This window comes from Equus quagga, chromosome 21 (assembly GCF_021613505.1).
Source record: "Equus quagga isolate Etosha38 chromosome 21, UCLA_HA_Equagga_1.0, whole genome shotgun sequence".
Taxonomy (NCBI): Eukaryota; Metazoa; Chordata; class Mammalia; order Perissodactyla; family Equidae; genus Equus; species Equus quagga.
Genome location: NC_060287.1, coordinates 9,400,684 through 9,544,862, shown reverse-complemented (window position 1 = coordinate 9,544,862; position 144,179 = coordinate 9,400,684).

Below are 144,179 nucleotides of genomic sequence, written 5' to 3'. Positions count from 1 at the left end.
CCACATGTGCACAATAAAGATAATATTGAGTGATGCTAAATATCACATCAATGACATTTATTCATGATAAAGAATAAAACTGGATGTTTTTCCCCCTTGAAACTGCGAGTAGATAAAAATCTTGGTACATGTTGCCCTCTAGTGGAATTTCAAAATTAGGCAGTTAAATTATATTTTGGTGCCCTTCCAATATTTGCAATATAAAGTCTACTAATACAAATGTTTTTAAGGATAAAGTAACATTTCTTTTCATATGGTAAGTACTATAAAATAATTTTCCATTAATTGTTAGTAGTTTGTAGGTTTTATTTTTAAAAATCAAGAATTGTAAAAAGAAAAAATAAAAGTTTCTCCCAGCCATTAAAAACAGAGAAGGTGTGATTCATTTAAAATGATAATTAGAAACAGAGAACTTGGGCATATAATTTTATTTTCTTGAGATCTTTGCCAAGAAATGTTATCCAAGCTGATTCTATAAAACTATAATCAAAAACTCATCTCTCCACAACTAGGATGACTAAAACTGGATTTTAGTTCCTTGGGGGAAAATAATACTTTGAAAAGCCCACACTATCAACAAATAAGAAACAGTGCTCATAGAAATAGGAAAGAAACGTTTTTCAGAAGCATTTTGTGTTACCTTTTGATTTGCTTTCAAAGAAAATATTGTGCTCTATTTACTCTAAATTGTGTTTTAGTTTATAATTTCAATACATATTGATAGAGACACATTTTTCTAACTTACACTCTAGTATAGAAGAGGTGAATGTACGATGGTATACAAAATGTATTCTATTTATGATAGATATTTAAAATTATGCTATTAATTCAACATTTTACATCACTTCCTGATCCCTACTTCAACTTTCCTGTTGCTTTTTTTATAACACCTAATTTAAGCATATATATGTTTAGAATAAGAATCTTATTTATATACTTGTGTAAATTTCCTTTCCTTAAAAGTTTTAAAATATGGCACAACAATTAATTGTAGAGACCAAATGTTTGTGGTTCCACTTACACTATGAAAAATTATATAACAAATATTCAATCAACTATATTTCTTGTGTACTCATTAACAAATGTTCCCATTCCAAAACCAATCTTTAAAAGCAATTTAAGCTAGTGAAAACATAAGATTTTATAAACATAAAGAAATTATAAAATAATTAAAATAGTCCTGGATTATTTAAAGAATGATAAATATATCTGTAACACAAACTAGCGTCAAAAATGAGATAAATAATCCACAAGAAAATTTGTCCTATCTGTAGGTCATTTTTTTTCTTTCTTAAAACATAAATGTCATTTTCATGTCTTATTTTACATTATGGCAAACTCAGTATGGATTCAATATTCACAACCTTTCTCTTTATTCAATTTATGTTTAAAAACAATGACCACAAGCAAATAATTAAGCATAATAGTTAAGCATAGATATGATTAGAAATTTCTTTTAAAAATAAAGCATCAATAAAATAAGGAAATAAATATCGTGCTATGTTAATGTGAGTTTTGTCATGGGATATGTCAAATAATTTCACTAGGTACCAAAGGTAGCTTTTGGTTGACTTGGCAAGTTTTAATTTGTCCTCAGTGAGTAGCTGAGCTCCGTTGTGTGAATGCCTTTCTCACTTCCCACTTCCTTTGCTCCTATGATGGTCCTGCCTTTGCAGACCCTTACCATGCCCCCTCAAATCCCAACCCCAAGGATGCCCCTGGCTCCGTATCATCCTCTCCATTGAAATCTGACATGCATTCTCGTCACGAATATGAATTAAAGCTTTATTATTCATAGTTATCTTTTAGAAAACACTTTTTCCATTAACCGATTTTCAAAGTGGGGAGGGCATGAAGGGATGGTATTCATGATGGTGTATGTTCAAATAAGCTTGAGGAACCCTGAGTGCTTAACCATGGTTTTCTATATATCACACTTTTATAACAGCTAAATATTAGAGGAGGGTAATGGACTAAGACATCATCGATTTCAAGGTCATATGCATTTTAGCGAGGGGGTTCCTAGCAACAGAATGGGGGTCTGAGTGAAATTTCAAGGGACTGTGTCAAACCAGACATGTTATACTGGTATATTCAGAATATAATCTGACTGTGTCTGTGTGTGTCTCTCTCTCTCCCTGACCTTCCACACCTCTCACCACCCACCCACACACCCTAAATCATGACATACATCACACATTTGGCTGACTACTTTTTGGAAACACCATGCCTCCAAAGCAAGGTTTGGCAACCTATGCATAGCCCTTCACCTCTTTTGGCCAATACATTTTTATTGGAACACTGCCACTCTCTTTTGTTCATGTATCGCCTGTGGCTGCATTCCTGCTACAATGGCAAAGTTGAGAGGTTGTGACAGAGACTGTAGGGCTCATAACGCCTAAATGATTTACAGATACATTCGCTCAACTCTGCTCTCAAGTATTTTTGTTTTTTCAACCAGTCCATGAAGCTCTCCATCCATGACTTTTTCACTGACCCGGCACAGTTCTGGAGAGCCTGCCTTTCATCTTTCAGAAACAGAGCAGAGCAGAAAGTTAATTCCCGGCATTGATGTCTCGTGAGGGAATAGTGTACCAAGTGCAAATCTGACACCATGGCTACTATAACTGATCATGCTGTTGACCCTTAGAATAGAGGGTCTCTGTGCCAGTTCATTCTGTCAGTGGACAGAGCAGCCCCACAGATCGAGTGTGGTGAAAGAGGAGCAGTCAGCTGTGCTCTCTCCCTCACTACCAGAACTTATAGAATAAACTAGAAAAAAAATTTTCATTCACAGCTCAAACTGAGTTAAAGGGTTAGTTTTCTTTGCCTATACTCATTAAACTCTTTTTCAGAATGTTTTCGGATTAGTCAGGCAAGAAGTATCTTTAATCCTATTATTGAAGCTATAAACATTGTTTTGTAAACCCAATCTCTATTTTTCTTAAGTGTCTCAACATCTATCTCCAAGTCTGCGTGACCTCCACTGAGTAATAATGGTCATTATCAGTTTTGACTATATGCAACAATGTCCGTTTTTCCTTTAGCTGAGTCTAGGAAATATGTACAGTTGTTTCAAGGAACTAGGACACTCTATTGAGTTAAAAAGGTAAGTGTGGACACAGCTATTTGGGTCAGATGGCTCTACCTGACACACATCAGGGCAGAGAAAGCAGTGCTTTGCTTACCTTATATGGAATGAAGCTAGTAAGGCTCAGGGGAAGAAAGCATGATGTTGTCCAGTGACAGAGCAGCTCTCAGAAAGCTCTTAGGTAAACTGATGTCGAGTACCCGCAGGTAAGTTACTTCCACATGTCTTCATTTGTTCCCTCTCTATAAACAACAAAATCACAAACCCCCCATGGTGGAGGATATGTGTGTAGAGGGCGTGAGATGACATAGTCAGATGAAGAAATAAGAGAAAAATATACCAAAGGATGTTTGTAATTTCATAATTGTCTCTAGGACATCTGCTTCCAGTCTACTGTGGAAAATCATGGGAAAAATATTTTTCCCATCATATTTTAAGACAATGCCCATTGTCTGGATTTGTCTATAAAAACTCAGAAACTGTTGCAATCTATTCAACAAAGATTCCTTTCAATTGGGACAAACTTTGACAGAATGGCCATCTTAAGGTTTGTGAAGGTGGGTTTATGTTTTTATTGTCTAAATTTACCAACTTTACTTTTGCAAGGCACAGAAGGAATTTGCTCCTGGTGGATAAAACTTCCAAGGTGTGGACTCCTTGCAATTCTGTAAAACTATGTCTTTACGTAAACCAACATGTGATGGTGCTCTAAAAATTCTGAACCAAGGTCATATTTTGAATGCGAAAAAATTAACAAAACATATAACAATCACATTTGAAAACCTATAAGTTAAACTTAGACATAACACTATAATCATACTGAATTTGTTATACTAATTCTAATGAATGTTATACTGAAAATATCTTCCGCTATATATCTTTTTTATCTTCCCCTCGATTTTGTGAGGTATATTTTATGATTCTCAAGGCATAATCTTTTATGGAGATATTTTTGGCTTAATATATGTTGTCAAAAGCAGAAAATATTAGCAAATCTCCAGATTGTAATATAAATGTATAAACATATTCATCCTTTAGTTGGAAACAAAACTTGTACTTTAAGATGCTAAAAATAAAAGACCTATTTTGTGATATTTTTTCCTGTGAAGACTGCATTAAATATAGAAGCTAAAGCCAAAGAAATCGTAAAGAAGCAATTTAAAGCTATCTTTTTTAAACCTGAAAACTTGAAAGAAAACTCCATGCAGAACGACTGCGTTTTTTGATGAAGGTTTAAGTGAATCGATTTGATGAATATTACTGATAGATTATTGTATTTCAGTATTGTTTTAGGTAACAGATGCAGGACTCATAACTTGAACTATTGATCTCAATTGTCTCAGCATTTTGGAATGGACAATACAAATTTCACATATCACGCTTTCAGTTTTCTGTTCAAATATCTGTTCTTATGTCCTGCTTGTCAGTCAGATATTCACAACCATAAAAATTTTACCAATAATAAAAAATCTTTAATAAGAAAAAGTAACAGTAATTGTGTGTATGTGTGTGCATCTTTTTTGTGTGTGTGTGCGTGCGGACATGCGTGTGTAAGACGTTTGGTAGAACATCTGAAGTTCTGGTGTAACTTTCTATATTGGGTAAAGCAAACTGCTATATGAATATAATAGAAGGCACATCCCATTTTACAGCTCTTAAAATATTACATAGGTACTAAGAGTACTTCTATAATAACTTTTTGCATATTCAATCCCCTGACAACTATGTTCCTACTTATTTTGAAATGAACTCCTGTGTAACCAATTCTAGAGGTGAAATTAGTATGATTTGCTGCATGAAGAGTCATCATTAATTGAAGAATTCACCTCTACACAAAGACATTCTAATTCATTAAACTTCTTTCTATATATGTTTCCTTTTGACTTTCTTGTTCCATTCAGATCCTTTTCAGTCTTCTAGCAAAGAAGATGAAGAAGAAAGAGGATAAGGAGGAAGAGAAGGAATAGGAAAGAGAGAGGCAGAGAGAAGGACTGATGGCTTTACCTTAGCATCCATAAATGGTTGGTTTGGAGAGAAAAATGAAATGGCTGCATAATAACAAGGAAAACTACCCTAGTTCAGAATAACTTACAATATCTGGGTCATCAACTTAACAGTCTCTCTACTAGAGAATAGGCATAAGAGGGGCAATAAAGGTGAAAAGAGACATCGATTTTGTCTTCCACGGGTTTACTCTCTAGTCAGGTGGATCCCACAGGTAGTCAAAGGACAATAACACAGACAATCCACAGGATGGAATGCCCTAAGTAAGTAACACACACAATGGTGGGTTACAGAGTGACGGGATTATTTGTAGTTGTGATTTTAAGATACAGCTTCCGGGAAGAGTTAGCAGTTGAGTTATCCCTCAAAGGATGGCGAGGGCATGTAGGTATGGGTAAGAGAGGCAATTCCAGGCCATAAGAACAGTGCGTGCAAATGCACAGAGGGATGATCATATTAGGCGCATTTGGGGAAGACCAATTGACTTCAGTAGAACAAAATGTGAACTATAGGAAGAGAGTTAGTGTTAAGATTAGAGTATTTAGGGAAGGGTTTGAAGAATATCTTGTCTGAGTGAATAGAGTCTGCATTTCATTAAGACAGAAAAGAGGGGTTAGAGTTTTGTTTTAGTATTAATGTGATTATTATCATTATGACTATTTTTAACAGGGCAAGTGTGTTGAGATTTTATGATGAGAAATATGCTTTATATTAAAAAAGTCTCTTGCAGTGAGGAAGAATTGAAACAATAAGATACTGGAGGCAGTGATATTAATTAGAAGATAAAATATACAGATGACAAATATGAAGACCCCTAACTAGCATGGTAGCATGAGAAAAAAGGGTAGAGAAGAAGAGTTACTGAAAAGACAGAATACTTAAAATTTATCACTTGATTGAAAGTGGGAACAAGGAAAATGGTTCAAATGTAACGCATGAGATATCAACATTAAGTTTCAAAGAAAAGAAATGGGAAGATGAGATGAAGCAATTTTTAACAAGACATTGATGAGTTTGGTTTTGAATATGATGAGTCTCAAGTTTCATGGAGACATATATGCAACTCTTGTACTTTAAGTAAGTGAAAACATGAAACTGGAGAATAAGAAAGAGTGTGCATTTGTTATCCAAAAGCCAAATGTCTAAGTTCCACACCTGAAAAGATACACAGTTCATAGGAGGTTCCTACAAGGCAATTTTGTGTCAGATGAGTACACATTGCCAGTACCTTGTGCAGGAACATCATCCACATTCTGGAAGGGTCTGTTGTCCAGTCAATCAACTGATACTTCTAGAGCTTCTCTTGAGACACAGCACTATTTTACATAATGAGATAAAAGCTCATGATAGATCACAACTCTTATAATAATGCTCAGAGGGCATTAACCAGTTTGTTAAAAATAAGAGAGTGAGGGGTCAGTCTGGTGGAGTGGTGGTTATGTTTGAGTGCTTGGCTTTGGTGGCACAGGGTTCTCAGGTTTGGATCCCGGGTGCAGACCTACACACAGCTCATCAAGCCATGCTGTGGTGGTGTCCCACATACGAAATAGAGGAAGACTGGCACAGATGCACAGAAGTCAGCTCAGGGACAATCTTCCTAAAAAAAACAGAGAGTGAGGGATATGATGTGTACAAAACTAGGTCCACATCATTTGTGATCTAATTGGAGCTTGGAAGTGGGCTCCCTGATAAAAACGTAGCTCATAAGCAGCTGCTTACCAAGGTCTCTCTTTACTCTCAGCATGACTGGGTAGGAGTCCCGAGTACACACAAATGCGGGTTTTCCTGGGATAGTGGACTTTGTGAAATTTTAGCTGATCATCTTAAATCTACCCATGGGTTTGCATTAATAGTTGCATGGTTATGGGTAAGTTATATTTTAAGGAAATCTAGTCATATTTGGTCTCCAAATGTTATAAATAGTATCTAGACCACTAGAAAATAAAAGGAGGGGAGGGTTAACTTACTTATCTCTCTATTAAAATAGCTGAATAGCAGTACTGCAACGAAGAGTCAGAACAACAGAAGATCAGTTTGCAGGGAAGGTCTTCAGAGCCTTTCAGCAATCCTTCCAAATGTGCACTCCTTGTAGCTTGAGAATCAGAAGCGGAGAACACTTTTGGTGGTTCTTTTACCCCCTTTATCAGTTTATCACATTGTTTGCCACAGATAAAAATTGGTGTCAACATTTTTAATTTTGCAAATCTGTGTACATCCATTAAACAGTTACTGACAAGCACAGAAGGAAGAGCATGTGAAGACCCAGGGAGGAGATGGCCATGTAGAAGTCAAAAAGAGAGACCTTAGAAGAAACCAACTCTACCGACACCTTGATCCTGGACTTCAAGCCTCCAGAAATATGGAAAATAAATTTCTGCGTTTAAGCCACCCAATTTGTGGTACTTTCTATGGCAGCCCTAGCAAACTAATATACATGGTAACAAAGACATAGGCTTTGAACTGCCATTGCTCAATAGAATGCAAGCAATGTGACCAACATTGTTACATTGTTTAAATAAAGGCAACTTCCATGAAAAATACATTATAGTTTTCCATTACCCCAAAAGAGAATTCTTAGAAATTATATTCTGATTAAAACTTGTATTTGTATAACAAAACAATTGTAGTATCTGGTACCAGTTTTCTAATTATCTCTAAGAAAAAAAATTCAAAATTATAAATGAAGTTGGATTCTGCTCCTCAAAACCAGGGAGCTTGCATTTAGCATGGTTTTTGTTAGAGGCTGGTCAAGTGAATTACGCAGCATGCTCTCATTCTGTAAACAGCTAGTGATTTGTAATAAATGTATTTTATTGGCATATAATAGTATATTATATAAAATATATAGTATTAAAGGTACATTTCATAATACATTAGTAAGTCCTTAGCAAAAAGCAACTTCTACAACATAGGGACACATAGCTAACTCACTATAAAAAGATAAAATGTTATTTTTGGGGGGTTATTTCTATCGCGGAATCAGAACTATCTCAAACCCAAAGCAGTCACCTAGACTTGTCTTTTCTTTTGAAAGAACTAGTGTAACATGGCCTGTGGTTACGGTTGGTTCTATTTTACTTTTTTCCAGGAAGGCAGCCAAATTTCAGTACTTAAGAATATTTATGGCTGAATTAAATCTCACTTGCTGTAGTTTAAACACCTTTCTTTTTAAAGTTCTTGTTTATGTTCATTTTTAAATGTGATCTCTTGTTTACTTCAAAGCTCATCCACAGACTGTCTTCTGCCTGAAGGAGCTGCTGGGATTTGAGGCTCGTCCATTCAGGGGAATTGAGGGAACTCAGAATTTCAATATTCTGAAAATTAATTCCCTGCATAGTCATATACAGTATAATTCTACGAACAGTCTTGAATTTCCTATTATTCCATCTTTTCCCCTTTACTGCATATGTAAATTTGTAATTGTATGCTTATTTATGTGATTATTTGATTGCATTTTGTCTCTCGCATATACCAGACTGTATACGCTTTTGCTCAACATTGCCCACCACCTAGAATAAGCTGGATATATAACAAGCACTCAATCCATCTTGGTTTCTGTGCAGAGTTCTACAATTTAACGAATAACACTAAATAAACCCCTCCTCAGTCTCAACCTCCCCTTATGAAATACATTAATGTATTACTGTGAAAAACAGGCTTCAATACTGGACAATATTTTGGTAATTCTACTTATTATTAATCATAAATCATCTGATTTCCATTGTAGGATGTATACCTCTGGTTTGTGACACTCTTCTCACTTTTACTATTTACTGTACATCAGGCATTTTGCAAAGCATGTGTCATGGCACAAAACCTCTGAGATATGAACAATCACATTCCCTAACCAAAACAAACAAACACAAAAGGATATTGATGCTTTGAAGGAATAGGTAATCTTTAAGACCATATGTGTAAGAAATGAGGACAAGAAAATGGAAAATCAGGCCTAACTAAGTCTATGTCCCTGGAATTGACAACCAGATTTCCATGTCTGAGAACATAGTCATTTCGGAATCCTTTCCTCTTCCTTTTATTTCTTGGATGGGTGGGGGCGGAGGGCATCCACAGAAGATTGCAGTGATCAGGTAGTTCCATTCTGGGAAAAAAAAATATCTCCACTGATTTACTAATCCCCCAAACAGAACCAAATGAGCTGGGAGAAAATAAAATTTGTGTAGGGTCTGAAATATCTGTGCTACAAGAGAAGGTATGGAAAGGAAAATAAAAATTAGACAAGCTGTTGGTAGTTCAGCAAAAGAGTCCAAGATTTGGGTGATACTGCATTCAGACACTGTTGGATTACAAGATCATCATTTCTACCCTTCCTAGAAAGTGAGCCATATACTTATTTTGGAATTAAAGTTGAATTAAAATTAAATAATATTTAGAAGTTTTTACGGTCTTTTGAGATATTGGAGTGCCAAGGTGTCTCAAAATCATATTTGGCACATATGCTTTCCTATTCATAGCATTTGTAAAAAATTTGCACATTTTCTAATTTCCTATTAGACTTGTAAGTATTGTTGATCTTAGAAAAAATTAATGGAACTTTTCTTTTTACTCTAATTTACTCATTTTAAAAAATGAGCTAGTTGCTGGGGCCAGCCTGGTGGCATCGTGGATAAGTTCATGCGCTTCACTTGGGTGGCCCACAGTTTACAGGTTCTGATCCCCAGTGGACCTACACACTGTTCATCAAGCCATGCTGTGGCAGCACCCCACATACAAAATTGAGGAAGACTGGCATAGATGTTAGTTCAGGGACAATCTTCCTCAAGCAAAAAGAGGAAGATTGGCAACAGATGTTAGCTCAGGGCCAATCTTCCTCACCAGAAAAAAAAAAGGGGGCTAGCTGCTGAATCTTTATATGAAGAGTGGGGAATGTTTTTTCTCTCAGGGCTATTAACCCTCAGGTAAAAATTTTAGGCAAAACTTAGATAAAAATCAGAAGCAAGTTTTTAGAAAAAGGATAAAACTATCAATTTTTTGTTTTTAAAATTAATGAGAAATATAGAAACTATTCAATAAGTACTATAATATAAATATTATTTTATTCAATAAGCAAACAAGTGTTGTGTGCTCACTATATGTCAAGGACTCTTCAAGGTACTGGGATGGCCATCAGCACAACACTACAGCTCTGTTAGAGCTTTCACACTGTGGAGCAAAGGTCACGGAGAGCATAATCTACAAAATATATAACAAGTTAATCGGTAGATATTGATTTTTTTGTATGGACTCACAAAAACCCAGGTTAGCATCTGTGCTCTCAGGGATACTGGACAGTTAAATTATTATCTCAGAGCCTCACATTTTTCATCTTCATCTGAAAAGTGAGAATAATTCTAACTACCGTAGGACATTATTTTGCAGATTAAATGATATAATCTATTCATCTAAAAGAAGAGGAACTTTCTCTTCCTTTGGGGGAATATATTAGGCAGTTGCTCTTCCCACTTCCTACTATTGTCTTAGCTACTGATCCTCAGATAACTAGTTATCTATTTCAGTTCCCTCCGAAATTATCATTTCATTGGCCTCCATGCATACACTCAGCGTTTACACAGGACACCCAGCTCAGCAGGACGGCTAGAGCTGCCTTTTTTTTTGGACGAGAGAGAATTCTTCGAACTTCAGTACTGGGCAGAGCAGACCACAGTGCAGCTAGCAGATCCGGCTTAAGATCAGAGACGAGCTGGAAGCTCTCAAGAAATCGATAGCAATGTTTACCCGTTATCTGGTGCAACCCACATTTTAGAGAAGATCCTGAGACTCAGAGAAATTACTCTGCTCATATCACATGAATGCTGGGCAGACTTTAATTTACCAAAAAGAGGTAACTCCTACTGATACTGCTTTTTATGTGAATGTAGCTAACATGAGCTGAAAGATTTTATAAATTATGAAAAAAACCCAAAGATATTAAGCTCTATTTAAAATCAATTATGATTCTTTTGCTATCTAAAATTCATCTGTTTTTGTGATTATGCCTTAACTTATAAAACTAGAATACGTATTTCTTTTAGTTTACATTTTTCAAGGGGACTTACATAATTAACTTGGTTCTCTCAAACCTGTGAGGTAGCTAAGTGCCATGGTCCCATTTTCAAAGATGAGAAAAAGTAGTTCTGAGAATCTGGGTAATGTGCCCAAGGTCATTCATAATAAGCGGCAGTTAAGGCTTCTGCTGGGAGAATTCTTTATGTTCTCGCTCTCTCTTTCTACAAATTTGAGTGTTATTGTTAACTGACCTTAGGAAAGAGAATAAACCAAACAAATACTAAAGATAATTTCCTCTTCCTAAACAGGAAATATTTTATCACATAGACTTTAATTACTGTCATCACAATAGAATAATATCTTCCAAAACAAAAAGTTGGCACTACACTAAAGAAAGAGAAGTAAACAAAAGGCTGAGGACTTACAGGGAAAACCTGGTGTTAGACATTCAAAGATAAACAGCCCTAAGCATAAGTAGCACCAGGAGAACAAAATACACAGTGACAGATTTTAATCCAAGCCTTTCAAAGTTTTCCTTAGAAAAATATGATATGCCTTCCTTCAATAATGCAAAAAGCAGATCTTCTAAGTTCAAGTGCCCATTAAGTATAAAAAGAGAAAGAGAAAAAATAAAGAAGTCATAATTTAAAGGGACTGAAAGCTGCTGTTTCTATCAAGCACTGTGAATCAACCCTAACCTGACCTTCACATGGAATCTTTAATATCTAGCAGAAGACTAGGGCTTTGAACATCAAAATCTCATTTCAGATTACTGATCTGTGAAATTCTAGGAGACATGAGAAAATCCCACAGAAGATAACAAATAACCAAGAAGAAATATCAGCAAACAAACCAACAGTGTATTTAATGGAGCGTAAGATACCATTTTTAAGCGTTCTGACCGATCTATGGAACTTTGTCTCATATTTTATAAAAAAGCATTTAAAAATGCAATAAAATATTATATATTCTACCACAGAAAACTAGAAAATGATTAAAGTAGCTAAAATATATTAAAATACATCTATATATCTATAAACAAATATAAGTATTTTAATATATTTTCTTAAGGAGAAATAATAATGCTCAACCATATTTTAAATAAAATAACCTGTAAGTTTCAAGGAACATCAATAGAGAAAAAAAACATTACACCAAGATGATTATCATGAATTCAACCATACCTTCAGTTACAGGAAAAGTAATTAAATTACTGTCCTCATGCAAGTTCCGCTCCCTCCCACCCTCTGGTAAATTCACAAGACTCACTACATACTTGAGAAGTAATTCAATTCATAATGACATCTTTAGAGAATGACTAAGTCACTTTTTGACCTACATAAGCCATGGAGAATGTTGCATTTACATTAAAGAAAAGTTAATAAGAATAACCTGAATTAGGTAAGGACGAGAAATCCCATTCTCTGGGCCCCTGGGTTGCTTATTGCTGGGTGTATTGATTTATCAACTTAAACCTGGTAATGCTTTTTAAACACAGCGTTATTGCTTAATCTATATGAAACTTAACAGCAAATTTGAATACCTGTCTGGAAAATTATATGGTTAAACGAGCCCAAAGAGATGAGTTTTTTATGGTTGTATTTCAGAAGCTTTAGGAGAAACTAATTCTGTGTAGCACATTAGATGTAAGGCTCACGGAGAACTTCTCTCTGCTGTTCTCCCTGATGAAACCACTGTGATCAAAACCTTACTTTTGTCATTTGCAACAATATGGTTGGACCTTGGGGGTATTATGCTAAGTGAAATAAGTCAGACAAAGACAAATATTGTATGATCTCACTTATCTGTGGAATCTGAAAAAAGGAAGATAACAAAAAAAATAAGTTCATAGATTCAGAGAACAGATGGGTGGTTGTAGAGGAGGGGAGCGGGGAGGTGGGAGAAATGGATGAAGGGAGTCAAAAGGCACAGACTTCCAGTTATAAAATAATTAAGACATAGAGATGCAATGTACAGCATGCGGACTATAGTTAATAATACTGTATTGTATATTTGAAAATTGCTAAGAGAGTAGATGCTAAAAGTTCTTATCACAAGAAAAAAGAAATTTGTAACTCTGTGTGGTGATGGATGTTAACTAGACTTATTATGATTATTTTGTAATATATATATAAATATTGAATCATTACATTGTACACCTGAAACTAATATAATGTTCTATGCCAATTATGTCTCAAAAAGTAACATTATTCCGTCAAAAGTTAAAAAACCAACCAAAGAAACAAAAATTCTCTTGTTTTCTAGGCCACTATCTTTATCCACCAACACTCATCATGATTCTCAATGCACTTGTTCCTGGTGTTACTGGACAGCAGGGCCCCTGGAGGATGGCAGGACACAGAGGAAGGGGAGCTTTCTAGGATGGGAGCAGGAAAAGGCTGGGAGAAGGAACGGGGTAGGTCATGCTGAAATCTGCATTCACAGAGAAGATTCATCTGTCTTTTGGAGAGGAGGGGAAGAGAAGAGAGTTTAACGCACATTTTGTGGCCTCAATTCCAAAAGGCATATTTACCTTTGAGACCCATACCGAGCATGTGATGGTGGAGGAGTCAGGGGCATTCCTCTGATATTCTTACAGCATGCTTTGTAGTCTGTTACTTTCAAGCTGTTTCTTGAAAAATTTAACTAAAGCAGAAGTATGTTAAAGCTGTGGTAGCAGGCTTAATCGACTTGTTGAAAGTTCAGTTTGGCTAATACTATGCTTTACCTTTTTTTCTTTCTACATTTAATACTTTGGGGCTGGTCACAGTCTTTGGTTTGCTGGGGTCCACAGCACTCTCTGTCATCTTATACTTAGTCCTCTTCATAGGGGCTTGAAAGCACGTGAATTTTCAATTCCTTTCCTAGAGCACTGGATAAGGAGTCTTGTGTTGGAGGGTATTAACGCTAGGAACACTGCTATCACTGAAAAACCTTGTAATCTATTGGGGTGATGTGTGTGTGTTTATGAATCTGCAGTGATTTCTGTGTAATGTTTTGTCTCTAGAAATATATGAGACTTAGCGCTAAGGAACGAGTATTAAAATGTTTTGGCTTTATCTGTATGTTCAGCAAATTCATACACAGAGACTAAAATGTACACATTTAACACATACATTTAATATTTTGAACTACTCATTGGATTTTTATAGAATCTAAAGAAATGTCCTTTAGTTCTTAAAATTCCTTCTCTGTATATCAAAAGAATTTCATTATTTAGCCCATTTTTAAATCTATGTTATTGCATATTTAACTGTATTCTCTCATTTTACCATGTTAGAGAAATGTCTGTGTATAATTCAAACAAATACTTGGCCACAGTCTTACTATTCTTTCTTGAGCATTTCTGATTGTGAAAGAGGTTCACCCTACTAAATGTAAAATTCTCCAACCCTTGTTTTCTAACTTCCCCCTCCAGACAGAGCCTGGAGATAGAGACTTCCTGGCTCATGGCAGCATGCATGCAGTCAACACAAGAGGCTGAAAAATTGCCCAGACTTGTTTCCCCCCCACGCCTCCTCATGTATTATTAAAACCAGCAAAGCTTCCTGGATTGCTGAACAAAGCTGACCATCCTCCACCAACGAATTCAATCCGCAGGCTTCTGAATGTTCGCCAAGGCTCTGCCTCGCCTGCACATGGCAGATATAATTGGCAAACTGAATGAAGAATTTCCTATTCTTGCTAGGCAGTATTCCAGATAGAGATAAGAATAGCCTGAATAGCTGAGCTGGCGTGTGAAAGGGGCTCTGCTTTTCATATAACACTTATTATGAAGATGCAAATTTCCTCTTAACCAGAAACTATGTTTGTGGCTGCTCAGCACTCATTCCTTTAACTGTTAGCAATTTGTCCTCAGTGTCTTATTTTTAATATTTTCCAATTCCATTTTGAGACAGTTTAGTAACACCTTCTCAGAATTCCCCATAGAAATATATTTACAAATTTTCATAAATTATATCCTCAGTGTTGTATTATTTGTGTATTCAAAATATCATATCCAAGGATTTGTCCTACCCAATGTTCACTTGGCTAAAACCTAGGTTAGTGAAACTGAATATAGTCATTGAATCAGACTCACATTTTGATTGGGTAATATTCCATAAAAGGAATCATTAAATATCTATGCATCTTTCTGGCCAGTAGGTGTATAACCATTTTTAAAAGGCATTTGACTGATGTGTTCACATGGGTTATTTTGTAATTTTGTTCTCATCAGTGTATTTCATTTATTGAATGAGTCATATATGTTGTGCACATGTGCTCTAAAAATAACCACACAGCTTTTACAAGAAAAAGAAAATATTTGTCCCACACTTGACTTTACTCTCCAAATTTATTCCCTCAGTGTTACCAGATACTTGGGTTTCCTTCTAGAAATGGTCAAAGCATAAAAAGAAAAAAATAGCACATAGTTGTAGGATCCTATACATCGTTTCCAGACCTTAGTTTTTTACTGTAATGACTTTTAAAATCTGACAATTAATAATCATGTTGACAACTAGATTTATTATTAGCAAAGTTGCTAAATTTTAATTTATTATTAGATTCAAAGCAAACATACAAATATGAATACAGTGGTCACAGAAATGCTATTCACTCATTCTTGAACGCAAGCTCAGTCAAGACCAAAACGTGTGTCGCTTGCAAACCACTCCATGAAGCCTGCAGATAATACCGACTTCTAAAGGGCAGCCTCTGCCATCACGGACCTCACAGCCAGAAAAGGATGCCCCCTTGCTATGTGACACACCAGGTTATCTCATCTCTCTGCCCTCTCTCATCCCCTTTATGTCTGTGCTCCCTCTTTCTGTCTCCCTGGGCGTGCTCTGTTCTCATCTGCAGTGTCTCTCTACCCTCAGGTGGATGTTTCCTCTTTCCTTCGTCTCTCTCTCTGCCTTCCTTTACCTCTTTCTGGCTTCCTTTCCCTCAGTCCCCCTAGCTCTCTGACCACAGTCTTCTCCTTCTGTCCTCTTCTTCCTCTGTCCTCCACCTTCAGTCTTCAGCAACACACCATCTCCCTGTGCTCTTCTCTCTGTTTCAATATCTGTCCAGATTCCCTCTGTCTGTCCTTCTCCCTCTTTTTCCTTCTTAAGTGCATAGCCACGTGCTGGGCACACCCCGGTCCTCCCTTTTACCCCTTGCACTGCTGCTTACACCTCAAGCCTCAGTATCAATGCTGCTTGTCAGAAAGCTCCCTACCACTCTTAACTAGATTATATATGTAATTCCATAAGCTCTTTATTTACTTCTTCCTTCATTGCTTTCAACAAATCTACAATTATTATTTAAAAATATATTTTTCAAAATTTAGAATAGGCAACATAGTCACATAATTTGAAGTTAGAATAAAAATAACGCCATGGAAAGTCTTCCAACCACCCACCCTGTTCCCCCCTAACGGAATGTCCACACACCCTCCCCACATCCAACCTCCATACACAGGTTACCATTAGTTATAGTTATTTTTGAATCTCTATAGCTCCTTTGTTTACATGCAAATGAAAATGAATATATATTCTGATTCCTTTTTTATTACACACAGTATATTAGCAGCTTATATATACCATTGTGCACTATTCTTTCTTTCCTTTTAATTTTTTTGGTGAAGAGGATTAACCCTGAGCTAACATCTGTTGCCAATCTTCCTGTTTTTGCTTGAGGAAGAAGGTCCCTGAGCTAACATCTGTTGCCAATCTTCCTGTTTTTGCTTGAGGAAGAAGGTCCCTGAGCTAACATCTGTGCCAATCTTCCTTATTTTTTGTATGTGGGATGCCGCCACAGCAGGGTTTGATGAGTGTTTTATAGGTCTGCGCTTGGGATCCCAACCCATGAAGCCTGAGCTGCCAAAGTGGAGCATGCAAAAGTAATCACTACACCACCGGGCTGGGCCCTGCACTAACTTAATATTTTCTGAATATCTCTACCTACTACTAAATAGACACCTTAGTCATTTATTTCTTAAAGCTGTCTTCTATCCAATCCTCTATACCTATTGTAATTTGATTAAATCATTGCCTATTGATGAATACGCCAGTTGTGTCCCGGTACAAACAAATCATCTTGAACATACACCAATTCACATACGTGTGAGTTAACAATAAATTTCTGGAAGTGGAGATGCTCACTAATAGGTCATGTGCATTTTAAATAAGAAAAATACTGCACCATTGCCTACCTTGGTCTATAAGCAATTAATACCCCCATGAACAATTCATGAGAATAGCATTTTCCCCACAGTTTTGTCAAGAGAATATGTAATCAAACTTAAATTTGTCATCAGTCCCATGAGTGAAAAACCATATCACAGTGTATTATATACCATAAGACCCCCTCTCTCGTTTGAACTTGTACCCTTAGTCTAAAAATATGCTCAGTCTTTCCTTAATTCAAACAAAGAAAAATATTTTCCTAACTTAATTTCTCCCTCAGTTATCCCTTTCTTTTTCATTTTCCTTCAATTCTTCACAACCAGTCCATTCTTGAGCCCATTTCAGTCTGACTAGTACCCTTAGCCCTATACTGTTAATGCCCATGGGAAGGTTACTAATAACCTCTTAATTTCCCAATCTGTTAAATACTTACTCTCCTTATCTCACTTGATTATTCTGGAATATTTGACACCAACCATCATACTCTCCCACCTAAAAACTTCTCGCCACTGGCTTTTGGGAAGAATGCTCTTTTCTGATTGTTCTATAAACTCTTTGGTTGTTCTGAATCAATCACTTTGGTGGCTTTTTTTCCATCCCACTAGTAGGCCCCAGGATTTATTCTTTGCTTTCTTCTTATTTTAGAATTCTTCCTAGTATGTCTCATTTACATCCATGGCTTCCAATGTACTAATATGATAGCATTGATGGCCTCAAATCTTCATCTCCAGCCCATCCTTGCATCTGTTTTCACCTTACTCTGGCTATTTGTAAAATAGAGAGGGGCGAGAAATGGAAAACATTGTGTTAAGATTTTCAACTATAAACTTGGTGTGAAAAATAGGTTGCATAAATTATTAATAATAGGTAACACATTTTCTGCTTGATACATGGCAAGGACTAAAGTATGAGTTGTAGACATTTTTCTTATTACACCATGAAATAAGCTTTATAGCAGAGCCTCATTCAAGCCTTCAGTTCTTGAGGAATGAATGGGGAAACAATGATGGAATGAATAGTCAATATTCTAGGGAATGACCACTTAATCTCTTCCAGAAAACTGAAAAGATGATCTGGAAATATGTACTGAAAAGATCTCTGTAGGGTTTATTGAACAGGTTGTCCTCGGGAGCCACCTGGTGGTACAAGACTGTGTGAGGAGAGGCGGAGCTTCCACTGAGTAAAATCACTTTGTGTGAGTGGCATTCTTCATCTGGACCCAGTAGGGCCTAAACTGCTAGCTTCTGACTCGATCTCGATCTCACACAAGATTCTACTCTGACAACTTTGCTGTCCCAGACTATTTGATTTTCCTTATACATATGCAGAAAAAATATACTCATTTTCCTATGGCTTTATTTAATTTACCAACCCAGCAGTAGCTACTCAGAATTGGGATAAGAAATGAATAGCAGTGAGGTATGTAAAGACAAAACAAAACAAAAACAATGGTTGAGCTTATCCAATCAGAGGAATAGAGATGGGGCAATAAGGTGACAAGCTGCTGCCACCACACTCCCTCCCTTCCTTTCTTTCTTTCTACTCCCTGATGTGGTCTTAGAGTTACTATTACCTAAACACATGCAGCTTCTTGGTATATGCTGAATGGGTTCAGAATTGTCCAGGAAACTACAGTGAGTCAGAAGACCAAAGAGGATTGCTTTTAAGATTCATGAACGGGGGGCTAATAACAGAAAAACAAAAAGCAAAGCTTTTGCTACATTATATTAAGATAATAAAAATACCCCAAAACTCAGTGGTTCTCAACTGTATGCATTTGTCATTCACGTTATACCTGGATGGTGGGTTAGTTGCGGCTTTGCTGTATTCCAGAATAGAGCAATGCTTCTCAATCCAGAACCCAGGCTGGAGGGACAGCCTCAATGTGAGACATGTTATTCTTGTGGCAGAAGGAAAAGATCAAGAGATAGTGTTGAAAGCTGAATGGCTTTTAAAACTTCTGTTCTAAGCCAGCACGGTCTCTTTCCTTCATACCTCATTGTACAAAGCATGTCACATGACCAAACCTAATCTTGACAGAGAAGGAAAAATACTGTCACTAGAAGAAAAGGGACTTAGATGCAGATGTATACTAACTGTAACCTAATTTATTGTCCAAACCAGGACATGTTGAGAGTGATGGTGTTTTTTAATAGTTAAGCCAAGACAATAGCTGGAAACTGGTATCGTCCTGACAAACTTGGATATATTGTCACCTTCTTATAATCCTTTTACAGGGAAAAATGGAGCAGGGAATTGAGAACAATTAGGTTGAGTGCAAGCTTCAATGAAAAGACCTGACACACACATGGACGCATACACCCATGCTGAGGGAAGGAAGGTAACACAGGCAGGGAGCTAGACCAGGGCAGGTGCATCAGGAAGGCAGACATCAGCCTTAGGCTGTGAGATCTCTTCCGAAATACAGGTTAAGACAAAGGATAATGAACTAGAAGTAGTTTGATTTAAATGATGTCCTGCATTTCAAAAAGTAAGTAACGGTAAAAAAAAAAACAAAAAAAAAAGAAGAAGAAGAAGAGAGTCTGGGGCCATTCTTCCAGCCTTGGTGATTGTCACATGCTCTGGGTCTCAAGGCATTAGCAGGAGTGGAGAGGACAAGAGGAAACAGAGGATCCAGCTTTGTTGGTTCAGCAACTGCAAGTCTTTACTAGGTAAACACAGGTTTATTCAACCACATCACCATATGAGGGAAATTGGAGTCGTTTATGATAAGACAGATTGAAGAATTAAGATAAATATTAAAAAACACAAACCCAAGAGTCTAGGCTTTTTCTTTTAATTAGGAATTCAAAATATAACAGCGATTATGTGGACGATATATAGATTGATATGGAGGGGAATAGCGACTAAGAGTCCTAAGAGGGAACAACAATTAGCAAACGAATTGGGAGTTAACTTATATTTCTATGCTAACGCTTGACTTTAATGAAACTAATCCTTCTTAGCTCAGAAATAGTTTTACAGAATAACCTTAAAAGCAATCCTGCACCACTTTCAAAAGAAGTGGCTTGTGTGAGAAAAAAATGCTTTTGAGTGAGAAGATTAAAATCAACTTTTTTTCATTTAAAGTTTAGTGTAAAAATACTTGGTTTAAAGAAGAGCCAATCAGTTATTAAATGAAATTCTCTAGATCACAGTTCACAGTGTTAAGGAAAAAATACGCATTTCAGATATTCTTGTCATTGAATGAGGTAAAATTTGATCTTCCTGCCGCTGTGTCATCCTTTTTGACCCCATTCAAAGAGCAAGTCTAAACCAGTGGTGACTGGGGCATCTTGGGAAAGCATCACCCCCTCTATCAGCGATTGCTCATTAACTAATCTCAGTATTTAAATATAAAATAGTTTCCCATATTTAAGTACAATCCCAGGACTGTAAGATTTAATTTTTTTTCTGTCACTTGCTTTTAACAAAATTTAAGTAATTCAAAGCGAAAAATATATTGCCTTAAATATCTGCATATTTATCCACAAAACATTGTAAAAACCAGTGTTCTTAGGGATTCCTATTTATGAAACATTGGAAATTATTTCCCTGCGGTAAAGAATACTTGTTAAATTGTTGGTGTAATGAAAATTCACTGTTGTAACCACAAGGTGGCAGAATAAGCTAGGCGCTCCCCGTACCTTTCCCAAATCACTCACATTACTTCAGACAGACATGGAGTTTTGTCAAATTCAGACGAAAGATGCTGTTATAAATGTACTCTCTGCCATTGCTAACCTAGATACATGTGTAAGACAAATGACTTACAAGTAACAGCACTGGAAAGAAGTTAAAATGACTGAATAGTCTTTCATATGCTGGAGAGAAACTCCATTCAAAAGCTATTCAAAAATTGGTTTCTAGTAAACATTTGAGTTAGTTTCAAATAAACAATTTTTCTTAGCAGGCTTTTTTTTAAACGTTGTTCCTGTATTTGGCCCCCTGCATTGTGAACCAAGCGGCTTGTTCTCTCCATAGTCTGTTCCCAAGATCACACAGAAGATGCCCAGGGAGGTACCACTAAAGGATGGTACCTTGAATGAACAAATACACCTGTAGAGAGAGGTGATGACTGCCTCCTTCCTGCTACCCAACAGTTTATTGTTTGTGGAAACATGAAATATACACTTACCTTTCGAAACTAATCCAAAGGAAGTAACATTGTTATATTAAAATAATGAAAGAAACTGTAATTTATTGTAACCTCCAAAATGGTCAAATATATGAAGTTAACAACAGCAACAAAATATTCAAGATGTTATCTACTACCATTATAATTCAGTTTATCGGAGGCAATGTTACTCTGAAGAAATCATAATTGAATGTTTTGGTACAATAAATGCTGATTTCTGTATTTTAATAACTTGCTGGCAAGTGTATTGCTAGAACACAATCCAAACTTCTCCAAATGGCATTCAAGAACCTTCATTCGTTATCTGTTGTTCTTCTGCATAGTTCTCTCTATTTATGTAAACAGACCATGGCCTTTTACCCCACTGCTGCCTTTGCCAAGACTGTTATTTCTTGAAATGTCTTCTCTTCTTCTATTCCTGCAACTGGCAAGTAGCCATTCCTCCGTCAAGAAATGGCTCAGAAATCATCTCTCTGAAATGTCTCTGAATTCTGCCTTGAAAGTATAAATGATCATTTCCTCTCCTGAAATCTTAGAATCATTATTCCTGCTTTCATGACTTTGATCATTTAATTCTACTTGTTTTTGTACATTTATGTCTACCCAAGGAGGGGAAGCATATTTCATTATTTTTCTGTCTCTAATGCCTGCTGGGAAGGGGCACTCAATAAGCTCTTTGGTGAAGGAATGAAGGGATCAATAACACCTGTAAATTCATGCAGTGCTTAGGTTAAAGTGATGAGGATTATTTTAGACTGGTTACTTTAAAAAACTGCAGATGGGGGGCCGGCCCCGTGGCCGAGTGGTTAAGTTCGCGCGCTCCGCTGCAGGCGGCCCAGCGTTTTGTCGGTTCGAATCCTGGGCGCGGACACGGCACCATTCATCGAGTCATGCTGAGGCGGCGTCCCATATGCCACAGCTAAAAGGACCCACAACTAAGAATATACAACTATGTACCAGGGGGCTTTGGGGTGTAAAGGAAAAAAAGAAAAGCTTTAAAAAAAAAAACTGCAGATGGGAAGGAGACTCTGAGGAGTAGAATTTACTTATCCTTTGTTAAGAGACATTTACATTGTAAAGGAAATCTCCATCTGTAAAGGTGTCTCCCTCTCTGTACCAGGAAGAAGAGGGGATGACCTTATCTCTAGAAACTCTTAATCAATGCCAAAGGCAAGGACTTAAATCTGCCTCTTGTTTACTGTACTTGTGTGGTAATCTCCCATGATCGACTCCCCCCTCACCCTCAACATCCTCCTTTGTCTTTAGCTAAAAATAATATTTAAGGTGGTGGCTTCAGCCATTTACTTAATCCGGTTTGATTCCTATCTAAAAGTTATAGGACCACCCAATAACCAGACCCCACCTGCACTGATACCATTTTAACGACTTTTTTACATATTCTTTCCTTTGTCTTGTAAAGAGATAACTCACCTATGCCTTAAATTTAGCCCTACCCTCAACCCATGTTTGCAGCAGCTCTTACTGCCCATGGGTCCTGTCCCCATGCTATTCCACACTATTCTCTAAATAAAACAGCACTACTGCCAGACCTTGAGAGTCCAAGAAATCTTTCTTTCGAATCCTTGGCTCACCAGCCCCACATCAAAAGTATCTCATTTAATGTATCATTTCTATTTGAAGATGACATTTATGTATTTATTTATTTTTGAGGAAGATTAGCCCTGAACTAACTACTGCCAATCCTCCTCTTTTTGATGAGGAAGCCTGGCCCTGAGCTAACATCATGCCCATCTTCTTCTACTTTATATGTGGGATGGCTACCACAGCATGGCTTACCAAGTGGTGCCATGTCCGCACCTGGGATCCAAACCAGCGAACCCTAAGGCTGCAGAGAAGCAGAATGTGTGTACTTAACCACTGTGCTACCGGCCAACCCCAAAGATGACATTTGTATTCAAAGATGAGTATACTTTTAGAGTTTATCTTCAGTCGATTTATTTTTACATTAAATTCAGAGAAACTTCAAATTTTGTTTAAATTGTAGAGCACAAACTATAAGACCGTTATCCTTCAACTCCTCACATTCTCTGGGAAGTCATACAAATAAAAGGATTCAGCATATGAAAATTGGAATTTACGTAACATATCCTTTGGAGTCCATTGCTCTTACATAAAACCTTTAATATTTCCTTAATATTTCAAGCAAACAACATTTATTAAATGCCTAAAATATTAACTGTGTTGTGCCAGGTTACAGCAGTCAAGTAAATGACATTTTATAGTTACCTTGTAGACAACAGATCTGACCTAATTGTTCTAAAAACAAATTATCTGATGGTTATTTACGTACTTAAAACAAAAGGCTCAGCTTGACCATTATGAGGGGTTTCATAAAAGGTAATTAAACCTATATGTGTATTTGGGTACATATATATATCTCTCTAAATACATTGGTACATACCCATAGAATTATTGATCCCTTAGCCAAAAAAAGAAGCCACAATAAAATTCAGGCTAAGATAACCAAAAATACAGACTTTGTATTTTTCATGCCAAATGCATCCAGGAGAAGAGACTCTCCCAAGATCATGGTAGAACGTTGACTTTATCCAAGCAGAAAATCACTTAGTGTTCCTTCAGACCTGTGGGGCAGACCCTACTGCCCAGGAAAACCACGACTCTTATTGCTGTATTTGGGGATATGTGATTTGATATTTAGTTTTCTGGGGGAATTCAACATTTTGACAAAGCTTCATCATCGATGGCATCAGTTATTTGCCTGAAAAGAATTTTTGATGATAAGAAGGGAGAGACAACTAAAGGCATCCAAGGGGAAAGGAATTTGGGATTAGTATAAAGCGCCTTGGTCAGAGGAGGCTCAAATCCTCCCATTCACTCTCGTCCATTTGACGTGTGTGTGTGTGTGTGTGTGTGCATCAGCCATTATTTAGACTCTTTTTCTATAATGAATGATTATGTAAATATGAACTACAAATATATTAAATAGAATTTTAAAATTCCATTTAGAAAGCATACTTTATGCATAAAATGTAACTCTCTCTATAAACAGCTAAAGCATCATAAATCAACTTTTCCTTAATTTTTAGTAAGTTACTATGTAGAAAGAAGTCAAGAGTTAGTTTCTACTTGAATCAGATAGCATAATATCATAAAAATGGAAAATCTGAATAGTCGTGTGTAGGTGCACCTGCACCTTGTTGAAGGTGAATTCTTTTCTATGTTACGCTAGTTAGGAAAACCTAACATTCCAAGTAACAGTTCCAAGGGTTTTCCAGGGCTTTTTAAAGCTAAGAACATATTTGTCTAAATAATCTCAAAATTATTTAAGAACTTGGAAAAGCAGAGAAGAAGCTTCAGTCTTAATTATATTGTATTGAATCAATCTACGTATATTTGCTCATATCCCCCATACCAGACTTGAATGGTCTTCCAAATGGGAAACACGTTATTCTTTTAGTATCATAATACTTGGACATAAAAGGTGTTTAATATATTGTTAATGGAATTGAAACAAACTTGTTCCTCCAATACCACCAAGGTACAAAGTTCTATTATGTCTCTGATCATATATATTTATGACACTCTAGAGGTTTCAGATTAGTATCTATTAAATACTTGGAAATCTATCATAAAAATTCTCAAGCACTTAATAATATATTTCTCTGCCTTATAGTCCTCATTTTTGCCAATGCAATCACATTTTCTTTAGTAAATAAGGTCTATGCTATTTATCATATACTTATCACATTTATTTATATAATAAAAAATTAGAGAAAGCAATATTAAATCTAGTGAGTGGTTCTTATAGAAAATAATTTAAATAATTAAAAAACACTTCTTTGCAGTGATTATTATTGATATTATTGTGAAAAATAAGAAGAATAATTTCCACTTACTATCATGCCAATACAATATTTATACTCATATATATTTTCTGACAATTTTATACTTGGATAATTTTATTTTACCTATATAGTTTGTCAATAATTTTAACATTTATTTTTCATCAATTTATTTTGCTAAGCACCAGAGATAAATTTTTACTGAAAAAGTAAGTTATTTTTGTTTAGTTTCTTTAAAATTCCATATTTATTTCAAGGCTTTTATACTCTTTAGTTTTCTCTTTTGAAGTATGCCACTAATAATAGAATTGGCTCCGGATCTTTTGCACTGGTCCCAACAGAATTTCAGAGATAATTTAGAAAAGTACATTTATTAAAATTCAATTCCCCTAGCTAATTTCCAATGTCAGAAACTTAAGCAGGGTAGCTAGCTGTGCCTTCTAACTGGAAGAACTTAAATAAGTGCAAAATATTTTAAATCTGTTTCCTTATATTAAAAAATGAAATATTTAAAATTAACACTAATGTTAGCTTATATGTTGCAGAAGGAATTGAACAGAAAGGAAAGTAAACATCCTTTAAGAGCTCCTATGCTATTGGGCAACAAGGTGCAGAGAAGTTATTCATGAGTTCAAAAACCTGGCTCGATCACTGGCTGCGTGACCACATGTTGTGGTTGTGGTATGTGTGGTAACTGAAGCTCAACGATGTCATGAATCGGGTGCAATGATACTTGCCTTGGAGGGAGCATTGTTCAGTTCAAAAAGAACATAAGTAAAGTTAACGGCACAGTGCTTATCAAATAGTGGATGTAAAAAATATGGTATCACTTATCATATGCTTTGTTATCTGAATACTTCTGTCATTTGACTTCCACAACAATTCTATGAAGAAACAAAAGTTCAGAGATGATGGCTTATTTACATCTAACAACAGATGGACACGGACTTTGAATCCAGGAGTTTGTGTTTGAGAGTCCTTATCATTAACTCCTCTACAATTCATGAGAATTCAATTTTTGTCTAGCTATTCACTGATCTAGTGACTTGGGTAGTTTTCTCTACTTTAAAAGTTTTAATTTGTAAAATAAGAAGATTCAATTCAATAATCTTTTGCAATTACGATTCTAAAGAACTCGGATAAATTTAGAAGATAACAACAAATCCAATTGTTAAAAATGTACAAAGCAACATATTTTGCATTCTAATAAGCTGTCTAAATTGTGACATAAATTCTACCCTCCAGTATGAATTGGGGCTTCTCACTGTTTCTAGACAGTGAAATCAATTTTCCTCCGAATCCACAGGAGGTTTCCATGCATAACTTACATGAAACCTAATGGTAATCATTTGAAGAAGTCAGCTTTGTAGTTGCTTGGGAATATATTCCAAAACCAATTTGAATAGATATTACATTACTTAATTTTACTCAAACAAATGCATTCAACAAGAAGCAAATTTATCCAACAGAGATAAACTGAGATCTACAGCTCAATGTTTATTTCATTTGCTTTTTTATTTAACCTAAGATTAAACTTTCAACAAATTCTGAAAAGTCTCTATCAATAAACGAAAAGAATATTGTGCTTAAGTACCGTAAAGCACGTTATTATAATTTGATTCATGTTTGTTACTAAGATGACCCAAAATAATTCAGGTTCTAAATGGTTTGCAAACTTCCTGATATTTCAAATTCTTTCAAACATCTTATGATTAATACTATTTGTAAAACAATGAGATTTACAACATTACTTTAACGTATCTATATACAGAAAAATATTCTTCCTCTCTTATATATTCAATTCATTTACATTTCAAGAAGATATAGATTATTTCAATGACAAAAAGAGAGAATTACAGTCTCTTGAGATTATCAAAGCCCTTTTGATAAAGGACCTCAGCAAACCTCATCTGGACCTTGCTGAACTCAGCAATAGATCTAGTGACATTCTTGGAAACATTATCAACTCTCAAAATTGGACAATTAGATTCGCACATTTCAATAAAACACATACAAATTGTATTAAACAGTTAAATGTTCCTTTATATTCAGAGATGACTAATATGATTACATACAAGGTTAAGTCATCTCTTCTATATTAAACCCGGCCTTTCATAAATTACCAGCAGAGCCCCTGGAAAGAGATTGTGCCAATTTAACGTAAATATCTATTTTCATTAAATTGCTTGAATATAAGGCTGTGGTACATTCTGGTTTATACTAGAAGCAGTATAAAGGAGTCTTTTGTTTCCCTTGCCTGAGGTGAGACATTCAAAAAGATACTGCTAAGACCGATGTCAAAGAGTCTACTGCCCATATTTTCTTCTAGGAGTCTGATGTGTTATTTGTATGCAATGGAATACTACTCAGCCATAAAAAAGACACAATCTTGCCATCTGTAACAACATAGATGGACCTTGAAGCCATTATGCTAAGTGAAATAAATCAGATGGAAAAAGACAAATATCATGATTTCACTCATATGTGGAAGATGATCAAACATGTAGGTACAGAGAATAGATTGGTGGTTACCAGAGGGAAAGCGGGTAGGGGAAGGTCAAAAGGGGTAAAGGGGCACATTTTTATGGTGACAGATGGCAACTAGACTTTTAGTGGTGAACATAATGTAGTATATACAGAAGTGGAAATATAATGATGTACACTTGAAATTTATATAATGTTATAAGCCAATGTGACCTCGATAAAAAAACAAAGTAAAGTAAAGGAGTCTTGTCTTTGCTGTGTCTTGGAAATATCTATCCCCTGGATCTACTAAAAAATTCCAGGCTTACTATAATAAAACTCTGTCATAAAGGGGCTCAATGTAGATGGATTTGGTGGTTTCTACCCAAATATCCTGCCTCATGCCAAAAGCAACAAACAAACAAACAAATAAAACAGGGCACTATTGGGGCCAGCCCCATGGCAAAGCAGTTAAGTTTGCTCATTCTGCTTCGGCTGCCCAGGGTTCGCTGTTTGGATCCTGGGTGCGGACCTACGCATTGCTTGTCAAGCCATGCTGTGGCAGCCATCCCACATATAAAGTAGAGGAAGATGGGCATGGATGTTAGCTCAGGGCCAGTCTTCCTCAGCAAAAAGAGGAGGATTGGTGGCAGATGTTAGCCCAGGTCTAATCTTCCTCAAAAAAAAAAAAAAATACAGGGTATTATTATGTCATGCATAAGTGGGTTGATGCTGTTTGATTTCTCCTATTCCATTGTGTTTGTTGCAAATTCTTGCCTCCAAAATAGACCCATGAAACTTATTCTAGAACAGGAGAGGGTGGTACTCTACCTCACAACAGGAAAATAATCTTGAAAACCATCTTTGATTTTTGGTGAGAGGACTTGTTACATTCTTTTATCTTCTTCTTCAGTAGATAAGGAGATAAACCTGGAAAATCACTTCAGAATAATCTACCTAGTTTAAAGAGAAGAAACTCATCCACTCTTAGCTGGAGTCAAGAAGAAAGGACAATGTAAAGCAGGGAATGGAAATGAAAATCCACTATCTTCTCTGTCCCTAGGATTGTTTTTTGACAAGAGGGAGAGTGGGGAGCAAACTGAAGTCCTCCACATGCATCAAAGTTTTTCTCATTCAGAGACGATGCAGATGTGCAAAATAATTCAAAGGAAATATGGTTGTGTGTTACAAAATTATGGGACAGGTACTTCAAAGTAAAGTTTTTTGGGGGGGAAGGGGTGTGCCATGTTTAACTTTCCTAGGCTGTCCTCAATCTGTCGTGACATAGCTGCTGAGTTGAGAATTTACGGGCTCGCCCTGCATCCAGCTGAAACACAAAAGGAAAGCCAGTGGCAGGTTGGGAGATGCAGCAGACATTCACACTTATGTGTGAGTAAAATCATGGAGCTCCACCACACATGGTTAGAAAATAAGGTATGTGTGACTACTGACTCTCTAAACCAAATTGAAAAGATATTTTACTGTCCAAAATATAAAAATAATTTTCCGAATGTGAAAGTTCAGATTCTGTTTCACAGGTCCTTCATTGATGACTGTAGACTACATGGATCTTTCTATCACAACATACGAACGTATGTCCAATTATTTGTGTCTTACACAAGGTTAATAAAACACACACGAAAGCACTTTGTCATTTATATTAAAACAAATGAATAAATAGCAACAAATCAATTACGCAAATTCACAAGGCTAATTTGTTTCCTGTTAGTAACCAGAGATCATATTGACCTGATATGTCTTTTTCTTTTCTTTTTGCTTTGTTTGTTTTCATTGATTTACTTTGTGGCAAATGCTTTCTGGGTTATCAAACAACCTTTTGTTTTCATAACATTGTAATGAGATTTGTGTTAAATAAATTCAGATGAAAATATATTAATCCACGTTATCCATGTTCTGGCAATATAAAACACCATTGTATTTGCTTCATCTCCATTTTCCACTATTTGGAATACCTTAGCTAGATAGCAAAATAAATATGCATACACAAATAGATGTGATTTTATCAAAATATTGCACATTCAAACATTGAGACTGCCTTGGTTATTACAATAAAGCAGCTAAATCCTTCAGTCTCAGCACTGAGAATCTTTCATGTTTTAAATGGGAATCTGAGACCCAGAGATTAGTATTTACTCGTCCCCATGCAATATTTGAATCACTGCAACAGTTATTGTCTGCTGAAATAAAAGAGGCTCCTGCTCCTACACAGCTTCATAGACCAAATATCAAGGCTTAAAACGATGCTCATTCATAACCATGTAATTTAAAAATCAGTTAAAAGCAAAAAGCCTCACATTTTTCCTGATATAATTCAATGCCTTTTGGAAATATAATCAGTGATATAGTTGAATGCCCCAACCACAGATATGTAGGGAAATATTTTGACATCATAAAGAAGAAACAACTCAACTATCTTTCTGGAATATTACATTTTTGAAAACAATTTATGATAAGCCTTCTTTATACTTTATGTATTTATAGACACATAATGCCTCCTTTATTCACAATTAAATGCATAAACTTACTTCTGTAGCACATGCTTGAACTCAGTGATAGTAAAGTCAATTTCATACCAATTTTGTTGGCTTTCAGACGATGCTTTGTAGGACTTTTATTTACTGTTTAATTAATATTCTATGGCCTGTATTTATATTTCACTTACAGCAGCAAGTATACTTCTTAAATTTAATAATGTCTTGCCTAAAGATGGTTTAAGAAAGGTCATTTCTTATTAGGGATGCTATTTAAAATGAAAGAATTAAAAGATTTGGGTAGGATTTAAGGGAAATTAAATATTGGATCAAATGAGTTAATTGAACAACATAGTGAAATATATTATTTGATTGTAATGTAATAAATAAATGTATGAAAATATCCTCATAAAGTTTAACAAATAGATTCATGATGTACGTGTTTCTTTACATTCATACAGAAAATGTAATTGCTGATCATTTTAAGGTATAACAGATAAGGACACGAGATGGATACTTGGAGAATTCTCCCTTCCTTACCAACCTAACAGAAGATGTATCTTTGTTAATAGAAAGGTAAAACTCCCACACTATAATTTGCTTTAACATGATAGTATAAAGTAACATAATGATACAAAAAATTGCTTTAAAAATAACATATTTTCTGATTCTTAATTGTAAACTTTTTTCTAAAACATTACATTGTTTTTTTGTTTTTTTTTTTTTTGTGAGGAAGATTCACTCCTGAGCTAACATCTGCTGCCAATCTTTTTCTTTTTTCTTTTTTCTTGAGGAAGATTAGCCCAGAGGTAACATCTATGCCAATCTTCTTCTTTTTTGTATGTGGGTTGCTGCCACAGCATGGTTGATGAGTGGTGTAAGTCTCTGCCTAGGATCAGAGCCCATGAATCTGGGTGACCGAAGCACAGCATGCACAACTTAACCACTATGCCATGGGGCCAGCCCCCTAAAACAAAAGTACTTTATATTACATTTTATGATCACCAAAACACTCACAGCACTGATATTTTTTCTTCTTTTTTAATACTTTCTCCCTGGCTCTACTGCAACAAAAGAAATGGGATGAGATTCTACCTACAATCAATGACCCTCAAATATATATCATCAGCAAACGACTCTCTTCTGAGTTCCAAAGAGACATATTTCCCATTTGCATGTTTGACATTGCTAATTGGATTTGACATTCTGAACTCAAGAATACCCAAAACCAAACTTATGATCTTCTGTCAAAATGTACACTGAAAGAACGGCATCACTATTTATCCATAACACAGGTAGAAATCTTCAAGTCATCCTAATATTTCCTTCTTTGTCACACCCATATCTAACCGCAACCAAATTTGGTCAATTTTGCCTCCTAAGCATCTTTCAAACCTATCCATGGCTATGGCTTCCCAATGACTTGGCCTCTACTCCAGCCCCGTATTGAGCAGTCAGAATGATATTCTTAAATAGCAAATGTTTAACTCACAATCACATCTTGCAACCACACACACACACACATCCTCCCATGAATTTTAATTTTTCTTAGAATAAAGACAGAAGTCTTCACGTGAATTACCTGATTTTGCATGCCATGTCCTCATATAATCTCTAGCCTCATTTTGCGGGACACAGCCCCTCACTCTGTGCTCAGCCACACCAGCCAACTTTCACCTCCTTAAATGCATCATTCTTCCTCCAGCTAAATGTTATCTGTGCTATGTCCTTGCCTGGAAACTCTACCCCAGCACTTACTCAAACTTTTTCATTCATCAAGTCAGACTTCATTTCTCTCGGAAACTCTTCCATGACCTCTCCAACTTGGTTGGTGTCTTTTGTTTTCCACTTGCATGTCAGTAGACGTGTTCTGCAATGGACTGAATGTTTGTGTTCCTCCAAACTTCATATTTTGAATCTCTAACCTGAAATGTGTTGGTATTAGGAGGTGGGGCCTTTGAGAGACAATCAGGTCCTAAGGGTGTAGCCCTCATGGATGGGATTAGTGCCCTCATAAAAGAGACCTCAGAGAGCTCTCTAGCTCTTTCTGCACATGAAGATGCAGCAAGAAGACAACCGTCTATGAACCAGAATGTGGGTCCTCATCAGACAGCAAATCTGCTGGCGACTTGATCTTCGACTTCTCTTTAGCCTTTAGAACTACGAGAAAGAAATGTTTGTTGTTTAAGCCATCCAGTCTATGGTATTTTTGTGATAGCAGCCTGAATGACTAAGCCACTCTTCTTCATAGTATTTATCATACTCCAATTTGACTTCAATTTGTATGATCTGTTGATTAGGTACCATTTTCCCATAGGTTGAAACTCCTTAAGAACAGGAACCAGTAGTTATCAATATATATCTTGAATGAGATATCATCTAACAGCTATGTAAATGCGTGGCACATAAAATTATAATAATTAAATTGAAATAATGTAAATCTTTTTCTGTCTTAATATTTAAACATATACACACAACATGAATTTTAGGGTACTATACTGGAAACTTTGGGAAATATAACAAATTGAGCCTTGACCTCTGTTTTGTGTTGTCTACAGGAATTTATAGTCCAAGTTCCTAGTTCAATAGCCTGGCAGAATTGGACACTCATTTATTCAATATGTCAACACATTATATTAAACATGGTATTTGCTTTAAAGATGACACATTGAACTAGGAAAATCAAATCCCAAGCATGAAACATTAATCATAGTATGAATCTGAAAGCATAAATCAAAGGTTATCACTATGAAGATCTGAATTTTTATCAGATAAATTGTATAGACAATAGAAACAAGAGAACTGACAAGGAATAGAGAGTACTAGAACTTGAGAATATGATATGCTGGAGATAGGACCTAAGATATGTTCTGAAATATCAAGATGTCTGATTGGGGGACGGCCCCATGGCTGAGTGGTTAAGTTTGCTCACTCTGCTTCGGCGGCCCAGGGTTTCACCAGTTCCTGGCCTTGGATCTAGCGGTGCTCATCAAGCCAGGCTGAGGCGGCAGCCTACATAGCAGAGCCAGAAGGACCTACAATAGAACATACAACTACATCCTGGGAGGCTTTGGGGAGAAGAAGAAGAAGAAACATAATAAAAGAAGATTGGCAACAGATGTTAGCTCAGGTGCCAATCTTTAAAAAAACAAACAAACAAAAATGTCTGCTTGGCAGTGAACTTTAGTCAAGGTGGACGGTCGTGCATAGACGGTCTGACAGAAGCTAAGGTAAGGAGATGCTGGTGACTCTGGAAAGGAGTTTGAGCGATCTAACTTGACTTTGTCATGAAGGCAATGAGACTTTTTCAGGGATTCTTGGTTTGGACAGCACAAATCAGACGAAGCAGAGACTGACAGGAGACTAATAATCCAGTGTGAGGTGATGGTGGTTATGGTCTGGCAGTAGGAATGAGGAAGACAGCATAACCGAAAGAGATCAGAACCAACAGGAAAAGGAACTAACATCTAGTTAACCGTTAACAAACAAGCTGATTCCAAAGCTTTATGCTCCTTATAGTTTTCCAAATAAAGAAGAAAGATAAGTTCAATCATAGGTGTATTATGAAATGCAAAGACATAAAAGTAGAACTGCTTAGCAAGTACCTGGAAAAATGAGTTGAAAATTTGGCTAAATCGGTCAGCAGTGACTGTATTATTAAAATAAAAAAGTCAATCGGAATTGAGAATTTCTCAAACTATAGAACTGGTAAAGAGAGAAGACCATCAGGCAATACATATTTAAACCACTGACATTTTCTCCTATATCACACAAACATATTCACAGACAAGGGCAGCTCTCTGAATCCTGAGCTACTGGAATGCCTGCTGCTACCGTCAAAAAAACTTGGACCTTTCAAAGAATCGATGGGTTCAGAGATACAGGAAACAAGGAAGCAAAAATGAGGAACAGCTGAGAAAAGGGCTGGCTCTCAACCAGGCCAGCCTCAAAATGTTTCCCTCCCTCTGGAACCATTTCATGCCATTATCCTACATTGTTAGAAATTCTGTCCTTTATGGTTTCATTTAGATTAATCCTTTTACATTGAATTATGTTTAGGGGACTATCACTTAGCCAGCCTCTGTAATAGTTAAATTAATTGGGCTGCTTTTAAAAATATATCTTAAGCACTTTGGAGAAGAATTGGGGTCTTTTAAACATAATTAAGGAGGAAGATTTCTTGCAGCAGAATGTTCCTAGTGCCTGGGTAGGTGTGGGTCATGGAAGGGGCATTGCAATATTGAGGAGGGTACAGAAAAGGAAAGGGAAGGAAATAAAATATGGACTCTACAATTTAAATCTTTTTGGGGAACTACAATGATGATTTATCCTTGTGAACATTTAAAACATTTTCTATGTCATCCATTTCATCATTAATTATGTGGAACCTAGTGGTTCCTTCTCACTTGCTTTTCAAATTATTTTCTAAAAATGAATGTTATAATTATTTTGCTTTCCACATAATTCCTAATTCAATATGATGACTTGGTGAGAAAAGATTATTTAATTTTTTTTGCTTTAAAAGGTTTATCTTATAGTAAGTCAATAGTTGAAATGATATCAAATTACTAGTAAATATTTAACTTTCCTTATGGTGGTAATATTATTACTACCCTTTTTGTATTGGACTTCTGTGGATAACTGGAAACGTATGATGTTTTGTGGGCTCTAGAAGGTGAGGATAAGGACTGAGTCAATTCTCAGTAAGTGTATAACATGATTCTGAAGATACAGTAGACTCAGTATATATTAGCTTAATACATTTTGCCTCTGGGATAATCAACATACTCTAATCAATTTGCAAGCTCTTTTAAAATACAGAAATGTGGTTTAAGTATTAGCACTTTGCTATATTTACTATCTTCTACTGAAGGTCCAAAACAATGCATAATAGATATTTTAATATTTTGGCAGTTTTTCCATGGTGGTAGGCAGGAAGACATCCACCTTCTAATTCCTAAAATCTATAAATATGTTATACTACAAGGAAAATAAAAGTTAAGGTAGCAGATGGAATGAAGGTTGCTCTCCAGTTGACCTTAAAACAGACAGATTATCCTGGATCATCTGGGTGAGTCCAACACTTACAAGGGTCCTTAAATATGGAAGAGGGAAGCAGAAGAGGGAATGACAGTGATGTAACTGGAGAAAGACTCAAACAGCCATTGCTGAATCTGAAGATGAAATGTGGGCATGTGGGCGGCCTCTAGAAGATGGAAAATCAAGAAAATGGATCCTCTACAAAAGTCTCCAGGAAGAAACACAGCCCAGCCGATACCTTGATTTCAGCCCAATGAGAGCCACACTGGATTCCTGACCTGAACTGTAAGGTAATATACTTATGTTGCTTTAAGCCACTAATTTTTTGGTAATTTGTGATAGCAGTGATTCATGACAGACATCTCTATGCAGAGCATATAGGAATTCTAGCATCTTCCAAAGCGGGCACTGTCTAGCCTGCTTGCTGCAGTAAGTTCCTAGATGTCCTTCCTTGTTTTCTCCCTGGTGAATTATTTCAAGGATCTAGTATAAATTGCTCCATTTCTCAGCTAATATCAGCTAAGCGAAGTCTTAATAAGTATATTGTTAAATTATGTCATCCTAAAGAGTCTGAAAATCTCCATAACACTGTTTTAAAGAAAGGAAGAATATATGTGACTTCTTGGTGCCTTCTCCAAAGTAAGAAATCTTAGTCTTTCCTTTTATACCAGTGCTGTTCTTTTGGATAAATTTTCAAAAGAACTAAAAGTACATCACAGTCAAGGTTCAGTCCTCAGCCTTGGGGGCTGCTGTTCCCTTATCAAGCAGCCCATCCATCTATTGACAGATTTATTAAGGCTATTCTAAAAATTAAGCCTCCTAGATTTCCTGTCTCCAAATAGAATTTGAATCTGATCCTGCAGGCACTCACCTGACCTCCCCTTGAACCACTATCAGAGGCTTCTAATTCTCCCTGCATCAGACTCCCTTAGGATGCATACTAACGATGCAGCCTCACCTCTCACATCCAGGTTTAGTCAGCTCTCCGCTCGATTTGCCTTTTGGTTCTTACGATCCATTGCAATGCTTGTTTTGCTTTTCTTAGTTTAATGTTAAGATAAATCATCTTTTACACAATCTCTCCTGGAAAACACCTCGGTAGGACCAACTCCCAAATCCACTACATTAAGAAGTCCATCACTATTTTCTAGAATTAAGAGAAAGTAAGCGAAGATTTATCCAGAAATCTTCAATTCTCATTCAGAATATTTACGGAAGTATCCACTTTCAACAACCAAACTCTTAGGGATACAATGGGAATCAAATTGATACTCATTTTCAGAATATTGGAATGTTTAAGCAAATCAGAGCACATTTTTATGGGAAGCACGACACGAAGTACTGTTGTAGAGCTTGGTGTCAGATTTCTTACAGTAAGCTGCAGATGTTCCTCCTCTAAAAGTGCGTGTACCACTGCTATTTAGGACACACAAGTCAGTGTGAGCTCCCGACTTCATATGGAGGAAAGAGGGAAACGTGGAACTTCTTCCTCCCAATGTGTACGCAAAAGGAATGAAATATGGCAGACTCTGCTGGTGGCCTATGCAATGATTATTCTTCATTCCTTCTTTCTTCGTGCCAGAGTTTGTCTGGGATGATAGATACTGAAATTTTCAGTTGCTTGCTATCCTACATTCTTTTTGCAGTAAACTCACTAATCCTAATCAATGGAATTTTAGGAAAATTGTGCTGGAGGTGTCTCAGAAAAATATATGTATATTTCTGTCATAAAAGAGATTCAGGAGATTTACTCCTTGTTGTTCCTTACAAGCATGTTGTCATGTAAAGATGTGATGACTAGAGCTGTGGCAGTCATCTGTGACCATGAGGGAAAGTCATGAGATCAGAGAAGCAGATCCTTAGCCCTTGATTTCCTCTCTCAACCTTGCTCCTTTTACCAATTTGTGGATGCTGTAGACTGCTTCCCGCCTAAATTCATGTTGAAATTCTAACCCCTAAAGTGATGGTATTAGGCTTTGGGGCCTTTGGGAGGTGATTAGGTCATGAGGGTGGTGCCTTCACAAATGGGATTAAAGACCTTATAAAAGAGAACCCAGAGTCACAGTAAGAAGATGGCCATCTCTGAACCAGGAAGTGGGCTCTCACCAGACACCAAATCTGCCAGAGCCTTGATCTTGGGCTTCTCAGCCTCCAGAACTATGAGAAATAAATTTCTGCTGTTTATAAACCACTAAGTCTATGGTATTCTCTTATAACAGCCCAAATCATCAACAGAGGGTGTTTTTTTATCCCCATAGTTTTCTATATTTGTATGTGTTTTTTATATACGTACAGATACTTTATAATATATTGAGATTAAATGATATCTATCATTCCCTGGTTCTCTGCCTTGCTTTTCCCATTAACAATATATCCCAGAGATCTATCCATCAGTACACACACATAGACACACACACTTCATGCATGTTTTAAACTGCTACAAAATATTTCAAAATAACTGTACAAATGTATACACGCAACAAAATAACATTTCTTATATAGACAAGAGTTTTCTTTCTCTCAGGATTGTTCTAAATGCTCTTCACACTTCAGATATATATCCCAGAGAGCTTTCCAAATTAATATGTGTGTATACACATACACAAACACACACCTATATCACACCCGCACACGCATATACATGTATATAGTATACTAGTCTGTTCCATATCCTATTTGTCTATTTGTCTAGTCTTGTGTCAGAAGCATGCACTGCAGTTTTATGGAACGTTTCTGATGGAGCAAGTGCCACGAATGCTGTCACCAATCCATGAATAGAAGTGAGAGATTACACACGTTATATAATTTTAGGCAACATTCTTATATCTGTGTTTGATAGCCTTTGGACTTTAGATAGCTAACAATTTTGTGTCTAAAAGAGTTAATAAAGATTTAATGTATCTGTCCAATTCATAAGATAGAAGTAACATAATAACCAAGAATTATTGGCTCACTCTCCAAAGAATTCCTGACTTTGAAGATGTTAAAAGTTTAAGGCAATGAAAATATACTTTACTAAAACATTACAAGGAGATTTAAAAAGAATAATATTTCATTTGACAGTGCTAAAAAGTCCTAAAGATTTTGTCTATATGAAAAAAGTAGGGCACATTATAATTGATACTGTCACCAAATTGCATGCCACAAATTATCAAGTTGTGTCAGTTATGCTCAACTTAGGCAGCTGCCCCCATGCTTCTAAAATGTTCGCATTGGTCACTTGCAACCCAAAACGTACATTACTGACCCTGGCATATCAATGATAGCAAGGCTATGCACTGTATTATCTGACTGTTCTCTCGGATCTGCCCTTTCAAACTGCTAACATTTCAGAGGACTGTGTCCTACTTCCTGCCATTTGGTTAAAGTGATTCATTGTTTTAGAAACTGTTGTTCCCAGTAAAAGAAGAAAAAAAAGTCTCGAATCTCTTAAATGCCTAAAACTTATTAATAATGTTTCCTTTCAGAGTTGTATGTAAATGCCATGTTAAATTTTATTTTTTGTAATCTCTTTAATCAGGAACAAGGGAATTAGCCAGCTGTTTGGAACTCATGTTAAGATGTAATTAAACATCTGATTGAATTTCTGTGCATATCAAATAGCAGAGGCTAGTGTTTGTACACAAGACAGACCATACTCATTAGAATTTAAAAAGGATCTAACAGATGACAATGGCGGAGTGGTGGTGAGGGGTCTGCTCCAATGTTCTGTGTCTGTGATAGCTTCTCCCTCCTAAAAAAATCTCATGGTTTGGCAAAATAGTTTAGCAAAACATGTAAATCATGGCAACCAAATTCTTTATCAACTGAGACATATCTACTGAAGACAGCCAACTACCAGTTCATTTTCTATCAAGTAATCTTTTCAAAGAAATGTTGCACATTTTGCAAATTTTACAAAATGGAATTATCAGATATTTTGTTACAGAAACATTCTTCAATATCTCTGCATTTTAGCATATATAAATAGAAAAATGCAAAAAATATATTTGAAACTAATTTTGTTAACATTTATATATTAGTTGTATTAGGAAAGATATATGGTGTGTTTTCTTTTAAGACGTATGATGAATAGGTTTATCCAGAATAATTATGGGATAATTTAGTATCACTTTAGGTCTTTTACTACAGAACCATGCCGCAATACTCCTTGCATTTTAAAGCATATAAGAGGCTTATGAAAATAAGAAAATAAAATATACATTTTAATGTTGTTATAGTAGTAATATTAAGCACTTGCTTAATTGATATCATACTTGGAAAAGTCAAGGCTGTTTAACTATTGAAATCATTTCCAATTTGGAAAAAAATAAAAATGTAATATCCTTGAGCTTTATATCAAGATTTGTATAGTGGATCAGGATATTAATCTTTTTAGTCCAACATCATGTAGTGGACAATTTTTCATGCTTAAGAAGACGATAAAACCCTCCATAACACATCTGCCCAGTTGTGCAGAGAAATTTTATTTCCTGGACTTCTTCAGAGTAAAAAGTGTCTATTCATTATTATGTTTGATTTTACAACATGGACTATTACCCAGAGGAATTCTACAAAGATCCAAAGATTAATTTTATGTGCAGCACCAAGTTGGACTTGAGTACAGACTTTGAAACTCATAATAATTCTTTCACTTATATGATTATTTTTCAGAATTCCTTGGAGGTTACTGTAATTCTAGTACATGAATCAACAGTGCTTGATAAGTTGCAGGAATGCTATGCTTTAGGACATTGAAATTTGGCACATTTTACTAAAGATTTTCAAAGTCTACTATTACAACTGTTGATAGAGTTGTTATAACACTGCAGTTCAAAAAGTTGCTATCTCATATTTGTGTCCTAAAAGATTATGGAACCAAGAGTTCAATTGTACTCTGAAATATTTTCATCAAAGATGATTTAGCTCATAATCAGAATTTAGAGGGTTATACATGCTCACCAATGAAGTTCAAAATGATGTCCAAAAGATGTCAAACAGGTTCAGTTAATAAAACACACATTAATTGAAATTGCCTCTTATTTTCACAGGTTACATTAAAACCATTCTAAAGGTGAAGTTTTCCACGGTCTTTGGTATCTTCTAACCTCTCTGATTGTGTAACTGTACCTGGTTCTATACTGTTTATATCAGATCCATGCCCTGTAGATAGTATAATTACATGTTAGCAAGACTCCTAGAATATCCATGTAAGATCATTACTCGATTTCTCCTAGTTCTTAAACAATACGATCAGGTAAGTTCCTGGACCCACCTTTGTCTTGGTCTTGGACAAGGTTGACCTGGAAATGCTGAGGGTCATCAATGAGAATTTCATTCCTGACCAATTATACCCTACTGAACTCTGTTGTCACATTGCGTTTTAGAGTCCAGCAATCTTGATAAGCTGCACCTGATTCCGATTACATGGGCTTGGGCTCCAGCACACATCCAGACCTGCCTACATAAGTCTGGGCAAAGAAGCCAGGGAGAGTTGAGATTTCGGGAGGTCTGGTGTGACCTTTCTCACTCAGGAATATCATCTGCCACAATGTGCTAATGTGACGATTTCTTGAATGCACTTCTGTACTTTTGTTATGTGTAAATGTAGTTTGTTTTACCAATGAAGTATTTGTGTCTGATTTGTCTCTCAGTCTGAGCCTACTACTGACATGTGTCACTGTAGTAATTGTGCAGCAGCTAAACACAGACAACACCCAAATCTCGTTCCCTGGTTCCCTTGAGCGTGTGTGTGTATGTTTTCAATGTTAAAATTTTTAAAAGTCAAAAGGATTATCTAATAAGCCCTCATGCATCTATCACCAAACATCAACAATTATCAGCTCATAATCCAATCTACCACTCCACACCTCACTAGGAGACACCATGCCCCAGTCATCTACTCTCTGTTTGGTAAACATATACATTTCAGCCTTTCCTTACACTAATGTCTCTGCTGAAAATGCTTTTAACATCCCAGTTCCTTATTTCCAGCTGAGCAGACTCCATCACTGCTCAGTTTCACTTTTATATTCCTTGAGAAGTTAGACCTGAAAACCAAGTTCCTTCTTTAATCTGTCCCCATGGCATTTTGAAGTTATTCCATCATCTTTTAAATTATACTTTTGGTGTGCACCTACATGCTCTTATTAGGTAGCACTTCCTTAAAGCCATGGAATTATCTTGTTAATGATTTTACATTCTGTGTATAACTCTTAGGGCTCAAAATGTTCGAATGAATGCTATCACAAACCTTTCATAATATAGTATCTATTATATTTTGCATAAAAAGTATACAAAATCTTCTACTACATTTCTCCTTTATATTTAATGGATGAAATATACTCTTATTCGAGTAGATTTCCAGTAAAGAATTTTTCATCTCAATATCCTGGCTAAAATAAAATTCTTAAATAATATCAACTTCATATTGGTGATAAAAATGCATAGGTAATCATATGCATATTTGTCTCACTTTAAATCAAAGTATATGTTTGGAAACTGTACTAGTTTAAAACCAGCATCAGCAATACCAGCTATAAAGTCCAATGATGTTAATCCATGCACATTCACCCACATTTCCCTAACTGGTTCATCGGGTTATTGAACTGCTCGTTGTAATTCAAGAGAAGTGACAGGTCAATTCAAGCACCTGATTTGATCTTGTTTCTGCTACTTGATTTTGATTGAAATTACAACTATCAATGTCTCCCCACTCTATTAACACAGTCTCCCTTACCCAGTGGTTTCTATGGCACAGAGCAGGATAGAAATTCAGAGGGGTATTTTTGGAGGGTGGGTAAGGATGGGAGCACATTAATATTTCAGTTTCAAGAGGGATACAGTATTCATTTAAGTAATGTAAAATGGCTGCAGCTGCATACGTGTATGGAAAACATGCTCCCCTTCACAATGCATCTTATCAAATTTTGAAAGCTGAGTTTAAAAACTTACCCAAATACTTTGTTTTCTGTCCACTTTCTGTTGCCCTCCTAAATTTAGATATGCATTTTCTAGAAGAAATGTGTCTTTATATGTTACTTCTATAAGATAGATAATTAGATATAATATAATAAGATATATAATATTATTACAAAATACATGTGAGTTTTCTAGTCAAAAAATAATTTAACCAAAATGATAATGATTTTTAGTGGTTGGATTTCTAAATTGCATTTTACACTAATAGAATTACTAAGCACATTAATCAAGCAGGTCATCAACTCAGATTTTATAGAGTTTGCTCTTCAGTTAAATTACATCATCCACTGGCGAGGAATAATATTTTTCCACAGCCATTGGGCCAAACCTGAAAATACAATGATCTTTCATCTCTAAAGAACTGTCAGTAGCAATTAACAGGATTTATTATTAAAGTGTCTAAAATCACAGATTCCAATTTTCTGCTTCACTGTATGAGTCTTATATTTGCTCACAAATTTACATAATTTAGAAGTTTCAAATATTCCAAAACTTCAAGTATTTATTCTCCATCATGGAAAAAGTACAGTTAGGTATTTATAATTTGCTTTTCCAGATTACAAAATTGTGGCAACAAAAAGTCCCATTGTAACTTTCTGAATAAGGCTATTCATCAGAAAAGCTTTAGAAAAAATTGACATTTTATGTTTAACCTAACTTTAGCTAATTAGCATTAACAGAAATTCTTTCCAGGTTCACTCACATCTTCAATACGTACTGTATATTCAGAAATTTGTAGCGGGTTCACATTTTAGAAATAACATTACCAGTGATAAAGCACGATTTTGATTAAAAAATTAAAATATCTGCTTCTCAATTAAATGGAATGTCTCATTTACTCCTCAGAAGAACTCTATTATTTGCATTTAGTGGATGAGGTAACTGAAATTTAAAATGACTGAGCCCCTAATCACTCAACTAGTCAACCACTGAGCCCTGATTCAGACATTCCTCTAATTCCACAGCTTGCTTCTTCCCCACTGCTTCATTTGGCAGGAGTCAGAGAGGTGCAGGGTGCACTTCAGATAGTTCTATCTGCCAAATCATCAGCTTATATTTTCCTTTAATATGTCAATAGACTTTAATTAAATATATCTTTAAACATAACGGAATTTCCCAGGAATATGTCACATTATATTAGAGAGTATAACACTTCATAATAGATTGCACATGAGAATGTAAAATGCAATTTAAAAGTTTTTGATATTTATTTCATTAAATACCAACCTCTCTGTTTATTTGTTTCATACAATGAACTGAATGATGTGTCTGACTTTCTTGGAAAGCATTTGCTCATCACACATGCAGGAGGGAGAGAAGCTATACCTTAGCTGTCATCTTCCCAAGCAGTTACAAACTGGAGAACATGCTTGGAACCACTATGGGGAATATTTTTCTGGGAGAAAAAATAGACAACTGTATATGTACCAGCTAAGCAATCCTAAAGGGTGAGATTCTCTAGATTTTCTTTTTTCAAGGCTTTAAGTTTAGTCTTAGGAACTGTCATTTCTCTTGTTCTGCATAAAATATGGCATTAAACCAGACATCCTCTTCCTTTCAGGTTGATCTGTGTTCCCTGACGCAGGGGCATGGAATTCCTGCGGGATGCCCCCTGCCCTTGGTTGGCTGGGAGAATAAAATTGGTGGGGAGATAGTGCCTCACTGGAGAACCCAACCGAACCGAAGCAAACAGCAAAACCATTGATTTAACCTGTTAAATGGATTATTCAAGCTGCATATGAAATTTTCCCATATTTTTAAGTGTCACTAAATTGATTTATGATTAATGCTGGGTGAATAGTTCAGAACAATAAATCTGAACTTAATCCATACAAAAGCATATATATATATTTTTGTCCCTCAACAAAAGCAAGCCATTTTATTAGCTGTGTTCAGCTATGACTTATGAAATCTTTCACTTTCAACAACTCACAATTCAAAAAGAGAACTCATTTAGTTCTTATTCTATTCCTTTTGAGTCCCTGTGACATTTTCTAAATGCATTTGTGGAAATAGACTTTAGGATTCAAGGTAGTCATGTATATGCAAATGTGTGCGTGTATTTTACAGTTTCATCACCATTCCCTCTACATGTTTGTTGTCTTTCCTTTTAAGCTTGATGGAAGCAGGCATAAGCAAAAGTGTATAGACTGAAAGAAAAAAATAAGAAATGGTTCCGGAAAGCATGGGAATTCACACAATAAAGCGAGACCCTTAGGGAACAGACTGCATTGAAGACTATTTAATACGGCACTATACAGGATTCAACTGGGTTTTCATTAGTTTTATCCAACTGAAGTCTGAAAAATATAAGCAATATTAGTAATTCAAATACGTAAAATAAAGACTTTCATATTTAACATAAAACTTTTTTCTTTAGCCTACTTAAAGGCTACTTTTAAGTGAAAAGCATAAAAGCTTTTTTTTTATCATATTCTCTTTCAGAACCATTTATCGAAATAAATAATATAACTTTTTTCTAGGAGGAATATTTTAATCTCATTTTGTGGTTTTAATCTATAACTTATTTTTCCTTTTTATGTTTTTAGTCACTTAGATTATTTTAGTCTTCATGAAATTTAAATATTACAGTAACAATTTGAATACTCAATCCATAGGTTATAAATACTGAAATTTAGACCATTTTTAACCTACCCATATAAATTCTTTTCTAAATTGATTTGAAACTAATTAACTAGAAAAAGTTCTTTCAAATAAAGCATTCTGCTTTTGAATGACATTGCAGATATTAATACAAGTGCAGAGATGGGAAGAATCACAAAACTTTAGCACCTGGCCCGGGACACTTTTGAAATACTACATATATTGTTTATGTTGCATAGAACTTATAGGCTATATGTTTTCTAAATTTCTTTGTATATTTTTTTTGCTGATAAAAAAGCAATATACTTGCAATTTTGCTGAAATATTAACCTAAAAACACACATAAAACTGCATTTTCTTTTCTTTTTTTTTTGAGGAAGATTAGCGCTGAGCCAACTGCTGCCAATCCTCCTCTTTTTTTTTTTTTTGCTGAGGAAGACTGGCCCTGAGCTAACATCCATGTCCATCTTCCTCTACTTTATATATGGGACGCCTACCACAGCATGGCTTTTTCCAAGCAGTGCCATGTCCACACCCGGCATCCAAACCGGCAGACCCCGGGCTCCTGAGAAGCAGAATGTGCCAACATAACCACTGTGCCACCCGGCAGGCCCCTGAAATTGCATTTTCTTGGTGAAAAATATACATCTAAAAACAATTCATCTTAGGGTACGGAATGAATATTAAGGTAGGAATCATGAACTACTTACTTAGCCTTGGACTTTGTATTGTTAATTAGTGTGACCTTCAAGTGTCTTTTAGTCTCTGAAATGACATAATATCCGTCCAATTTACCTAACAGGCTTTTTCTGAAACACAAAGGAAACTCAACAGAAATGAGATAATATATGTTCATGCCTTTTCTAGTCTCAAAAATGTTATTTGATGGGGGCTGGCCCCGTGGTCGAGTGGTTAAGTTCGTGCACTCCGCTGCAGGCAGCCCAGTGTTTCGTTGGTTCGAATCCTGGGCGCGGACATGGCACTGCTCATCAAACCACGCTGAGGCAGCGTCCCACATGCCACAACTAGAAGGACCCACAATGAAGAATATACAACTATGTACCGGGGGGCTTTGGGGAGAAAAAGGAAAAAAAATAAAATCTTTAAAAAAAATGTTATTTGATGATGATTTCTTAGAAATCCATATTTAATATCTTCCTCTCTTATATAGATACCTAAGCAGCATCTCTGTAAAAATAGATAGATTAAAGCAAAGATTACTCGATAAGCAGCATGTGACTGGAAATAAAATAATCTGTGAAGTCCTAAGGAAATTGCTTATAGACGCTTAATGAACTCACTGGAACCTCTGAGAACGCAACGGTAACCGAAAAAAGTGATAGATGGGGAGAACCATGCATCGAATAAAGTCATCAAGTCCTGAAAATCACACACATGCACTCTCCCAAACTGTCGCCGCCTTCTCAATCACTAAGGCAGTCTGTGTGGGATGGCGTTTTCCATTTCCTCATAAATACATGACTGTAAGTAGATGTCATCCACCCATTCCCTATTGCCACTATTTTTCTTCCAAGTCTTTATATTATGTAACTTTAACCTGAGTTATATATTTTGATTACACAACATTTGGGATAGGATTGAATGAGTCATTTGTCTGACTCTCGAATATCTTAGGGATGCCCTAGTTTTGGAGGGTGGCAGAAGGAGAAAAAGAAGGAGAAGAGGATTCTGAGTTACAGATACTGAGAATGAGATAACATGGGAAAATCATCTGCATGTGTCCACTTGGCAGTTAGAGATGAGGCTTTGGACTTGAACCAAGAGACATGACAAGGCTGAATCCATTATGTAATAAAAAGTCCTACCTAACTATGGAAAGCACACTCAATGAACATTTTTTCACAGCATACATGAACTTTAAAATAATTACCATTTCTTATGAGCAATCAAAACAACACACAGATATCTACTAGTATATTTTGTTTTTATGACCCTAATAGAACAGGGACTCTCCTTTTGCACATTTCCAGGGGATTGATTTCTAGGGAACAGAGCAATTCAATCTAAATTGTGAGCAGCGTGTTTGATTTAGGAGGACATATGGAATAATGCTAAATTTACAAAAGTGTTCATATACATATATGAATATATATATTTTTTTGGTGAGGAAGATTAGCCCTGAGCTAACATCTGTTGGCAATCTTCCTCTTTTTCCTTGAGGAAGATAGCCCCTGAGCTAACATCTGCGGCAATCTTCCTCTATTTTGCATATGGGATGCAGCCGCAACATGGCTTGCTGAGCAGTGTGCAGGGTCTGAACCAGTGAACCCCAGGCCACCGACGTGGAGCACTTGAACCTAACCACCATGCCACTGGACCAGCCTCCAAAGTGTTCATTTTTATATTCTGCAATTTCTATATGTTTGGGAATGCTCACTCATTTGCATATAAATTAATAACTAGGCAATGTTTGCTTTAATTTAACAAACATGGAATGAAAATTTATAATGAAAAAGACAATTTTTCCAGCAGGTATCTGAGCCCTATTAATAATAACAATAACACAGCAATAACAAGTGCTACTGAGCTTTTATTGAAAACATAGAGATTCAATCATTAGATTTGCCTGTGTCTCAGTCTACGCTCCTCATTTACATAGAACTGTTAGAGTGTATGAAGGTTATTACACCAGAAGCGATTCATCAAGGAGAATCTATTCACTGCCTTATTTGCTAATCATAATAAATACACATGACTTTACTGTGATTTCTAAGGCCCCTGTCTTAGTCGCTTGGGCTGTTCTAATAATATTTCATAGACTGGGTGGCTCAAACAACAGAAACTTATTTTTCACAGTCCTTGAGGTTGGAAGTCTGAGATCAGGAAATCTTGATAGCCGGGTTCTGGCAAGGACCCTCTTCCTGGCTGGCAGGTTTTCACCTCCTCACTGTCTCTTCACAGGAACAGAGAAAGGGGCCCTGGCGTTCATTCCTCTTCTTATAAGGTCACTAATCCCATCATGAGGACCCCATCCTCATGACCTCATCTAAACTTATGTCCCCTAACTCCATTTCCAAACACCATCCCATTGGCAGTTAGGGCTTCAACATATAAACTAGATGGTGGGGGGAGGGCGCACAACTCAGTCCACAGCAGCTTTACAGGATTTGGACTCCAACGACTTCACCATGCATTGCTCCCACTTTTGCTTAGTAGATTCCCAACCCTTTGGCCTTTTATTTGGTTCCAGGAGCACACATTGCTCTTTCCTGCCTTGACATCTTTGCATGTGTTGTCCCAAAGCCTGACACTCTTCCCCCAGGCCCGTGCTTGCCTGATCCCTCCTCGTCATTTGGTTCTTAACCGAAACAGTCCCCTCTGCAAGGCTTGCTGACCAGCAACCTCCTCCAGCCTCTCTCACAGCACATTGTCCTGCGTTGGTTTCTTCACAGCACTTACCAATATCTAAAACTGGCGAGTTTATACACTGGTCCCCTGATTTTTTTGTCTATTTCTCTCATAGAATGTAAGTTCCATGAGAGCAGTCTACTTCTCTGCCTTGTTTTCTGCTTTTTCCCCAATGCCTGGCACAGAGTAATCACTCAGTAAACACTTACTGAATGAGTGAACAAGTGAATAATTTGCTTATGAATTAAAAACAACAATAATAACAGTCTGGACCTTAGAGTTTTAAATTGGCTCAGACTTAAAACCATTTCCCTTCCATATCTCCTCGAAAAAGTAAGTAATGAAGCAGCAGTTCCTATGCCCTCAGCCACAGCAGGCATGGCATTAAAGAGAAAAGGTTTTAAAACAAAATTACATCCAGTCTAGTGTGAGAGCTTGTTCAGTAGGCAAAAAGAAATGAGTTCTACTGGTAGATACTTTTACACTAAGCATTTTCTTGTGAAAGTGGAAAACAATGAGAGAAGCAACAAGTGACAAAACATAAAGGAAAGGAAGTAGAACATGAAAATGAGGAGAAGACCTTTTTCAGTGCTGAGAATGATTAGAATGGATCGGTGAGGACTAAAGGTTCTTATACGTGAGAAGAAAAGAGTGAGCGACAAAGAGAAGACTAAGCCCTCAGCCCCAGAGAGAGGCGGCGGAAGGCTTAGTCCCTGTGCCTCAACACGGCCGCTCTTGCAACGCTTGGCAGAAGACACCGCATGACACCAGAGAGATTATGGGCTCCAGAGTCGGAGAGCACTGGCTTCAATGCCAACTCAGCCACTTACTGTGTCACTTGATCTTTCTGAACAAATATCTTCACCTGTGAAAATGGAAATTTTATGTTGGGGGACCATTTTAATGAATTTTAAGCCTGACCCTCTGTAATATTCAATAAACAATTATTATTTTTAAGAACATTTAGTCAATTTGTGGGTAAAAGACAAGGAGATAGGCATGCTCTATGAGATTATGAAACTTGAGATAGCAGGTTTTTTATAGCAATTTACACAGCTGCCACAGATATTAAAGTGAAATTGGTTATGAATGTATTTCTCTACCTTCAGAAAAGGTCTGAATTCACTAAATCAAAGTGCAGCCTGTAATAAGGCCTGCACATGGTTTGCATAGATGGTCTGGCAAAGTTAAGAGTTAAGCACATGGGAAAACCATCCTAGGATTATATACAGTGAAAGAGCCCCGTCCTTCCTCAGGAAGAAAAGAACAAGAACTGGAGAGTAAAACCAAAATTGCTTCTCATTTCTGATTGGCACATGATTTGTAAAACTCAAAACTTGCTAAAGGTTTAGAAAGTCTGCATTGTTTCGTGAGGAGGAGTCCAGCGACTGCAAAGCACACACTCCACTTTTCTCAGGATGAGAAAGATGACTGAAAAATTTGCTGACAATGGGGAGCTTTTCTTTGAAAGCAAGTTCCAGGACAATCATCACAGACCATGTCCACCCAGCATTCTGCCCTACTCCATCGACTGCAGATCACTGGAACAGGTTATTTAATGATGGCCTCCAGTCTTTGTGAACAGGTTCTGTTCAGTATGCTCTATTTAAACAGCTATGTTTAGGAACACTTATCGAGGGCAATTAAAATAGAAAAGTGCTGATTCTTGAAGTGAAATAAATTTAACTGTAATCTTCACAAGATTTTATTATGCAGTGCAAAAAATACTAAATCGATTGTGATTAAAGCCAAAGCTGTTCACTTTAGAATTTAAGAGAAGTAAGAAACATAAGCAGTTCATTATGGCAGATACTAATGCAGATTTAAAAAGCAGTGAACAATCAGTGATGGTTGGACTTCAACTGGATTTGGAGGGGTTTTCAGAGTTTATATAAACGTGGGGGAAATTGAGAGGTAAGTTTATTGAGCATCGATCCAGGTCCTTCCACATGCTGGGGCTATAGGATAATCCTCAACGATTTTGGAGGATTCTGGGAATATCTCATAAATATGTTAAAAATTCTAGAAAAAATCCTTTCCAGGATGGAGGGGGTCCAAGGAAATGGGAATTTGTCTCTTTACTCTTTTTCTCAAGTTAATGCTTTTTAATGAAAATGGCATGCCCTACTGTGTCCTCCCAGAGACATCCAGTTGTTTTAACAGAGGTGAAGTTCAGTGATGAGGCCTAATAACTAAAACCTCAAGGAGGTAAAACGCCCCCATGTGTGAGATTTTTCTTTCAGTCTGCTTTTCCAGTGGGATGGAGACTTCCAGAGAAAAAGTATGGCAGTTTTGTGGATGTTGAGGACATATGGGTGAGGCTCGCCCATATCTGGTTTTAGATGTGTGCAGAATCAGTTCCAAACACTCATTGTCACTCTTGGTTGAATCACCAGTAAAATGCCCAAAGGGTGTCCACCAAACCATCTGAGAGAAAATCACTCATCAGGAGATAGTGGCAGAGAACTTTCTCATTCAAGAAGAGAGAGAGTCCCTACCTCCCCTCTACTGACCATCATTGCAAGAGCCCATGAGTCTGTGATACCGAGGGTGAGACTCAGTCACCAGGAACACCAGTGACCCATTATTTTGTTGTTCCTCGATTTTCCTTTCATTAAAGCTCTTAAACAATTGCTGGGTTGGGCAGTTATAAGAGAGAAGAAACACTGTGTCTTGGGTTTCCCATGCCCCATGAAGTGTGAATACTCATCCTAGAGCATGTATTAAAGAGTTGCTCTGGGTATGTGAAGTCTACCAATATGGTTTACATAAAGTTAGATAACTAAAGTGGAACCACACCGTTAAGTGGACTCTAAGGATGAGGAGCAGAGCACTGATCTGAGTAGAACAAACTCTTGCTTATTATAGTGCTATGGGCACATTCATCTAGGAACAAACAGCACATCAAAATAGGTACTTTTTTCTCATTGACAAGTTCAATATATACAACCTTTAGTCAACTTTACAGTGGGCTCAGGTTCAAGTCTCATTTGAGGTGAATAGGACTGTATGGTGTTTAGATGTACCTACCAGCACTTGATTCTGTGAAAAGAAGAAGTCCATTCTCTAATTCCACTGTGGCCACTCCTGAGTATGATTTCATGCTACTCCCTGAGAGCAGTGGCCAGACATAGAAGTCAATACTCACTCTTGGCAACAGCAGGATTGTGAATCGTTGTCTGCCTCCACCATTGCGTGGCAAACAATCAGCACACTGGGAGTATCTGTTAGTGTTCAAGCAGGAGAAGATGCCCGTGAAGAGGGGCTCTTGTGACACTCCTCTGATGCTTGGTAGAGAATCTGGGGTCATTGCCAGTGGATGATGAGAGAAGATTTTGTACCCTGTGTTAGTGACTGAATTCCTCCTTCAAGGGACAATTTGCTTTAGAATGAATTCTTGTTTCTCACTGGCTGAGCAGTCCTGTAAAAACAGTCAGTTTCTATCAAAGTAAATGCTTGAGGGGGAAAAATCAAGGTTACAAGCCAAGTAATTTTGAGCAGATTAACTTCACTTGTATTAAATTTGTTAATTCATTGCAGATTACTGAGCACCATTTATACTTCAGAGATACAAACAATAGGGGTAGGCACAGAAAAACCACAATGCCTTCAAGGAGCTTATGATAAATATAATTTTTGATACTAGATACATGATACATCATTCACACACACACATACAATAAAACATAAGAGAGCACAGAATGTTACAGAAACACTTAGAAAACACATCCAACCCATACTATGGAGACCTGGGAAATAGTTCCCTTATTCTTTATCTTTAAAAGTAAAGGACCTCAAAGTTAAGGATATGTAAGCAGTTTTCCTCCTCACTTCTTACATATGACAAGCACTACTCTTCAGTCAACACTAACGTTTTTCTAATGGCAACCCCACTTTCCTGAGAAGCTATTGCTCTATCAGCAGGGTTGACAAGTCACAGCACATACCAAGCACGGCTTTTTCAGAGCTCTCCCACAGTCTAAAGAGAGTGAGAAGCACTTGAGTAAATGGCTCTGTATGAGTCATTTGATGCCATTTGGAATGTGAAACTTTTATTCAATAGCCAAGTTTGAATCTATGTAGTATGAACAGATTTAATTGTTTTAGTGAACGGAATCCACCTTCTTCCTAAGATTATAGCTTGGGTTTCAACATATGCTTAGAAAATTTGAATAGTTTATTGCATAATGCTGAAATATTGGGGAGAAATAACTCCCAGTATTGGTAAAGACAAGAATGAATAGTTAAGTCACTTTAAAAGAATGACTCTTGGAATAAGAATTAATGGGACAAGTGAGAAAATCCTTCTAAAGGGGTTGATAGTATACAAATAATTTCTACCCAAGAAGTGGAATTTGAAGATGGGATGGTAAAAAGGAGATCCACTTCATAAGAAACATATTTACTTTGCAGATAAAGAGTGAAAGCTATTCTGGATTTACACTATTTGAAGTTTTGTAAAATTTGTTGCTCAATTTCTTTATTCTCTACCTATGATCAAGAATGGAAACTATGCAGGCTCTTTTGTCCGTCAAAATAAACAAAGCTTTAGGTGGGGGATGTAGGGTAGGGAGAGAAAGGAAATATTAATCTAAGCAAAGAAAAGTACTTAACTATTCAAAATTTATGCCCTGATTCTTTTTTGGTTTTAAAGATTGGCACCTGAGCGTACATCTGTCGCCAATCTTCTTTTTTTCTTCTTCTTCTTCTCCCCAAAGCTCCCTAGTACTTAGTTGTGTACTCCAGTTGTGAGTGCCTCTGATTGTGCCATGTGGAATGCTGCCTCAGCATGACCTGATGAACAGTGCCATGTCCGCACCCAGGATCGGAATCAGTGAAACCCTGGGTCACCGAAGCAGCGTGCGTGAACTTAACCACTGGGCCAAGGGGCCGGCCCCTATGCCCTCATTCTCATGATATCCAGCTACTGGCAAAATAGTCAATTCCCAGTGACTGTGATATCCCTGGGGTGGTACTTCAACATCCTGTCATTTATGTGACAAAATAAATGTAGAATTTTATGTGAATGAGGACGATTTGATCAAGCCTCTCACTTCAGGCACATAAGACAGAATCACTCCATTTTATAGGTGAATAAACTAAGGGAACTAAGGAATTATAGTATTCTTTCCTCTTTTTGCATTCATATGTTCCTTTAAGACTGACAATATAAGGCTAATGGGGCACCTCTTCATTGCACATTCTATGATCTCTCTATAGAATAAGAAGGAAAAGGGCCTGAGACTATTTTGCCTTAGAGTTCCCTAAAAATGACAAAGAAGAACCTTCTTTCATCTTAAAACTGTACCCTGGCCTAACAGGCTGCCTGCTGCAAAGGAAAAGTTATTAGACAGTGTTATCCAGAATGCGTTCTGCAGAACAATAATCCCATACACACATACATACACATGCTAGACCTCTGGCCAAATACACTTGGACAACAATATATATTATGTTTCATGAATATTCATTAGGAACATTAACATATTAAAGATGTAAAAATGATGCACATATCTCCTTATGTGATTCAAGATATTTTCAGTTTCATGTGAGATTCAGTGCAGCATTTTCTTAAGGTAGTGATTTTTCCTTCCTATGAGTCATGCAATAAAAGCATTCATCTCCTTACTCTCAGACCAGTTTCTATGCATTTTACCTTTTTAAATTGAATGTGGACATAAAGAAGAGGCTGTCATGATATAGAGTTTTATAGAAGCCATCTCTAGTCTCTTACAGAGTGGTAAACTCACAAATTTAATAGATAGAAAAATATGCATGTATTTCAAATGTGTAAAGCATAACCATGTGAAACCCTCCAATGTTCATTCCCAACTGAATTCTCTGAACCAATAAAAATTATTTTCCAATTTAATAGTTCAAGTTACCCAATCATTAGTTTGGCATTGGCAGATAGTTGGCAGTTTATATAGGGAATAAGAAGCAGATCATTTCTGTTTGTTAGGCTTCAATTCCTGCCTAGATGTGTTAAATCCCAAGAAAATGTAGCAGCGCTTAATATATGCATCTTGCAAACTTTCACACTGCAATTCCCTAGGGGCTCAGGTTCTTATTACTGCTACAGTCAGTACTTAGTTATTAGGATATGATAACTGATTGGGGTATTAAATGCATATATTGAACATTCGCTATGGCTAAGGCAATTATGGCTTACATCCACAAATGGAAACACAAACCTCTGCATTGTTTTCTAAGCACCATAACTAAAGAAACAGACTGCTCGTTCAGGAGGTGTGAAATTCCACTTTAGGTACAAGCTACTCTAATTTCACAGTTGAATCCTAGAGTTGTCACAGAGCTCTATTGAGTAAATCTCACATTTGCATGCTCTCAAGGTCATTACTGAATGTGATCCAGATGAAATTCGACACCACCATTTACTTGTTGTCAGAGAGTGGATTTTAAATTTGAGCAAACTCTAATTGTGCTTATTCCACAGCAAGCTAGGGTGATTTCAGTCCTATCTTGACTTGTCATAACAAAATTTCCACTTCTAAAACACTATCTTTCGGTAATTCTACTCTTTGATCAGATTTCCAATGCAGTATGCTGACAGATACTGAATTCATATCATGCCACATAAATACATTGGCTACAGATTAATCATTCCATGTGATTTCTTTTTGAGAAGGTAATACTACGAGCTTTTCCCGTTAGAGTATGCATAAAATTCCCATTCAAAAATGAATTTTAATATCAATTTCCAGGAATATGGAACAGCATATAAAGAAAGTTTTTCACTCTGTGGTCACAAAATGCCGTAGGTCAGATATGCACCAAACGTCATCTTTTGAACCGTCTGATTGATGATGGGTCTTCAGTAAGAAATTAAGAAAGTAACTACTATTCAAAATTTCATTAAACCCTACCCCGTTATTAAATATCATAAAATTTAAGAGCTTCCTTCTGAATGTTAAAAATTAATGAGTTACAACTTCTTAATAATGTATATGGTAAGCCTAGTTTTACATATTATAATACTAATTCCAGTGAATATCTCAAACAACACAGAATGCATCTGTGACATAGGCATACTGATTATTCTTTTTTTGTGTTGAGGCAGGTCAAAGATGTTGCTTTGTGGCTACTTTAACATAAATTAGTTCCTATTATACACAATTACAAAGCGACAAAAAAAAGCATTGATTTTCCATCACTCATTAAAAACTTTTATGTTGAGCTGATAAATAAATAGTGAATGGATGAGTGAGAAATTAATAACCTCAGTGTCTTTTAGCATTTTTGGTTGCACAGATAAATGATAATAATTAAGTCATTTTCTACCAACACATTTTAAGTTTAGCTTCACTGTAATCTTTCCTTTTGGAAATTAAGTAATCTAGGATATCATTAGCTCAAAATGTCTCAAGACACACATTTAATTTCAGATAACACATTTTCTATTCCATATGCACTTATTAATTCTGTGCAATTTCATGATACGGAACTAGATATCATAGGACCCAGAAAAAGAGATGATACTGGTACTTAACTTGCTTACAGTTTAATGAGTGACAACTTATAACTATAATTATTTCTAAATAATATAGTATTCAATGCCATAAGCATTGCACAAATAAAATGTTTTGGGACTGCAGAAAGAGAAATATTACTACTTGGTGATGACAAATCAAGAGGGATTGGAGAGAAAGTGAACACATAAGCAGTGCATTAAAGAATGGTAAAAATGTATACATAAAGAATTTACAGATGCTTATTCCAGGCAGTGGAAGTAGCATTGGCAAATCATGGAAAAAGAAAGACACAGTGTATATATGGGTAATTGAGTGTGTCCTGAACTTAAGATGAAAAGATATGCTGAGAAAGACTCTAGAAAAATGGAATTACATTGTAAGAAGAATTAAACTTCCTCATAATAAGTTAATTAACATATTCATAAGTCCTAAGAGCTGAAAAAGAAAAGATTTGGGTAGGCTGTTTGATAGAGTGGGAAGAGCATGGCTTTGGAGCCAGGAGATGTGCAGTTCAATCATCTCAGAGATCTGGACAGGTCCTGTACACTTCTGAACCTCACGGTTCTGATCTGTAGAGCAGATCAACTGATATCTAACTCAGGACTTACTGTGAGAAGTAACTAACAGAATAAGGACTGGAGAGTCTAACAATGAGCACGGCACAGAGAAGATACCAATTTGTTCAGGAAGTATAAGAGCTTAGCCTTAGGACAGTTAAACTGGTCTAGTGCATAGAATGACAGAATTTGGGTTTAGAAAAATGCAGAGGTAAATTGGCCCTAAGCTTTGGCGTGACAATCAAAAAAGAAAATAAAAATACTACTACTAAGAGTCTACAAAGACTTTTTGTTGCTACAGTTTCATGTTCAGTTTGAAGGGGGTAATTTTTTATTAATTACAGTTTATACGTTGTCATTTGTGATGTTTTACATATTTTTAAAATATAAATTAGACTGTATTTGAGATTACCCCTCATATCATATACCCCTCATGTTATTTGATCCAGTCTCGGAATGCTTGCTGAGTTCAGAACCTCAGTTGGGGGAAATACCAAGGTGGGCCACATTCTTGGTGACTCTAGCCAAAGTTATTTGAACCAAGAAGATATTTGACTCCTGGGCTATCAAACTACAAGAATAATAATAATTAATTAAACTAGTTAGGCTATCTCTATAAATTTTCAATATGAAATACGGAGTCTGTTGGCTGGTAGAGGAAGAAGCAGCAGAAAGAGAAAAAAAAAAACAAAGAAGAGGAAGCTGCTGAGTTACGTTAACGGTGCAGTAGGATAGAGATGAATGAAATTCTGGCAGCAAGGTAAACTGAGTGCCTGCCACACTGTGCTGGACCAGACAGATGTCCCAGTTTCTGAGTTGCATTTTCAGTAGGCCTGTAACCAAGAACTGAGGTTCCTGCCTGTTACAGAGCTTTTCTTGGTTTTCTCTCAGGCTTGGTTACATAGTTAAGATTTTGGTCTTCTACGTAGTTAAGATTTTGGTCTTTCTTAATTTTTGGCCATCGTTTTTTTTCAGCAAAACTTTTATATAACCTGAAGAATTTCCTTAGCAGAAGACCTAACCAACAGCAAAATTATAACTCTCTTGATAAAACCCATTCTATTCTGCTATCTTTTTTTTTTTTTTTTAAAGATTTTATTTTTTTCCTTTTTCTCCCCAAAGCCCCCCAGTACATAGTTGTATATTCTTCGTTGTGGGTCCTTCTAGTTGTGGCATGTGGGACGCTGCCTCAGCGTGGCTTGATGAGCAGTGCCATGTCCACGCCCAGGATTCGAACCAACGAAACACTGGGCTGCCTGCAGCGGAGCGCGCAAACTTAACCACTCGGCCACGGGGCCAGCCCCTCTATTCTGCTATCTTGAGTGATGGAAGGTGATGTTAGAGCTAACATACCAAGGATTGTGTATAACCTGCAATTTATCCAATCAGTGGGTAGATCCAGTGGAGTGTACCATGCATGCTAATTGGATTTGTTACGTGTATTGAGGTGGACCAAAATATGGCCTTTTGGTTATATAATTCTCTAAGAATTAATCTGGTTGTTTAGTGGATTCATGCAAGATGATATATTCAACATCGGCTTTCATAAAATTACATATCCAAGTGTCTTTCAGTATTGTAGCCCATACTTGTAAACCTTTATTTTTTATTCCTTGAATGTATAGAATCAGAGAACTTCAGCTCTTAAACGGATTTTTGAATACCATATTCCATCAAATTTAAGTTATCATCATTTGTAAGATACATTATTTATGCATGTTCTCCCCAAAATCAACACTGCCAAATATGATTTCAAAGGACTCTGATTTAGGAAATGTTAATATGTGAAAAAATATGTATCTTGGAATTGTTGAAAAAGTGTGTAAATAAGTCACCTAGTTTTTTCAACATTTTCATTTTGATGATTAAAAAATGACTGTCACAGGAAATTGACTGGTTTTCTAGTGACTAGCTTCTAGGAATCAAACTTGAATCTCTTCAATCATAGGCCAATGTAATTTCCACCTACCATATGGTATGTAATCCACACAGTCAAAAAAGAAGATAACTATTCTTATAACTTACTCCAATAAATTAAGTTGCACTAATCTATTCATTCATGCAATAGACTTTGATAAAATATTTTATTTCATGTGTGTTCACATAAATAAATATATATATACTATATATACTTATATATACTGATATAAAAATTAGTAAAATACTACCATTCCTATTACTAAATGGAACATTACTTCTCACTTTCGTTGGTAGTTTTTATGTCAGATTATTCATATTCCAATCAATAAAATTTAGACAAGATACTTTAAACTTCACTAAACTAATAATCAACTCCACACTTTGCTCCATACACATAACATTTAGCAACATTCTCTTCCACAACTATACTCAATGCAATATTTTTATTTTTTAAAGAGGAAATTGTTTATCTCATTTTTGTGTTATCATGGACTTTTAGTTATCTCTGCCTTGTATAGAAAATTAATCTTTTTTTTTTTTAGATTTTATTTTTTTCCTTTTTCTCCCCAAGGCACCCTGGTACATAGTTGTATATTCTTTGTTGTGAGTCCTTTTAGTTGTGGCATGTGGGACGCTGCCTCAGTGTGGCTTGAGGAGCAGTGCCATGTCCGCGCCCAGGATTCGAACCAACGAAACACTGGGCTGCCTGCAGCGGAGCGCGCGAACTTAACCACTCGGCCACGGGGCCAGCCCTGAAAATTAATCTTTTTATACAAAGATTTTGTCACTTAACCACTCCCATAACTCTTTTATCACTGTCTCTGACTTTTAACCAAAGAGTTCCAATGATATATATTTCCCACGCATTTTTAGAGACTGAGTGGAGTTCCTACAGTTGAATTCAAGCTACTTTATTCTATAAAAACAAATTTAAAACTCTGTAGAGTTTTTACCTGCCTTGACACATGTGATTATATTTGTGTAACACAAAAACTTTGGTCAAGAAATTTCAACTTCAATTCTAATTTTAAAAAGTGTTAACAATTAACAAAAGAAATACTAACTCCAATAGGAATTTTTTATTCTGAAAAGGGAAAATTTTTTTCTGAAAATTTTAAATTCTGAAATGAGAAAAAGCAGCCCTTAATGTCAGAAGATAATTAATTAAAGGAAGCAACTCATTTTTCAAGCAGTATATTTTTGCAGACATTTATCAAATTACTGATGATCTTTTAGACTAATGTTTAGTCTAGTCTAATCCATTTATCTGTGTACAGAGAGAGAAAATCATTTAAAAACGCATATTCACTGTCATCTTCATTCAACTTTGGAGTTCTTATTCAGATATGAATTTGTGACTATAAAATCTTAAGATACATAATTACAAAGAATAATTTTTATTGCAACTTTATCTATATTTCCCATTAGACTTGGAAAGACTTTTTTTCTATGAAAGTTGCTTTCCAGAGCCCTTAAGCCAGTGATAACATGACAAATGAAGGAAAGATAAACATGTCTGTTAAAGTCTTTGATAAGTAGTCCGTGGGGCTCATGAGTTGAATCTATCAAGTTTAACAGACCTCGAGTGCTTCATTCAAGCATCCAACCAATGTCTGATTCATTGTTATTCAGCTATTGTGTAATAATGAGCCTGAAAAGAAGAGCCTGTCAAATTTGTGAAATCTTTTGGACAATGTGTACCTAACACATTCTAGTATTAGCTCTAAGTAAACTGGTGCTTGGGGATAAAGCTGGATTTTAAGATCTGAATTACATTGGGTTTATTAAGATAATATTTCTTCGCAATTATATAATCATGCTTTTCTGTTACAAATATTGTCTTGGGTTATAGTAAAATTCTATAATATAATTACTTAAATATAATTTTAAAATAAAATGTGATCACGTTAGCATAGCATGTGAAGAAAAAAAACAGTAATTTCTTAGAATAACTAAATAATAGATCTTTACAAACACTCGTTTCCCCTTGATTGAAACATTTGTTTGGCACACAACACAGGAACTTGATATTCAATGAGAGACCATTAATATAACTGTTGGTCATATTATATTCCAAACATTAGCATTCTGAAGAATTTTAAAATATCACCTATGAAAACTCACTACAAGGCAGAAAGAATATAAAGTGGAATGCTCATGGATTAGGATTCAGAAGACCTACCTTAATTCTTGCTGTCCCACAGTTCTGTGATATGTGATTTCAAGGTAGAAACACTTCTTTCTATCCTAGATTTCTTGTGAAAATCAAAAGGGCAAGAGCTATGTCTTCACTATAAACATGGTTCCTAATGGAGCACCTTACCCATTGCAAGCTTTTGTTTTTGTTTTTTTGCTGAGGAAGATTCACCCTGAGCTAACATCTGTTGACAATCTTCCTCTATTTCGTATTTGAGCCACCACCACAGTACAACCACTGATATATAAGTGGTGTAGATCTCTGCCTGGGAACTGAACCTAGGCCCTGAAGTGGAGCATGCTGAACTTAACTACTAGGACACGAGGGCTGGCCCCTGTTGCAAGTTTTAAAAAATATTTGCTGACAGAATTAACATGAAATCTTGCATTAATAATTCGATACATCACAAAGATACTCTAATATTACTGTACTCTAAGATACTGACACAAGAATATACTTTCTTTACCTGTGTCAAATACACTGCTACTAGTCTCTTCAGGAACAGGAAGTAGTTTTTATGTTTTCTGCTCTTGTCAGGCGATTAATAGCGGCTTTCTAGGGCCGTAGGGAAGGAATGCCAAGACTCAGAGATGTTTGCACAGGTACCTCAGTAGGCCACCACGGTGAATCAGCCATTCTGGGTCCAGTAACTCACCTCATCTTCACACAATGATCTCACAGGGTTAGGGCTTAGAATTATAAAACCACATTTAGTCTTTTATCATTGGCAAGCGATGAAGCAAGGAATATTATGTGTCTCTAATGTGTCATTTTCATGAAGCAAAAAATTATGAAGACATATCCTTTGTTATCATGTGAACTTCAACAAATGAATATTAGCCTGTCATCTAAGTTGCCATGCAAGAAAAGACAATTATGATGATCTCCATATATCATTCATGTCTCTGCCTTATGCTTCCAAATGCTTTCGACATTGTTCAGCAACGACTTTCCATCTGTTTTGTTTTTCAACTGATATTTGAGTAATAGTAGGCCTTTGTGATAGAGCAGGACTTCTCAATTAGTCAATCTGATTTTTTTCTCGAGTGATTTGTATTGTGGCTGTAGTCCTCTTGCCAGAGTTCGTAAGATTTCTCCCCCAGAGAAGGAAACAATATTCTCCCCATCTATTTCTTGACTTGATTTTGTAATTTCTCCTGAGCCTTTAGACTAAAGTACTGTCTTATTGAGAAGTAAAATATGACCCTTGGTCTCAAGAAGTTCTGAATGTGATTATAGTTAACAATATTATATTGCATACTTCAGAGTTGCTAAGAGACTAGATCTTAAATGTTCTCACCACAAAAAAGAAATGATAATTAAGTGACATGATGGAGATTTTGGCTAATGCTACAGCAGTAATCATACTGTAATATATAAATGCATCAAATCAACACCTTGTACACCTTAAACTTACACAAGGTTATAGGTCAACTATATCTTAATTTAAAAAAAAAAGAGGAAATCGGATTTTGAACAGATTAACAGATTTCAAACTATTAAATGGGAAATAATTAATGGTGTGGGCCTCCTGAAAGGAGGGATAAGGCTGGGAGTAAGATTTCCCACAGTAAGAAATGTCTGAGCTGAGTCCTATGACTCTGGGGGCATGGGCAAGCTTTACAAAGTATATAAGCATATGTGAAGCCCTAGAAGTGAAAGCATAAAGCTGAGGCTGAGGGCTTTCACCAACGTGGTGTGAATGGAGCTTGGATTTAAGACAAGAGTGAAAAGTGAGGATGTAGATTTAAGCATGGATCAGATCAAGACATTGTAAGCCATGCTGTGGACTGTAAATTTTATCCCTAAGGTTCTGGGAAGCCATTAAGCATTTTTAAACAGGAAAGTGACTTGGTCAGATTAATAGTTTTAGAAGACTACTTGTGACATTGTTTAGAGAATGGGTTGAAGTTAAACAAGATGGGTGGCAAGTTGCTACAAATTCCAAGGAAGAAATGATGAAAGACTAAAACAAATAACCAGCACTGTCGACAGCGATTTGGACAGACAACCGTTATGTTCAACAATAGCTAGATGAAGACTGCGGTGAGGAAGCATAATACAAATCACTGGGTTTAGAAGAATTCTACTTGTCTATTAGACACAAAATGCCTGAGGAGAGAAGAAAGGGGAAGCTGAGAGAGAGGACAGGGATGATTCCTGTCATCTCAGGGTTATGTGCTGATCTCCTGAGGACAAATGTCATTTCTATATGATTAGAATTAATAACCCCTAGGTGACAACTGGCTTTACTTTTCAATTTCCCAATCTAAAGCTTTTTACTTGTGGCCTCCATAGATAAACTCAGCAATTAATCTTTATCCTTTGACAAATAGCTGCTTCTTGTCAGGAGGTTCAATGACAAAGGTCAGAGGCTGAAATGTTCTTTCTGATGCAGTCTATGAACTGTTATCCTAAAGAATCACTTAACCATAAGGAAAACTTACTTTGGCCACGTTTTTTTTCCTCAAATCATTCCCATTTTTAATGTGGCAAACATTCACATACACACATGCACATACACAAAAAGAAAGAGTAAAAAAATAGAAAAAGAAACAGCACAGCACAAAACACAAAGATTCCAATATTGACTATTATTTCTTTGTATACAGTTATGCCTCACGTAATGACAGGGACACATTCTGAGAAATGTGTCATTGGGGGATTTCATCATTGTGCAAACATCGTAGAGTGTACTTACACAAACCTAGATGGTATAGCCTACTACACAACTAGGCCACATGTAATAATCTTATGGGACTGCCATCATGTACATGGTCCATCGTTGACCAAAACATTATTACATGACACATCACTGTACATCATTTAAAGATCATCTGCCAAAGAGTATTATAACTTTCTCTATCCTGATGCCCAAGTGAGATTTAGGTTGAAATATGTCCAAGGAAACAAATTTAAGACTCTGTGAATGCTTTGCTGAGTTGAGGGAGGAATATATTTCAACAAATATTCAGTTTAATTAAATAGCAATGAGATGCAACTGAAACTGAGCACAAAGAAGTTAAAAAATTCTTCCCTAACGCAAAAATAGAAATTTGAGATAAACTTTGCTAATTGCAGCTGTGTGTGTTTAGCACAATCAACTGTTGTTCAAAACTAACCAGGTCTTTCTGAACCTCCTTAGCATATGAGCGAGCTGTCTTTCCCAAGAAGTTAAGATCAAGACATCAAGATTCAGCCTCACAAGGCCAAACGCAGGCAGAAGATGAAAACTAACCAGGAAAGTCCAGACAGTCAAAAGAAAAGAAATTCAGTCTTCAAGACCAAATGCAGGCTGGTGGGAAGGCACCAACCAGGAAGGCCACATGCTCCCCTCTCCCACCTAAAACCCCAGCACATGCTCTCCCTCCCCTACCTAAAGCTCCAGATAAACACCCCGACCTTTTTCCCTTCGGAGAGATGGATCTGAGTTCTACCTCCTATCTCCTCATCTGGCTGCCTTTCAATGGTAAACCTCGTTCCTTGCCACAAGCCTGGTGTTTGTTTTTTTTTTCTTTATTGGCCCTACTGTGCGGCAGGTAAAAGAACCCGTGTTTGGGTTCCGTAGGTAAAACCACCAAAAGAGTTACACAACCAAAAAACATGCCGTTTCAACAGATTACTAAATTCATTATGTTTAACTTGTCAAATTTATTTCTCATAGTTTTTTTCAATATACTGAGGTAATTAAACACCCCCACATTTTCATTGATGTTTTCATACTAACATGATGTGATATTCATTTCAAAAAGCAGACCAAACCAAAAACAAAACCTCCAGTGGGTTTTGCCTCCATATGTAACTCAAATAATTTATTTTTATACAAATATCTGAAGCAGATTGATGGTAACTGAAATACAGAGTCTTTGACATATTTGAAGAAATTCCGTTTAAAACTAAAGTCATAAAAGTGTTGGAGATTGCAGTCTCAGTATCCAATTTATTTCATCAGTATGTGCTATCTAGGGTTTCTGACACTTTCCCCTGGGAATACGCATGTGGCTAGAGTGAATTATCATGCTAGAGTGCAATCATCTGTGAGCAACAACATTGGGCCTGGACATTTCATATCCTTTTCTTTTTGATATTGCTTGTTTTGCTCTATTGTAACTCCTTTCTGCTTGTACCCCACAAACTTGATCTTCAAAAGTATAAAATAAGGTAAAGAAAATTGTCACCATGGATGAAGTTTCATAAAAATGATATAGAAAATTAGATCATGGTTTCTAAAGAAAAGAGACAAACTTCAACTATAAACAATGTAATGTAATCAGAAATGCCTCAAAAAAGCAAGTCTGTCCATTTCTGTTGACTGCCTTGCTTTTTCTTCAGTGGAATTGCTTATATTTTCGTTACTAGTAATTTATTCTTTTGTCATTGAAAGGTCATTTTGGCGATAAGTGTGCTTATGCTACGGCTTTTTACTATCTTCATTCAAAAAATAGCTATATTTTCCATAGACTTTCTGTAAACATAATGCAAATTAATGAATTTTGGTTTGATGTCAGTGCCTGTGGAGTCATTTCCGACTCCTAGTGTCCCTGTGGGCAGCAGAGTGGAACCCTTTCTGGTCTTTTTGTGCCATCCTCCCACCTTCTGGCACTGTATCAGACAATGCTCCACTGCTATTCATAGGGCTTTTATGGCCAATTTTTTCAGCAGTGGGTCCCTCTTCCTAGTCTGTCTTAGTCTGGCAGCTCCACTGAAACCTGTCCACCATGGATGACCCCGCTGATATTTGAAATCCGAGTGGGAGAGCTTTCAGCATCACAGCAACATGCAGCTTCTATGGTATAGTGAAGTTCTCTGACCGGGAAACGAAACTGGGCCATGGGTGAGAGCGCCAAATCTTAGGCACTAGACCACAAAAGTTAATGAATAAGGGCGAAAAATAGCCATAGCCATCAGTAATAATCTGTTAAAATAGCCGATAAGAAAGAAATTCTTTGTTCGCAGTTTGGAACTTGACTATAAAACCTAAATGATCCATTGCAGAAAAGAAAATCATTTTGTTCATGTTATAAAATTACTTAAATTTCACATATTGCACGGTATATCAGGGAGCCAAATTTGGACAATTCTACATAAAAACATCTCACATCAAAGTAAAACATATAAGTTAAGCTTACATTTAATTGTTTGCAAGAACTAGAACTTAAAGTGATTTAGTAACATTTATTATTCTCTCCTGCCATAAACTTTAGTTGAAATATTCAGATTTTTGTTATAAAATGCATAGCAAATGGAGCTGGTTTTATTTTGATAGAACAATAGCTTTTAAATTAAGATTTACTTTATGTAAATTTATTCCATAATATAGATCTTAGGAAATTAGTACTGAATTTTGAAATCCAATTATATAGTGGCACGTTATAGTATAAACAGATGGCAAAATAGGAAAAAAGTAACAAAAAGTGAATAAAGTTTGCAAAGATTAGAATTTCACAGTAGACACACTTATTTAAATAGAAAATTGTTATTATATATAATTAGAAAATTCAAGTTCAACTCCCACAAAGCATAAAACAAAATTGAGAAAATTACAATTTTTTCTGCAATTTTTCATGTGAAAAAGCACACTTCTAGTGGAACTCTGAGGCTTTTCTTCTGAGCTGGTTCTCCCAAATTTCCATCTACTACCTAACCATGTAGGCCATCCATGGTGTAGCCCAGAGCATGTGGACTTGCAGTATGAAGCATGGTTCACTACATTGCGTGATACTGCACCTATTTCAGGAAACAGTAATCTTATGTCATCCTGTGATCTACTGCTATGTTCTGCTACTGGTTTAATAAATAAAGTTGAGAGGTCATTTCCACCATAAATTTCTGTTTGTCAGAAAATTTCAAAGGAAAGTATGCAATGGAGTATGGAAGGTTGAAGTCAAACTCAAATTTATCACCAAGGTTATCTTTTATGTATTTAATGCTGGTCAATTTATTTGTGAAATTGCAAAAATAATATAAAAATTATCTCTGTTATAATTTGTGAATTTATAATATGTGTTTTCAGAGAGCATGTATTAACATGCTTTTTAAAGAAAGCTTTTTATCTTTTTCTGAAAGAAACATTTTGCTTTGTATAAGAGAGCTAATTCACTAAAAATATATTGTTAAAGATTTGATAACATCATTGATAAATTAATAAACTATCTGAATATGTCATGCTTTTAAATTTCACAATTAAAAAATTAAGTGATATTAGTTTTGAATATATAAAAAGACCGTCTTGTTAATATTTCTGATTGCAAGCAAAACCCATGAGATGGAATTCATATGATTACCCAGTATGAGTTTCTTTCAGTAAAGTTTTTCAGTAGATTTTTAGTAATGGTGAGAAAGGAGTAGTCAAAGAAAGTGCTAGCACACAAATTTCAAGTTCCCAGAAAGAACCATCAGGTGCATATGTACTTACTTAAGCCTTGTAATATTTATTTTATATGAACGGCAATCAAAACTAATTCCTTTAGACAACTGTAAACTTTAATCATGGAGTTGGCTTCAAACACAAAAAATTAATTGCGTTAATTAATTAATGGAATACCATCTTCATTTTAGAGGGCTCTAATAAGATATTCAACTTAATAAGGTTAGTCCATTTAACGTAGAGCATTACGCTGCCCACTCTAACTTAAGTCTAATGGCGTAGCATCATGAATTTCACAGTAGACCTTAACAACTGCACACTCGGACAAGAAATTTAAGCAGATCAACGGGAAAGCAGAAGAATTATAATTTGCATTAGTTTTAAAGTTCAGCTTTATCTGTTTTATTAATAAAACTAACCTAGTAAGTATCTTTGCCAGATCTGGATTTAATTGTGTGTAACATATCAAAAATTGTTTGCTTTAAACAGATAGACAATGATCTGAAAATTCTACAGCACAAACCATCATCAAAACAGGAACTGTTTAATATTGATATAAATAAGTACTTAGATGGCACAAAATCTGGGAGGGGATACTGCAGTTATATTTGGAACATTGTCGTTTTAACATGAAGCATTTTAAAAGATGGTGACACTCAGCCATCCAGGAGTGTTTAAAAAGTAAAATATAAAATAATAATATGCACATCCTATTATCCTTCCTGGTATTAATTATTAACTTTGCCCATTATCCAAAATATTTCAGCCAATAATGTCACCTATTTACTCTCTTTTCTTGTCACTAATTTGGAAGGTCTGAATATTGAAAAGAAATTAACTGTACCCATGTGACCCGCAAATACAAGTATCATGGAATGACATGATTAGCTGGTACTCTTACCACTTGCAAATGTACTGACAAACTAAAGTAGTTCTTTCGGTCATGCCATGAATTATTATAATTTCTTGAGAAGCTAGGGTAGAGACATTTGTTGCAATTCCCTCCAATGTACTTCATTCAGAATTTATAAATTAAGAAATTGATCAAAATATTTCTCTCTAGGAAAGTGCAATTTTCATCCATACAAGTATACTTAAATACATTTTAAAAATCAAATGGCCCATGACTTCTTCTATAGCTAATGAAAATACCTTTGGGAAAGGTAAGGTTTGATGCAGTGAAATAAGGCTGATTTCTTATGTTATGAAGTATCAGCAATCCCATCTCTCTTTATAGACGTACACTGGAAAGTAGACAGACCAACTCAGATGCTATTGCTACTATTTTTAAAAGGAAACCAGCAACTCTGTAGTTAAATAGAAAAAATTAAAATCTGTAAATAATTCAGGCACTAAAACCTAATGCAAAGATAAATCATTTTCTAGGGAAAATTGCTTGTCAATCAGCCAAGTAGAGGGCAATTAGATAGTACACTTAGGTAGGGGCAAAAGGAAAATTGATTTGAATGTCTTAATGGATCATGACCAACTCATCTCTCTCCATGTTTGAGTCTTCAAAGTATTAGAAAGTGAAAGAGCTGGATTTGGTGATTGTTGATGCCTGAACTTCAATTTCAGCCTTGACTAATCCATAAAGATTTTTTTCTTCTATTTTCTATGTGAAAAAAAGCAGACTGATTGAATAAATTTTTTCCAATCTTGACTCTTGCTTTCTGTCTCTCTCATCCTTGACTAAATATGGGGTCCATGAATCAACTTTAGGGTGATCTTTCATCCTTCTGAAATTATATACAAAACTTTATATGTTCAAGCCTGCATGCCCTTTCTTCTGCAAGAAAAAAACAGTATCCAGAATTTAAGTTGCATCATCTCCTGCCCACAAGACTAAATCTTATTTGATTATAATTACTTGCTGTGTCACAGTGCAAAAGCATACTCTAAATAACCCCAAATACGGAATTATTTTTAAGTCGTATAGTTCTGAATACAGTATGTTACATTAATATTATTTTATACTCTGAGTTTTAAAAACAGAAAATCCAGCTACAATGTCAGAAAAGGAGTTCACAGTCTACTTATAATTTTGTTATACTTCTATTTTATGTAATATATTTAACTCAACTATTTGGACAATATAACACACTAAGGGAGACAAGTGAGCCACATACATAGCTATTAACTCTTTTAGGAAAATGTAGTACGATATTTTTAATTTGCCTTCACTAGGTTTGTGTTTGGTGATCCAAATTCTTCTCCTCCTTATTAACTAGGTATACTCTCCAACACAGACACGCATTTAGTGATTTTGAAAGAAGAAATGCACGTTAGGTCAGTTGGGCACCTTTTGGTCATGTTTTAACCAAACAGTTTAATTTGCTTGGACTATTTGTTTCTCCAAAAGCCCCAAAATAACCTTGAAACATATTGATTTCTTTTGACAGTTTATTAAAGGTATAGTCTCTCAAACTAATGAAACTAATGCTGAGTTAAAAGTATTTTTATTAAAACTAGGGACTAACAGAAATTGAGAAAGGCTGAAACTCAAGCTAGCAGACATAAAAGCACTACTAACAGCCTTTTTTTTGGATGCTGAACAAGGTGATTAAATTTCTCATAGGATAATAATTCAATTTACACTGTAGTCTTCAGTTATATTTTAGAGATTATTATTTTCTCCATTACCCAAAGTGAATTCATGGTTGCTGTATGAAAGCTTGTCATTTACATGCACGTTTCAATATTTACACGTATAATATTTTCTCCAACATATTAATAAGCTAGCTCAATTAAAAATGAAATATGTCAATGTAATAGATGAAAGAACTGGTAAATATTAATAAGATCAAACTAACTCACCTGAAAGATCTTATGTGCTTGGACACTTCCTGAAGCTTTGGTTTACCAGATTTCTCTGAGGTAAACCAAAAGCTAAGGAAGCAGCCACTGCGATAGCAGGCACACACCTCAACTGCATAACTGTATAACTAGATTCAGTGTTTAAACAGATAAGCAATTACCTCTCACCTCTAGCAAACTGAATTACTGAAGAGTGTGTGCGCGCGCGTTTGTGTGTGTACGCATGCGCACGCGCGCCTGTGGGAGTAAAATTGATTGAAAATTACAGATAATAGGATTAGGATTACAAAGAACAAAAGCAATTTTCTGATGGCAGTTGTTTTCATATGCATGCTTAGTCTCCCAAGAGAGAAAGTTTCCATTTTTCGATCAGAATCATGATGCTAACAAACCACGGATTACTAGAAGGTCTCACATCGTCAAATATTGATTGTCATGACACGCATCAAAAAAGCAAATGTTGAAACTGACTGAAAAGTGAAGTACAAACAAGAGAACAGAACAGAGATGAGAGCATTCGTTTAAAAAACTAAAGAAAAATGAGGCAAAGGATATCACAAAATTAAAATATTATGAAAATACTGAAACAATTGTTAAAATGTGGTAGTAGAATGACAAAATGCACAGAATGTGCATCGCACATTGTTTTTGATTAAGGAAATATGATAATAAAATAATTATAGTCAGAATCAACACTTGTGTTTTATGTTAGTTTCTGATATTCCTTAATACAAATTATTAGTATTAATTTGTGCCTTTTATTCTAAAATTACACTAATAATTATCTTTAATTCACATTACCCTTGAAAATATAATAAAGTGATTCATCTTTAGAATAATTTGAATCAAAGTAAAATTTATATTTCATTATTACAGTGGAAAACCATAATGACTTACTTCTCTGGCCTTGAAGGGGACTGAGTGATAATTGCCAGTGACGTTTCTATCTATCAATTAAAGAAGATTATAATAGTGCTGAAATAAAACCATTCAAGCAGAGTCTTTTTCATAAACAGTACCACAAGCTGAGGAGTAATATCACATGTATATTCCTGTTGTGTCTGCAGTGCTGGGCAATAAAGATTTTGACTGTAATTCACGGTGTGTTTTAGGATGTAGAAGCAATAAAATATTGATCAGCAGCATGTCCAGCTATTATTCAGAAGATTAGATCAATTTATGAGAGGCAATAACTTGTAAACGAGTGACCTTCCAAAGACCAAAAGTAATTCCTGGGTAAAATCATCACATATCTAGGGCTCCAGATGAAACCTAAGTTACTAAAAGTCAGATATTGAAATAAAATACAGTTGTGAGTTCAAATCATGTAATAAGTTATTTGGAGGCCACTACTCTACAAATATAATATTAAATATATTGCCAGTTTACGATAGCGCATGTAGGAAGTTAAAAGTACTGGATTTTTTTTTTTAACTAACACCTTTTTAAACTCAAAGGGGAAAACAAAGATAACAAAATTAAATATTAAGTATACCATTTAGTGTAAAATTTATAAAGGAAAATAGTCTTATAAAAATATGAAGATAAAAGGAACAGTTGATTTTAAAATACATTACTATTTCTTCATTTAAGAAAACAAAATGATGGAATTTAGTTTTCAGAAACCAAAGTGATATAAATGCTTCCCACGTGTTTTGATTCAGTGTAAATTTAAGTTAAAATTTTTTCATTACACAGTAGACTATTTTAAATTGTAATTAATACACATGTCTGTGATATAGGCTCAGTTATTAACCTCGGGGCGGGGGGAAGTCTATTTAACTTACTTCTAGCAACAGCACTATGATATATGAGACAAACAATTCATTCAATATCCTGGAAAATTATAGAGAGTATTTTTCCATGCTTTCCAAATTCAACATAATTTCCTGAGCCTTTTGTGTTGCTACCAGAAATTAAATGGCTCAATATAAGTTTACAGATCAAAAAGGAATTTCCGAGGAATTGAAGAAACACGGAAGTAAAATTGTAAAATGAAACATGCTACTCTCATTTAAAAGTCATCCTTGATGAAAAAAGAAAATGATTTACAAAAAAAGTTAATACTATATATTAAACATTAAAAAGCTTTATTAGAAATAATGTAATACCTCAGAAAGACTAAATAAGCTATAACTCAATGAAAAATCTTGTTTTCTGTCAGTATGTGTATTTGTAAATATATTCATAACACAACCCTTTCCTGATTAGATGAAACACTTTAATTTTGATGCATATAATTATAAATAATGAACTAAACATTCATGACATATAATTCTAAAAATGTTGGTATAGCTGTATGATATATATCTTAACATTGTTATGGTTGAATTAAAAAAAAGACTAGGAAAATATATGATTAGGTAATGAAAATGTAGCATCTATTTATAAAATTTTAGCTACAGCGAGGCTGATCTTTATTTTTAAGGTAAGTTATGAGAGGGCATCAAAGGAAAAAAGCATAGCATTCTGAAATGATAAAATACAATCTTCCATCAATCATAACGTATCTTATAGCACCTGTATATGATATCCTCAACTATAGTACCCATTGTAAAGTAAAGGAATAAGTAAAACAAAAGAGTAAAAGTTAGAAACACAAAAGTAGGTTTTGAAGCAAGAAAAGCACAAATCAAGAAAATTTGGTTAAAAATCTGAAACATGATTCTTTTGTCCCCTGGGAGTCTTTCACCTTTCATCTTTTCTAATACACTATGTAGACATCTTATCTGTTATTAGATATATCAAATAAGATTGGGAAGACCCTGTGTTACATACACAGTGAGGTGGCAAAAAGGACTGGCACAGTATGGGCAATACTACCCTGGGTTTGGGAGTCAGACAATCTAAGGTGGATTCAAATCCTGTCTCTGCTAATTGTTAAAATGGAAATAATTCTTTCTTCACAAAGCTTTTTCAAGGATTAAATGTAGTGAGCGCTTAATGAACAGCATCCATTGATGATAAATGTTTTATTACCCAGAAATTAAAAAAACAGTAAACTAGATATTTTGTCTTTAATTATAGTTATTATTAATTTGTTTGTTTGCTTATAAAATTTATCCCCAAATTACCAATGGCTAAATATCATAAAAGTGAAGATAGATTATTCATGCAAATGTTGCTATGGAAAAATTCTACAAAGTTCTCCTTTAAATAAATTATAAAGCTGAAATTAATGATAGTTTAAAGAACATGACAAATTACTAACAGATTCAATCATATTTGGCTTTCAGCTTCCATTTACAATAGCTCTTTTTGTTTCTGCAGATATCCCAAATAATCTGTTAGTCGCCTCATCAAAATTACCTTAAATCCTCAATAAATAATTGCCAAAATATCTCTTTTGATCAATCAAAAATCCAAGATATTACAATTAAACACATATCTTACAGCAATTCTATAGAATAAAACCCAGATAAAGAGCAACACATTGTCCAAATATGCTATGGAATTAGGCTTTGTTTACTTAATCTACAGTGAAGTGAATATATATATATATAAAATTCAGGACCAGTAAGCACAAAATGAATCTATCCAGGGAAACCCGAGATGTATGGTTACTTGTTCCACTGAGTCTACAGATTTTCTGTACAAACAAAAAAGTGTATAACAGATAAGCCTTTTTTCTTTTCTTTTCTTTTAGGGTGGTTATGTTGAATCAGGTCTCATAAATTTTGTTGTCACATGACTTGGCTTCTCATATATTGTATACATTCATATAAGGTAATGCTATATTTCTGACTATGCTAGACATTTCTGAGGTCAATGTTTCATGATTTTAAGACAGAATTTTCTATATTTTAACTGAAGTGATCACACTGGTTCCATTGATTCTAATTTCCCAATTGATTCATGCATGTAGATACATTCTGTTTGTCCATGTTACTATCTTTCTGTCTTTGTGCACTAAATTTTTTTCTCAGCCTTTACTGAAATTTGATGACTCTAGTAATTTTAACCAGCTCTTCTAATTCATAAATATACTCTTATCTTAAATTTCAGTTTTCTTCCTTTTCTTAGTGGTGATTCAATTAAAACATACTATTAATTTATTATCTAATTCTTATAACTAATAATGTCATAAAAATTCAATTAAGTCAGTGGCAATTCTACCTACCAAATAATTATTGTGACATTCTTTACTTTTACTTTTTATTATCTACTTTAATCAATCAGACTGCATACATACATCAAAGATCCTCTAGCACTGTGTTTTGTTCCTTTATACTACTCATATTTTAGTTGAGATTGGTGGATCTGTGACTTTTACATTGTTAAAAGCCCACCCAAGTATATAACATAATAAATTTAATGGAAAAAATGTCATTCTTGTTAAACTATAGTTTATTTTCTATCTGTTGAAATCAAAGTGTATGATGATATACCATAGGAAGGAGTCAAATTTTATTTCAGTAATTGAACTGCTCAAAAAGTCACAATGGATTAAACATAAACATAAAAAGGTTAGAAAGGTACACAGTGATAGACAAGATAAAACAAACTTCCTTCCTGCCAAACAGCAACTGCCTAAACCATTCTTTGGCCAATTCTAGTCAACATTTCAACGTTTCATTAGATGAGTTTCTTTAGATGAGTGATTTTCACACATTCTTGGTAATCAGTCTTTGTGTTTTTTAAAAAAGGAAATGCAAAGAAAGAAACGGTATATAGTTTTCTTGTTGTAAAGTCCTTCACCAAAACAGTACAAAAATATGAAATTCCTTCTATCATCAAGACACCTAAGAAAATAAATGTTAACTTGTGGACATCCTTCTGTTTGTTTCATGGCATGCTTTCAAACACTAGAATTTTTGGCGATATTTGAGAGCTTTAAAATACTAATCATGCTAAATGATGCAGTAATAATTACAACAAAATCACCACTGTAGTCTAAAAATATGTAACAGTGTCTATTAAAGGCACTCACAATAATCACATTTCTCTTGTTAGCCCTGAAGCATTATGCCACTGTTTGAGTAGAACTGTGTAACAGTTGTGACAATATTCTCATATATTTACAAGGCAAAGTCTTACATATTCTGTTAAATTTGCATTCTTTTTCTCAACTGAGGTTGTAGTAAAGTTGTGTCATCTGTTTGTCATAGCAAATTATAACTTCTCTATACTGCTTAATATTTTTTGCTCACTAAATACTGTGTCTGCCATTACACATTGAATAGTCTGTTGGGACATCTGAGAGGTGTTCAAGGCACTGTGTAAGATCCACTATTCTGAAAAAAAACTAGTTATCCCCGCATCCATTATCCAAATTGAAATCTATCTGTTTTATGCTATGGTGTTTTCTCTTCTAATTCCTCCATGAATCTGGAGTAACTCTCCTTAACAAACCTTCTTGGTTTCAGTCATTGTCATCATCATCCAGGCTCAAAACTACATCATAATCTTCCACTCATCTACATATTTCCTCTTCCCTTCATATTTCGAAAAATTCACTAGCAATTCATGTTTTTCAAATAAGAGTAGCTATTATTTATTGAGTGCCTTCTATGGATAAGGTATGGTATTAGGTAATTTATAGTCTTTATATAGTCTTCATAAACACACCACAAAGTAAATATTGTCTTCCTTAAACAAACAAAATAAAACAAGCAAACCAAAATATCCTTCTGAAACTTTCCCAAATTCACACATTTCATACAGTTGCTAGAAGATCCAAGCAAGTCTGAGACTAAAGACAGTGCTTTTGAGTAATATTGCCCAGCTTATTTACCACAAATAAAGCAACCCGTTAAAATAGCTGATTCCCATACATACTTAATAAAAGCTTACAAAAATGAAACAGGAGGAAAAGGCAGCTCATGTCTAAAGAGACAGCAGGTTACAAATAGAAAGCGAATTGAGAGAAAGATTAATTCTAAACATTATGATTGGAATTTGAATAAAACATCTACCTTGTGATCATTAAAGTTCAACTTCTTGACCTTCCCAGAGTGTGTGGAGCTGCTTCTGAGTTCATCCAGAGCACATTAGACACTTGACCCACGTGAACTTGTTCCACCCAAACGATGCTTCTGAATTGGTCCTCCTACCTCCACAAAGCTACTGGTTTCTCAAACAACTATCTTTCCTTTCAAATAAATTGTCTCTGGTCTTTCTTTTCAATCTTACTTTTGTTTGTCCTTGTTTCAGCTGCATTTAATGGTTTAAGATGCCAAAAATTAATTTTGTGATTAGACAGACCGTCATTTCCAATTAACATGTAAAGTAAATAACAAAAGATATTCTTTCTAATATCATTTCTCTACATTGAAGATATTACAAGGGGACTATTATTCTACAACCTTAAAATAAACAGTCTATTTTAACGGGGATAATATCACATATTTAAAAGTTCTTAGGAAAAAATCGAGGAGACCTTGGATTTGGTAACGAGTGTTTAGATACAATACCAAAAGCATGATCCATGAAGGAAAAAAAAATGATAAGTTAGACTTCATTACAATTAAAAACGTCTGCTCTGTGAAAGCACATTAAAAGAATAAATAGATAAGCCACAGACTGGGAGAAAATATTTGCAAAAGACACATCTGATAAAAGACTGTTATTCAAAATATACAAAGAACTCTTAAAACCCAGCAGTAGGAAAACAAACAACCCAATTAAAAAAGTGAACAAAAGATCTGAACAGACACTTCACCAAAGAAGAAATACTGATGGCAAATGAGCATATAAAAAGATGTTCAACATCATATGTTATTAGAGAATTGCAAATTAAAGCAACAATGAGATACCACTACACACCTATTAGAATGGTGAAAAGCTAGAACACTGACAACACCAAGTGCTGACAAGAATATGGAGCAACATGAATCCACATTCATTGCTGGTTGGAAGGCAAAATGGTACATAGACATTTTGGCAGTTTCTTACAAAGTTAAACTTAGTTTAACCAGAAAAGATTTTTGGTGGGGATGTCAAAAGTAGGATTAAATTGAAAACTTATTCAATGAAATAAGTTTCACTTCATTGGCAAATTTATTCAGTGAATATAATTAATATATTAGTTAATTCATTAAGTGTTGATTAAGGAATGGTATAACTTTCTAATCAGTATTAGACAGTGTTTATTATTTCCACTATTTAATTGGTGAATATTTAGCTACTCCTCTCTTACATAATTAAGTTTTAGTATACTTTTAAAAGTAAAGTACTATAAAGTCAGTTCTTGTTATTGAATTGACATTATTTAGAATATAACAAACTCATTGGAAAAAACACAGTATTACTGAAGCTACAATTTTTCTACTTAGGAACTCCTGTGAAAAAAATTATACAGCTATTCTAATAAAGAAATATAATATTAATTTCAGCACCATGCATACTGCTTTGAAATTTCAAGGATCATGATGGTAGTAAGATAACAAGTGAATAGACTTAGTTTTCTGATGAACACATTTATAGACCTGAGTAAAACACTACATTGGAAGAAAAAAAACCGAAGCTTACAGTGGATAAATTTTAATTGTGTTTGTATTCTTATTACACTATATTTTTCTTTACATCTGCCAAGTTTGTGGTTTTAAGATTATCAAGAAGAGATGGTTTCGAGGTGGCAAGATCAGCAACATGGTGGAGTGAGCTGTTTCCTTTATCTCTCCCCCTTTGAAATACCATTAAATGGGCATTCATCGACCAACTGAGTAAACCCACAGTGCACAATAAGACACCTGAGAGACTCACGTAGCTATACATCTGAAGGTGGATGGACTGGGCCCCCAGGAAGTGGTGGAGATAGGTGAGTGCAACACTTCTTGTCCTGGCAGAACTGTCTATGGACTGAATGCCTTCACAAGTGGCACAAGTGCCCATAGTACTGCTGCTGCCCTGAAAGTGGGAGTGTGCCTCAGTGGGACTGTGGGAAGGGGTGGTGGCAGCCCAGGGCCCACGAGCAAATGCTTTCCCCATGGGTGGGAGAGCCCACCCTGCTGCTGCAGTCTCAACAATTAGCCTAGGCTTGGACCCTGTGAAGAAGCCCCACCTACCAAGCACAATGTCTGGCACAACCATAAGAAGAGGCAGCAGCAGATATGTGTATGCAAAAGCTGTCTGGGTGGGTACAAGGGCACATTGTACCACTGTGGCCCAACAAGTGGGAACGCACCTCAGCATGGGGGAAGCCCATGTGTGGATGCTTCCTCAGCCATTGGGACCATCCACGATAGCCACTCAACTTCCAGTATACAGGGCAGGATCAGAAACACAGCTCCTGCTTCCTCCCAGCGGTCATAGGTGGAGTCTGCGACCTCATACTACCACAAATGCCCCAGTAAAGATTAGTTTACCAAACACCTTGAAAAACTAAAGCAACAATTCAGAGCATAAGGAGAGTGACAGATCTCCAGAAACCCACCCTGAAGGCACAGAAATTTACAATATAAATGATAGAGAATTCAAAATAGCTATCATAAAGAAACCCAATAAGTTACAAGAAAACTCAGAAAGTTCAATGAGCTCAGGAGGAAAATTAATGAGAAGAAGGAATACGTCACCAGAGACTGAAACGACTAAAAAAATCTCAATTCTGGATATGAAGAAACACAATTAATGAGATAAAAAAATAATCCAGAATCTTTAAAAAATAGAGCTGACATTATGGAAGAAAGAATTAGGGAGTAACAGGATAGAAATGTAGAAATGCTTCAGGTGGAGGAGGAGAGAGAACTATAATTTTTAAAAAACGAAGGAATTTTTCAAAAAATATCCAACTCAATTAGGAGAAACAACATAAGGATTACAGGGATTCCAGAGGGAGAAGTGAGACAGAAAGGAGCAGAGAGCTTGTTCAAAGAAATAATAGCTGAAAACTTCCCCAAACTGGGGAAAGAATCAGACTTACAAATTCATGAAGCCAATAGAATTCCAAATTACATCAATGCTAAAAGACCTTCTCCAGGCATATAATAGTACAACTGGCAAAAGTCAATGACAAATGAAAAATATTAAGGGCATCAAGGCAGAAGAAAATAACCTACAAAGGAACTCCTATTAGGCTTTCAGTGGATTTCTCAGCAGAAATCTTAGAGGCTAGGAGAGAATGGAATGATATATTCAAAATACTGAATGAAAAATCTTTCAGCCAAGAATACTCTCTCCAGTGAAACCATCCTTCAGATACGATGGAGAAATAAAAGATTTACCAGATAAACTAAAGCTCAGGGAGTTCACCACCACTAGACCTCCCCTACAAGAAATGATGAAGAATGCCCTCATGCCTGAAAAAAAAGGAAAAGATCTATAAACTTTGAACAACAAGATAAATAGACAGACAAAATAAGAAAACTGAAGCTGTCTTTCAGAACAAGGTAGTAAATAATTATAACAAAAGATAAAGGGAAGAAAAGCATCAAAATTAAATATAAGCAGTTCAACTTAGTCAAAAACTCACAATACAAAACAGAATAATTTAGGGGCTGGCCATGTTGTTGAGTGGTTAAATACATGCACTCTGCTTTCACAGCTCAGGGTTTTGCTGGTTTGGATCCTGGGCACCAACATGGCACGTCTCATCAGGCCGTTCTGAGGTGGCTTCCCGCATAGCACAACCAGAGGCACTCACAACTAGAACACACAACTATGTACTGGGGTACTTCGCGAAGAAGAAGAAGAAGAAAAAAAAAGAAGATTGGCAGCAGATGTTAGCTCAGGTGCCAATCTTTAAAAAAAAAGAAAAACAGAATAATCTGTCACAACAATAACTCAGAAGGGGAAGAGGAAAGGGATGGAACCTGTGTAGGCTGATAGAGACAAGAGGCTATCAAAAAATGGACTATCTCATCTATGAGATCTTTTACACAAACTTCACGGCAACCACTAAAGAAAAAATCAGAGCAGAGCCACAATTCATTAAAAAAGAGAAAACCTCCACAGAAAACCATCAGAACGAAATGGTAGTCAGAAATACAAAGGAAGAGAAACAATGGAAATGTAGAACAACCAGAAAACAACAGATAAAGTGGTAGTATTAAGCTCTCATATATCAATAAGCACTCTAAATCTAAATGGATTGAATTCTCCAATCAAAAGACACAGAGTAGCTAGATGGATTAGAAAACAAGACCCAACAATATGCTGCCTCCAGGAAACACATCTCAGCTCTAAAGACAAAATTAGGCTAAGAGTAAAGGGATGGAAGACAAGACTCCAAGCAAATGGCAAACAAAAGAAAGTAGGTGTTATCATACTTACATCAGACAAAGTAGACTTCAAAATAGACAATGAGAGACAAGGGACTTTCCATCAAGAGGACACAATACTTATGAATATCTATGCACCTAACACAGGAGAACCAAAGAATATAAAGTGACTATTAACAGACCTAAAATGAGAAATTAACAGCAATACAATAGTAGCAGGGGACCTCAACACCACACTTACATCAATAGATAGATCATCTACACAGAAAGTCAGCAAACCAATAGTGGATTTAAACGAAACACTTGATCAGCTGGACTTAACAGATACATAGAGAGCATTCCATCCCAAAACAGCAGAATACACATTCTTCTCAAGTGCACATGGAATATTCTCAAAGGTAGACCATATGGTGGGAAATAAGGCAAGTCTCAATAAATTTAAGAAGATTGAAATCATATCAAGCATCTTTTCCAACCACAATGGTATGAAATTAGAAATCAACTACAAGAAAAAAGCTGGCAAAGTCACAAATATGTGGAGATAAACAATATGCTACTGAGCAACCATTGGATCAATGAACAAATCAAAACAGAAATTAAAAAATACCTGGAGACAAATGAAAATGAAAACACAACATACCAACTCTTATGGAATACAAAAAAAGTGGTTATAAGAGGGAGATTCATAGCACTACAGGCTCACCTCAACGAACAAGAAACAAGAAAATGTCAAGTAATCTTAAACTATAACTAACAGAACTAGAAAAAGAACAAACCAAGCCCAAAGTCAGCAGAAGGAGGGAAATAATAAAAAAAGAGCTGAAATAAATGAAATAGAGACTAAAAAAACAGTAGAAAGGATCAGTGAAACTAAGAGCTGGTTCTTTGAGACGCTAAACAAAATTTACAAACCCTTAGGCAGACTCTCCAAGAAGAAAAGAGAGAAGGCTCAAATAAATAAAATTAGAAATGGAAGAAGAGAAATTAAAATGGATATCACAGAAACACAAAGGATTATAAGAGAATACTATGAAAAAGTATATGCTCACAAATTAGATAACCTAGAAGAAATGGATAAATTCACAGCCTCCTAAAACTGAATCAAGAAGAAATAGAGCATCTGAATAGACCAATAGCAAGAGATTGAAACAGTAATCAGAAACCTCCCAAAAAACAAAATTCCAGGACCAGATCGCTTCTCTGGAGCATTCTATCAAACATTTAGAGATTTAATACCTATTCTTTACGTATTGCAAAAAATTGAAGAAAACGGAACACTTCCTCACTCATTCTACGAGGCCGACATCACCCTGATACCAAATCCAGGTGAGGACAACACAAGGAAGGAAAATTACAGGCCCATACCACTAATGAACACAGATGCAAAAGTTCTCAAAAAAATTTTGGCAATCGAATATAGCAATACATTATAAGGATCATACACCATGATCAAGTGGGATTTATACCAGGGACGAGGGATGGTTGAACATCCGCAAACCAACCAATGTGATGCACCACGTTAACAAAATGAGGAATAAAAATCGCATGAGCATCTCAATAAGTGCAAAGAAAGCATTTGACAAGATCCAACATCCATTTATGACAAAAACTCTCAATAAAATGCGTATATAAGGAAAGTACCTCAACATAATAGAGGCCATAGATGACAAACTCACAGCGAACATCATACTTAATGGGGAAAAACTGAAAGCCATCCCTCTGAGAAAAGGAACAAGACAAGGGTGCCCACTTTCATCACTTGCGTTCAACACAGTACTGGAGGTTTTGGCCAGAGAAATTAAGAAATAAAAAGAAAGAAAACAAATCCAAATTGGAAAGGAAGAAATGAAACTCTCACTGTGTGCAGATGACATGATACTATATATAGAAAACCCTAAAGAATTCATCAGAAAACTATTAGAAATAATCAACAGCTACAGTGAAGTGGCAGGGTACAAAATAATCTTACAAAAATCAGTTGCATTTCTATACTCTAATTACAAACCAGCAGAAAGAGGAGTCAAGAATACAATCCCATTTACAATCGCAACAAAAAGAATAAAATATCTAGGAATAAATGTAATGAATGAGGTGAAAGACCTGTACACTGAAAACTATAAAATATTATTGAAAGAAATGGAAGAAGACATAAAGAAATGGAAAGACATTCCACGCTCAGGGATTGGAAGAATACACATAGTTAAAATGTCCATACTACCTAAAGCAATCCAATCTCAATCAGAATCCCAATGACATTCTTCATGGAAATAGAATAAAGAATCCTAAAGTTCATACGGAACAAGAAAAGACCCCAAATAGCCAAAGCAATCCTGAGAAAAAAGAACAAAGCTGGAGGCATCACAATGCCTGACTTCAAAATATACTACAAAACTATAGTAGTCAAAATAGCATGGTAATGGCGAAAAACAGACATACAGATCAATGGAAAACAACTGAAAGCCCAGAAATAAACCCACACATCTATGGACAGCTAATCTTTAACAATGGAGCCAAGAACAGACAATGGAGAAAGGAAAGTCTCTTCAACAAATGGTGCTGGGAAAACCGGACAGCCACAAGCAAAAGAATGAAAGTAGACCATTATCTTGCACCACACACAAAAATCAACTCATAATGGACTAAAGACTTGAACTTAAGACCTGAAACCATAAAATTCCCAGAACAAAATACAGGCAGTACGCTTTTTGACATCAATCTTAGCATCATCTTTTCGAACACCATGTCTACTCAGGCAAGGGAAAAAAAAGAAAAAATTAACAAATGAGACTAAATCAGACTAAAAAGCTTATGCAAGGCAAAGGAAACCATGAACAAAACTAAAAGACAACCCACCAACTGGGAGAAAATATTTAAAAATCATATATCCAACAAGGGGTTAATTTCCAGAATACATAAAGAACTCATACAACTCAACAACAAAGAAACAACCCAATCAAAAAATGGGCAGAGGATATGAATAGATATTTCTCCAAAGAAGATATACAGATGGTCAACAGGCACATGAAAAGATGTTTAACATCACTAATTATTAGGGAAACGCAAATCAAAACTACAATGAGATATCACCTTGCACCTGTTAGAATGGCTATAATTACCAAGACAAAAAGTAACAAATGTTGGAGAGAATGTGGAGAAAAGGGAACCCTCATACACCCCTGGGGGGAATGCAAACTGGTGCAGCCACTATGGAAAACAGTATGGAGATTTCTCAAAAAGTCAAAAATAGAAATACCATAAGATCCAGCTATCCCACTACTGGGTATTTACCTGAAGATCTTGAAATCAACAAATCAAAGAGATTTATGCACCCCTTTGTTTACTGCAGCATTATTCCCAATAAAGAAGACATGGAAGCAACCAAAATGCCCTGCTACAGATGAATGGATAAAGATGTGCTCTATATATACAATGGAATACTACTCAGCCATAAAATACAAAATCATCCCATTTGCCACAACACGGATGGAACTTGAGGGTGTGTTAAGCGAAATAAACCAGACAGAGAAATACAAATACTGCATGATTTCACTCATACGTGGAAGATAAACAAACATGGATAAAGAGAACAGATGACTGGTTACCAGAGGGGAAGGGGGCTGGCGGGTCGGCAAAGGGCAAAAGCAGCACATATTTACGGTGATGGATAAAAATTAGACTACTGGTGGTGAGCAGGATGCAGTCTATACAGGAACTGATAAATAGTAATGTAGCCCCCAAATTATAGCATGTTTATAAACCTTTATGATTTCAACAAAATAACTGAAAAAAGAGAAAACAAAGGAGCTGGTTTCAAGAGAATATTTGTAACTTTACATAAAATAGCTTCGAGGAACATGAGGAATAATATATCAGGCTCAATTTCCCTCCATATACCATATTTCATCTATTCAATGACACTTTTTTTCATATTTTGACTGAATTTTCACAGCTGATGGAATCTTATAATTGCTGCGATCCAGATAGCAATTTTGGTGTGATTGTCATTAACTATGATGTGATTACTTTATCATAACTGTTCACATTGTTGTCTTTTCAGTTGAGTTATGTGCATTATGGAGGATGCACAAGTTGAGTTTAACTATCATTTAAAATGTCTTCCATGATTCCAATAATTGACTACTGTCAATAAATGTTATTGTTATTTGAGGCTTGGAAACAAAATTTCAGGCACAGATTTGACATTGTTGAAGGAATATTTGTTGTTAGAGGAATGGCCACAGAACTATATTTTTTTGTGAAGCAAATATTAAGCTACATAAGAAAGGAAGACAGGAGTAGAACAAAGTGCTTACTTCTTGAGAAATTTCAAAAGTATTGTTTGTCACCACCGAACGAAATGCAAGAGAAATGGTCTACTCCTTCAGAGGGGATGAAAGAAACTTCTAAGCATTAAGAGGCTGGTATGATTAATGCATCACACAGAACTATCCTTAAGATATGTGGCATGACTTAACTGCTAGTTATATTTTTCTTTAGAGACACATAATGGTGCATCTTACAACCATTGTCATCTTATATGTAGTGAAATTCAAATTTAAAGAACATGAAACCAGCCATAAATTGTCAGAAAAGTAATACTTCCTGTTCGGCAGCTATCTAAAAACCACAATTTTCTCATTATATTAGAAAATAAAAATCCAAGAAAAGACAAAAATATGCTCAGTGAAAGAGATAAGAAGATATTAGAGTCACAAAGTTCTAAGGAAAATCTATGACTCAGTGAGCAATGAAATATCATGAACAAGAACAGCAACGTAAACTGCTGGGCCCTACCCGTAGCTTACAGTAATATGCATGTCATGCTAATACCTCTGATTGAATTCCATGTCAATCTATGGACCTATACAGGATGAAATGTTAAAATAAATATGAAAGCCATTCAGACTGAAAAATGAGAAACTATATTATCTATTTCTATAGAATTATTTTCATATACAAGGAATTCAGTCACTTGTATAAAAACATCACCCTAGTATCTTAGTAATCTGGAGAATGACTATTGACACTGATGGAAAAAATGTGACATCATGATAAATCTTATCTTAGTTTTAAGAGGATAAAAAAATTATTTTAACCTTTATATCAGCTTATATATATTAACCAGACATATACGAATAATTCAGAATACTAAACACAAATACTGTTTTATATGCATAAATATATACTTAAATATGTGCATTTAAACACAAGTATTACATATTTGTGTACATATATGCTCATACATATACGTATTTTGTGACACATTTCATATATATATATGTATACAAAATATGATGTCCTTTTTCAAAATATGCACAGTGGATTATTTTTTGGGGAGAAGGTCCGTTTTTATCCTTTCAAAGCCTATGTGCACTCAACTTTTTACACTGAATTATTTATATATTCTTTGTACTTTGATAGTCCAAAATACGCACTTTATTTATCAATTATTCAATCAACAAAAGAAATTTTCAAAGCAATTCTCCCATGTGAAAGCATGGCAGAGGCTGAGTCTGTTTACACAACAAAGGACACCGGCATATGGACAGAGAAAAACCACAAGTAAATGGAAAGAATAAATGAAGGCGCACTAGGAAATCTAGGGAAAAATAGTTGAATGAAGCAATGACAGTGTTTCTGGCTAACAGAGAATTTTTTACGAAAGGTTTTCTCTACCCTCAGGCACAATTACAACAGCTGTACCATATAGCCTCTATCAGTCATAATCTAGAATGGTGCCTCTTTCTATTAACCAAGCAATAGAGGAGCAAAAATTACTTATGCCAGTCCATATGAGGCACTGTGTTTGCTGCAATACATACTGATGGCTTAATTAGGTGAACTGTGTGGCACATGGGGTTTTTCAAGCCAGGTTCGTCACAAAGGCCATATCATCAAAGCAAAATGGTCCTGGGCTCTACAGCTAGATTACAAATACGAGTTTCTTCCTTGAGTGTCTTGCAGCTGACTGTGTCTGTTAGTTTGCTTCCATCTACTTAAACAATTAGGTGAAGCCTCACACTAGTCCACCAAGGCTAATAAAGAGCCATGGAATTGAGTACAGCTGGCAATTTCTCTCATTATTAAGATCTCATCTTCCACTGGGTGACGGTCTCTAGAAAATAAGGAATGTATTTTATTTTTTTCTTTAAATATTTCTTCCCTTTCAAGACTTGACACTTCTATTGATGGGATTTCCAATTCTATTTAACACCCAGAAATACACAAATATAAAAAAAAGTAAACCAGGGTCACACTGCAACGTCAAGCAACACATAAGAATCAAAGAACTTTAAAAACGTGTTTGTGTCAGTAAAGGGACATGAGGAAAATGCCTGAGAAAAACAATTACACTGAGAGAATAAATCATACGTGCCAGATATTTTAACAGACATTTACTCCATGGTTTGGTTGTAATATTAATCTTGTGAGTACTAACTTTAACTTGGTTAATTTTCCAGAAAAGTTTGACTAGTGTTAATATCTACACAAAAGAAGGCAAATAACTATATATATGTGAATGGTGACTCTAAATAACACTACAATTCATTTTGAAATTAAGTCCAGCAAAAAACATAAAGCAAATACTGGTTATAAAACCAAACAAAAGTATGTTATTATGCTCATACGTTTTCTATTTGATTTTTTAAAATAAGTATATATTATAAATCATCTAACAATAAATACATATTAAATCAAATCACAGTGTGGCACTCTACGCCTGCCTAGTTTCATGAATGATGCCACCTTAGCCTATCCTCCACCAATGAATCTTCGGGTCATTCTTGATGCCTCTTTCCTTTTCCCCTCACTTCCCATTCTCACCCAGCTTCTCTGACTCTACATCCTACAAATTTTTTCAAACCTGTCTCCTTCCCATCTCTGTTGCCCCATCTGTAATGAGGCTTCTACCATATTCTTTTTCTGTAACCTCTTCCTCTCATTAATTTATTCATTTATTAATAAACATTCAGTCAATAATTTCTATGTACTACTTATTCTTTCAGGTATTGATAATACTTTTGGAAATATCCAGGAATTGTTTCCTCTTTTCTATCATAATCACAATTTATTGTAATTAGAAAATTAGACATGTAACTGGTTTCTAGTCTTTCTCCTCTACAGAGAAAGAGAAAGAAAGAAAGAAAGAAAGAAAGAAAGAAAGAAAGAAAGAAGACACCAAGACTGTTTTCATTCACACTGTCTTCTCCAACCTTATATTAGGTGTTAAATAAATATTTGTTGAATTAATAAATGAAAAATAAAAGAAACAATTTGATGTACTACATTTCCACTGAATTACAGTTCAGAAAATAAGAATCTTACTGGGTTACTCTCCAGCTAATTCCCTCTCATTGGCTTCCTTCTGACCAGTGTTTACATTTAAAGCTGCTTAGTATAGTGCAAAAGGTTCCTCAAGATCTGAACTTCAAATCACTCTCTGGACTCATTTGCAAACATCCCTTAGTATGCACTTTTCCTTTCTACCAAACAAAACAAGAATTCTTATAATCATCATAGCTCTGTCTCTTGGCATAAGCCTGAGATTTTCTTTCCCACTCACCTCTTTTCAACCAGATAGAACTCCTAAAACCCAAGTTCCTTCACCTGCTCTGTGAAGTCTTCCATCACCTCCCCAAGGTGTTACTCCACAGGACCTCATCCTTGCTCACATGTCTTTTTTCTCTCAATGGCACTTGTAGTTAGTTACTGTCCCACTACAACCTAATAGTGAAGACTAGGATAGTAATACCCATTTGTAGATAATATTATTTTCAATGTTAGTAAGAGTGACTTCCACATATTGGATCCTCTCAGGGTCACAAGTTTTTTTTATTATTTTACCTATAATCCAGACACAGATAACACAGCAAATTCTGACATTTTTTCTGAGGAGTAAACTGACATAGGAGGAGATTAAGTTATTAACCAAGGTAGCACAGCTAATATATAGCAGAGATATTGTTCAAATACAGGCCTATTTGTACCAAAGTCGCCTTTTCTTCATTAGGACATTTTGATATTCTTGACGTTTCTGAGTAGTCTCTCTTTCTCTCCCTTCCTTCTTTTCCTTCCTTCTTTGGTATGGGTGGGTCCTTTATTATTTTTGTTAAAACTAAATTGTGAAAAGTAACATTCAGAGAACATTTGGTTTCTCTTATTTTGTGGCTTACTTCTAGCTTTCTATAAGGCTTACAGAAATGTGTGAAACTAAGATTTTCTTGTCTTTCATTTGTAGTGAATGTTGTTTTAAAGTATAATGTTTAGACATAAGTCATGAATTCATACTTTGTCTTTTCAAGGCTCTTAACAGAACTGACTTTCCCACTAGACATACTGGCACAGTGTGGGCCAAGAATTCAGTTAGGGGCCCATGAAAATACTTTTTAATTTATTTTAAAATCAGAAGAAGAAAATAAACTTTTACCGTCAAAGAATATATTCATGTTGATACCAATAGAGTTTTAACATATAATGTTTAATAGTCTTATGAAGGAAAGAGGCCCAGAAAAGCAGAAGTATCTAGGGCTCCTGTTAGTTATGATGCAACCCCGGTTTTTAGTCCCTTTTTACAGACAATTTACATGATTGATACATGACCCTAATTTGGATACAAATTCCCAGCCATTTAATGTCTGAGTCAACACTTTATTCAGGCTTGGGCAAAATTTAAGGGAAATTGTACCCATTAGGCAAAACTAAGCTAGAACTGTGTAATTTTTAATTATATGGGTTAATTTTTACCAATCTATTTATTAGTTCAATGGTTTTTTTTCTTGATCTAATGTCTTTTATCCAATGTGAACAACTATATTTTTGAGTGTATAAATATTACTATGGATAAAAATAGCAAGAAACATAAGTAAAAACAGGCAAAATAAGTCAGGAGTAGCCTCAAATCTGCTCCCCAAATCCTTACAAAATATAAAATAAATATCTTCAAATACTTTCATCTCTTTCCCATGAAAATTTTTAATCTACTTAAACCTTGTCAAAAGCAGTAGTTCTCAAATTTTCCATGTATTAGATAAATTGGGGGCATTTGGAAAACTGCAAGTTCCAGGGCGTCCAGCCAAGGCTCCCTGCTTCAGTGTTCCTGCCACGGGCCCTGGCAAACTGTTTTTTAGTAAATGTCTAGTGTTTCTGAAAAAAATAATCTATGGAAAACACTGAGAAACAATTCCCTAATCCTAAAAATTTATCAATTAGCATATCCAATCAAATCACTTTTCTTTATAGTAACACCTCTATCAATGCATAATTGGAAGAGTTAAATAATATTTTTAAGTATTTTTAAACCTAAATATTATATTCTAACAGAAGAGACAAGTAACTCTCTCAGTTTTTAAAATTAATTGATCAGTTCTGATAGTGTAGCTAAGAAAAATCAAATTGTTTTCCCATGAATGAGCAATATCATAGAATCTAAATAACGTGCATTTTCCTTACCGCTGCCCACAGCTACTATGCTATACAAAGCAAGCACAGCTGTTGGAAAAAAAATTTCCTGTGGATAAAAACCTTCATAGGATGCTTATATGTAACATTATTAGCTAAATAAATTAGTTAAATAATTAAAGATATGCTTAAAGATTCTGTCACATTTTAATTTCAGAAATTTACTTTCAATTTTTTTTGCATTATAAAGGAGATTTAAAAATCTGAAATAATCATTCAAATCCATTCAAAATCTGTTGAGCATGTGAAAACTAAAACAAAACACAAAAATTAGGAATATATGGGAATTGCATGTATATGCTTCCTATTATTTCTAGAATTTTACATAAAATATTTTCTTTAAAATTTATAATTTATCTCTGGATGATTCAAACCCAGATAACACTGAGCTCCCTGTGATTACCTTCCTTTGGGTATAATAGCAAGGTACTGAAGTGGTGGTGGGTGGATGGGTGGGGAGGGTGAGTAGTAAATCATTTCAGACAATTTCACACTCGAAGCTTGTTGACATGAGCAACCCTGTCAGCACCTGCATCTTTAATGAAGGACAATACTGCACATTTAGAGAACAGAGAGGGAAAAATAAATCACATTTAACTTTAAAGTGGGCTGTCGGATTTCTTCAAATAGAAATGCCACCTTGTGCTCCTCCCCCTCTGTGTACATTTCCATTTAAAATCTTACAATAGACATCTCAAATTAAACATTTTTTTAACCAGTTGTTCTTCTAATTGTCAATTCAATTCCACTATATGCAAAATGGATGCTTTTAAACATATCATTTAACATTTGTCTTTCATTGTCTTCCTGACATCTGTTGCAATCAGAGGTGGACATTGAAAATATAAAGATGGGTATCGGTGAAGTCCTTTGGTAGCAGAGATTAAATAAAGATGTGGCATAGCCCAGATACAGCAGGCCTCAGGAGAAAACCACAGTGGTTTAGGAGTATTTTCTTTGTGAATAAGAACTGAGGGAAATTGACAAGAGAACGGTCTAGCAGTGGTTTTACTACAAAGGAGGCTTGTTTTAATGGCCTCTGTAGGCAATGAAGGCAACAACTCAAAAGGCTGGAGAGGCCCAGTCATTCTTATAATCCACTTCTGAATTACTCCTTTTCTCTTAAAATCGATTTAATTTTTATGAACAAGAGTATTTCTTGATTTAAAATGTACAAATAATTTCTAGTCACCTCCCTGACATACCAACCACTTCACATACACTGTTGTAAAACACTACCACAGTTTTATAAATGTATCATATAGGGCGACAAAGTAGAAAGTAAAAAACATGAGCATTAAATTCATGTATTTTAAGCTCTCTTTAGTTTTAAAAATGCTTGCATGTTAAGATAGCAGTAATTACAGAGTTTTGACAGGTTTTGGACATAAATGTTCAAGTTGATTTGTCTTCTCTGAAATTACACAATACCTTCTTGAATGAAAAGATAGCTTTATATTCCATAGGTAAACCTTGCACCCCCACCACACGCATTTATGCATGCAATCCTTCTTCCAAATATCTACATAAACAAAGATGATTCAACACACTTGACCATTTTGTGATTTGATTACCTGCTCAATGACTAGATCATGGACTAAATTTGCTGACCTGGAGCAGTTATTAGCTGGGCACACAGTGTAAGCATAACTGCACTTAAGCTATGTCTACAGTCATAATTTTGGAAACACTTTTACTTAAATATCTTATTTACCCTGACAACTTGAAAGATAGTGAATTACTCTACACTTAAATTTGCACTTTTCATACACTTTAAAAAATGCATGACATTTTTTTCATATTGTGATTTTTTTGATATTTGGTTCATTTGCTAATTTTAATCAATATTCAACAGAGTAGTGGTTGGAGAAGGGAATGTAGGAACAAGTTAAAAATAAAAACCTTTAATTTTAGTGTGTTAATCTAATTCAGCACCAAGCAGTTAAATGCACTTTGCTACAACAGGAAATTTTCAGTATACTTCCATCCTATAGAAATGCTTTTGACAGATTTAAATCTGTTTATTTGTTCACAACTCCCTTACCACTTAAGTCCAAGTGATCATCTTAACCTAGTTAGGGGAAAAAATTCAAGCCCCTGGATTGAGAATCTTGATTTGTGCGTGGATACACAGGACAAATTACATACAGTTGCTGAATATTAAGATAAATATAACAATAAAATAAACAAAAATCAAGCTTCATAGTTTGATCTAATGGAACACCATATACCATTGTTTTATGAATAACTTGGCTAAATTAGTATGATATATTAAATACATCCAAGTTAACTACAATTTGTGCCCATAGTTTTATTTAAGAGGAAGGTCAAAATTATATTTTGATTAGGTATATCATATATTTTTCTATTTTACTCTACCATATCATTGGGTTTAGTTAATTTCCTGTAAAACAATGTAAGTAGAGCATCTTACAGCAATGTTACTCTAGCATCATTAATAAAATTATGACTTCAAGAAAACAGGTTTCTAACGTCACCAAGCACAATAGTAAATGTGGTGGCAACAAATAAGCATGTTGCATTTTTATTCTGACATTGTTGAACCTGTTAATTAATATGTCACTACTCTAAAGGGATCCCGCTTTTAAACATTTCACTTTTCTGGATGTTCCTTTTTCTATGGTACTGACATGCCCTGGGACTTTGCTGTTCCTTCCGTGTTACACATTTCTGCCCCACTACAATTCTTCTTCTGCCACTCTAATTCACTTCGTTAATATAATAACTCCTTACATATTTCAGTAACGGTGAATTGTTCTCAATTTTCTCAGTTTCTCATGGGAATTAATAAAGTGCTCTATATTGAAGAATAGTATTTGATCCCTGAAATCTATCAGCACACATACTTAAGAAACCATTCACACAGACTTACAAGTTCCAAAGAAAATGAACGAGTTTGACTTAGAACACATAGAATAGAAAATGAATTTAAAGCAAGAAGGAATACTGATCAAGTTTTGATGAAACAAATGATGGCACTTACCTGGGATAAGCTGTGCCAGGAACAGGTGATTTTTTGACAAGCTGAGGAGTGATATTATGACCAAAAAAGGAACATGTTTCCATTTCATCTTTGTCCCTTCCTTGCATTACACCCAGCCAGTGACACAGATATGTTTTATCTGGAAGGCAAAAAAAAAAAAAATTAATCATTAGCCATGTTGAGATAAAAATAATATTTAAAATATTGTGGAAAATTATAGTTCAAATGCATTTGAAATGCCATTTTCCAAAATGATAAGGCATACAAACAATGAAAATGAATATAATTTGCACAGGATATATTTTAAGATACACATTCTGAACAAATGTAGTATTTATTAATTTTGAAAATTCAGTCTCAGTCAGACATTAATAATAAATGATTCCCTGTTTTTCTCTACCCTTCAGGGGATGCCAGATAAGTACAAAACACATAGTTAAGTATATATAATATATATAATATACAATACATATTCCTATACTGTATGGTTATAGTTAGGAAAATGTATAAGGGGAGTCTTTTGGCTCAATGATAGAGTTTTCCAGGATATGATAGAAAACTAAAAAGATAAAGACAGGTAATAAGGAGTCACTGAAGATTTTAATGAAAGATGACAATATGATCCACACTATTTAGAAGATAACTGGTAGGAATGTGAAGGATAAGGTAATTTTGAGGAAAATTAGCACAGAGGTCATAATAATAGTGCAGAAACTTAGAATGTATGCTTATAAAGGACGCTGGCAGAGGAAACAGATAGCTGGTGTCCAGTGAGGAGTCAGGAGACATTATACAAGTATACCTTGCAGGACTTGGTAATTGATTAGATTTGGGAGTTGAAAAATGATGATATTTACTCATTACTCAAAAATATTAATAGCAGGTCAGCCCAATTGCATAGTGGTTAAGTGTGTGCACTCCACTTTGGCAGCCCGGGGTTCATCGGTTCGGATCCTGGGCACAGACTTACACACTGCTCATCAAGCCATGCTGTGGTCGCATCCCACATAAAATAGAGGAAGACTGGCACATATGTTAGCTCAGCGACAATCTTCCTCAAGCAAAAAGAGGAAGATTGGCAACCGATTTTAGGTCGGGGCCAATCTTCCTCACAAAGAAAAAGAAATACATAAATAAATCTAGCACGATATAAAATGTAGTTTGTCCCAAAAGAAAAATAAAATTCTATCATTCATTTTTGTGACAACAAAATCCTATCATTCTATCATTCAGAGTGCCAACTCAACAAAAGGATGACCAACTTGACTCTCTAGGTTTATCTGCATATAGCTATTGCCAATTTGTCTATTTGAGCTGAGCTGTTCTGCCTTTATTAATCACTGCAGAGTTAATTGTCAAGTCTTCCTTTAGCTGACCAGCCTAATCCTCCTGCCAAACAGCAACAATCACCTGACTGCACTTAAGATATTTGAGGATTATTTCTTCTTTCTTAAGAATTCTGCAAGCACCTCCTGTCCAGGCTAGAACTCTGCTTCTGAGGAAACATTCTTGTTTGTGTAGTTTCACATTTGTTGCTGATCTTCCTTGTCCTGGGGCTAATGTTCTTGTAACTCTCCTTATCCTGGTATATTACTCATAAATGACATTTTTTACCCAGATTATCTTTCACGCGTTCTCTGTTATAAGTGCCAAATTATAGTAGAAAGTCGATTAGATTTCAGAGAAGCACAAACCTAGAAGGGCAGTTCAATTCTTCAATCCATACTATCCAGTTGTTAGTCTGTCCAGAGGCTCCTTTTCAGGGTTATCCATTGAATGTTTGGCTTATACTCACATTTCTCAGGGGTGTACAGATGATTAGTCCTTTCAGAAAAAAATGTGTAAATGTACTACACCCTGGGAATTTCTGCTTGAGTGGGTTTTGATATAATAGTTGCCCTATCTTGTTGTTTTCTTCCTGCGTAGGGATTTTCTCATATTCCTTCTCTAATATTTGATTATTGTGTGCAGTAGATATTGAAGTTCCTGTTTTGGAATAAACCCTAGACCTCTGATTCCTTAAATGTGCATAAGCAGATTTGCCTCAGCATTTGAAGTAAACAAAAGCATGTTCAAATCTAGAGGTTGCTTATGATTTGCTTATTATTGGAAAATTTAGAATGATTATATTATTTAAAAGATATTTTATAGTATGTTTATTGAAACTGAGATTTTCATACTTGTGGTTAATTATATTCTAACTGTATTTCATTACAATTACATGTGGCTTATTTGTAGCAGGCTGCTATTGATAAAATAAAGGCCCTTATCAAACATGGACATTCTTATTTTAAAATGAATGCAATAGTCATAAGAAAATAAACATAGACATATAAACATTTATTATAGCTGGCTGAAGTCCTGCAAGTTATGTTAACAGGCAGATATTATTTCAAACTTTTATAATGTTTCAGTATGAACATTTGTAAAATTTTTATTATTTAAGGATAATTAAGTGAATTGACATAGTAAGGGGCTAATAATATAACATGATTTTAAGCTGGGACCCACAGATCAGAAGTAGCAACTGCAATACTTATCATTGTATGCATATCAGAATATCTTGAAGTTTTGATCTGCAAGAGTCTTCTCTGAATGTGAAAGTACCCCAAGGTAGGATATAATCTTAATAGCAAATACACTAACCTCTTATTTAACATCACACCTTTTTACATATTAACAACAGGACAATTGAATTTAGTGAAGAATGTGATGAAACTGTATTCAAATGCTCTCTGAGTATTACAATATGCTGTCTAGCGAATTCAACAATCACAACCAGAACCCTTTGTGATGCATATATAAACCCCCGTGGATGTGTACATATAGTGCCTATTATCAAGGCACTAAGACTGTATATCCATGTGGTTTGGAATTAAAGAAACTAGTGTGAAATAAAAAAAAGACAAAAAGCTGCAATATCCTTTTCTATTATGAAATATTAGGCTAAATACGAGAAAATTACTGAATTATATAGTGCAATATAAATGCCTTAAAATATAATTTACAGGGCCTGCCTGGTGGCACAGCAGTTAAGTTCATGTGTCCCACTTTAGCGACCCGGGGTTCACCAGTTTGGATCCCAGGTGTGGACCTAGCCCTGCTTATCAAGCCATGCTGTGGCAGGCGTCCCACATAAAATAGAGGAAGATGGGCACAGATGTTAGTGTAGGGCCAGTCTTCCTCAGCAAAAAGAGGAGGATGGGGGGCAGAAGTTAGCTCAGGGCTAATCTTCCTTGGGGGGTAGGGGAAATATATATATATATATATATATATAATTTACTTGGAACTGATAAGTGTATGGAAGTAAGTAGTTTAGTGTTTTAGAAACATAGATGGTAAAACCAAATTGTTTGAGTGTGAATCCTAGCTCTACAGTTGTTTGACTTTGGGCAAACAATGTGAACTCTCTTCATCTCATCTTTTTCAACTATGAAATGTGAATAATAATAATAGCCACCCACAACATTGGGTGAGATAATGTGTATGGAGGGCTTATAAGAAAGAGTATCTGCTTCATCGCCTGATATGGTGACCCTCAACTTCAAATGGCATCCAATGAACTTCCTCCAGAATCATGACAGAACCTATTTTGGATTTCTATTTACATGTTGCTTCATCTTAATAGTGTCTGTTTCAGGTTTAACTTGCAAGACATTAAGGGTTTTGGGTTTTTTTAATGAACTTTATTGAGATACAATTTATATATCATAAAACGAACCCATTTAAAGTGTAAGTTTCAATTTTGACAAACATATAGAGCTGCGTAACTTCCATCTCAATCAAGATGCAGATCCTTTCCACAGGGGCTTTGGTGTTAAAAGCTACCATGTTAGATGCATATGCTCTTCATGTGTACATGTTGCTAATGCACTTTGAAATAACAATAAATGCAATAATAGGCTGGTCTATCCTCTGCTTTAGGAGGATGATGGCCGAAAAGAGAGTTTACGAAAACATATTTTGGAAAAATCTTGTTCCACTGATTACTAATGGAACTTCTTAGAAAGTAAAAATGTTCCATAAGAAATTAATTTAGGTAAACGTATGTTTCAACAAAGTCAAAACATTTCTTTAAGCATACATTTTGGATTACTTTAGAGAATACACGTTCCCTAAACTTATCACTGCTTCATGATGACTATTTTTCAGCTTCTTCTGAAACTCTTCAGGACAGATAGCTTTTTTGTTGTTTGTTTTTTACATATTTGTAGGGAAGAAAACTGTATTTACCGAAGGTTTCCATGTTATTAATCAAAATTTATTCTCCTTTAAGTTACACTAGTCTTTCGGGTTTTTTTTCCCAGAGAATCAGAATATTTTGGGAGTTTTGTCTTCTTAGCCTTTTCATCTTCCTCAGATTAATTTTTAACTCATTATCAAACAATGAGTCAAAAGTTGGGAAAGTTGGAAATGTCCAACAAAACAACAAAATTAACAACTATTCATTATCTCTGTCCTAGTCTTAGATTAAAAAAACAACAGTGGCCAGTGGCGTAACAGCTATGCCTAAAAATTGTCTGTCCTTGGGGCTGGCCCCGTGGCCGAGTGGTTAAGTCCACGCACTCCGCTACAGGCAGCCCAGTGTTTCGTTGGTTCGAATCCTGGGCGCGGACATGGCACTGCTCATCAGACCACGCTGAGGCGGCATCCCACATGCCACAACTGGAAGGACCCACAGCAAAGAATATACAACTATGTGCTGGGGGGCTTTGGGGAGAAAAAGGAAAAAAATAAAATATTTTAAAAAAATAAATAAAAAAATAAAAATTGTCTGTCCTTGTGAGATCAATGACCGGAAAAGGCCAGCTTCATTTTGGAGTTTTCAAATAGATGAATCAGTCATCAGCCTACATGTGGAGTAAGAAGGCATTCTGCCTCTTTACCAATGAGACAGACTAAAGCATGTTCTACGCAAATAGGACAATCCTCCAAGAGCTTGTACAGGAAAACGAAATCATAAAAAAATTAAAGGTCTTTATGCAAATGAATCTTAGGAAAGTTCTGAAACTTTCAAAAAAATGAACAATCCAAAATTAGGTTTTATGAGACAGCTATAATTAAACAAATAATCAATAAATACTTTTGAACAGTTAATATATGGAGAGCTCTGTGACAAGCAGTAGAGAGTCAAATAGATATGAAACAAATCTACTCTCTTCACATTAGAGCAGCTGATAACTTACTGTGTATGAGTGGTAAAGAAAAAAAGGATTAGGTGGTTATAGAGGAAGTAGTCTGAAGGTGAGGAGGGATCAGGCTGGTCTAGCCTTTAAAGAATGTATAGATGTTACACAGCTGCAAAAACCGGAAAAGACATTTAGTGAGGGAGTACATGCGATGTGTAGATAAGCACAGCTGCAATGCAAGCCTTGTGTAAAAAGGTAAAAATAAATAACACATAATGTATACGTAGCACTTCACTGTTTACTTTCGATTTAATGACATCACATTTAATTATACTAGGAAGATAAGTGTTATCTTCCATGAGAGGACACAAGTTCAAAATCTTTAAGAAATTTGTCAGCATGAACACACGCAGTTATTAAACAAGTGAACTGGAATTAACTCTACGATTTTTCTTACTACAAAATCAAAATGTCAAAGAATTGGAAGGTTTTGAATGCAATACTATTTCAAAGCTTTTTCATATCAACAGCGTGATGACATATGGGAATATAAAGCTTGGTAACAATTATATAACTTGGAAGTGAAAGCAAATCAGATAAAAGAAAACATGTAGAGGATTTTTAGTATATTCTAGTATGATGATCTTACAAAAAAGTCTACTAAGTGGAATAACAAGAGGGAACAAATATTAAGACTTGCAAAGGAAAGGCAAAAGAATTTGGCGATGCACAGGACACTGGGGGTAACAGTGCTCCTTCCAAAATTTCAACCGAGGAAATGGAAAGCTTAACAACTGTGTGTGTTTATGTGTCTGTGTAATTTTTGTAAATGACTGGCTAATCAACTCTTACTCTAGAGTTCTCTAGAATAATAAGTCTATAGTTAATTCTAAGAATTTCTTATTGCTCCTGTTTAGTTGGAGGTCCATTTAATTTGAAATAATAATGTCAGAGGTGTATAATACCTTCTAAAAAAATGCATGTTTAATGATTTCAAATAGACAAGGCAAACTGAACAAATTACTACCAAATTCTTGTTAAGTTATTGTCATAGCTCCTATAAAGAGTATATTATTTGAAAATAGCATACAACATATAAGAGCAGAATACTTGAAGCACCAATTGAGGGCAAAATTGATTAAAATATTTCATTCCATATTTACTATATATAACACACATTAAGTATACATTAATCATTAAATATATATTAAATATACAATATATATTACAAACATTTGCCTTATAATTCATTTATAATACATTTGACTTCTCATATATTTAGGGAATATGTTTAAATTATCCCCAAACCTAAGTTATTAATATCCTAGACTTAAAGTGTCATTAACTCGGACTTCATTTATATACATGGAGTTTGTAAAGGAAAGAAAGGAAAGTAAGAAGAGAAAACTCTTTGGAAAATAAGTTTGAAATCAATATTGAGAATAAAATACATGAATAGAAAGTAACGGGAGTAAAGAACAGACAAAGAGAAGCCTTGAAAATCTGGTAGGGAGTTAATCAGGAGTAGGAGAAGTAAGGAAATTAGCAAGATGTTCAGTGGTTTGTCACCTAATTTCTTGAAGATCCTGGATGTGTAGGCACAGCTACATTACTATTCACACAGGAGATTTATTTGGACAGATCATGGACCCTATATCCAATTAAACCTCCATTCATTTCACAAAAGACTAATTAATTCTCATCACATTTCCAGGAAACAACATATTAAACATACTGTGGGGAAGCTCAGGGCATAGTGATAAACCTGAGACTGTATATAAAGACTGAGATAGTTTGAGACTTTTATTCTATACCCAAGTGCTGAAGTAGTCCATTAAGTCAAGATAGAATCAAACAACTTTTTTTAACTTAATTTGTCAGATCACATAATATAGTCCTTTATTAGTCTGATGTAGACAGACAAGTTACCATCCATGGATAGTCAGAGAGAAGACAAAGAAAAGTAATCAAAGATATACATCCTTTTAGAATTTGTACTCCTCAACCTATACCAAATTCAGAAAAGTTAAGCGCCATAGCCTGAAAGTTTGTGTCCCCTCAAAATCCATGTGTTGCAACCTAATTCCCAATGTGATAGCCTTTGGAAATGGGGCCTTCAGGAAGTGATTAGGTCATGAGAATGGAGCCCTCATGAGCAGGATTAGTGCCCTTATAAAGAGACCCCAGAGAGCGCCCAGCTTTTCCCGCGATGTGAGGACACAGTGAGAAGGTGCTGTCTATGAACCAGGAAGCGGGCCCTCACCAAGCAACGAATCTGCCAGCGCCTTGGTCTTGAACTTACAGCATCCAAAATTATGAGAAATAAGTTTCTCTTGTTTATAAACAACTCAGTCTTTTGTTACAGCAGCCTGAATGAACTAAGATAACAATCATTATGATACATAGAACTAATATTATTGCAACGGATCTGCTTTACTCCTGAAGACTTCCACATTGTGAACTTCTCTTTGTTTTGTACATTTCACTGAGTAGAGTGTTGAAAGACACAGCAGTAGAATTGGTTATTAATATTTTTGCAAAGAAAAATATGAAAAAGATTATTACCAACTAGCAGTAAAAATGAACTTCATCATCCTATTGTATGTACCAAAGATGTGATTGTGTTAGAATTATAAGGGAATCATCTCAAAAAAAGGAAAAACTATTTTATTGCTACAAAATGAGAATCAGAAGCATTAGATGGTTCTTAAAACACTGCACAAGGACTATTCAAAATACTGATTGACATCTTCAAATAAAGTACTATGAGCAGTCTAAAGACAAATTAATGATCACTGAAAGTTCTACTTAGCGGCTGGTCTCCTTTCAGCATGCTGAAGCCAGCACTTCATCAGTGGTTTAAAGCAATGCTAATGTGACTTCCGGATTAGATATTTTAATACGGAGTATTCCAAGATTCACATACGCATTTCAAGATTAATATATAAAGTCAATAAAGACAGTAAAATGGTTGTCAGCCACTGGCTAGACTATGTTATCAAAATGATGGAAATGCAGTTATGTATAAAAATAAACATAATGTGTTATCCACGGGGCATGATGAAGATAAACACCAGTTTCTCTACCGTTGCTACCATAATCATTAAAGAATCAATGGCAAATTAAACTGCACAAATCCTTAGGGGGAGAGAGAGAAAAAAAGCACAGCAGTAAGTGCAGAAAGACTGAAATCAATTTCTCTCACTAAACATAGTGAAGTTCATCAGTACTGCTAGCATAAAGGCAAAGGTAAAGACAGCAAAATGGAGGTTTCATCTTCTCTTCTCTTTAATTATAGGGTTGCCTCAGGCAATGTAGTTTTCAGACTTGTTAAAAGAATTGTATTCATATAATAGTGGAATCGTATTAAGAATAAAGAAATTTTAAAAGATGATATAATGTAAAGAAATTCCAAACGTAAAGATGTAGAATGTAAAGATGAAATGTAAAGAAAATTCTACCAGAATTTTTTTCTTTTTCTTATTTTGTAGCTAAAATGAAAACTGTCTACATCAGGCACTCTTTTCAAAACGAATGTTCAAATTCACAAGGATGGTTCCTTAAAAGTATACTCATGTACACAAAGACAAAAAGAAAGCAATTTTCAAACAAAAGCAATTTTCAAAATGCTGTGCTCACACGAGCTCAATCAGATGAATTCTATGCCCACTTGACCTTCAATCATATTTTTCATTTCATCATTCTGATGAAAATTAGTGGGACACGTGATGTTTGGTCATCCCAGCTGAAAGTGAATACAGTTACAGACATATTTTTCTGGACAATATCATCTTTCAAGCAATGTAAATGGAAAAAAATATTAACAGCTCCACTATTCAAAAAATAAATGCTGCCTCCAATAAGTTAGATTTATTTTAGCACTGCTAACAAAATCAAAGAGATCATCTGCGTATTGGTTTGGTCAAAGAAAATTACATATGAAGCTGGCCTGGCTTGACACTACCTTGAGAGGGAAAAATGTAGAGTGGTAGAGAGAGCAGAGAGTGAGGGAACACAAGGAGAGAAAATAAGAGAAACTGAACAGTTGATTTAGCAAGCATGTTCTGCTGGCAATTCCTGGAATTAACAACATCCAATTGTACAGCAAGTGAGGTTAGTTATCCTCTGAACGCCTTCTGCTTTCAGAGAGTGTTGCCGTGTTCATTCTCTTCTCTCTGTTTCATCTAATCGAAAAGGAATGTCTGGTGACTTTTACACTTTAGAAAACAAGACTTCAATTAAAGCCAGCTACACCACGAGTTTAAGATGACACATCCAAGCTGTGCTACTTTTAAGCTTTACTAAATACAAATATGAGGTTAAAAAAAAGTATATTTAATGGAATATAATGTCACTATTAGATTACTTTCTCTAAAAACTAAACAAGATATACCAAGAATATATTAAAATGACTACACTCATGTGTCTATATTTCACATTGAATTCTTTTCTTTAAGAACCTATTATGTGCCATCCTAAGAGTCAAAAACAAACAGGACACAGTCCTTGCCTGAGAAGAGCCTGTAGTATGGCAGAGAGAAGCAGACCAAGATACGTTAAATATAGGATGCTAATTTCTATAACAGAGTCAAATAGAGGGCTGCTCTAAGAGAAGAAAGAGAGAACAAAGTAACTAGGCTTCTGGCAAATTGGAAAATGTTCATCACAGAAGTGAACATTTCAGATAGATCTTGAAGGAAAAGCAGTTTGATCAAGCCAAATGAGTTTAGACCTGGAGAGGAACGGAATTCTAAACAAAACTACCAACTGTGCAAAGGCATAGAGGAAAGAATCTGTTTGAAGAACAATAATGGTTTCATTGGAACGGGATCTCAGATGACATATATGTGTGAGGCAGTGATTGGAGAAGAAGTTGAAAAAATAGACGGAGGCCAAAATGGGTAAAGGGCTTTGTGTGCAAAAAAGATGTTTAAGCAGAAGGATGAATTGAACAAATGTGGTTTTTAGGATAAAAACTCTGAATCACGGACATAAAGTGGGAAAGTCTGAAGACCATGATTGATCTGCATAGGTTATTGCATAAGTTACTATGCAACACTCTACAATTCTAGCACCATGCCTGCCATGTAGCAAACACTAAATGTTATTGAATTAATGGACGGATGAATGAGCACAGTAATATGAACACAGTGATATGCATCTGAACTAATGTACCTGCAGAGGAGATACAAGTATAAACCCCAAATCTGTAATATTCACGAAGTCCATATGTCTATGAAGATTGCCATTACATTAGGCAAGGAATCATGGTGGTTAAAGAAAGAGAGCACTTACAGAAATTTCACCCTTACCAATATTACCCACAGCAAAATGTACTCAGTTTTCATTATCATTTGCTTTTATTTCCCAAACAAATTAATTTCAAACACGCTGCCTTGAATGTGTATGGAAACCTAAAATTGGTTCAATTCTATTGGGAGATGAGTCACAGCTTCATTTTTAAACGGATGTGACACTTAAATTAAAATCTATTACTTTGGGTTTGATTTTTTTAGTGCCTAAATAGCTATGTTCTTTACAACTATTCATATTAAAGCTCAATATTAATTTCCAAGCTGTGAGTGGATTGCAGATTAATACTTAAATGAGCTGCAAATTTTTAGATAGCTTAAGAGCAAATAGCTCCAGAAATATCATTATCTAAAATGCACAGATAGCCTAGTGGAGCCTAGCAATTGCCTTCACTTGTGTTGGGTTAGATTATGAAGATATAGCAGCAGAGAGGGGACAAAGGGAGCAAGCATTAAATTTCAGACTGACTCTTAGTCATGCTATAGTAAGAAAGACATTAATAAAGTAACAGAAGAGCAGGTCAAAAGTAATTTTAATATGTCAACATACACAAAGACTTGTAAAAAAAAGATCCACACACAAAAGGCTGTGCATGAAAGATGAGGAAAAATTTCTGTGGCTGGCAATTGTGTTGCATGCATTCTAGAAGGCAAGGGTTTTTGAAAGGCATTTAGTTTTAAACCACTCAGTGTTCCTGTGAACGTCCTCAGCAGGACCAGAAATGGAGGGTTCAATTTTCAAAGATAATTGTGTCAGATAACTGTCTCATGCCTTTTCAGCAAGAATCTGATAAACACCTAATTACTAACCAACTGATTTCAGAGTTGCATAGCTGGCCTGGTGTGAAGGCTAGACGGAAAGACTGGGCTATTCAATGTATCAAGAGGGAAATGCAGTGAGATTGTAAATTAATTCCATTTATTTGGCTAATGAAATCTTACCAATTACTCTAAGAAATAATTTATTTTGACAAAAGAGCAGACATTTCAACATAAAATCAATTATAGCCACAAAAGTCACTTCTCACCACAACCCATTTAAAACAATTACTGATTATAAAAATAGCTTCCCCTGGAATTTCAGGTAGCTTATTTTCTTTGGGCAAGCTTTGTGCAACTATACTGATGCCATTCTTATGCTGAAAAAAGCAAATCTTAATATTTTAGGCTGTTAGTATTTGGTTCAACTCCTTTTTTTTTGTTTTGTTTTTTGAGGAAGATTAGCCCTGAGCTAACTACTGCCGATCCTCCTCTTTTTGCTGAGGAAGACTGGCCCTGAGCTAACATCCATGCCCATCTTCTTCCACTTTATATGTGGGACACCTGCCACAGCACGGCTTGTCAAGCAGTGCCATATCCTCACCCAGGATCCAAACCAGCAAACCCCAGGGCCGCTGAAGCAGAACATGCGCACCTGACCACTGCGCCACCAGGCAGGACCCTGGTTCAACTCTTTTAATAAAGAGATTCACCATAATGCATGACTGTTCACTTTAAATGTATTTGTATGGAAACTCAGCTGGACTCCTGACTACTTTTGAACGTGGTTCCCTATCGTATTCCTGGCCTTCACTTGCTATTCCTTGTTGTCATATGTAATGTAATGTGTAAAATTAAGACTCAATATGATATGCTGACTTGACATCTGGTGAAACTGGGCCGGCCTCAAACGGCCTAGCTGCAGGTTTCACTCCCCACTTTACTCCTATAGACAAGGTCCTCTAGCCAAACCTTCCTTATCAAGAGGACCAGGCACAGTTCCTGCTATCCCTGAGTATAGGGTTTCATTACTCAGCCAGCCCATGAAATTATTCCAACAAGACACCACATCCTCCCAGAGGAAGGAGGAACCCTGCCCTCTTGATACTACAAACCCTGCGTCCCACAGCCTCCGATCATTCCACTCTGTTCCACATGTGGACACCACATGCTACCTCCATGTGACTCTACACAGCACGTGGTGTCCTCTTTCCCAAGGCTGTGAGTATAAGCAATAAACTACCATTGACCTCCTCTGTCCAGCATTGGATGCTGCATGTCTAACCATCCCCATAACCCCATGGTGAGAATCCCTCCCTCACCAATGGGGTGAATATGAGGTGATTAAAACATCATAGGACCACTCAGATTTGTCTAAAGCACAGATCCTCCCTTTCTTTAATAAATATGCCATTTGATTGGTATACTTCCAGGGTGACTGCCAAATTGTGGAGATCTGGAGAGGCAAATAAAATGACTGGAGGGTCTGAGTAAAATGTTTTCCTCCGTCAATGAATAACACATACTGACGTGTATGGCACACTTCCCTCAATTCCTTCATATAGTCCCCATTGGCCTAGTGGCTACTTCCGTAAAATGATAGAGGATAAGCTCAAAAGAAGGACTGTTAACACGAAACAAAAACAAAACACTCCATTGGCAAAGCGAGATTAGAAAAGGGACTCATCTCCTGAACAAGGATCATTGCATTTTAGCAAGTTATACACAACAGGTTTCCTTACCTAGGAGCTGTTCTTTAAATAACCATTTCCATCTCAAAGATAAGGAGATGATTTGGCAGAGGCAATTTTGTTTTTGTTTTTTTTTTCCCATTACTTTTACATTCTGCCATGTACTGTCTCTATTTCCCATGATTTTAATATTTTTTGTCCTCAACTTATCCCTATTTTAGTCTAGCATGAGGTGAGAGGCAAAACGTCAGATCGAGGTAGAGGAGGGAAAAAAATCAAAACAAAAATAGCAACAGGAAGTAGAAAGTACCTGTATGTTTTCGTGTTAAAGTTGGGATACGATAAGTATTTGAAGATAATTATTGCATATCCTCACATCTACGCACTAAATTAAAGCATTTGAAAGGTTCTTCAGCTTTTAAAATAGGGAAATACTATAAAGCAATCCAAGGTAAATTAGTGAATTTTGGCAATGATAAGACCATAGAAATAGTAGGTATTTGGTTGTTATTCTATTTTATTCACTTTTAAATCCAGAAAATGATCTGAGCTTCAAGGTATGGAGAGTATTTTTTTGTTGCAAAGTAAATACACAGTTAAACAGAATTTGAAAAAGTAAATTGCAAATCCATGATTCTTTCCTGACAATTAGATCAAGGGTTAAAATTTATGCTGCAGGGGGCCCCATTCCCCACTACTAGATAGAAGTTGTAACTTTCTACATACTGGGTCTTTTGCATGGTAAAAATCTTAAAAATCATTACTTAGCCAACTTATTTTACAGTGCTTTTTCTAGAAAATTCTACCCCAATACAAATAGCTACTTTTCTTGTTTTGTTCAGGCCAATCTTACATCTCTGTCTTTTCTAACTTTTCCTCTCAGGTCATTTCCACCAGAATTCAAATATGCCCTACTATCTCACAACTTCAAGCAATACAAAAGAAAAACAACAGTCCAAAGTGTTTGTAGGGGCTGGCCCAGTGACATAGTAGTTAAGTTCACATGCTTTGGTTTGGCGGCCAGGGGTTTGCAGGTTCGAATCCCAGATGTGGACCGAGGACCGCTTGTCAAGCCATGCTGTGGCGGGATCCCACATAAAATAAAGGAAGATTGCCACAGATGTTAGCTCAGCAACAGTTTTCCTCACACACACAAAAAAGTATTTGTTGCTTGACTCCATATCCCATTCCAGTTATGGCCTTAACGGTCATGTTAAGTTCCTTTAGAAAAGTTGTCTATATTCACTCTCCATTACCTTAACTCCCCTTCACTTTTCTCACCATTCCAATCTGACTTCTGCTCCTATCACAGCACTGAAATTTTTCTCACCAAGGTAGCCAATGGCCTCCTTCATGCTAAGGAAAAACTGTTGGAAATATTCAACACAGTTTTCTGCCTGTTCTTTTGGAAACCCTCTTCTTTTGGCCTCCATTTTGCTACATAGTCTTGGTTTTTCTCCTATCCTCTAGCCTGTACATTTTAGGGGACTATTTTGGATTCCCCTCCTTCTATTTCTCTACCTCACTCTTAAATATTTTAGTCTCTAAAGAGACAGCCCTGGATCTTCTTCTCTTTCTAGGTCCTTTTTGTAGAAAACTCCATCCATAAATACTGCCTATGTGCTATTTCTCCAGCCTAGCGCTCTATCATGAGGCCCAGGCCTATATACCCAAACAATTATTTGACATATTCACTTGCCTGCCTCAGAGACACCTCACATTTAAGAAGTGCAAAATTGAACTCTTGATCAAATCCCCCCAGGATCCATCTGTAGTCTAAATTCAGGCAACCACATAACGTTGTTTTGGTCAAAACAAACCACATATACGACTGTGGTCCCATAAAACTAGTACAGCCTAGTTATGTAGCAGCCTAGCTTCGGGTTACCATCGAGGTTTGTGTTAAGTACACTCTATGATGATTGCACCTAACAATGCCTTTCTCAGAATGTGTCCCTGTCCTTCAGTGACACATGGCTCTATATTCTCCAGTCTTTCCCAGCTCATCCATCCAGGTACTCATGCTACCTTCTTGAGTAGTATCTTCCCCTTGCCCTACTTTACATATCCCAAACACCACTATTTTCTATTGATTTCACCCAGGTATTCATAGAAACTTGAGTTTCATCATCCTCCCTCCCTAACTTTCATGTCCAAACCATCACCAAGTCCTACTGATTGTATCTGTAAACTATTTATCAAATCTTCCAATTTCCCTCCATCTTCTATATAACTGTTAACAGAAGTCATCATGATCTCTTGTCTGGATGTGACAACTGCCTCCTAAACAATTCCTCTATTCCTATCTTAGTTTCTATCTATCCATTCTCCAAATACAATGAGTTTTTAAAAAATGTTTTTGAGTAAACCATATTCAATGCAACATGTATAAAGTACACTGATCTTTTTTTTTTTTTTTTAGGAAGATTAGCCCTGAGCTAACTACTGCCAATCCTCCTCTTTTTGCTGAGGAAGACTGGCCCTGAGCTAACATCTGTGCCCATCTTCCTCTATTTTATACATGGGATGCTGCCTACCACAGCATGGCTTTTGCCAAGCAGTGTCATGTCCACACCCAGGATCCAAACAGGCGAGTCCTGGGCAGCTGAGAAGTGGAACGTGCAAACTTAACCGCTGCACCACCGGGCTGGCCCCTAAAGCACACTGATCTTAAGTATACAGATCAATAAACTTTCATGCATGCATGTATTCATTTAGCCACTACCCTGATCAAGATATAAAATGTTTCCTACAATCAGAAGTTTCCCTTATGTTCCTTCCAGTCAGTTCTTAGCTCCTCCATCTGAGGAAACCACTATTTTGACTTCTCTTATAATCAGTTTTGCCTTTTCTTGAACTTCAAACAAACTAAATCATATGTACTAATGTGTGATTTAGGTCTCACATATAATGTCTGTGGGGTTCATTCAGGATGTTTTCAGTAGTAGTAGGTTGGTGTATTTTTATTACTATATAATATTCCACTATATGAATATACCACAATTTATTTATCCTTTTTTTCCTAGTGATCGGCATTTGGATTTTCTTCAAGTTATTGACTGTTCTGAGTAAAGTTCATGTGGCTATTCTTACACATGACTTTTGGATGGGCTCCTTTACAGGCTTATCTCCAACAAAATATATCTATCTTGTAAATTCAGAAGAATCCTTGTAAAAGCTTGATTTCAATATGTCATTTTCTCTCCAAAGACTTTTTACAGTGGCCTTTAAATGCTCATCCCATTGGGTCTAAACTTGGAGACCCTGTTAAAGGTCTCCATAAACAAACTCTGGGTGTATCCACATTTATTAGCCACTATTCCATATGGACCCTTTACCCATCAGACCAGCTTTTTATTTTTTTTCCTTCAGTCTCCTCTCTTTTTCCCTTATCATTTCCTAGCAATATTTCTTTCTTTTTTTTTTTTTTGAGGAAGATTAGCCCTGAGCTAACTACTGCCAATCTTCCTCTTTTTGCTGAGGAAGACTGGCCCTGAGCTAACATCCATGCCCATCTTCCTCTACTTTACATGTGGGATGCCTACCACAGCATGGCTTTTGCCAAGCAGTGCCATGTCCACACCCAGGATACGAACCAGCGAACCCCCCGTCCCCGAGAAGCAGAACGTGTGAACTTAACCACTGCACCACCGGGCCAGCACACCTAGCAATAGTTCTTTGCTCCAACTTTTTGTTTCCTCAAGGATAACTAGTGCATCCCCTTGCTGCCTATTCAAGTTATGATATCTTTTGAATTTCTTTAGTATCTTACTCAAGTCACAATTGTTTTGAGAAATTTCCTCTGACCCAGGCTGGGCAGAGTCCAAATTTAGTATTTGATTGTATGCCTTTACTGTTTTCTGTTTAATAATTAATAAACTAGTAAAGCTAGATAACAAGATCAAATAGTACAAGTACTGTTTTTAATGTTCGAGAACTTTACTAATCAAATCTGTCACTTCATAATACTTTGATAGACATCTTAATTATGAGATTACATGTCACTACAGTTTTGAATAGTATTGAAAGTCACGTCAAATAGCATGGTATCATTTTGTGATTTAGTGTGTGTTCTTCATTTGTGTATTTGGGTTTTTCTTTGTTTTAAGCAGGAATAGAGAGCAAAACCTTGTGGTGTCAATTCGAGATCGTACGCTGAGAAATGGAGACAGAAGACCACAATAGCCATTGTGTCTGAAAGAAAAATGATATATAAACAGAAGATAGCAGAGTTACAAAGAAAACTTGCAGAAGAACCCATGGATATAGATCAGGGTAATAATATGTTAAGTGCCATTCAGTCAGAGTTGCCCAAACTCAGATGTTTATTGAAGAGGTACAGAAATTAAAAAGACGTAAGATTGAAAATGTCATAAGGAGCAACAATCATCTGCCTTTCATTATGAATTGTTAAAGACTGAAGCAGAACACCAGCAGTCAATACCACTAGTAGAAAAGGCAAGAGAAAAACAGAATGTAAAGAAATCACAGGAAATCAAATGAAGAGGATGTTTTTGGACATGTACACGTTTCTGCTTCTGCACTTATTTTCATGGAAACTGTTAAGTATAAAAAACTCTGAGCAACATCTCAACTGACTTAGTGCATCTTTGGTGGTAGTACCAGTGTCTTGTTTTTAATGCATGGATTCAAAACCTTTTTCCCTACCGGCGTCATGTGCATGTAGTATATACTAAATAACAATGATGTTAAGAAATAAAAAGTCACATCAGAGAAAGAAATGACAAGCCCACTGAGCAGTGTGACCAGAAGTGAGGATACTGTAACTGTCAGAGTTTGACTGACCAGGCACATTTAGAGGTAATCTTTTACTGTGGCCACTTTTCCTCTTAATAGAATTGCTAAAACAGGGCAGACATGGGTTCTTCACCCAGATTTTATGTATGTCAGCCACCACCACATTCTCAGGAACGTCACTACCTCACACTGAGCAATGATTTCACGGGTTCATTCTTTAACCTGGAGACTTCATCTAAATATTCTTACTGAAATACTAAGGATAGGTAACTACAATCAGATATTTCCTAAAACTCTAAACAAACTTACAACTTTTGGTCTCCTCTCGATAGCATTCATCCTTAGCTTGAGCCAGTCTTTCCTAAGGCTTCAACTCCCTCGTGAGAATTCATGAAATAGTCTCTTTTGAACACTGTAACTCATGAATCTAAGACCACGAAAACTCCTCTCCTCATGTTAGTCTTCCCACCATCTATGAAATCCACTTGGTCTGCATTAATGGACTTCTTAACCTCTGATCTCTCATACTGCTGCTGACTATGGCAGCCCTATGACCCCGTGGACAGGCTTCTTCACCTGCTATCCACTGGGGACATATTAGTAGACCAATGGTCACCTTTGATCTCACACTTGCCACATGTCAATCTTTTGGACCACTTAGGGCTCCTGTCTTTATTCATATCAGTATTATATTATATGTTTCAAGATACAAATATTTACAACTCAACCATTTCAAGAAAAAAACATTATTGATGAAGGGTAAAAAAAGACAAAGGGTTCCTGAAATATATTGAATTTTTGAAATAAGATATTGCTTTACCAACTGTACTTTATTTATCGCAGCACCATCAATAAAAGAGACATCAAGAATTTTTAAATAAAAAGCCACCATATTAGTGCTCAAAATCCCATGACTGTCCTTACAGTGATTTTAGGCAGCAATTTCCCTAACATATAATCAGAATATCACATAAGTAATTTTATGATTACTTTTCTATTTTTCAATAATTGTCATTAAAAAGAAACACAGTGGAACCTAAAAATGACCTTACCTGCTAAGATCATTGAAAACTGGCATGATTTTACTATATAGAAACAAAGATTTACTTTTTACATTGTGAAGGTTAATATATTTTAAATGTCTCAACACAAACTTTTACCTTCATGAGTAAATTATAGAAAAAATAACTATTCATAATATTATTAAGTATTACAGTGACCTGAAAAATCTACGTGTGACAAATCTGTTGCTCTCACAGGTTTTAAGTTACCCATTGAATATTAATGTTTTCTTCATTTGATGGACTAAGTTAAAAAAATCAGAGGAAGAGTAAGGTAAATTTAAGGGTATAGCTAGCATATTTTAAAACATATTGACATTAAAGGATTACCTAATCAGTAACAGAAAAAATTCCAAGATATTTATTTTTCACCCATTGTATTATAAGATTATCTTCAGTTGAAAACTTGATATTTGTGTTTTCCAAGATAGTTTCTTTTTCTTGTCAGGCAATGGATTCAGCTGCGTCCATTTCTTATTTCCCTTTAATGTTTCTTGAATTAACTGTTTATTGATGAAACTGAATTTAGGTAAACATGACAATTTAAGAAGCTATAAAACTGAAAACTATTTTAAATAGCTTTTAATTTCTAAAATAAATTCTTCCTCACTCAGGCTATCTGTTCAAATGCATACACACACACACGCTGCACTCCCAGGAGAGGAGCCATCTAATTGAAGATGATATTTTCAGCCCTGAGACATGTTTGTCACGCCCGGAATGTTGAATACGTAGAGTCATTACACAAGTGCCTGTGTAATGAAAGTCTCAGATGATTTAAAACTAAACAGAATCTTGAAGCCAAACCGCATCTATTCCGCATGTATATGGCATTATATTGCTCTATTAGTCTAATTTCATCAAATAACTATGTGAGTTGCATTCTTTAAAAAATTTGAAAACAAAGATACATGTTGTCAAGTACAGACAGTCCTCAATAACAACTAAATTGTGTTACAGGAACACGTTTACAAGCTGGTCATTTGGAAACCTGGGTTGTATTTTCTTGTAGAAACTATGATTAGGTTCACTGTGCATTCTACAAAAGCCTCTTTGAGCCAAAATGTGCCTGTAATAATTATAAGCCCATCTGCCCTACTGTGATATTATGTTTATTCAAATTCCTATGTCCATGATCAAGGCATGGACATTTTCCGGCCCTGAACCGCTTGAATTTTAAGCCTTCTCTCTTTCAAGATGTGATCATTTTGAGCTCTGTGCTGTATAATATATAAAAAAAAGAGCCTAAAGTGAGTTACGGGTGTTGCCTTGAGTACGAAAATAGACTATCCTCCAGCAATTAGTGACATGGGAAAGGAAAGTTCGGGTTAGGTCAGGATGTATTGGCAGAGGCTGTTTAAGTACGTACAAGCTATATTGAACAAGCAATTCTTATGATATTTACCTAAATAGATGTCCCTGGAGTTTTTTCTCCATTAAATTAACCAGCTTTTTAACTAAACAAAGCAAATTCACCTAATGCTTTAGCATTATGTAAAGAGAACCATAGCCAAATAAATGATTAAATTGAACAAAGGAGCAATTTTCTATATGATTCCAAATTTCTATGTGGTTAAAATATTTCATTTGTTCCAATGTATCACTGTTGCCCTGTGGTAGATTTTAACATTTAAGAAAAAGGCTCACTTTACCAAAATAAACCATTGTCTTTCTCAAATAGAACTGTTTTTCCCGCTAGCAACTTCTACGGGTAAAAAAGTGAGAAAAAAGAACTATGATTTCACACCCATTAGGATCACTATAATCAAAGAAACAGAAAATAAAATATATCAGCAAGAATGTAGAGAAACTGGAATTCTTGTGAACTGCTGGAGGCAACGAAAAATGGTGCAGCCACTATGGAAAACAGTATGGCGATTCTTTAAAAATTAAAGAATTTAGCAGTTCTCCTTCTGGACATATACTCAAAAGAACTGAAAGCAAGGTCTTCAATAGCTAGAACAGAAATTTGTGTACCTATGTTCATAGAAGCATTATTTACAATAGCCAACAGATGGAAACCACCCAAGTGTCCATGGACAGATGAATAGATAAACAATATATGGTACGTATATGTAATAGAATATTATGCAGCCTTAAAAAGGAAGGAAATTGTGACATGCTACAACATAGAACCTTGAAGACATGATGCTAAATGAAACAAGCCAGTCACCAGAGGACCAACACTGCATGATTTCACTTATATGAGGTACCCTAGAGCAGTCAAATTCACAGAGACAGAAAGTGGAATGGTGGTTGCCAAGGTTTGGGAGGAGGCAGGAATAGGGAGTTATTATTTAATGGGTATAGAGTTTCAGTTTTGCAAGATGAAAAAAGTTCTGGAGATGGTTGGTGGGGATGGCTGCACAACAATGGGAATGAACTTAATGTCACTGAACTGTACACTTAAAGACAGTTATTTTAATAATATGTTGCTAATTTAGGTAATTATAGAACTCCAGATGATCAACTCCTGAAAACATTGGGAATTTTTTTTCCTTTAATAATGGAGGCATTTTGATTGACTGAGACTTTAGAGAATACTGGACTCACTGAATTGCACAGAAAACAAATGTCACATTCAAACACTGATAAGCGTTTACAGTTGAGTACCAAAAGGCTTTGTGAAGCAAGATTAATTTCCAGTTAATCCAGAAGTTCATATTCTGTGTATAAGCATCAAATTCTTACAATTGAAAGCGGAGGTACATTCCTTCACTAAGTAGTATACTATTGGCCTCAAGTGACAGAAACCTAGCTCGGCCTATTTTAAATATGAAGAGGAATTAAAAAAAGGATACTAGGTTAGCTCTTGGAAACAAAAAAGGTGTTAAAGGATCATGCTCCAGGGCGGATAGAATTCTAATACAGGTACCACTGGGAACAGGAACTCCAAAACATTAGGATTTTATCAACAGTATGTGCTTCTCTGAGTGTTGGCTTCATATTCTCTTTGTCTCCTGCAGAACTACTTTCCCTACATGGTAGAAAATATAGCCACTGACAGTATTTAGCTTATTATAATACCTTCAGCACTTGAAAGACTGGTCTACTCTTCTTAGATCTCAGACACAAAAACTACAAAGAAGGAATTCATTGGCCTTGTTTGAGTCAAGTAACTATCTTTAGTCCAATCTAATGTCACCAGAGTGTGATGTTCTGTGAGAACGTCACACCTCCCACATGGATAGTTTAGTCAAGGGCACAATTTCTGGAAGAAAGGAATGGTGAATGTAAAAGGGCTGAGCTGAGCAGACAAATCTGTATCTACTTTTATTTCTTGCATTATTCTTTTTAATCTACGCTAATTATTTTTACTTGTTTATTTCTTATCTCAGGGAAGCTACAAACTCACTGTTTCTCAACCTTGACTAAATACACACATTATTTAAAAGGAAAACTCTGTGGCTCTTCAGTGTCAACAAAAAGTATACTTATTACAATGTCATTAATATGTACAAAACATACAAACTCATCATGCTTATAGCTGATGCAATATTAAACAACAATTAAAGTAAAACACAAATTCTAGAAAACTAATAATACTGAAATTAAAGGCATTTGATTTAAATTAACTAAATGAAATAGATGATGTTCTTTATCTGTAACAAAAATGTTATTTGCAATTTGAACATGATTCTGAGGAACATAAAGCAATGTTTTTCACTTTTCATGGATAAAATACCTTCTCCATTGTGATGGCAATTTTCTTATGAGTATTATCTTTTACAAACTCTGCATAACTCATTGCTACAACATGCTGTATTGTTTTATGGCTTTTGCTTCATTTATATTCTCTATATCAAATCTGCCTTTATTACTTTCACATTGTTATGTAACTAACAATTAAAGTAGTACCAATAGTCACTAAGAGTATTAAAAATTGAACCATGGAAATCATGCGGCAGTACACACTTCTACAATTGTTTTTTCACTTTAGTAGAATATGGATATATATTTTTAGATAAGAATCAACACAAATGCACACTACTAAAAAATAATTGCTGTATTATAACATAAAACATTATAGAATGCCTATACTTAGCTCAAGAAACACTGGAATAAAACTATGGACAGAACAGGAAGAGGAGTGGAGATAGACTGAAAGACAGTCTAATGCATGTGGGAGGAGAAACAAAGGTTTCCTCAGTCAGCTACACTACTTCATACAAAAGGTAAACTCAGCTTTAAAACTTATATTTGCTAATGTTAACATATGAATTTGGTAAACATATGCAATTTGGTAACATGCATATGCTAATGTTAACATACGCATTTTGGTAAAGCCTACTGACTTCACCAAAAGTCTATAATCTTATTCATAATGCACAGCAATTGTTTTTGGAGTAATATTAGATAGGATGTGTGAAAGCAGAAGAAAACTCTCTTCTAGAAGGTGACTGTTTTAAAGATTGAGAGAGTCATTCCAGATTTCCCTTACACATCACCATACGCATTCGGTTTCATCAATCACATGAAGAGTAATTGACAATTTATTTTGCAGTATTCAGGTATAGTGAAGCGTCAGGTATACTTTTTTTCTCTAGTATTTTAGCTTTATACTTGTTTCATGTTGCTTGGTAAGCTTCATTACTTTTATTATACTGTAATTAAAAGTTTATCATGTGAAGCCCTGATACATGTTTATAAAATTCCTATAGCTTCTTATGTCAGAAAGCATATATTTCTGGCATAGCATCCAATCAAAATCCCGGGAAGAGGGAATGTAAAGGGCACAGTAATGATAAGCAGGAGACCAAATGCACCATTTGTTCAGTCTGCAGTTGACAGCCAACAGTTAAGTGTTGATCAGTACTCCTGATCTCAACTATTTTAGAACTTTTCCACAACACCAATGAGAGATACAAACTCAAGAGCAGAATTACTGTCTTCACATATGGAAAGGGCATTTGTTTCGGTGGACACATGTGTGTATGACACCCAATCCTGATTTGTGATATCTAATCTTTCTAGAGTTTTCTACTAAATATGAGTTCAATGAAAGTGTTTTTACTCTCTCAAAACATGGTATTTATTAACAAGTAAAAGTAGAGGAACATGGGAATAAAGATTTTAAAACCTTTGGAATCAATTATCATCAAGTGGGTAACAAAATGATTGCTTTCCCAGTACAGTTAGCAATGTTCACTATCATTTTAAATGAGAGAAATGTAGAAAAGTCTGTCATACATAAGAGCTGAATCTTAGCCTAGCATAAGCAGAAGATTTACTAGTGACAGGCATTGGATGCTCACTAACTTCTCTGATGATATGAGAGCGACTTCAGAATGCTGAATTAATGTGAAATACTACTTAAATGAGCATTTAAAATGATGTGTAATTAAGAAAAAGATAACCAATAGACGCAAATGTATGAAAATTCATGAATTAGGAAACAAATTAATTTTAAAATATTGGATTAAGTAGGACTTTCTCTAGAGAAGAATAGAACACCAGTTTAGAATACAAACAGTGTCAAATGAATGGTGTCCAAGAATCAGTGGAAGTAAACAGACAAAATATAATGAAAATGTTGAAAAAGAATTTTCTTCTCATAGTCTGCCATACTCGTTTAAAAATGGCGTCAGTTCTGTATTATATAGTAAAATGGGGACGTGGAAAAGTTAGAGAGGTTAAATGAGAAAAATCATAATTATTTTGCTTTTGGAATTTGGATAAAAACAGACAACTAATAAGCCCATTTATACTTCCAAGGAAAGTAAAATGTATTGGAAGTTCTTTGTGTTCTCAAAGTAAATATTCTCTGCTGCCCCATGAGCATTGTTCTATTTTCGCTAAAACTTGGACAAAGGGAATATGATAAAGGCATCTGCATGGCTTTCATTGGGGCTATGCATGTATACCTGGGTAAATTGAAATGAGTGTGCTGGATGAATCCATTCTAACAAAAAGTATATAGTTTTGGTGAGGGTTCATCTATTTCTGCAAATTTGAAAATAACCCCCAAAATAAGTTCAAAATTATTATTTAAAAAGGAAGAGACAATAACTTATTTTCACATTAATTCAAAATATGATTTTTACTGAAAAGAATAATTAAAGATCCTATAATTTTTCTTAAATATAACATTATTACTCAGGTGACTTGGGAATCACCTATAATAATTAATTAACAAAGAATGATAAAGATGATTTATGCTCTAGTTCTTAAAAGCATAACATATTTGGGCTTAAAACTTTTTTTAATGTCAACATCATGTATATGAATAAATGTAATATTAAATAAAACAGCTGGCAAAGTGGTAGATTTAAGTTAAACCATGTAATTAAGTATAAATGGTCTAAAGACATCAATTAGAAGGCTGACGTGGTCACAGTGGGTGAGAAAAAGCAAGAACTAATTAGATTATATGTCTACAAGGAACATACAATAAACTTAATGATATAAATAGAATAAAAGTAAAAGGTTGGAGAAAGACACGTTAGGCAAACCTAAACCAATAACATGTGGACTGGCTATACTGATATCAGACAAAGTCAACTTCAGAACAAGTAATAGTAGCAGAGATAAAGACAATGATAAATGGGTCAACTCATTCAGAAGACACAAATATCCTACATGTGTACATACCTAACAACAGAGTTTCAAAATGCATGAAGGAAAAAATGATGAACTAAAAGGAGAAAGAAAAAACACAATAATAGTTGGAATCTCCCCTCTCAATAACAAATAGAGAGTAACTATCATTAAGAATACAGAAGACCTGAAGTACACCATCAGTCAACTTGATCTAGTTCGTATTTATAGTGCACTCCAGCAAACAGCAGAATACACAGTCTTCTCAACTACACATGGAACATTTACCAAGACAGAGCTCATTCTGGGCCAGAAAACAAACTTCAAACTGAAAAGAACAAAAATCAGAGAAAACATTTTTCCCTAAACAAAATGGAGTTTAAATAGAAAACACTAAGAGAAAAATGCATAGAAATATTTGGAAATTAAATATTACACTTATAAATAACCAGTGCATCTATCAAAGAAGTTCGTCAAAGGAAAAGAAAATATTTTGAATTAAGTGGAGAGGAAACACAACATATAAAAATTCATGAAATGCAGATAATTAGTGCTTAGAGTGAAATTTAAAGCAATATATACGTTTAGCAATGCTTTGTGATTAAAGGCCGAGGCATAAAAATCAATTGTATTCACATAGTCTAGTAATAAACAACTGGAAATTGAAATATAAACGACTGTATTTTTATTAAAGCATGAAAAGCATGAAATACTTAAAGATACATTTAACAAAATATGTGCAAGTTTTGTATGCTGAAAACTTTAAAATGTCGATAAGAAAAATTAAAAGATACCATGGATGGAAAATTACACCAATTTCATGAATCAGAAGACTCAATGTTATTATCATGTCAGTTTTCTTTAAATTGATTTATAACTTCAATGTAATCCCAATTATAATCACTGCGTTTTTTTAATAGAAAGAAAGAAGCTGATTTGAAAAATTCACATTGAATGCTAAAGCTAAGTAACTAGATTAACTGATACAGTTCTAAAAGAGAACCAAATCAGAGAACTCACACTAGTTGATTTCAAGATTCAAAAATCAAGACCATTTTGTGTTGACTCAAGAATAAATATGTAGATAGAAGAAATAGATTAGAATCCAGAATTAGACCAAATACATATAGACCCATAAATAATAGTCAATAGGCAAAGGTGCCAAGGGAACTCAATGTGAAATGGGCAACTTTGCAGAATAATAAATCTTCACTTTTACCATATAAAAAATTAACACAATGGGGCTGGCTGGTGGCATAGTGGTTAAGTTCACACACTCTGCTTCAGTGGCCTTGGTGGCCCAGCATTTGCAGGTTTGGATACTGGATGCAGACCTACACATGGTTCATCAAGCCATTCTGTGGTGGTGTCACACATACAAAGTGGAGGAAGAGTGGCACAGATGTTAGCTCAGGGCCGATCTTCCTCAGCAAAAAAATAAATAAATAACCCAAAATGTATCTTAGAAGTAAAGACAAAACCTAAAACCATATATATAGAGAGAGGTGTGTGTGTGTGTGTATGTATGTATATATATATAAAACATTATATAAATATATATATGGAAAAAACATGAGAGAATATATTTGTGACCATGGGTTGAGCAAATGCTTTACAAGACACAAAAAGCACTAATTTTAAAAGAAAAAAATTGAATTTTCTCAAAATTAAAATCATTTGCTTTTCAAAAGACAGCACTAAGAAAACGAAAAGACTAGCCAGAATCAAGGAGAAAATACTTGCAACATACATTTCTGATAAAGGACTTGGATCCTGAAGACGTAAAGAACACCTCCAGCTCAATAAGAAAAAAACAAAAACTCATAAAAAGTAAGAAAACATTTTGAACACACAGATTACTGAAGAAGAGATACAGATGGTAAAAAAAAAGTTGATTCAGAAAAAAAGTTTAACATTATGAGTCATAAGGAAAATACAGATTAAAACACAATGTTATACTACCGCCCGCAAACCAGAATGACTAAAATTTGAAATCTGGCAGTAGAAAATGCCATACAGAGCTATGTATTATAAGAAAAATGGCTGATTTCTATGCATACACATTTGTTCTTATTTCAGAATTACTGGAATAGTAGCCGAACTTAATGGAATTGAAATCTAATGTTAACCACTGCTAGCCCTGGTTTTTCTCTCTAAGTAGTTAAAAACCAGAGTGACATCTAGTGCAAACCCTCTTCAGCATAATTCTGACCCAATAACCCATCCTTGATTGAGTTAGGAGCTTAGGATCTTGTCACTTTGGAATAAAACATTTTATATTAGTACTTTAATAGTGCTTTTGAAAAGAAAAACCACCACCTCTGATATCCAGTAGTCAATTCTGAAAATTACTATTAATAGATCTCTAATTGAAGCCAAAAACATTTCTTGCTCAGTAAAAGCTCCAAGTTCAGCCATGGAAGCTTTGTCCATCTCTGTGGTTCAGACATGTCTGAGAACGGTTGACAATCCTGAAGGAGAAGTTCCGCTGGACTCAGGAGCTTCCTTGCTGGGAACTCACACAGGGAAAGAGAGAGCCAAGTGTGACAAGCTTGACTCAATAACATTTCCAGTCTCACTGGGAGGAACAAGCAAGTCTGAATAAAGGTTTAGAACATTACTGAGCTCTGTCTCAGACCCAAGGAGCTTAGGCCTGGGGAGAGAGAAGGCTGTTGCTAATAATCGTGCACACCCTGTGATTTAATCTTAACAGATTTCTTTCTTCAAATTTCTGTCCTTCTTTGCCTGGAAACACTGTATTGCCCTGATATGCGAAGGTTCAGGGCATGCGTACAAAAGGTGGCATGAGAGGAGTGGCAGAAGTGCCCAGCAAGGGAGTTTGGTTTCCAAAGGCCAAGTTCTATCCAGGAGCTGGGACACAAAGCAATACAAGACAAGTGCCAGGCAGCTGCTGGGATTCGTTGATGAGTAGATGAGACATCCCCCTGGATGCCCAGGATTTCTGGGACTCTTCAGGGGGATGAAGTCCTGCATCAGAAGGCGGTAACACAAGAAACAAAAACGGTTACACTTCATAGTTCTGTCAACATTCAATACTCTTAATTCATTCGCCAAGATATAATATCTTGTTACTTTAAGACTTTCTCGTTGAGAATCAAGTAAACTTTTCTATAATCTGGAGAAAGGGTTGGGAGAGAAGTAATCACTTCCTTTGAGAGTACCTGTATCATTTATATCCTCTATTTATTTTTACAAAATATCAAGTCCACATAGGAACATTTTCATTTTAGTTTAATATTTAAAACAAAATGAAATAAAGCATGATGGGTATCTAACCCATTAAAATTCACCATCATGAATCAATTTAAAATTATAAACAGGTTAAAAAAAGGCAGAAGTCATTTAATTTCCTGTGCATTATAATACTTATTGGACTGAATAAAATGTGCTTTTTGTGCCTTCAACATCTGTAATGCAGGTATAATTTAATCATGTTTTGCCATCCGATAAAAGAGTGGGAACATCAAAATATAAACCGTTTGTATATGGCCTTCCAGCACAGTTCCAAGAGAAAACAATACCAGTTAACGCTATATGGCACTTAATATGTATCAGGCATTCTTCTGAATACTTCCCAGACATCCACCCCTTTAATCCTCATAACAACACTACGATCTAACAACAGATGGGGTTGTTTGAGAATAAACCAAGTGCCGGACTTCCTGGATGGTCGATTTCAACTTTCTCAATTTTTAGACACAGATGCTTGAGTGTGGACTTGAACACCACTGGCCACATTACAGCCTCCTTTTGATTAGTAACTTGTGGCTTGGCCTTTAGATTACACTCTGCAGCTGCACAGGCAATCCTTACACAACCAATCCAAATAGTAAATTCTAACAGTATATCAAATGCATAAACTTGAAGAAAAAATCAAATTTTGGATTTCCAATATGCTGTAACTGTCCTGCTTTCAACAGCCAACGAGTGTCTCACTATTTCTAGTAAATATGATTGATATCTCCTCTTACCAGAAAATAGGTGATAATAGTTGTTTTTAGATGATAATTTTTGAAATCATAAATGAAATAAGGATTATCGCACATCACTTTCTAGCTACTTAAAGCAAGTATTCATTCTGAAAAGTTGAGAATGTTCTTTGAATTTTATTTTTATTTCAACTGTGGGAATTATTTTCCTTCCTAATATTTTACAAAGTTTGGTAATAAAGTTGAAAATTGTTAATAAAAGTGGTTAAGTTCAAATGTGTACTCGGTCGCACAAACTAGATGTTAAACACGAAGGCAGAGAAATACAGAGAAAAAAGAGTGAAGGAGCAGAGGACGCAGAGACAGAGTTGGGATATTTTGGATTACTCATTACTGCAGTTGCTCTTTTAGTTAAATTCTTGTCCATTCTAGGCAGAGATTCTTCTAACTAAGAGAAATTAGGAGTAAATAAATGTTCATGGAGATATACACACATACCCTTCTTGATTATTTTGTTCCCACAGACTTTTCTCTCACTTCCTTTGGTCACTTCTATTATCTGAATTGTCAGTAGTTCCTCCCTCCATCATTAAATTTTTTATCTGGTTGAAATCTTAACTTAAATATTGAAATCCTTTAGAACAGATTATATATTACAAAATGGTACACTCAGGGCCGGCCCAGTGGTGTAGTGGTTAAATTTGGTGCTCTCCACTTCAGCAGCGTGGGGTTCGAGGGTTCAGATCCCAGATGCAGATCTACACACTGTTCATCAAGCCACACTGTGGCACCGACCCACACACAAAACAGAGGAAGATTGGCACAGATGTTAGCTCAGGGCCAATCTTCCTCACTAAAAGAAATAAAAAATAAAAATAAATAAAAGAGGTATTGGCTCACTAGCATAGTGGTTAAGTTCACATGCTCTGCTCTGGTGGCCTGGGGTTCGTCGGTTCAGATCCTGGGTACGGACCTAGCTCTGCTCGTCAAAGCACACAGTGGTGGCATCCCACGTAAAAAACAGGAAGATTGGCACAGATGTTAGCTCAGGGCCAATCTACTCACAAAAAAATAAATTAAAAAAGATAATAAATATGTTCTACAGTTAGGTGTTGGAAAGAATTGAAGCAGAATTTCAGTATAGATTAATTTTCACATGTACTTTGGCTTCCTTTTAAACCCAAAGATCCTGATGTTCACACTGAAAGTGCCAGTAGGGGCTGCCTAGTTCATCCTTTCATTGAATACAAAGTTCCACCCTTGAATTTATTCATAAGTGCATATGTACTAGAGAAACAACAATCAAAAAATGACGTAAACTTCTTTTGAATTTATGTTGAATCTGGAAAAATTTGTGTTATACGAATTTTAACAAGACACATTAGATATTCTTTTAAAAGTTCCTGAATAAATTGGCTTGCTACAGGTTTTCTTCTCCTCTATCCTTCTAGTATAATCCCCAAGGCATTCACAATGCCCATCACAATATCCTGTCAGAAAGCGATACTTCTGAAGCTTCCTGTGACAGCTCCTTACTTTTTTCTTACTGCATTATTGGTGAGGTGTTCCTGGTCCAGGACATTGACAGAACAAGGCTTCCTTCACACACGCTTTTTATCCCTATCCTATAAAAGCCTATTTTGAGAAGAATTGAAAGCTCACTGGATAACACAGGCAACAACAAATGGTTTGCTTCTGACAGGAGTATTGCAGGCACTATGCTGACTTCAAAGGAGGATTTGAGGTGACAGCAAGGATGCTGAACTAACTTTTGCATAACTAGGATTTACAGGGATGACTGAAATATGAAGGCAGAATATTTCATTTTAATTACACATCTACACTTTGTTGTTGTTAGTGCCATGGAGTCGATTCTCACTCCCAGTGCCCCTGTGCACAGCAGAGCGGAACCCTGCCTGGTCTTTCTGCACCATCCTCTCACCTGCCGGCACTCTATCAGACAATGCTCTGCTGCTATTCATAGGGTTTTCATGGCCAATTTTTTCGGAAGTGGGTGGCCAGGTCCTTCTTCCTTGTCTGTCTAGTCTGGAAGCTCTGCTGAAACCTGTCCACCATGGGTGACCCTGCTGGTACCTGAAATACCAGTGGCAGAGCTTTCAGCATCACAGCAACATGCAGCTGCCACAGTGTGACAATTGACAGCCAGTCGGTATGGTTCCCTGACCAGGAAATGAATTGGAGCCATGGCAGCTGAATCCTAACTACTAGACCACCAGAGCTGGCTCTATCTCCTCTGCCTCTTTACATACACCAAACATTCTTATATGAAAAAATGTGGAAAGTTTTGAGAGCTAAGCAAAAGAGGGCCAGCTTGTTGAACACAATAAAGGCCAACCCATCAAGGGCCATGAGTTTATGGCTATTAAAATTCAATTAAATTAAATTTAAAACTCAATCACACTAATTTCAAGAGCTCAACAGCTACATGTGGCTAGAAGCTGTGGTATTGGACAATATAGCGAATACTTCCATCATCATGGAAAGTTCCATGGGACAGCCCTGATATAGAACAAGTAACTACTATGAAATGGAAATTTTCCAAATTTTGTGCAGCATTCTTGCATATGTATGCACTTATTTATGATGTGATCTAAATGATCATAGGGAGAGTCAGTGATATTTAGTAACTGATTTCTACACAATGAAAAATATTTTTTAAAATATTGCATATTAATAAAATGTTAGTAAGATTTGAGGGAGGAAGCACGCATAATTTTGAAACATTAATATCCTAAACTTTTATGTTGTATTTCCCAATACTTCCAAATATAGTATACCTTTGTTTGATGGATAATAAAAAACAAATCTTTAAAATGTGATTCTCCTTCAGAAACCCAAGTCCCCAAGCACTTTTTAGAAGAGAAACTTATGTCTGAGTCTTATACTAGAAAAAAGTCTCTGAGAACTCCTCTAACTTTTAATATGCAATGTTATAAAAAGTTTAAACATGTAATATGTTGAATACAAGCAAGTAATACTGTCTGGTGATTTAGTCTTATTTGCATTTGCAATTTTACAGCTAATGTGCAATCTCATTTTCAGATACCTTTAGTTATGCTTGCTGTTTTATACCATATAAGATCTACATAAAAGGGACTGGACTGTGATCATGTGGATGGTTTAACACATATTACAATGGTTTATTACCATAGCACGGCTTCAGAATGACTCCATTTCTCAAAGGTGATAGGGCTGTCTTTGAGTTACACTAGCAATTCTAAATGAGGCAATAAAAAGCACTATCAAGCACTCCTGTTTATTCCATACATAGTATAGTGGTCCTCCAGCCTTCTTTTTAAAAAAGATTTTTGCCTTGAGTATATTTTTATCTCTTTTCCTTGATATGTATGGCTAGAGTGAGAAAAGTATCAAGTTTTCTCTGAATTATTTTATTATGACAGCAAAAATGAAAAGGAGAGAAATAACCATCAGTTAAACAGGATCAAGTGCACACAGATAAGGCATTTTCCAATTTTGACCTAAAGCTTCAGAAAGCTCAATAGACTCAGCCTACTATACTATACTAGGAAAGTAAGAATAAAACAGTAAAACAGGAGTCACTGAAATCCGCATCAGCCATGTAACAGATTATTAGAGATATTTAACACCATGTAAAAGAAAATTAGCCATATTTAGTACTGCGAAACATCTACTATCAGACAAGTCTCATCTGCCACATTATATTTGCAAAGGCAGGAGAAAGCAATCTGATTTTCTCTACAGTAATTCTAATTTATTTAGCGTGAATCTCAGTCTCTAACTTGCCAAAATACAACCATTAAGTATCTTCTTAATTATATCATGGTCTGATTTTTGAAGAACCTGCCAATCAGACTAATTTCTGTATAAGAAGATAAGTCTCATTATTTTTCCTAGAAAGAATAAAATAACAGAATTAAGGATTCTTTGGGAGAAAGGAAAAGCTCTTTCAATTTTAGAGCTTGACTGATGTTGATGAAAAACTCTCCCCTCCTCACCAGGCTGGAAAACGCAAGTATGGAAGAAAAAGGTGTTTCTTGGTTCTTTTCCAATCTTCCTCCCAATCTGATCCCACACAACTGAATATTGGCACCATGGAAAGAATCATGTGCCTAAGAACCTTGAGTTTCAAGAGAAAAATTCCTTGCTTTCAGAATATCAAGAACCACCATTGTAACACATGCTGTAAATTTATCTCTGGTAAAGTCAAATTAAAAAAATAAATGGTAACATACAATGGAAGAAGATGCAGTGTATGAACAGGAAAAAATATAAACAGTCTGCACTGACATAAAGTCAATGGTGTCCAGAGGAGAGTTTCTACATAAATTTTAATTTTATCTGAAAATTATAACCTTAGTTTCAGATTGCATTAATAATTCTATAGGTAATATTTTCATAGATGATTTTAACAGCATAGAATACACAATCAAATGATAGTCTTAAAGTATGTCATAGTTTAGACAGAGCATGTTGAATTAAAAGGTTTTATCCAGAAAGTGCCCTTGGATTTCCATATGAGAAATGCATTCACTGAATGTATCTTGATGCATTCATTTCTGTTTTTTTCCTTAAAGTGGAAAACCACAACTTTCTCTTCAGAAGGACTCTGTATATATATCTGTTTTAAAGTGAGTACTATATTCATGGTAAGTAATTAAGCAAACTGTGAGAAGAAAGAATATTTTCCAGAAAGACAGAAACCAGTATCATTTCACATTAAATAAAACTAGGCTTGGAAAAAAAAATTCCTAACCAAATGGCAAGGATTTTCTATACCTTTAATTCATACTACTAGAGAAATGTCTGATATTTACCTAGATATGCTACTAGGTAAAGGTAATGTAACAAGTTGCTACCTAATAATTTATTCTGGTTTAATTACATTCACAGATATTAAATATATATTTGTATCTTATATAAAAATCATTTTATTGACTATAGAAAAGTGAACCCACTGGATTTGATCCTGTCTCCTCTGCAGACTCCACTATTACTTTATGATATTTATTAATAAAGTAAAAGTAAATTTTTCAGGGAAGAAAAGCTAGCCTGGGTATTAAAATGGGACTGCTAGCTAGTTCTCCTCTCATTATTATGGCATGGCTATTTGAGAGCATTTCTAATTTCTCCTAAGTTATTGAAGTAATACATTTTTATAGGATTATCATCCATGCTTCCACAGGTTTCAACGATTTGATTCCTCAATATTTAGTGAGCATTTGCATCAGTAGCTTTTAAGAGTTAAAATGAGTTTTCTTCTTTTAAGCATGTGCATTTTAAAGTTCTCTTTGCTCCATCACCCAAAGAGAGAAAGAGAAATAAGAAGTGTAAAAATAGGTATTGAGTTAGCAGTTTTAATAGCATTGTGATTTCAAGACCACCACCATGAATTAAGTGTATCAACTTTCCCTTTCTCTCTTGCTCTTTCAAGTTATTTAGAGATCAGGAGAAAGTTAGGTTAAGGCACCTGTGGAAAAAAAATGATAATTTGGGGAATACACATTTGATATGCATCAGAGAAGTATGTCTCCATTTTTTAACGTGATAATCAAGGCATTAGCGTAAAAATTATTAAATATTCATTTTCATTTGGTGTTATTCATGTTGGTTGTCTTCTTTAGAATTATCAGATGTGACCAGTTTTACCTGAGACATCTTCACCAATATGAAGGTAGGTAGTAAAATTTTATTTTAAAAAGTGCAAGAGTAACAGCAGGAACTTTCCTCTCCCCTTGCTTATTGTTTAAATGTAAAATGCTGGTTAGCCTGCAAAGCCTTGCACACACCAGAACTTTTGCAGTTGTAAAGTTATAAAATCAAGAATGGTTAAAGCCTATGATGGGGAACATTTTCAAAGAAAGAGAAGAAAAGCTCTCATTAATTTTGAATATTCTCTGATTCTTCATATTTTGTGTTTTTTTATTCATTTACTCATCAATCTATTTTTCTCATCACTTTTCACCTGGGAATTGAAGAAAATGCAGACAAAGAACCTGATAAATATATTCTGCCAAGGTTTTCCGCTAAGGAGTTAGAAAATTCCTCTAAACTGTACTTAACCCTGCAGAAGGTTTATAAGACAAAAATCACCAAAGTGCTTGGAACTTCTCAACAGAAAGGTAATCAATACAAAGCATTATTATAGTGGGTTCTGACATCGGCATTTAGAATCTTTTCTCTTGAGGGAAACTGCTCAACATAAAGAAGTGAATGAACGCTTGGGGTTCAATTTCCTAGGATTCTGAATCATTCAGGCTGGACCTTATCTCAAGTGAGATATTTTTTAAATGGAGGTAGACCTTTGTCCCAAGCAATCTGACAAGTCATTATGATGATTTTTAACACATATTGATAACTAGTTTAAAAATATATTGAGTTTCTATATCACTTGGAAGTGCTTTGCTTCTAGAATCAATATCTTAAGCCATTTTTTTCCTTTCACCATTTCTGTCTTATCTAATGACACTTCTGGCTCTTATTATATCCCTTTTCCAGTCCATGACTTTTGTTTTTGTCTGATTTCACTTATAATTCAATTCAGTCTTGATATCAATGATCAGTCATTTCAAATACTACTCATCCTTCAAAGTCTGACTCACATACTTCAACTTCGAGGAATGCTTCCTTTAGTGTTTCATCTTTCCTTAGCTCCCATGCTACTCCATGGCACTATTCTATCATTGATCATATGCTATTTTGTTTTGTGGTTGTTTCCAAAATTATCGCAATTCTATACTGGACTGCAATCATGTTGAAGTTGCCATGATAAACCCACTGTGGATCCCACATCACTTATGTGATGGAGATTTTTTCACTTCCTAGGAAGCATTGATGTTAAACGTCAAGAAAGCTTAACACCTTGGCTCATCTCCCAGGCTATAACCTCAACTGAATTCCTACAGAATATACAATTGGATTTTGCTTTCTTAGCTTTTGCATCTCAAGTTTTTTCACTGAGATGTCTGACACTGTCCTCAATAACCAAAACTGTGCCTGCCTTTCCTCTTGTCTAGGTTGAATATGTGGAGGGAAGGTGTACTTCCTCCATCTTGTTGGGATATTTAAGAGTGGTCCTATGTCACAAGAACAAAGGAGGTCAGTAGCGATGGTGGTATGGTATGTCTATGCGTGGAATAGCTGGAAACAATTTCCTGACATTTTCCGCTGTCCGAGAGTAAGGAGAGACGGCATCTGATTAGACATTTTATTTTTCCATGAAATCTGCTGCTCAGAATGCCCTTTTGATCCTCCTTTTTTACTGATGAAAATTTATTTGATGCTTTAAGACATAGCTTAACTGGTTTCACTTTCATTAAACCATTGCTGACCAATCTCCCCTACCAATCACTTTCTCTTTAAATCTCTTAAAATACCTAACTCAAATATGCAGAATTTTTCACATTTTTAAATATTTTCTGTTTATTTTTAAATTACCTGCTTCGTAAGTTCTATGACAGTGAAACAGTGTGCACTGTTTTAATATTTAAAACCACACAGAAAAACTTAAAAGCATGGTAGATCATTGAAAAACTTTTAATGAATGAATGTTCATAGTATATTATGACATGATAGTCATTTAGGGGAGATAAATCAAAAACTTACATATATTCTCTTGATTCCATTAGTTTAATATACATAACATTGACAAATTATAATGTCTATGAGTCTGATTGGGTTTACTATAATCAAATTAATGAGCAACAAGTGGCAATTGGTAAGCAAGAAATAAAATCCTAGTAATGAACTAAAAAATAGAGGAGTTAAGCTATTTATTTGATGGTAGTCACAGAGCTAGTTGGAGGCAGAGCCAACATTTAGAAGCCAGGTTATCTGACTCTCCAGCCGTGCCCCATCACAGCAGACAGCATTTGCTGTATTGGAAATAGATGCACACAGGTGTTCTGTCCACTCATGCTTATCTAAATACTATATCAGAATTACTTACAGATCAATTAACCAGTGGTCAAAATTTATCTCTTGTCACATTATTTCAGATTTAAAAAATAATTTACAACTCCAATTTCAGCAATATTGAAAAATTAAATACCTGAAAACTCTCTCTCTACAAATATTGGATAGAATATTACTCAACCTCGTATTGAATATGTAACTGAGCTCACAAGAAAGTAAGGGACATTTCTTGGAGGTGTAAATAAGAGGCAACTGAAGACCAGAGCATTAAGTACATGAGGTTATCAGGAGGTTGCTCTGAAGGGCTTGCTGACCTCAGTAATCTAGGGCAGTGCTTCTTAAGTGGGGGCAATGTTGCCCCTAAGGGGACATTTGGAAATGGATGAAGACATTTTGGTTGTCACAACTTGGAGTGGGTGTGCATACCAGCATCTATCGGCCAGAGGGTAGCATTGCTACTAAATTTCCTGTAACACACAGAGTACAAGTCCTCCACTCCTGCCACCACCACTATCAGTAAACAATCATCCATCCCCAAATGTCAGCAGTGTTGAAGTGGGGAAATCCTGTTCTAGAAGCTTAGATATTAAATCCTAGTTGAAGATAAGTGAGAAAGTCTTGGGCTAAGGAAACATAGCGAATTAGAACTGAAATACCTTACATCACAAGATGAGGACTTTTTCAGGGCTAACTCTAAGTGAAATGAAGAACTAGAAGCAAGTCTGATATTCAGGCAAAAGGAAGTTTGTGTGTTTAGGCCTGGGCCGGAAAATCTGTAGCCATCATATGCCCTCAGGCCACGTCTGCATTTCAGGCATCCTCTGTTATTAGATCATGAGTAACAGCCAGCCATAAAATTTACACCATTGTAGTAAAATACTTGGGATTCCAGCAGAAGCAAGTACAAAGAACAGTGGAGAAAAATAGTTTCAACACAGCCACACATATATAAAGGCACACTAAAGAAAAACTCATAATCTAAATCATAAAATACACCATGACCAGAGTTCACAGATAATACAACAGAAGGATTCAATCCTTGAGCACTTCAGATAACAGATTTTTTTTCCTGGACATTGTTTATCAAATAGATATGTTCAAAATATTTAAAGATATAAACTAGGATTTAAGAACAAGAGATAAAAATTAACCTGGAGAAAAATGGCTTGGGTGATATTCAAAGAGGAAACGGCTAAAATTTATTCAGTACTGATAAAATACACGAATCCTTAGGTTTAAATACTATGCTAGTCCTGAGAAAGACAAACACAGATGATCACATATCAAGGACATGGTAGAGAAATTGCAGAGGACCAAAAATAGATAGAGAGTCTTAAAATCAACTGGAGAATTAAAGGCAATTGCCTAGCAAAAACCAACAATTATGCCAACTGCGAGTTTCTCAAGCACAATACTAGAAAGTAGAAGACAATGCAATATCTTGAAAACGCAACAAGAAAGTAACTGTCAATCCGGATTCCATATCTTGGGAACCTAAAGACATTTTCAAAGGAAATTGAAAAAACTTTCCAAAAGTTCCCTGCTGAATGAACCACAAGAGCTTGGTTTTCAACTCTGGCTGCTCATTAACAGCACTTGAGGGATGTTTACATTTCTCAACATCGAGCTACAGCTCAGCTTTATTAAACTGGGAGCTCTGGGGGTGGAACTGTGTCACCAGTTCTTTTAAAGTTCTTTAGATGATTCCAATACGCAGCTTTGTTGAGGACCACCAGTTAACAAGTCTTGTAGCAAAAAAGCAATTAAAAGTAAAAGGAAGGTAGAAATAAACAAGAAATTGGCAAGTGAGTAATTATTGAATACATAATAATAATACCAATAACTATATTTATGTTATTTATGTCTTTATATATGCATATGTATGTACATGTATATATAACTATAACATATATATTTGTTTCAAAGTAAACATAAAACGATAATAAAGACTTGCCATTTATAGACCATGTTTTCTAACTATAATATAGTAATTCAATTCAAAGTCTAAAAATTAGCCTAAAATACACATATTTAAGAATTTCAGGAGGAAATCTAAATATTCATGGATCAAGAAAATTATGAGAAAAAGATAAAACATCCAAATTACAATGATAATGGAAATACTATTTATCAAAAAGTTGTGGAATGCACTTAGGTATTTAAAGAGAAATTAAGAATTTTACAAGCTTCTACTTGAGAAGAAATAAAATAGAAAATTACTGATAAAAATTTCTATCCAAGGTGTTTTGAAAAATAAAACAGTAAGTATATCCAATGAGGTTAGGAAAAGGAAAATAACTAAGAAGGAACATAATTACAAAAATTAAAAATAAACAATAGAGAGGGCATATAAAATTAAGTGTAGGTTCTTTGAAAAGATTAGGATAATGCTAAGAAAATATCAACAGGTTCTAATAGAACTGAAAAACAGTAAATGTACAATAAAATGTATAATTGTATAGAATGTTGGGGATGAGACAATTAGTTCTTTGTAATGAAAAAAAATAAGGTATTTCCTGAAACCATATATAAAAAGAAATTTTAGTTGTGAAAAAAACTGTAAAATTTTAGTTGAAAATATAGGAGAAAAAAATGGTAAATTTTCATACATCGAAATAGAATCTTCAATTCAAAAAAGACAAAGGGAACAAAGCAAAAAGACAAATCTACCCAAAGGAAATAAGAGGATATAAAGAAATCTACAAATCTATAAGCAAAAGACAAGCAAAATATGAGAAAGTAAGCAAAGCTTATAAATAGGAACATTGAGGAGGAAATCTAAATGGCCAATATAACATTAAAATATGCTTCATTTCAGTAGCAATCAGGAAAATGCAATTAAGCCATAGTCAGATATTGTGTCTCACTCATCGAATTTGCAAAGATGAATTATTGTCACAATACTAAATTTTAACAAGAATCTGAAAAATAGAAACTTCCATACGTTGCTGATGGGAATATAAATTGTCAAATTTGGAAAGATTTTGACAATACTGAATACAATAGAACATAGTATCATCTCAACTTGGTAATTCCATACTAATATGGAATTTATACATATATGAACTCTCAGACACCCACCCAGAATAAATGTATAATAAAGTTCCTTGTAGCACTGTGTTTTGTAGAGAAAAACTAGAAGAAAACTTAAGTATGTAATAATAGAAGAATGAATAAATTCTGGTACATGCTATTAATACAGTAGTATAAAATAGTGAAAATAAATTAAAGCTGTATGTATAAACATGGAGAGATCTCAAAGCAAAAATTGAGTAAAAGAAGTAACATGAAGAAAGATACATACAGCTAAATCAACCAAGACATCATTTATAAAATATTTGATTCCACCAAAACAATATATATGCACATTATCTATATATCCATTACTAATTAAATATATATATAACAGATATATGGTATGGCACATCACAACCAAACTTGAGATGGTCATTATTTCTCAGAGGTTAGGAGGAGAAGGGAATCGTAGGGAGCAGGCTGTAGGAATCTTCAACTGTGTCTTTCATGATTTATTACTTCCAAAAAATTTTAGAAATGATAAAATGATGGCAAAATATTAATGTTGACAGAGCCGGCTGGTAATATATGAATAGTCATTTTTTCTGTGCGTTTTTATCGGCTCTCAATACTTCCCAATATTTAAAAAAAAGAGAAAATCATTGCTCTTTTTAAAATGTACCTATGATGAAAATTATGTGTAAGTGAATTAATTTTGGAGGAGCAGCACTAATATAAACATAGTTGTTCAAATTGACTTCACAAGCTGGCAGGTTGAAAACCCTCTTCCTAAAACCGACGTCAACTGATTTATTTGCAGAAATCACTGGTGCGTCGTGTAGGCAGCCACCTCTTTGCCCCAGTCCGCACCGTGAGCACCGCAGGAGACCAGCCACTGCACCGCTTCCCTCCACGTTAGGTCTGCAGAGCCTGAAGCGTTCATGGGTGAAATGGACACATCCACAGGCTCTCCTTGGCACGGTTTAATGTTTCATTTGCTGCCAAAAAGTATTACACTTTCATTCCACTTACATTCTTCTTCTATTTGCGCATGACTGAAAAAATCTATTAAATGTCACAAAAGATCACTGAAAAGAAACGAATATTGCTCAACGTAAAATTTATTTTACCATAATTCACCGACATTTTTTCTCCTATTTTATTATGATTGAAATCGAGGTCACAGTACAGTTCAGTTCACACTTTGCAACGCCAAATTTTTATAGATAGCAAAATACTCAACCTTCTCTCCATGGATTAATTTCACATGTAAAGCTCTACATGTCAGTGCAAATGAAGCCCTCAAGCGTCACATTCAGTATATTAATAATTTTTTATTGCATTATTTTATTCTCAAGCTGGTTTTTCCTGTGATTTTTTAATGTACGACACGAGTTTCTTAGAATAAACTGGACAATTATCCTTGCTGTCTCAGTTAACTCGGTGGGATTCCTCATGGGGAATTCTAAGCAGAATTATTTAAATCCTCTTTGAGGTGACTGAGCTGTTGTGGGCTCACATCAATGACTGGGGCGTGTCACTTGTCTCTTATGTCCCCTTCTCTACCATTCTCATATTCTTCTAAACTTCTTAGCACTCTACTATTTGCTAGAGGAAGCAGCCACCAATGTCAGCCTGAATATGTAACCTATATACAAAATTAGATGATGGTCCCTAAAATCATTCAGATGACATTGAACCCTGGGAATTTTGTTTTGGTTTTGTACAATCATGATTGTTTTATAATATAGGATTAAAAGTGAGTCTACTACACAGGACTTCTATGAAGCCTCAACAAAATAATCTATGTAGGTTAGTTAGCTCGGGGTTTGGCACATGATTTCTATACGATAAACGTTATCTTTAGAAGGAGCTGTGACGGTAGTGGTATTCACTGTGGTAGTATTAGTGGCAGCGGTGGTGGTGGAAGGAATATTTGCTATTGTTTTAATAGTATGAGATGCTAATAACGAATATGAAAAATTGTGAAACTAACATCCCCACAGGAAACAAAGATTTTTGATGTTGTTCTACTTTCCAAATTTGAAATTATTCTAAGAATTCTCTTTCAGATATTCTGTTTCAAGATGGATAGCCATAAATAAAGGAAGGTTATCCTTATTAAAGAAATAATAAAGCTTAGTTCTGTCACCATAGCATTTTAGTTGTAAGTACAAGTAGACTTGCATATCACCCCAATGATTACTAAATATGTTTTCCCATCACCTAACTAAAGAAACCACTAAAAAAGTTCCTGAGTAATTAGGAATTTTTATTATTATGTAAGTTTAATTACTGAAAAAAATCTATCCTACATGGTAGTAACCTACTGGTGGATTACTATATATAAAATTATTGTACATGTCTTTATCTTACATATATCCAGATTTAATTATTTCAGTGTTATTTCATGAAAAAAAAGAAATGAGAAATAAATTCATTTAATAATAAACTGTAATTTCAATACAGAAAATTATCCTGTCAAATATAACTATTGACAAAGAAACCTCTCTCTTTAGAAGCTAAAAACCCATATGTAATAGTTTGACACATTTTACTTCGCTTGTTCAGTTTATTTCCCAGGAAGCTAAAACATCTCTCATATTTCACTGCCTTTTAAATTAAATAATAAAACGTTAATTTGTATTATATGATTTTATGTAAAGAGTTTTTTCACCCCACAAAGGATTTGGCATTGATGTGAGTGGTCACTCAAAAAGATCCTTCAAAGAACCACACCACACAAAAGAAATATTTTTCAGGCTTTTGATAGGATTTCAAGATGAAATTATTTGCATTCCCATTAGGGCATCTTCTTTAAAATGCATAGATCAGTGTCTCAGATTGTTCAAAGGCCATCAGAAGATCTTCTTTTGTGTAATGTGTCTAGAGAAGGCCCAGGAAAAGGCAGTTCTGAGGGTAAGAGGTTGTTCCATAATGTCAGATGAATCTCTGGAGTCTTGCTCCCTGTCATATTATTTTCTGCTAATGTTGACACAAGTAAAATGAATCTTCTCTTCCCATTCATCTATACAGTATTATCAAAAGGGACAGCTGATAACTGTATCAATATGATAATTTGTTTGTAAATTATAACTGGGGGTGAGGGTACATTTCCCTAAATTTCCACAAAGTAAAGATTAGGAAAAGTGTATAAGAATAAGAAATAAAATAGGCATCACAAATAAATGTTACTAAAAGTTTTCACAAATTACAAAATAAAACACTTAAAATGACTATACTTTTGAAGGACGGAAGTATTTCATCAGTCGAAAATCACGTCTCATGGCATCATGCAAATTTGAAAGTGGAAGCAAATAAGATGAGCATCTATTCCAATGCTGTCATTTTACATAAGAGAACATTGAACGTCAGAGAGAATAAGTCACTTCCTCTTTCAATATTAAATAATTTTTTTTAGTTTTATTCATAATACAGCCATAATGAAAAGTAGAAACTGCATTTCTTATGTTTGAGGATATATGTTAAAATTTGTATTGAAAATCAACTCTAACTGTTCCATCTATTCAACTTCCTTTTAAAAGATGCATATAAAAATAAAAATTCTAACCTTTACACACTTGGAGACCATCTTTCTAATTTCATAAGCTCATTAACATATGAATTCCATTCTGTCTAGCTCTTCCTTTTATAACAGTATTTTTTCTTCCATTGCTCAGACAGGGCACATTTTCTTTTAGCCTTTCTATTATCATTTTGATTTAAATCCTTTGCTTTCTTGGATTGACTGGTTCTGATAAACTATTCCTATTTCCTCTGCTCCTGTTTGGCTCTGATGATCCACAGTCATTTTGTAGCCTTTGCTGCATCACCACCTCTTAGGGTGGTGTAATGAAGTATGCAGTGCCTTCATTTTTCCCCCGTTATGATTCAGTCCTAAAGTATAACGTGAGCAGCGAGACTGGTATTTTGTTAGTTAGGAAACACACGGACGTTACGTTAATAGCACACTGCTTTATAAACTGCCAAATATCACAGGAAAATTTGAGGTTAACTGTCCTTCTACATAATTAGTTCCTCCCTGTCCTTTAATAACAAACCAATTACTTAAAAATATGAATAAGTATGCTTAGACATTTCACCACCAGATGATATAAAGTGAACCCCAGGACATCACTGAATATTCAAAACCAAAAATATAATTGACATAAGTTTATCTAGTTTATCACACTATCTTAATCACAAATGCTATACATTAAAACTTGCTCAATCCTACCCTCATCTTTTCTGATAGCATCAACAGAGATCTGGCTGCTATAAGTAGCAGACCACTGTTAAGTATAAATACTGTTCTAACTGAACACTTTTCTGACACAAGGGAATATGAAAAACGGACATCTATCTTCAAAAAGGAAGTTACAAAGCATTTACTGCTCTGACATGGAAGACCAGCAAAGTTTTTAGCCTGTGAAATGCATATTGGAGTATAAAAATCAATCAATCAATCAATTTTTGGATCTCTGATGAAATGTTCAATTGAGTTCTGGACAACATTAAAGAGAGATACATCCCTTAATACCTCATTTATCTTAAGATCACTTATCTTGCAACATCGCCTATCCAGAACACATTTGAGAACAAAGAAGAAAATAGATAATACTTGAGTGGTTAATATGTACCACAATTTTAAATATATGTGAAATATAATTTCACAAGAATCATTTGAGATAAACATAATGGTAGAAAATTAATCACAGGAATTAAATAACTTGTCCAGGAATAAAACAACAAATTGCATAGTTTAGACTCAAATCTAGGTATTCGGACTCTAAAATCTATACTTAACCTATATACCTAACCTATAACCAATACTTAACTCCTATAATGTAAGGGAAAAAAAAAACCTTCAAGCACATATACATACATGCATATATAAAGTAAATGCTAAGAAATCAGAATAAAAGTTATAAATTCCTTGTACTAAAATGTTTGACTTTGCCACACAGGAGCTCAAATTCTACTTAACTTTATTAGCTTACCCCTGCCACTCTCCCTATTAACAATATATACTCTGCAATACAGCCAAGTTTAACTTGCGATTTCTCAAATGTAACATAAAACTGCTCCAAACTATTGCACAGGTTATTTTTCACCTTTGCCAAGACTTAGGGTGAAAAAGCTAATATGCCCACTGATTTAAAAACATACATCAGGGCCGGCCAGCGGCATAGTGGTTAAGTTCACGTGCTCTGCTTCTGCAGCCCAGGGTTCGCCAGTTCAGGACCTAGCACCGCTCATCAAGCCACGCTGTGGCAGGCCTCCCACATACAAAATGGAAGAAGATGGTCACAGATGTTAGCTCAGGGCCAATCTTCCTCAGCAAAAAGAGGATTGGCAGCAGATGTTGGTTAAGGGCTAATCTTCCTCCCCCCCCCAAAAAAATATATGTATACATCAAAAACAATCCATGTAGAGTTGTAATTCTAAGGGGTTGGCAAGGAGAAATGAGAGGTAAGGGGTGGCAAAAGGCAGTCTGAATCACCTGGGATGCTTTTTCAAATTTAACATGCAGAGTCCATCCCTCTTTCTCTCTTGCCCCACCGTGATCTAATACTATGCACTCACTTTTAACATTGTGTCTCAGAGATTCTTAGAGTCCCTGTTATGGACTGAGTGTTGGCGGCCCAACAAAATTCATATATTGAAACCCGGACTCAGTGTGATGGTATTTGGAGGTGGGGCCTGTGGGAGGTGATTAGGTTTAGATGAAGTCATCAGGGCGGGGTCCCCATGGTGCCCTTATAAAAAGAGGAAAAGACAGACAAGAGATCTCACCCTCTCTCCATGTGCATGCAGGCACCAAAGAAAGGCTACGTAAGGACCTAAGGAAGAAACATCTCCTTATGCCTGTCTGCAAACCTGGAAAAGGGATCTCACCAGTCTCCTTGAACTTGTACTTTCCAGCATCCAAAACTATGGGAAATAAACGTTTGTTGTTTAAGCCACTTAGTCTGTGGTATTTTGGCATACCAACTCAAGACAGTCCTCCACTTCACTCTCAATTCGTAAATTTTTAAAAGTCAATAAAAACTGTTCTTTTCTAAAATATAACTGTGGTTAGTGGTTGTTTTCAGTTTCAGACAAATTCTAGATGTTCTCCAGATTAGCAGTTAGCCGCTCTCTCCCCAAAACCACAGAATCCTGTTAGCAGGCACCCCATTTGCTTTTATTCAGCTATCAGTGGGGTTCAGAGTTGACATTTGGTTTCGACAAAAGTAGCCAGACCCACTTGATAAAAATTTAGCAGCCAAGAAAGACAGATCCATGCTATGTGTCATTTATTGATAACCTTGGGTAATCCTTGATTTCTCTCTTCCAAACCCTACATCAATCCATAAGAAAATTTGGTAGATTTCATCTTCAACATATTCCACAATCCAGCCATTTATCACCACCTCCACTTTGCCACTGTTGTCCAAAAGCACTCTCATCTCTCACCTGGTTATTACAATAGCTTCCTACCTGCTCTCCTTGTTCTTTCTTGCCCTGCCCCCATTCTGGTTTACAGTGAATATAGCAGCAGCCAAGACAGCATTCTTTTTCATATATAAATGAGATCATTATGTCCTCTGCTCAAAGCCCTCCAATCTTCCTATCTCATTTAGAGTGGAAGCTATTGTCCCTAAGGCTCTGCAGGTCCAGAATGCCTGTTACTTCTACAACCTCATATCTTCTTCTCCTTTCATATTTGCTCTATCCATTCTGACCCCTTTGCTGTTTCTAGAACACATCAACCGTATTGTCTGCTCAGGGCCTTTAGATTTGCTCTTCCTTCCTGGAAACTCTTCCTCCAGATAGCTACATGGCTCTTTCCCTTTACTCCTCAACTATCATCTTCTCAGCAGAGCAATTCCTCAGTGCCTTATTCAAAATTATGAATGACTTCCCTACACATGCATGCACACATGCTTCCTTAGGTTTCCACATCTGCCAGATCATGGGCTGAATTCAACAGACCCATTGACGACAACCTAATTTCTACTCTTGCCCTGTAACTTTGATGACATCACCCAACAACTTCCCCAATCTAACATGCTTCTGCCTACTTAAATCCTTCCACCTAAGTTTATTAATTAGGCCTCACACATTCAGGAATGAGGTCAAATAAAGAGGTACCTGTTCTTACATCATATGTACATCCCTAGTTCTGGACGGCTGGTATCTGTTATTCATATTCTTCAATTTAGTTTTTATATTCATCATGCTAGTCTGCCTGATGTTTCCATTCTTTGGCCTTTTCCTTTGCAATCACTTCTCATGCTCCATCCCCTGGATGAAATCACTCTATCCCTCTTTCAACACCTCAAATAAGAAAGGGATGTAACCCATTACATCTTCAAGACTTACTTCCTTTATTTTGACTTGTTCTTTGATTTCCCGCCTTCGGTCCAGAGGTGTCACTCTTTTTTCTCCTGTGCATTCCCTCTCCAACTCCTGCAGATCCCTCTTTTCCTTGCCTTCATTGTCCCAAAAGCTCCCAGATGTTTTGCAGTTTTTATATTCCCAGAAAATGTAAACAAAATATTCATCAGTAATGTTTGATTTTTTGTTATTTATCAGTATAAAATTTATCAAGTGAAGAACTGAAAGTCCATGGTATTACAGTGTATGGAGTAGAGGAATGTTTAAAAATTTCATTTTGATAATAAGTTTATTTCAGACAACCCTTTCATTTTAGAATTCACTCTGCACAGCTATATTTAGGTTTCTATTGCAATATTCCGCAGTGTTCAGGAGGAGGCGTATGGATTCATGGAGGGTTCAGGAAGAGCCCTCAGGAAGAAGGCTTGGTGGTTGCCACAATTATCCTCTGGAATATGGCAGCTATGCCCAACATTTCTTGGACATCTGATAATAAGGGCTTGAGACTGACTGAAGAAAGTCTTTCACTGTAGGTAATCAATCCATGGAAACCTAGAAACATCTATGATATTCTAATATTCTAGGAAGGCATCTGTGTTCACAAAACAGCAGATTAACTGATTGTAGCAGACAAAATAATGTTCACATCCTAATCCCTAAAAACTATGAACATGTTACCTGACTTGAAAAAGATAATTGAAGATATGATTAAGGTTAATGACCTGGAGGTGGGGAGATGATTCTGGATTTTATCCTGGATATTGTATCCTGGACTATCCTAGAATATAACTGTATAATTGTACCAATAATTAATGCAATTATGATTGCAGTGAGCCCAACCCAATCACATGAGTCCTTAAAAGGAGAGAACTTTTCTGAGCTGAAATCTGGGTCAAAAGGGGATGTGACTGCTGAAGAATGGCAATCACATGAGATGACAGTTTGAAAGAGAAATTCAATATTACTGCTTTTGAAGATGGAGAGAAGTGGCCATGAGCCAAGGAATGCTGGTGGACCTCTGGAAGCTGGAAAAGGCAAGGAAACAGAATTTCCTCCAGAGTCTCTAAAAGCAAAGAGAGTCCTCCTGACTCCTTAATTTTAGCCCACTGAGACCAACGTCAGACTTCAGTCCTACAGGACTTTAAAATAATTGTTATTGTGGTAATTTGTTACAGTAGCAATTAAAAATGAACACTATCACTGTAATGCTTTAAAAACCACAATGTAAAAGTTAAATAGAGCTCATTATAGCCCGCTTTTATACTTGAGCATCAAAGCATAAAACAGATTTTTAAATAAGTTCTTAAAATAGAAACGTTAATGATTTGAAACATCCTTTTGACTCAAATAATAGGTTTGATTAGTTAGTAAATTTGCTCATAGGTAGTCTTATTACTCTAGAATCTAGATTGATGAAGGCTTACTACGTTCCTTGCTTTTTTCCCAGCAGTACTGAGATATAATGGACATACAACATTGTGTAAGTTTAAAGTGTACAACACTCTGCTTTGATACACATATATTGCAAAGTGATTCCATTACCTCACATAATTACCATTTCTTTTTTGTGTTGAGAACATTTAAGACCTACTCTCTTAGCAACTTTCAAGTATATAATATAGCACTGTTAACTATAATCACTAGTCCTAGTGGTCTAGTGGCTAAGATTCGGCCCTCTTACCACCACAGCCTGGGCTTGTTTCTCCTGCTATGGCGGCTGCATGTCGCTGTGATGCTGAAAACTATACCACCGAGATTTCAAATACCAGTAGCGTCACCCATGGTGGACAAGTTTCAGCAGAGTTCCAGATTAAGACAGAGTAGGAGGAAGGACCTGGTCATCTACTTCCTATAAAATTGGCAGTGAAAACTTTATGAATAGCAGCAGAACATTGTCTGATACGGTGCTGAAAGGTGAGAAGATGACACAAAAAGATTAGGCAGTGTTCTGCTCTGCTGTCCACAGGGTCAGAATCGACTCAATGGCACTAACAACAAAATATAATCACCATTCTGTACATTAGATCCTCAAAACTTACTCATCTTATAACTGAAAGTTGGACCCTTTGGTCAATATCTCCCCATTTCCCCCAGGTCCCAATTCCTGTCAATCAATATTCTACTCTCTGGCTTTTTGAGATTACACTTAAAAATCATACCATCCATTATTTGTCTTTCTCTATCTGACTTATTTCACTTAGCATAATGCCCTCAAGGTCCATCCACGTTGTCGCAAATGGTACGATTTCCTTCTATTTAAGGCTGAGTAATATTCTATTGTACATATATACCACATCTTCTTTATCCATTCATCTGTTGACAAGCACTCAGGTTGTTCCCATATCTTGGCTGTTGAGAATCATGCTGCAGTGAATATGGGAGTGCAGATGTCTCTTCAAGATCCTGATTTCACTTCATTTGGATATATACCCAGAAGTGGGATTGCTGGAACACAAGGTAGTTTTATTTTTAATTTTTTGAAGAATGCCCATACTGTTTTCCATAACAACTGTAACAATTTACATTCCCAGCAACAGTGCACAAGGGTTCACATTTCTCCACATCTTCACCAACACTTGGTATCTGTTGCCTTTTTGATGAAAGTCATTCCAACAGGTGTGAAGTGATATCTCATTGTAATTTTGATTTGCAGTTCCCTGACTGTTAGTGATGTTGAGCATCTCTTCATGGACTTGTCAGCCATCTGTTTTTCGTCTTTGGAAAAATGTCTATTCAGTTCCTCTGCCCATTTTTTAATCAGATTGACTTTTTTCATGCTATCGAGTTGAATGAGTTATTTAAATATTTTGGAAATTAACCTCTTATCAGATATATGACTTGCAAATATTTTCTCCAATTCCATAGGTTGCCTTTTCATTTTGTTGATCGTTTCTTTTACTGTGCACAAACTTCTTGCTATTTCTTTCCATATCTCCTTTCACAGTATCCTGATAAATTGGACTAAATAGAACATTTGCAATGTCTCTCTTCCAAACATCTACCTTCCTGGCTTTTCTCAGCTCTTTGACCATGTGAGGGTGGGCGGAAAGGTATTGTGGGAAGGACGGACACTCTGGATCCAGAAAGACCTACATGAGAACCTCATTCTGCCTTTTGTTTCTTATTAACAGTGTTATCTTGGGAAAGTGACTTTAGTTTTTTGAATCTCAGTTTTCTAGTCTACGAAATAGAGTTAATTTTTACAATAGGACTATAATTATAGGATCAAAAGGGAAAATACAATCACAGTTAATACAAAACATACAAACATAGTACACAAATACAGCAGGCTAAATGTTATGCCTTTCCACCCTTTCATAGTCCCTTCAGATTTTTGTATGTTAAACCATGTCATTTCCTCCTCTTTTTTCATTTTTAAACTAGCAAAATCCCACAGAACAAAATGATTGTTAGTATTGCAAACATAACATATAAGATCTAGAATTTACTATATATTTTGAGAAAAATTTCAATAAGAGGTATTCCATCCTTTGAGTACTCTGGATTTTGCGCAAAATTAAAACAATAAAATTATACTTCTCTCTACTACTATATAAAAGAAAAATTAGGGAAAGGATTAATGTTCTGTTAATTGTTGCATTGCCAGAGCCTAGAACATCATCTGGCCAGAAGTGTTTGTTCAATAAATATCTTTAGAAAAATAAATTTCAGTGGCGGGCATAAAAGACAGGCTTTTCATCTAGTTTATAAATTAAAGCAGGATAGACTATTTAAAAAGTTACACTGCATAATGCAGTAGGATTTTACAGGGCTTAATGCAAAGTAAAATACTATTTATATTACAGGCACAAATAGTGAATTTAACATATAATAATGAAGCAAAAAACATTTAAAATGCAATCATAGGTTCCTTTTCCTAATATAGAATTACTAAATAATACAAAATTTAAAAGTTCCTCAAATAAACACAAAAGAGCTGGTTATCAACACCCATCACACAAGTCATATTATGAAAACAAACAATCAATTGATATTCTTATGGCTAATTCTGAATTTTATATGCAAGATGGATTTAAATAGTCTTTCCTACCATCATTCTTTGGAACAAGGAGAAATGTCTCCAATCTTTATATGATAAAAAAGATATGGGCTATAGAATGTTTGAGGCTTAATCTAAAGAAGTCAGGGGACAAGAACATCTGTGGGATGACATTATATATAAGGCAGTTTATAAAACAGTCCTTCCATTGATTGACAGATGAAAGGATGACTTCGCCCTAGCCAACATTAAAGAGATAGAACATCTCATTCTATAAAGTACAGATCCAAGAAATCTACATTTATTTTGATAGATTCTGTATGACAGAATGAATACATATATTGCTTATCTCATTATGCCACTGACCCCAATTTAAAAATTTTTATGTTTTGTGAAATTGGGACGAGAGAAGAGAGGCAGAAAGATTGGGCCCAGAAGTAGAAGCTGACCTTTCTTAAGCAGTCAAGAATCTTTTGATTCTTCTTCCTGCAGTTCCCTTACCATCGCCATATCCTTTTCTTTCAAAGTGTCATTTAGTTGAAAAAAAGAGTATCTTCAA